Source organism: Amaranthus tricolor, chromosome 15 (assembly GCF_026212465.1).
Source record: "Amaranthus tricolor cultivar Red isolate AtriRed21 chromosome 15, ASM2621246v1, whole genome shotgun sequence".
Taxonomy (NCBI): domain Eukaryota; kingdom Viridiplantae; phylum Streptophyta; class Magnoliopsida; order Caryophyllales; family Amaranthaceae; genus Amaranthus; species Amaranthus tricolor.
The window spans coordinates 2197129-2305658 of NC_080061.1; the positions used below are offsets into that span (position 1 = coordinate 2197129).

At 33.3% G+C, this 108530-nt stretch overlaps 11 protein-coding genes across 15 annotated transcripts; 3 read left to right on the top strand and 8 right to left on the bottom strand.

Annotated features, from left to right (window-relative positions):
* Positions 1 to 2508: 2508 nt before the first annotated feature.
* LOC130801361 (NAC domain-containing protein 12-like) lies at positions 2509 to 5937 on the bottom strand. Its single transcript, XM_057665203.1, has 3 exons — positions 5442 to 5937; positions 4477 to 4760; positions 2509 to 3628 (listed from the first exon to the last, which is right to left on the bottom strand). The coding sequence occupies exons 1-3, from the start codon at positions 5818 to 5820 to the stop codon at positions 3008 to 3010; spliced, it is 1284 nt and encodes a 427-aa protein (XP_057521186.1). The 5' UTR covers positions 5821 to 5937; the 3' UTR covers positions 2509 to 3007.
* Positions 5938 to 13105: 7168 nt separating this feature from the next.
* On the bottom strand, positions 13106 to 15225 carry LOC130801752 (uncharacterized). Its single transcript, XM_057665634.1, has 2 exons — positions 14577 to 15225; positions 13106 to 13155 (listed from the first exon to the last, which is right to left on the bottom strand). The coding sequence occupies exons 1-2, from the start codon at positions 15223 to 15225 to the stop codon at positions 13106 to 13108; spliced, it is 699 nt and encodes a 232-aa protein (XP_057521617.1).
* Positions 15226 to 17482: 2257 nt separating this feature from the next.
* LOC130801517 (polyadenylate-binding protein-interacting protein 11-like) lies at positions 17483 to 22960 on the bottom strand. Its single transcript, XM_057665385.1, has 11 exons — positions 22587 to 22960; positions 22043 to 22413; positions 21769 to 21873; positions 21611 to 21655; positions 21446 to 21518; positions 20832 to 20944; positions 20677 to 20736; positions 20542 to 20589; positions 20366 to 20434; positions 18075 to 18136; positions 17483 to 17980 (listed from the first exon to the last, which is right to left on the bottom strand). The coding sequence occupies exons 2-11, from the start codon at positions 22358 to 22360 to the stop codon at positions 17923 to 17925; spliced, it is 951 nt and encodes a 316-aa protein (XP_057521368.1). The 5' UTR covers positions 22361 to 22413; positions 22587 to 22960; the 3' UTR covers positions 17483 to 17922.
* A 2896-nt stretch (positions 22961 to 25856) lies between these two features.
* On the top strand, positions 25857 to 31298 carry LOC130801753 (uncharacterized). The gene is made up of 8 exons (XM_057665635.1): positions 25857 to 26937; positions 27469 to 27701; positions 28440 to 29519; positions 29615 to 29773; positions 30300 to 30576; positions 30655 to 30725; positions 30836 to 30958; positions 31037 to 31298. Exons 1-8 carry the CDS (start codon positions 26094 to 26096, stop codon positions 31187 to 31189), a joined length of 2940 nt encoding a protein of 979 aa, XP_057521618.1. The 5' UTR covers positions 25857 to 26093; the 3' UTR covers positions 31190 to 31298.
* A 1306-nt stretch (positions 31299 to 32604) lies between these two features.
* On the top strand, positions 32605 to 44639 carry LOC130801790 (ubiquitin carboxyl-terminal hydrolase 10-like). Its single transcript, XM_057665675.1, has 14 exons — positions 32605 to 33200; positions 33341 to 33520; positions 34910 to 35140; positions 35445 to 35589; positions 36648 to 36707; positions 36804 to 36899; positions 37933 to 38325; positions 38432 to 38572; positions 39569 to 39739; positions 41668 to 41925; positions 41998 to 42143; positions 42296 to 42787; positions 42893 to 43169; positions 43897 to 44639. The coding sequence occupies exons 2-14, from the start codon at positions 33372 to 33374 to the stop codon at positions 44041 to 44043; spliced, it is 2706 nt and encodes a 901-aa protein (XP_057521658.1). The 5' UTR covers positions 32605 to 33200; positions 33341 to 33371; the 3' UTR covers positions 44044 to 44639.
* A 686-nt stretch (positions 44640 to 45325) lies between these two features.
* LOC130801792 (glucan endo-1,3-beta-glucosidase 11-like) lies at positions 45326 to 48513 on the bottom strand. The gene is made up of 3 exons (XM_057665676.1): positions 48132 to 48513; positions 46437 to 47581; positions 45326 to 45578 (listed from the first exon to the last, which is right to left on the bottom strand). The coding sequence occupies exons 1-3, from the start codon at positions 48220 to 48222 to the stop codon at positions 45504 to 45506; spliced, it is 1311 nt and encodes a 436-aa protein (XP_057521659.1). The 5' UTR covers positions 48223 to 48513; the 3' UTR covers positions 45326 to 45503.
* Positions 48514 to 52207: 3694 nt separating this feature from the next.
* Positions 52208 to 58250, bottom strand: LOC130801536 (granule-bound starch synthase 1, chloroplastic/amyloplastic-like). Its single transcript, XM_057665407.1, has 14 exons — positions 57954 to 58250; positions 56379 to 56728; positions 56184 to 56264; positions 55337 to 55435; positions 55138 to 55227; positions 54986 to 55049; positions 54628 to 54728; positions 54435 to 54544; positions 54068 to 54311; positions 53716 to 53892; positions 53434 to 53625; positions 53247 to 53333; positions 52778 to 52906; positions 52208 to 52675 (listed from the first exon to the last, which is right to left on the bottom strand). The coding sequence occupies exons 2-14, from the start codon at positions 56712 to 56714 to the stop codon at positions 52556 to 52558; spliced, it is 1830 nt and encodes a 609-aa protein (XP_057521390.1). The 5' UTR covers positions 56715 to 56728; positions 57954 to 58250; the 3' UTR covers positions 52208 to 52555.
* A 3102-nt stretch (positions 58251 to 61352) lies between these two features.
* LOC130801754 (uncharacterized) lies at positions 61353 to 62534 on the bottom strand (the record flags this gene model as incomplete). Its single annotated transcript, XM_057665636.1, has 2 exons — positions 61353 to 62081; positions 62184 to 62534. Coding segments are annotated over 2 exons (456 nt in total), but the record flags the coding sequence as incomplete, so codon positions are not given.
* A 1835-nt stretch (positions 62535 to 64369) lies between these two features.
* On the bottom strand, positions 64370 to 73801 carry LOC130801537 (uncharacterized). The gene is made up of 6 exons (XM_057665408.1): positions 73051 to 73801; positions 71530 to 71692; positions 71223 to 71399; positions 71032 to 71115; positions 65245 to 65326; positions 64370 to 65134 (listed from the first exon to the last, which is right to left on the bottom strand). The coding sequence occupies exons 1-6, from the start codon at positions 73392 to 73394 to the stop codon at positions 64692 to 64694; spliced, it is 1293 nt and encodes a 430-aa protein (XP_057521391.1). The 5' UTR covers positions 73395 to 73801; the 3' UTR covers positions 64370 to 64691.
* A 492-nt stretch (positions 73802 to 74293) lies between these two features.
* On the bottom strand, positions 74294 to 85484 carry LOC130801273 (beta-1,6-galactosyltransferase GALT31A-like). 5 transcript variants are annotated; one of them, XM_057665081.1, is made up of 11 exons: positions 85098 to 85135; positions 80989 to 81091; positions 80857 to 80910; positions 80512 to 80723; positions 80342 to 80405; positions 80173 to 80245; positions 78069 to 78189; positions 77904 to 77991; positions 77695 to 77820; positions 77508 to 77617; positions 74294 to 75434 (listed from the first exon to the last, which is right to left on the bottom strand). In XM_057665081.1, the coding sequence occupies exons 3-11, from the start codon at positions 80895 to 80897 to the stop codon at positions 75286 to 75288; spliced, it is 984 nt and encodes a 327-aa protein (XP_057521064.1). In that variant the 5' UTR covers positions 80898 to 80910; positions 80989 to 81091; positions 85098 to 85135; the 3' UTR covers positions 74294 to 75285. The 5 variants fall into 5 exon arrangements, with proteins under 5 accessions (XP_057521064.1, XP_057521066.1, XP_057521063.1 ...); XM_057665079.1 differs by having other exon boundaries at positions 74299 to 75434; positions 80849 to 80910; positions 85098 to 85484; XM_057665083.1 differs by having other exon boundaries at positions 80857 to 81091; positions 85098 to 85143.
* A 2504-nt stretch (positions 85485 to 87988) lies between these two features.
* On the top strand, positions 87989 to 90869 carry LOC130801645 (50S ribosomal protein L11, chloroplastic). The gene is made up of 4 exons (XM_057665526.1): positions 87989 to 88351; positions 88760 to 88932; positions 89040 to 89103; positions 90416 to 90869. Exons 1-4 carry the CDS (start codon positions 88111 to 88113, stop codon positions 90622 to 90624), a joined length of 687 nt encoding a protein of 228 aa, XP_057521509.1. The 5' UTR covers positions 87989 to 88110; the 3' UTR covers positions 90625 to 90869.
* The last annotated feature ends 17661 nt before the right edge of the window (positions 90870 to 108530 follow it).

Here is a 108530-nt window from a genome sequence, read left to right on the forward strand (position 1 = left end):
TTGTAATTAATAATTAAAATAATCAATGTGTATAAGTTAACTTTTAAAGAGATTGAAAATTTTAGGAATCAACATATGCGACTTAATTATAGAAGACGGATCATCGTGGCAAACCTAGACCCGCAAGTAGCTCCGCTTGCACCTATTAACTTAACCATTTTCATTATTTATCGTTATTATATTTAGTGTATTCCGCTTAAAGGAAATTATGATCAGAGTCTGAAAAGAAAAAAAAAAAAACAGTAACTCATATTAACAAAGAAGAATGTGACCAACAAAATCTCTCGACAACCCACATCATCCTGGTTAAACTCTATCAAGCTCTCACAAATGTGCTCCACATGATTTTAGCATTTACGTATAGACGTACCAAATTTAGGTGTAACATGAAGTTTGGTGTTTGTTGATAATTTGTCATACTTTCTCATCTTTCTCATTCATGCATGCTAGCTATATTATTATTGAGGTAATATTATACTACCCCCGTTTCAATTTAGTTGCAACATTGAAAGTATATACACTATTCACTTAACTATCTTAATTTGTGATTAATTTTTAATCTATAAATAAAACATAGTCAAGTGGGATCTTGTTTGATTCGTCTCAGTGTAAAGATTATTAATATCGACTTTTTATAATTTTTTATTATACATAATTAAAGATATTAAAGAAGAAATTATTGTATTGGACAGCGTGAAAAATCCTAATGTTGCAACTAAAACAGAAGGGACGAAGTATTATTCAAGTTCAACCTATGATAAGCTAATGACTTACTTCAATTGTGTTGATAGATGACAACTTCAACTTCATATATATATGGGACTTATATACTATCATAGTTCATCCTTACCATTATACTTGCTATATTTAACTTTTTACATAATTTTACCAATATGTTATTTTTGTTATTTATATATTGAATTATACTTAACATAAAATTATAAAAAGTTAATAACATGAAAATGTATACCACAAGACGATTCAAATAAGATTGTATTTATTATATTGCTTTTGCTACACATTAATTCAAATTTATAAAATAAGTTTGAGTAATAAATAGTGTCAATAATCGTAATGTAGCAATTATTTCAAAACGGATAAAGTAATTCTTTCCTTATAGAATTATATACTTTAACATGTGCACATGTACGTACTAGTGTACTAGCAGATATACGTTTGATGTATGCATGGTTATTAATGGCAATGACTTGCAATATTTGGGTCACTGGGTGTAATGTAAATCATGGTAATGAGTCGCTTCTAGTATTGTATCCTTCAAGCTATGTATTCTAATTTGAAGTTTATTCTTTTTGAACAATTTTTGCTTATTAAAGAAGTAATATTCCCTCCGAACAATTTAGTTGTCCCATTTTCTTATTTGGCAAAGTCTTTTTAGTTGTCCCATTTCTATTTTTGTCAATCTTTTTTTACTTAAATATCATTAGTTCATACAAATAATTATGAATATACCCCCATATACCTTACTTATCCAATTACCCTTCACTATTTATCTTTTACTACTTATCCTTTTTAATGGACCCCACACTATTCTTAATAACCGTGTCCAAGCAAATAGGACATGTAAATTGGTTCGGAGGGAGTAATATTTAGTACTATTTATTAATTGATTTACAAACATTCACATTAACCAAATAATGATCATTGTAAAATTATTTTTGTTATTTTCAACATCTTCATCCACTCAAATTAAACTATCTTAAGAAAAAAAAAAGTGAGTACCTAAATAAGTAAATGAAGCTATTGATGATGAGTATCATCAAATCAAATTACTTTATTGAAAATTTAGAGTTCCCATCATCACATCAAGAAGATTAGGTTGCATCAATAACAAATTAACTATGGTAATAATTATACTCCACGTTCATCAATTTATCTGCTACATAACAATTTTGCACAAGAATTATAAAATTAGTATTTTGTGTCAAAAAGACTATTATAACCTCTAAAAGATAGGTGTAAACGTTAATTATGTATGTATGAGTAAGGAAAAATAACTATAGGCAAAATAAACATTTACATAGCTATTTGTCAAAAATAAAATATAGCAAGTAATTGAAAACAATTAAATAAGAAAAATGCAATAAGTAGTATAATGGAACCGAGAAAGTATATAACACTAACATGGATGTTGCACATTATAAAAACTAAAATAATCACCTGATTACTATTTTTTAATTACCTCGTAGGATGAGAGAAGCAGAGGGAGCTAGTAGGAAAATCTAACTCAAAATCTTTTCTAAAAGTAACGTATCTTCTTCAACTGAGATAATTATTCAATAATTTTTTAAAATAAATTGATGTAAATTACTTTTAAAAAAAAAGGGTTCAGTACCATTTTTAGAGGAATTAGCGGCTAAAAAGTTTGAAGGCAATATCTTAATTGATATGAATAGCATTTACAAAGTTTATATATAGAAGCATATACATATGACTAATTTTCAACAGAATTAATGATGAAGATGGTAACGACAGAGATTTAGTAGCAAGTCAACTTTCAAAGATGTTACATATTTAATTAATTTCCACATCTGAATTAAATAAAAGCATGTGATTAGAGACCATTATTGTCATCATCCTCATCATCTACATACTTGAAATTAAGAAAAATAATCTAATATAGTACTCATACAATTAAGACCCATCAACATTTGAATCCATCACCCGAGCTTTTATACCATGTTGAGGAACCATTTCAACAGAAAGCTTAAATTGATGACTAAAATAACCTCGAGATATTTTGTGTATTCTATCAAATATTCTGATCTTATAGCACTAAAATAACTAGCTTGAATGTACAAATTCATACTTAATAGCTAATATAGCTACACTCTTTGTTTCATAAAATTTGCTACAATTTTTTAAACACATTTTACAAAAAATTTTATAACTCATTATTTTTCCATTTTATTGACTCATTTTTTTCATTTTCTCATTTTGTACTTGTAGCAATTCTTTTGGAACAAAAAGGATATTAATTATAAAATAATTACAAGTCTGCCCTGAAGCACAAGTCTTGATCATTACCGTTGAGTTGAGAAGCAATAAGTCGATCAAGCGTCATCCAATCACTTAACCTTTGTTTCCCATCATAATCATCATCATCATCTTCATAGCACATCATATTAATAATAGGATCATGATCAAATTGATCTGTTGGGCTACTACTAGTAAGCATAGGAAGATTATTATTATTATTATTATTGTACTGATGATCATTAGTAGCTTGTAATAGAGTACTATTAATGTGATTATCATGGATGATTAAGCTTTTTTGGGGTATGTTTGGTATGTTTTGAGCAACAGTGTAAGTATAAATGTAGTTGGTGTTTCCGGTACAACTAGTTGTTGGATGATCATGATTGTTCATCTGATGATCTTGATGATAAGTCGTCATCTTCGTTGGCTTCCCCATGCAAGAAAAGATTTGATCCAATACCTTTTTACTGCTTAAATCCAACAACTGGTTTTGTGTTTCTGTTGTTGTTGGTGTTGGTATGTTTGTAGGACTTTCATCAATGGTTTTCTGGTAGTTTTTCTTCCTGAAAACACGGCAAATCACCCAACTATCTTCTGATGTAGTAGAAGTACTATTATCTTGTCTTGACACCTAAATATATATCATCATTTATTACATAAGTTGTTTTTTTTCTAATATATACTTAATTATAGTACTATAGAAAAAACTGAAGTTCAACTATATGTACATTAAACGATTAAAAGAATATCTTACTTGACTATATTTTTTCTTACATATTAGTTGCACTATATAAAATGGGGTTTGGCAAAATAGTTTATTGGCAATTTTAGCTTATTTTAATACAATTTGAAGGTTGGATAGTCAAACCAGCAATTCTAATGTTTGATAAATTAACTGGTTGAAACAATTTATTGTTATGAATAAGCTGTTTTTGAACAGGCTGCTTATAGCAACGGATTCAAAATTAGTTGGTCAAACTAGTTAATAAAACTAGCTGCTCAAATCATCCACTATCAACCATTTGATAAACATCACAAAATAAGTTTAAATGAAAAATAACGCCAATAACCATAATATAACATAAAACATAAAAAGTCAAGTGGTTCAGTGTGGTCTGTCCTGAAGGATCATGTATTCCTGACAACAGGAACCATCATGGATAGTTCCTGTTTACCTTACAAGGAACAGTACTAATTATACATGATAATAATCAGGCAAAATTATCTTATGGTAGAAGCTTATAGAGTTAAATATACATAAAAAGAAAATTAATATACAGCCTCTCAGATTTAATGCACATTAAAAATAGATTGCATAGTGGATCAGTCAAGAGAGTGTGAATTAGTCCAATAAAGAGTGAAAAATGGTGCACAATAAAATTAATATACAGTAATATTAAATTTTGAGTGATTTTATAGTGATTGACTTTGAAATGATGCAATCTTAACCGTTAATAGGAATAAATCAAAGTAACTTACTGAGGAAAGATCATGTAATGTGATAGCACTACAGTCTTCAAGTCGATACTCATGCATGATCCAATCAGATTTTTCACCGTGAGGAGCTCGACCTTTGTAGAAAACTAGAGTCTTCCTCATTCCAATGCGTTTGCAGCTGCTATAGATCATCTTGTCTCGGCCCGTGGCCTTCCAAAACCCAGCTGCAGTGGCTCGGTTTGTTCGAGTTCCTGTTGGGTATTTCTTGTCTTTGTGACTGAAGAAATACCAGTCATTTTGTGGTCCTGACCCTATCCTGCATTTCTCTGTAAACCACCAATCCATATAGCACTTGTATGATTAAGTGCCTTTTGTGTAAGCTTCCATGGAAGCGGCATTTGACTATATGGTGGGATGATTTATTTCACATCGACAAATTAAAAATGGTGTACATACTTTATAAGTTATTAGAGCCACTCTTTTCATTGGCATATAGTTTTGAGATGGTATATTGAGGGTATTTGGCAAATTAGCTTATTGAGCAATTTTACCTTATTTTAATATAAATAGAGGGTTGGATGGTCAAACCAGCTAATACTAGTGTTTGATAAATTAGCTGATTGAAACAACTTATTGATACGAATAAATTGTTTTTGAACAAGTTGCTTATAGTAGCGGGTTTAAAATCAACTGGTCAAACTAGTTAATACAATCAGCTGGTCAAATCAGCTATTATAATCAGCTATTTGCCAAACACCTTCATCTACTTAGCTTTTTAAGCATGTACCTCATGTTTTCCCATTATGCTGACATTCACGATAAATTCAGCCTAATTCAACAATATACACAACCTTAATTTTTAAACAACAAACAAATTATTTTCCATCGACAAACATAGATCAAAAGTGTATATATGATAAAAAAAAATAAAAAATTCACATTGAGATTATTAAAAAAGTTCCGTCTTTAATTTATACGACTCTATTATTAATTAAAATAAAAATTACCTTGGATATCCCAAGGTTCAAGCTTGTTGAGGTCAATATCACGAATAACATCAAGATCAATCTCTTCAAAAGAGATTTTCTTCTTCAAATAATACTGCAAAAGTTCTTCTTCTGTAGGATGAAATCTGAAACCTGGTGGAACTTTCGACTGACCATTCACTGACAGATTCATTTTGACTTTGATTATAAATTTCAACTTTTTATCAAAATACTTAAAGAAGGAAGATATATAAATTAAGTAGTAATAATAGACATAGGTAGCCAAAAGCCTAAAATGAGTGTGGGAGATAATTAAGTGTGAGTTAAAAGTATGATTAAAGAAGACAATATATATAAAGGCAGTAAGGGTAGAACAGAAAACACAGTTTAAGCTCTGCATGGAAAAGGGTTTGGTATCATGGCCATTCAAAGTACTTTTTGTGGGTCCATTTAATTTAAGTTCCAGAAGGGCTTAGGTAGCTAGCTACCTAAGCAATAAATTTATGTGTGTATACTTTATAGTTGTAATTAGTTTTGAAGTACTCGACTACTACAAGTATATTTTTTAGTTAGTTTAGATAGATAGAGATTTATGGGATTTTGCACATTACAAGCTAAGTACTTGTCAAGCAGTTACTCTATACATATTACATACCCATATATTTTTGAGAGATTATATCGAATAGGATTGGCTCAAAAAGGAAAATATAGAGTAAAAAGAGACATCAAGTTTTAAAAGATTAGGCTTGAGAGATGTTTCTCAAAGAGACGGCTATTGTTTTGTGATGAACGATACAGGTCGGTCAGGCCCAACTAAGGAACTAGGCAAGCCAAGCGTGACCAACAGAAATCCAATTGGGAGTGGTGGCCTGAGCTAAGACAATCGTGACTAATAAGGTCGTTGAGCCTTATCGGTTAAGCCAGCCGAATGTGCCTTTGATGCTAATTCATAGCTAGTCAACATGCATGACTAGGGTTAGCTTAGCTATGTCTCCTTGGTTTAATTTAAGTTTTGTATTATACGGAAAATCTATTTTTAGACTCAATTTTACACTCACAAATTAATTTTATCTTTATTTATATATATAAGGATTATAAAATACATGATTCAAACTAAATCTAAATTAATATAAATAGTTAATTTTCTATTAATTAGTTTGTAAAAATTAGAATTGGTAGTCCATGCAAATTTGGTGTATCGTTCCTAACACAATAGTGTAGGTAAATGGAAATGGTAAAGGCAAAAGAAATTGATGAGTTGGTCCTACAAAAGGGACAGTTAGGGTAGAAGGCAACCCTCCATCTCGACATCATATTATGACCTTTCACCTTTATAATCTTGGAGGAAAGAACCATCTTAATTCTCAAGTAGAATAAAGATTCCACACCAGGCCATATTTATAAAAGACGATACTCCAATCATCAATCAAGATTCAAGAACATGCCCAATTGGAAGTTATAGTTGTCACATATGATTTACTACAATTCTATTAGTAACTAAACACGAAATATGATGTTGGTTATACATGTAACATGTTTTAACTTGTACACAACATTAGAGACTTCAACAAGATGAAAATTAAATTATATATTTTAATTATAAAATCATAATTGAAGAATTTGAGAATCACATGGTTTTAATAGTCATTCTTCAATTCTCAACTCTAATTACTTATAAAAGTATGAGTGAAATTAAGCTAACTTTAAATTTTCAAATTAAACACAATTTAATATTTTCACGATGTTGTCTTGTGACAAATTTAAAATTTAATAAAGTATTACATGTTCTAGAAAATCAACCATAGCCATCAACATAAATACTTTCTTAAGTTGATTTTTTAACATGGTATCATCAAAAGTCAACGTCATGATGAAAGGTTCATGAATTATGATACCATATTGTCAACGAAAATAACTAAATCCACTAAAGTTTAAGTTGAGGTATCCCAAAAAATATTATATACTCCTTCACATTCTATAACTTTTTCATAAATAATTAACTTTTGATATTACTTGAACTTATGAGGTGACGATGTAGTACATATGAATATCACCCTTGTTAAAAATAAATTATTTATTCATAGAAGTTTTTTTAAATTTTATTTTCAAGTATATACTCCCTCCTATTCATAGATAAAAGGATATTTGGGTTTCGCACCAAAACAAAAGAGGGGCGGGGAACCACTTAAAAATGGGTGGAAAACTCTCTTTTTCCATAAAGAACATTAATATTTATGTGTTGTTGTAGTAAGAATAAAAAGGTAAAAAAGAATGACAAAAATAAAGATGAGACATAATTAATAAATTGACCAAATAAAAATATGTCCTTAAATCAATGATAAAAGGGAGTATATTCTAAAATTTTACATATCTAGATGAATTTAATAAAATTTCACATGCATGTTTTAATTTGCAAAAGTCCATGAAAAATCATTTATAAAATTCTCTCGTGTTAAAAGTGTTGATAGGTCCATTGACCTAATAATAAATATTCTAGCTAGCCTTTACTATTCATTAATGTTTGGTACACTAAAAATCGTTTTTTCACCCTTTCGTGTTTCCTTAATCCTAACAATACAAATGCTTTATTAACGTGTCCTCTTACAAGTTACAACGGAGATTAAGATAGGAAAAATATTTTACATTTTGCAAGAAAAATTTATTAGGCAGAAGTATTCGTCAAACAGAAATTAAATAAAATATAGTTTTGATATTTTTGATTTATTATAGTGGAAGCGATTAATAAAAGAAATACTAGGAGTAGAAGAAAACTGTCAAGGAACCAACTCAACCAAAAGCTTAAGCTGATGGTTGAGGCCCCAGGATATGTTATATACTCTAACACGCCCTCTCACACGAGACCCCATTGGGGTAGAAGTGTAGATGCGCATAGGCGCTGAATATTCCACTTTAAATGAGGGGTGGTTGAGATTCGAACCCGTGACCTCTCACGTTGGCTCTGATACCATTTCAAGGAACCAACTCAACCAAAAGCTTAAGCTGATGATTGAGCCCCTAGGATATGTTATATACTCTAACAAAAACAAATGTATTATTATTATTATTATTATTATTATTATTATTATGAAATTACAACAATCATGCAGGGATACTCTAGGCACGAGTTATTTAATCAAATAAGCTAGAGCTACTAATTTGATTTAAAGCCCTATAAATAATAAATTGTGTAACACATACAATACAAAAAGCGGGAACCAATTCGTCATTACATATAATTCACATGCAGAGATAATTATTTGATCAATCAGAGATTCTTCAAAAAGGTTGATGCAAGTTTAGTTATTATATCATTTTTAAGGGACATAATTAACATTAGTACTAATTACTAATTAGTAGGTTTTAATTACTTAATTATTACACAATTAATATCTCTATATATGAATGCATGATAGTTCCAATTAACATCATTTTCAAACAAGATAAAACTAATTAGTTGTTCATTGACACTGTACAATTCTACTACATAGGTTGGTCCTGAAAAAACCATTAAAGAACAAATGTATACTTAGCTTTCTGAAATGACTCCTTAGTGATTTATTTTCATTCTGATTCATCATTAATTAAATGTTTCAATAGCTTTGACATGCTTAGTTACATTATTGTACTTTTAGTTTCATTATTTTTTACTAACAAATATAGTAGGAGCGAGTACGAGTATTAATGAAAACAACACTTAATTTAGCAAACTAATTAATATTAGATGTGAGATTAGAGAAGATAAATCAAGCTCAAATATGTTTTTTCTACCTTAATTAGTTAGATAAATAGTTGCATGACAAGCATTTTGTGGCTAATTATGATGTATATAGTTATCCAATTTATTATAGCGACAAAGACATGTAATATTTGAGAAAAAATATTAAAAAATTGATCTTTATTTATTAGTAGTCATATTCTGAAATAATTATTATCTTCTCAATAAATTTGATTCATTTATATTCGTTATTAAACATATATTAAATGCCTTTGCAAATAAATAAACAAAAAAAAAAAAAAAAAAAAACCACAATAATACTCCATCAAACAGCATTTTAAGTTTCACGTAGTATTTTTTCTTGATCTTTTAATTTGTAGCAAGTTTACATAAATGTCATTTTTTTCACTCGACTGCTTTAGAGTTTATTCATTTTAATTAGATAAAAAGAAATAGAAATCAAAATGAGAAATTACACCACAAGATTGGAGGCAAGAAAATCTAAAAGATTGATCTTGGGATATAAACCTCATCTGTAGCAATTGCAAATCAATATAAATGAATATAAAATAAAGAACCATAATTAAATTATAAGTTGAACTTATGATGAAATAAACAATAATATGTTTTAACATATTATTGGCCCATGTATATTTTCTTCTAATTTTTTTCTTTGAAAAGTAAGGATTTTCAAATAATATTTTAAAATTAATATATTTAGAGTAAGATGCATTTAAAAATTTTAAATTTTAAATAATATATCAAAATTGGGATTTTTAGACTCAAAACACTCTAAATTCAAATTTTTGATTTTAATTTTCCAAATAAAATTAAAGGTTTCAGAGTTAGTTAAGAAAGCTGAAATTTTTATAATAATTGTTAATTCATTTTATTATAACATCATAAAATATATATTTAAGACGTCAAAACAAGTATCGTATGAGACTGTCTCACCTAATAAAAATAATTTTACCTTAAATTTTATGTTATAACATACTTTACAAATATTCAAGTCGACTTAAAATTGTATCCGTGTTTGGAAATAACAAAAGTTGAAATGATTAATTAGCGTGGCGCAATAAATTAGTATAGGCCTAGAGGGTTATTCCGTCAAGCGCAACCACTAAATGAATGATGATCATAATAATAGTGTTTATGCCCCCAAAATTCTATTCATAATCATGATTTGGGCCAAACTGTTAATTGATAGAGCAACTACTCCCTCTAGTACTTACCTGCACTTTGTCCTTTCATTAGCTAGTCACCCCAACTTACATCAAAATAGTTAAGTCAAATCAAGTTAGATTAGTAAAAATTAATTTTAATTATTAATTAATAAGAGTAGTAATTAATTTGAATATCACAAGTTTAAATATAAATTATTTTTGATTTCTATTTCAATTTTATAAGTATAGTTAATACATTTATAATTAATAGGAGCAATTATTTAGAAATACTTCTTCCACTATATTATGTTCTTATTCACTTGGAATATGGATATGAAGTATGAACCAATGATATTAATAATAAGGGTTAATATTTTGTTACTTGTCTATTTGGTAATCGGTACTAAATGGTAAGAATGAGAATGATTTGTAGTGTAAATTTTCATGATATGTATTATGTGTTACCATGGTAATGAAAGTTTGATCATACAAAAATCACAATTTTCCATCGTCACCTAATATCATATTTTTAAATGGTAATGCATTTGAATGAATTTTGAAACGAAAATGAGATTATTGAAGGAAAATAAATATGACCAATACATTTGTCAAAAAATATTCCTACCATGATTAGACTAATTTTTCATTACTCTTTTCACTATTTACTAATGATGACCAAACAGGTCGTACAAATAAGCATTGATTGAAATAAATAATTATTAATCATTATATTTGGTTGAAGTCATAGAAATGAGTAAAAATATTTTGGAAAAAGAGAGGAGTTACAATTATAAATTTATAATTAGGGGAATGGTATTATTAATATGAAAGAATCAAGTGAATTTAATAAATTGCGATAAATTAAAATGATTTCAAATCTGTCAATTCAAATAAAAATGCAGCTCCAAATTCAAATCCAAAGATGTGAACAATATTAAAAGAAGTAGTACTACAGTATTAATGAGAAAGAGATTATGAGTTAATTCATGTAGGAATAAACAAAATACAAGTGTTTGAGGTTGTCAGTACTAATTATACTACTCCTAATTAATTAGCTTGTAATTAATAACACATTTGTGTTTGGTTCAATTAGGTTTAGTATTATGGTTCAATGTTTTATGTAATTAGTTATCTATTATTATGTGTTTTAAAGCTATGACGTACCATGAGGTGTTGATTATGTAGTAGTCATTACTCATTAAGCTCAACTCATTAAATGAATTATAAATGGTGTACATCAAACATCTTTTCCTAATTATAAATTAATACTTCCTTTTATTTATAGAGAATAAAACAATTGGGTTTTGCACCAAAACTAAGGAGGAGTGGAAGACCACTTAAAAGTGGATGGAAAAATCTCTTTTTCTATAAAGGGTATTGATACTTATGTGTTGTTGTAGTAAGGGTAAAAAGGTAAAAAAGAATGATAAAAATAGAAATGAGACATTTTCAGTGAATTGGTCCAATAAAAAAATGTCTCATTCTCTATGAATAGAAGGGAGTATTGTTTGTATTGTTTATTATTTGTTCTCCTCATTTTATATTATTTAGGTAAAAAAAAACTCCGTAATCTTGAATAATGTTAAATAAGTAGGGTAGAGAAACAATCCTATTAATATAGGGCTATAGCTCTTGATGCACCAAAAAATCTCTTGCAGATCAGATAGTTCTTATTTCGTTAACTAAATGTAGTTTTAGACCCTTGGAATAGGATTTTGGTACTATTAGACCTATTAAGAAAGTTGATTTGGTGTATATTTGGGATACAATCATTTTTAATTAGGTTATATTCGTGTCAGGTTACTATATAATAAATAAGTTAAATATTTTAATTTTATTTGTGACCATTCAAGTTTTTACAAAAATTATTGTATATAGTTTTTATTCTATTTTTAAATTCTTGTAAAATAATAGATTAATATTTAATAGTAGTTTTAAGGCTCTAACGAGAAAAACATAGCCTTAAAATCGAAAATTATTATAATATAGTGAATTTTAACTAACAAAAAAAACACTAAAATCTAAATACTAAGTGAAATGGCCAAGTTTTAGTTATGGTCAGATTTGACCTACTTCTTTAATCATTTTATTTTTAGGTCAAGAGTAAAAACTCTAATTCATGTTCCGCTAAATTATGTTGAATAAAAACTCAAAAAATTTAAATATTATCATATTATTATTAAAAGCAAAGAAAAAAAGTAATACTTCTAACCTTTTACATTAGTTTACTATTTTGCATTTATATTTAGCCTCAAAAGTAAACAATTGTATAAATTTGGGTTTCAACCTACACAAAATGAATAAAAATATCACAAATTCTCATATGAAATGGTCTCACAGTGAGATCATTTTAATTGGGTTGACCTAATTTACATTTACTTTTAAAGTGGTGACTTTTATAGTCTTAAAGTTATCATTTATAAATTTAAAGTGATCACTTACAATTTTAAAGTGATCACTTAGAGAAATGGACTTACTTGTATGGACTCGTCTCATGGTGAGACGGTCTCATACAAGACCGACCGTAAAAATATAAGTTTAAATGATACTATACTTGACCCAATAAAAACCCTAACTCATAATATTTTTTAATTTCAATGCTTTAGCCCAAAACATGATACATGATACATCAAATCCAATACTCATTGATCATGGCCATGAAGATGACATGACCATAGCTTCATTCAAGTTGCAAGGAATTGTGCATATCAAGTCTCCATTAGGCCATAGTTAAAATTTTCAAACAATTGGTTGAATAATTGCCTACCTACACATTTAAAGACATTATTTCCTTTTTTAATTGGTTAAACTGGGAATAAATTCTTATATGGTAATGAAAGTGACTTAACAGAAACTGTAAAAGAAAACAAAAAGAAAAAGATAAAAAAAAGTGGTAGGAATAAGCAAGACATCATCAAAGGCAAAGCAAGCATAAAGAGGAACAAAGAAGAAGGCAGCCAATCATATCCCCCATGCAATTGCCATGCCTATTTAATTAAAGTTTGGCCCCAAATTTCAGGGGGAAAGCTAAATTCTAACAGCCTAACCATAGAAACCTAAGCTTCTCCTACACCCTTCTTTAGTTCTCCCACCCCTACAAGGTAAGGGTACGTGTGAATACATTAATTTGGGACAATTCACATATTTGTTACTCTTTTAATACTTGCTTAGTCTAAAATTTGGTGGCTAAACGTCACTTGTGTTATAATAGGTCTAAATTTATCATAGCAATTCAAACACGTGGTACTTGAAAGGTCAGATCTTATAAAGGACAAGAAGGGTCTGTGCCCCAAAGCCATCAAAAAATTAGAAAAATAACGCTTTAATATTTTAATAGTTAGAGTCTTGTAATAGTATATTTACTAATTACGGGTCTATAATTAATATTTTTCCTCGGGCCTTTCAAATCTCAGGAGCGGCCCTTCTTACTTGCTTCTTGAAGTATTCCAACTTCACTTATTTACCTATGGTGAGAGTTGTAATGGGTAATATCAATATTTATCACACGTTAATCAATAAGGATTTTCTGTAAATAAAAGATGTTTAGCCCACATACAACAAGGAGAGAGTGCATGGAAGTGTGGATAATTGCTAATTCATTTATTGTTAGGGTGAAATTTAATTAAACTTGTATATTGTCAGATTCACCTTAATAAAAGCGTCAAAAAATGTGCATCAAGATTCCAACTTGGACCATATGAAAATAGCAAGTCACTGACTAAACTGGTTACTTGTAAAGAAATTAGCTAACATAAGATTTGCATAGATTCAGCAAACAAAATTCACACTATCATATATTTAACCACCTAATCAACACAATTAAACTTATGCACACAAGAAGATTGAAAAGGTCACTCATGGCACTTGGTGGGTGTTATTCAATACAACAACATTCCGTTATCCCTAATGCCTTTAAGTGGCTCTCACCTTTGCAGGATTTACGACCAATGCACGTAATCTTACCCTTGGTGGGTGTTAATCAATTCAAAGAAACATAATTGGAACAATAAATTAAGGATCAAAACCTTCAATTTTGAATTAAGACTACAAATAAAATTGACACAAACATAAAAATTATGAAATTCTATAACATAAATAGCTAAATAAAGGAATTTTGAGCATTAATGAGAACTTTTACACTTTCAAATGCTGCATAGTTCTTGTTATCAGCATGTATTTTCTTGTGTTGTTAATATTCTAACTCGTTTCATCTTCGCATGTAAAATTGTGGACATAAAATATTTCATAACGTTCTATCACCTCAATCTCACTAACTGGCTTCCATTAAGAAGGGATTTGGAGAAGCCGAATGTACAAGAACACCTTTAGACGAAGCCCTACTACTAGCAACACTCCATTGATCCGAGTACCCTGTAGAACCAGTTCCACTGCACCCACATTTAGCAACAGTTCGAACACTTTCGATCAACTCTTCAGTTCGCGTTTCTTGTGACAATATCTCAACTAACTGCACAGGACTAATCACAAGCTTCACTTTCCAAACACCTTCCCTTGTTCCTCTTCTATTATACCTCGAAAACACATCGGTATTCGATCTCTTAAGAACATTACTCTGATTACTCCTACTATCAAACGACATTCTATAAGCGGCATTCCCTCCTATTGCTGTACAATTCGGTATACTCTTCGATCTTACATGCCCGACTTTAACATCAAACGTTTGATTACTCGTATGAAGAGGAAGAAGCATGTACGAAACACCCGGATGAAGCTCTTCATGGTTTGACAAAGGCTTCCAAAAAAGATCATCACTTTTGAAGATTGCATGACAAGGGAACTCTTCAAGTATAAACCCAACAGTTATAGGACCCTGAAACTCCATTATCCCACCATTTGAAGTCATAACTTGGATTATCTCGCTTGCCTCTCCGCGTCTCAAGCCCCCGAACAAGCAATTCCCCATGTTAGATGATCACTAAAAGGGTATATTTCTTGACATTTAGAACATGTTTTCTTTCAATCTAGCCCTTAATCTCAGCAATGTAGTATGCTGATATGATGAGATTTCTGGTGTAAAATGCAAAGGAAGGTAAAGGGTTGGTTGTGGTTGGCAGATTATTCCTATATATCAGTAGGATTTGTGTTATTGGGTCCACCAATTCTGCTCTTTTTTCATTGCTTTTGACTTTATAATCATAAGGGAAGAAACAAAAAGAATTTCGGTTATTACTAATAACTGATAATCTTATACTAAAGAAATCTCAATGTTAGGCTAAGAACTGAATATACATATATAAGGAAGTTTAGAATTGGTGTGTATAATCTGATAGTGTTTCTAACAGACTAACAGTTATAGGTTAAGGTAAAGGCAAAGAAAATGGTCAAAAGTTATACCAAAGGCTACACTCACTGAAGTGGTCCACTAAACCTCATCATATCCTTCACTTTGCCTTTAGCAAAGGTTATGTTCAATATTTTATACACATCACAACATTTTATCACCCAATGCTTTTGAGCATGGTGCAGAAGGAGTTACTCTTGTGATAGACCTTTTTTTGATGAGACGACCTCAAAACAAGGAGGTCATATGTTCATATTTATTAGTTGGGCTATTCAGCCCATATATAAAAAGCGTCTCACGGTGAGATTGTCTCACACAAGAATTTGTGGTGTAGAAATGAAGTTGTATGACATTACATCGGCTACACCGTAAAAGCTTTCATAAAAAAGAATCAACATTTGTTGCGTTGTAAATGTGTAAAAAGACATGTTTTGAAATGTTTGAGGGATATCTAACGTTTTCAGCTGATATTTGGCTTTATGATAACAGATAAATGCATCACTCTTGTTATGTGGTTACGCGATCGCGACCGTTATCGAATTTCTACATCAAATATACGTAATAATGCCCTTGTAAAAATAAATAAATAGATTTTTCAAAAATATCATCAACAAAATCAAAATAATGTAACAAGTCATTTAAGCATAAGAAATATAAATATTTGGCTGAATGGAGTATATAAAAATATGTATAAATGTTGGCGCTACAATTGTTGATTCTTCCACCAAAAACAAAGAAATTTTCTCAATCCCAATGCATGAGTTTCCTTTAAAAAGTGAGGCAATAGAAGCGTTATTAATACAAAAATTAATTGCATTTAGAAAGCTTAATGGAAGTGACTAAGTGGCTGTTAAGTGCCATAATATAAGCACTTGTCATTAAAGCGAATCACTATACTGAAAAAGAGATGAAAGATGCCCTTAAATCCCTCTAACTTTACACATTAATTCTTCTTATATCCACATTGCTGATGCAAATGGCCATATTTTAACAATTATGACTTACCCGTTCCACATTGTTAAATGACACAAAGATTAAATTTAAAAAAAAATTAAAATGAAAAATTACAGAAATTTATTATAACAGACTATTACTTTAATTAAAATAAATACATATCACTGGGTGTACGTATCCATAAAAAAATGATATCCAAATAGAGGCACGTTGGGATTTTAATTCGTTTTATAAGATTTGTTAATTATATTTTTATTTTTAATAATATCTCTTTTAAGTCTTATCACATTTAATTTAATTTTTCATCACATTTACATAATCCACTTACTTTTCTATACAACATTATTAATTTCCGATTATGCCATAGATTTATAAATTTTCTTTATCGACAAAACATAGAAATTTGAATATTGTATTTCATCAAAATGGGGAAATAAGTAAACAAGTAGCCAAGGTAAGTGGACCTTCTCATTGAAGTCGCACTTTCTACGGTTAACTAAAAAATTTTCACTTAGGAATGCTAACTTTGTAGCATATGTAGTGTGGCAGTCCGTGACTCAAACAAATTCCTTCAATATGATTTAACCACCATGAGAAATTGAGGGTATAACCGAACTCAACTCGAAATAACCCGTATAACAAAATTAAATTAGATCGTTAAAATCGAGAATTATTAAATTTTGGTGAGGTGCTACTAGTACAACCCAAAATTGATGGTTTACTAATGTTTACGCCTTGTGGTTTTCCTTGAAACTTCCAAATATACATCCTTTGTCAATCATAAAGTGTGAGAGAACCACAAACGAGTCATTGTACTATAATCAATTATGATTCAGAGCCAAAAATATAAGCATATGACTATTGAGTGAACAAGATACGAATATCATAAAGTCATGAACGAAAAAAAATATGCATAAAAAAGACATACTTAAAATTGCCAAGAAAGCGCAGCAGATGATCTCTATAAAAAAACATCAAAGTTCTTCACAATCTACGAATCCACGACAGCATAAATACCGAAACATAAACGTAAAACCCATCAGAATTACTCAAGGGGAGAGGGAGAACATCCTCAATAGCTGTTACCATAAAAGGGTAATCATAACTTGGTACTAAGCAGTAATGTCAAGTCAAAACCAGTTGCATCCTCATTGTGTTGTGCATAATATACAATCTTGCAGATCCTCAAAGTTTCATCCAACTCTATGTGTCAAAAGTTTATCCAGAATGTAATGATAGTTCCAGAAGAGAATGATTCAGGCTTAGAAAGGCAGAAATACCAGAAGTAGAGGACTAATTAGCCATCATGTATGTCCAAAATATACAAAAAGCATTCTTTTTTTTACTCGAACGAACATGGATGAATCAGTGCATATGTTTCTTAGCAAAACGGGGGCGAACTGGCGTCTTCGATGGGCTCACCCTATATATACACAATCCACCAAAGTAATACTTTTAAGAAACTGAGTGGAACAAACGAAGTGAAAAAAACAGCAGTTTGGTAAAATCCGTCTAACCTTATTGCGGTGGATCTCAACAACATACCACTGCAATTAAGAGCTGCAATAGCACTTTCAGCCTGAAGAAGTCAAAAGGTAAGGCATTAGAAAACAAACTTGAATACCCTTTTTATTATATAAAAGGGAAGGTAATATATAAAAACAACAATCCATTACACCATAAACGGTTTCTTTGGTTCTCGGTATCAAGTTGTAGGAATGGTAATGAAAATGTAGTGTAATTTTGGAGGAAAAATCACTAGACAAGTTTAATAGTCGTGTTTGCTATAACTTTAATTATCTCATTCCTTCCTCGAAATTTATTTCAATCCATTGTCATTTAGAGAGGTGATGGAAACTTGTGAATAAAAAAACTCAACTATGATCAAAGTTTTATCACCATGGTAATGACATGGTATATCTCATGAAAATTTACACTACATATCATTCTCATTATCACCATCTAATACTAAGGGCGTAAATGAATTTTCTAAAAAAGAATCAGTTTGACTATAAAACAAATCACACAAATAACAACCTAATTGAAGCTGGCTTTTTACCAAATACTTCTATATATTTCTTATAAAGTACACCTTGAGGGATGTATATATCATTTTCCTAAAATATTTTTCAGAAATCTCCAATAAGACGCTATTGTCATCGTAGTATTCCTTATTCAATTTCTCCTCATGCTCTAGGAAAATAATTATCGTAGAAGCAGCATTCAAAATCTTAACAAAGCTAGTTACAAAAACAGCTTGACTTGTGCGTTTGTCTATTCACTTTCTTATTCTACTTGTATGGAATTCAAATATGGCATTGGTCTTTCAAAATAAACATATTGGCCACATCAAGAAATTTCCCAACACACCATAGTCTATACACAAAAGTCGAAGCAATATTAAGGTAAGTGAGTCCATGAAATAAAGTAAACAAAAAAGATTGATGACAAAGTGAGCATGCTTTGTGACAAAGAGCAGCCTTACGATTCAGCTGCGCTCGAAATCTAAGGCGGGGATACAAACTTGCTGTAACCTCTGCCAGCATGATCTGACTATCTCATTGCTTGAATACAAGGTATTAGAAAGGTAAACTATGCAAGAAATAAGAAAATGCAACAAAATTTTCAAGCAATAAGGATGGAAACTTTATCCAAAATCACATTTATGTCTACTAAAAGTACAACAATTACATAGATACCAAAAATTAGGTAATGACAAGAACAAATAAGTATTGCAAGACAAACAACCAAACAGACATAAAGGAAACCTATTGTCTTATAGAAAAGGTTTAGCATCCAAAACACATGAAAGAAACCATATTCGAAACCAAGTGAATGAAACAGCCAGTTTAGTAAGTAGATAGGTACACTGAAAGGCGATATATAGTAAGCACTACAAGAAATAGGATGTTTCAGGGGCATGACATATCTGAATTTCCTTGCAAATACAAAGATGGGACATAGAAAGGTGAACCTCAGTATCAACTCAGAAATATAAAGTCATAGTACTAGTGCAGGACTAAGGGCATCTTTTATTAAGATCCTAATGTGGTTCTACATGCAATTCTACGTCGACTTGGACTTCTGGACGCAGTCACGCAGTAATTTGTTACTAAACAGTGCCAATCGTGTCAGCATTACACTTTTCGCTAAAAAATATTGCACACCAAACGAAGCCCCTTATACAACAATAGCAATGTCTAACCCTTGATGCAACAATATGGCGGATAGGAAGTCCTAGCATAATAAAAATTTGAAACAGCAGACAGGGGAACATTCATTTATATCATTGGTTGATTCAATCATATCAACATACCACCAAAATATTACCATAAGCTTTGTATGAAAACATAACAATTACCAACGAAACACCATTACAATAGAGAATAAGGTAAAACAAGGTATCAACCACGGTCTAATGGGACTGATGATATCATTATGCTGGCCCAATTACATGTCATTCACCTATAAGAAAGGCATAAATGAATGACTGAAGAAGCTTTTTAATTTCAGCCAGAACCATATATTTCAAAATTGATAAACTAAAACTATTTCTTAGACGTCTTCAATGTTGGACATAAAACAAAATAAATGTGCTGATTTCGTCTTTCAGAACAACAATCCTCAAAGTATATGGTGAAGTTATCAAAGGCAAATATGAAATCCTATGCTTTAATACATAGATATATCCTTGAGCACAATTATCAACTAGGTAGATGTAGAAATACTTGAGTCACTGCACAGAAACATGAAGGGGCCAGAATTTGTAAATTAAGGAACCCAAATGAAAGAAGGGAAGAGTAATTACCATTACAAACTCCACAAAGGCAATACGAGTTGAATGGTGATGATCTCCAAGCATCCTTAGTTGTTGAACCTGAGACAAGCAATAAATACGTCGTAATTGTAGCTCTAGAGACTCTAAACAAAAGAAAGTAGTAAGTATAGTAGTTTAGACAAGCAAGAGTATTTTAAGCCACTAACCTCTCCACACACCGACTCAAAAAACATTTTGATTTCAGCATGAGAAACCTACATAAGGAAACATCATATTCATCAAGTGCATCACAACTTTCGTAACAACCAACATGGAATCAAAAATAAGATAAGAAATTACACCTTCTTATCAATGTTAGCACAGTAAACAGTTCTAGCACACATTTCTCGTTCATCATCATTCTGAAGCGAGAATTGCCCAAGCAAGTAATAACGTTAGAACAAATTAAAGGAACTATGAACCAAAGAACAGTACAACTGCTCAGGATGACACTCACCTGAGGCAGAAAAGTAGGGTTTACAGGAGCAATGGCAGTCTTAGAAGGAAGCACTTTGATAGGATAGAACCCAAGCATTGTTCCTGACAGACTTAAAGCAGCCTGTGCCCCTTCTGCAGCATGACAACAGACAAAGATTTGTAAGAAACAAGACATTGATTAATACTTCCTCTAGATTTAATACCCCCAAAGTTTGATTGCTTTAAGCAAAAGTTGTATTGACCGAGCACTACGAGTATTAAAATCCAAAAGAAGTACTTCATTTATTAGTCTTTACCAACCACCATAGTTGGCAAGTACTAACGCTCCATTTGCTTAATGGTATTAAATGGTAGTCATAAGAATGAGTTCTAGCGTTAATTTTGATACGTTGCGTTATGTCATCCCCACGGTTATAAAGGTCTCATCCTCAAATAGGCATTTTCTTCGTAATTTTCCATAACCACCTAATACTACCCTCAAGTGGTAATGGATGAGAATGAATTTCGTAAGCTATGAGCATGACAAAGCACCATAACTTTTGTCAAGTAATTTTTCCGGTGAAATTACATTATATTTATATTACTGTTCACACACTTTGATATCAACCACTAGACGGGCTGTAATAACATTACCTTCATCAGTAAACTCAACAAATGCAAATCGGAGCACGGAATTTGGATCACCGCATACCCGGCAGTCAACCACCTAAGAAGTAACATTACAAAAAACAATATTTAAAGGAACTTCTTGAAAACACAACTTCTCTGTAATAACACAACAAGGAAAATACCAAATACCTGTCCATAATTTATGAAAAGAGATGCCAGCTGCTCCTCAGTCACCTTCAAACCCCACAAAAAAAAAAAAAAAAAAAAAAAAAAAAAAAAAAAAAAAACATAATCAACAACCAAAACAAGAAAAAATATATATAAAAATTGGGTAAAATCCAATATACCTGTTGATCAATATCAGAAACATAAACAGTTCTCCTAATAACCTCTTCCCTTTGAGCCATACTAGTTCTACCATTCTTTTTCTTTCCTTGACCATAATTACTCTTCTACATTCACAAACACAATCAAAATCATATTCTAATCTAACTCATCAAAACATTCAAACATAAAATTACTATACAACATTCAAAATCACAATCAAAATCACACTCTAACATACCAAAATGTTCAAAGACTAAAACATTTTTTTACAAAAAAGGGAAATTGAAACTGTACCTTTCTCATAAACTGATTCTGATTCTGATGATTACCAAAATTTCTTAATGGAGATGAAAAATCATCCATGGGATAAGGAAAAAAGTTGGGTACATAAGGACCACGAAATTGATGAGGAACAAATTCTTGAGCACTTGGATTAAGTTTAGACAACATTTCTTCTAATTCCCTCATTTCTCTGTTATGATTCTCATCATTGTTGTTGGATTCCTTCACTTTATGTTCATCTTCTTCAACCCTTTTCGATTCGGAGCTCCAATTTAATGACCCAGTTTCAGAACCCATATCAACTGTCACGGTATTTTCAACAACTGCCATTTTTTCTTCAAAATTCCTTCTTTCAATAACTCTCTCTCCTTTGAAAATTTCACCTACCCAAGTAAATCAAAATACCCATTAATACTTCACCACATTCACAATCATAAAAGATTATAATATATATATATATATATATATATATATATATATAGTATGATTTAATACTATATCAGTACAAATAGATTAAGAAAATATAATCATAAATACCAAAAGAAGAAATAAATACCTGTTTCTAGTAAAAAATTTGAACTTAAAATGAAAAATCTTCAAATTTGATTTTGGATTGATTTATACCCAAACCCACCTCAAGATTCTTCTTCGAGGTTTAGATTGAAATAAAAAGATCAAAACCCTATAAAATTTAGGGTATTTTCAAAGTGAGAAAATGTTGGACCTTAAATAAAACTATGATACGATGTATAAGAATTGAGGAAAAAGGGTTTTGTCGTTTTGGATCATAAGGTTAGGTATATCGAGTACGAGTAGGCAGTAGCAGAAGATCAAGTTTTAGTCTGCTACAACCCCTTCTAAAAATGGCGTATCATTTCATTTTCAGAATCTGTTTTTGCTTTTGGGGTTTTTTTTTTTTTGTTAATTATAAAAACTTTAAATAATTTGCTTTAAAAAATTATTGTGGTCCTGTGGACGTAAACTTGACATGTAAAGTTTTTAATCGGACTACGAATCGAATTTGGCCGTATGAAAACTCGATCAATTTAACGCATAAATTATTTCGGCCTAATATAATAAAAAAAATATAAATTATTTTAAGAATTGAGATTTGAATGATATAATTATAAATTTATGATTTATTGGGTAAAACCTTACCGACATGAAACCAACCCGTTTGAACAATTTACTTACGTACATTGTTACTACTAGGATGATCATGAGTTGTGTTTGAATCCAAGTTAGACTAGCAGGCTTTTGAGTAATTTGGACTCTTACTCGTAATTTTCTTAGGTTGTGTAGAATTTAAAGTCTCAATGTTTTGTTTAATAACATTAGAGCCACTAGTTAGAACTATGAACATAACATAAAATTAATAAACTCAAAAAAAACACATTTTCACTATATGTTTTGATTGTCGAATCTAAATCTACAAATATTTGGCTCGAATCCTTTCTTATAGTTTGAACCCAAAATAAGAGTTTTAAATTATTATATTTAAACCTTTAAATTATGGTGAAATATTCGAATTCACTAAACCTTCATCCATATTCATCCTTATATATTTTTTTTGATAAAATGAAAGAACTTATTCAAATATTGATGTGAGTTTTAAAAACAACATCTCATCTCAAATTAGGTTAATTTGGATTAATAAGTATATAAATGTGTTAACAATCTGATTTAATTTTAAAATGAGTTATTGTAGAACGAATTGGGCCAAACTCAATTTCAATAAACCGAAATAATTGTGGATAACGCTAGTACCCATGATGGATCATGCATGTTGCATTTTTTGTATGTTGATAATTGAAATAAAGAGTAGGTTGAGGTTGAGGTTGAGTGAATCACTAACTCGTGACAAGTGTACTTAATCAGGTAGTACACTGATGAGTGCTGGCCTGCTGCACACCTTCTGCTAATCTGTGGCTGGTTGCATGCTCACAGCTGCTATTGCTAGGTGTGGGAATTGGGAGTATCAAGTATGCATTCCTAAGCAGAAAGGACATGTCTGTGGAGTCATTTGCTCCCTCTTACCCGTATTATGCTAACACCACCTACTATCTCCAAAAAGGCCATAACCGAGACCTATTTTTTTTTACCTTTACTTTAGATGAGGGGTGTTGCAATTGGTTGTTAGTTTTTTTAGTTGTCTTGTTTGATCAACTTAAAATATTGGTTATTTTTGTTGGTTTTTAAGGTTGATGAAAAGTCTGTTGTTTATGGAGATGTTTGGTAAATTTAGATATTGACTATTAGTTATTTATTCGAGAAAAGTGAGTCAACAAGCCAAAAGCCAATAAAAACAAACTAAACAGAATAGTTTTTATTTTGGTTTAGAAGTCAGTTTTCAACTGGCTTAAAAGCCTTTATCAAATACTTTTTTTGTTGTTTGATCAACTAATAATGCAAAAAGCCAAAAGCCAAAAGCCAATCAAAAAGTCAATATAAAAGCCAACTACCAAACACCACCATTAACCTAAATAATGTTGAGATTTGATTCAAAAAATAATGTAATGTAGTAGTTTTATGTTTATTAGTTATAATACTTATTTTGTGTAATATTTCCTAATATAGTGGTATGATGAGCAAACATGATCCGAACTTGTGAAATAAAAGTAAAGAAGGAAAGAGAAATTGAAGTGCTCGATGAATAGATAGTGGGTAAAAAGTACATTAAACAGGTAAAAATTGCTGAAAAGTGCATGAATAAAGGTGAAAATTAAAAAATACATCAAAGAGTGAAAAAAAAAATAGTGCTCATTCGACCACATAATGCTCATCTGAGCACCTTGATGCATGGCTAAATATGACTTTTTTGTTTTGTTCGTTACTTAGGGGCTATATAAGAGTCTTACATCTTATTGAAATGCATGATGTAGAGGTTAATACAAGGGAAAAGGGGTTTGAAAAACCTAGAAGGTTGTTGTATTAGATGAGTGAGTACCATTAAAGGTGCATACTTTAAGCTTGATTGTGTGTGATCATTGATGATATTATGAGTGATATTTCATCAAAATGTAGATTGATTAATAAAATATAATTTAAGGGGAGGCGTCTTAAACACCATTTATGTGTTGTACGAGAGTTTCGTTCATCAAAAACTTCAACCTTTTAAGTGCTTCTTATTTCTATTCTTTTTTTTTACTTTCGTCTATAGCTTCTATTATCGTTTTGAAGGTCTAAACACATTCTCTTTCAGCAACAAATTGAAACAATCAAATGAGTATATTACGGTATTAGTTACTTGATACTATTGGAACACTATAATGACAAAGATGTTTGTTTGCTAAATAGAAAATGCAAAGTGTAAATTTAAATAAGAGTAAATTGGTAAAAGTCTTAATCCACGCTATTTTAATGTGCACCAATTTAAAAATAGCAATTATTTTTCAATAATTATTCTTAGATTATTATACTTATTAAATAGATAAACATATTCCATTTTTTAATAATTTAAGGTTGATACACTAAATTTGATTAGACTAACTATACAAGATTTTTAACCTTTTCTACTTTATAAATAACAATTACTATCATTTTTAATATCTTTTCCATATTTCCAAAAAATATTTCCCCTTCTATCCAAAATCAAAAAAATTGGTTAAAATCAATACTTTTTTTTTGAGATGCGTTAAAATCAATACTTTATTGACTATATCTTTTTTTTTTTTTTTTTTTTGACTATTTCTAGTTTACAAATTGACTCGATCAGCCTACTTGTTAGCGTTGCCGTTAGCATCCTTTCGTCATAACTACTCTTATTTTAGCGTTAAAAGTAACTAAAATCCTGGAATTAAGTTTTCCATTAAGAAATAAACAGAGATTAACCAGAATAATTAAATAATCAACCTTCATTGGTTCTCGTCCATCACCGGCGTAAATTTCAGACGACAACCACAACGACATTAACGCAATTCTCCATCGTTGTTCAGACCTAATCAAACCCTAATTTTCAATTTATCATCATCTAGGGTTTTATTTTCTGATAAAATCATAATCTTCAAAATAATTCAATCTCCAACAAAAAAAAAAAAAAAACCCGAAATTAACCTAAGAACACATGTTTCAGAATAAAATGAAGCATAGCTCAAATTTTCATCAAACTTACGATCCGCCAGACGACTGGAAAAACGGGTCATGGACAGTAGATTGCATTTGCGGGGTAAACTTCGATGACGGACAAGAAATGGTGGATTGTGATGAGTGTGGTGTTTGGGTTCACACTCATTGTTCTCGTTTCGTTAAGAAAGCGAAATCTTTTGCTTGCCATAAATGCAAGAAGAATCCTACCAATAACAACAATAACAATAATGAAGAAACAGAGGTTGCTCAATCACTTCTTGAGTTACCCACAATACCGATGAAATTGCGTTGCATCAATATGATTCCTGATAAAAACATTAATAACAATAATAATGGTTGCAATATTATCAATCAAATGCCAACTTCTCCTTCTCATGATGGTTCATGGGTGAATAGACAGATGGAGAAAATGGCACATGTGCACGGTGTACCAGGTGGTGATGATGATCCTGGTTTGTTTAAAGGATTTCCGATCCCTTTTGCTTCACAGTTGTGGAAGTGTTCTGCGTATGTACCAAAGAAGTTTAGTTTTACTTATGAGGAGTTTCCTTGTTGGGATAGTGACGTTGAAGATAAGCAAAAGGAGGATAATACAAAAGCTGGTGTTTCGTATTCGTCGTCGAAAAAGAATGTGGGTAAATGTGATGGTGGTTTTGATAACATAGGTTTAAAGGAAAGGAAATGGAGTAATGGTGATGATGAGAAGTCGAATTTGCTTGGGTTTAAGAAAAGGAGGAAAATTTTTAGTGAAAAGAAGATAATTGAAGGTGTTAATGGGGAAGATGATAGTGATCAGGGTAAAGGGAGTAGTTTAAAAGCTGGTATGTGGAGGGAATCATTGATATTGGCTATTTTTGATATGATATTTGTTGTTATTTTGTGTTTTTTGTTGTTTAATTTATTGCTTATTGATATGTTTTGACAAATTCTTGTGTGAGACGTTCTTTATATATGGATTGAATATCCTACCTAATACACTATTAGCCTACGGGCTGTGTGACGTTCTTCATATATGGATTGAAAAGCCCTACTAATACTATCAGCATATGGACTGTTTTGAGGTCGTCTTACGTCTTATTGAGAGACGGTCTCTCACAAGAGTAGCTCAGTTGTTTTTGTTATTGTTCATCTCAATTCTTGCTCCATAATTTGTTGCATAGTCATGCTTCATGAATTTATAATTTTCCTAGTTGGCCTAAATTTTGATTGTTTCCATGTGCAATTTCCAAGGGAAATAATTAAATTGGCAACACTGGTTCACCTAGTTGTTTTGTTGATATGATTAGATATAATATGTATTTTTCTTTGTTGATGTTATTGCTTATTGATATAGCTGTTTTCTTTCATGTTAGTTGTTGAACATTCAACTAGTGTTATGCAAACTGAAGTGTGTGGGAACAAAGCTAATGACGACGACAATTTGGTAATTAGGTCTCCTGAAACATCTGGACTAGTTTGTTCAAATAAAAAGCGTTCTGAAGCTGAGAAACCTGGCCATGTTGCTGTTGATAGTTCTCAGAAGTCTGGGAAAACGGAAGCAGTTTTGCCGCCGGATGGTTTTGAAAAGGTTTCTGTAGAGATAGAGGTATGTGTTATCACTTATCAATATGTATATGTGTAGTTTTTATCTAATCTAATTCTATGAGTGCAGCTGATACATTTTGCACACTTGAGACCGACATTTATGAAACAAAATCAAAATTACTGTCATAAATGTATGTCGGAACATTGTAACTATAGGAGTGCTGAACTGTGTAGCAAGTTGCTTATCACATAAATTGCTTGGGGAATTAGATTTTCGAGACTTAATCTTCCGGTGCTGACGTTTACTTCCAAAGATGCTATGAGTGTTTCCTTTAAAACTTTGAAATGTGCGTTCTATATGTGAAAACTGGCGACTGTAAGCGTGATCCTGTGTACTCCCCCTTACATCGTTGGTTTGTTTTACTATTGATGATGATCTGTGTACTAACTCAAACAATTCATATTTCACAAAGTCAAGGCAGTATTCACAAACCATGATGATGATTAATAAGTGGGAGTGGCTGGGTAGGATTCGGTAAATTTATTGTCTGACCTTCGGAGATTGCTATTGAATGTGATCATTAATTGTGTTTGTGAACTCTTATTGTCCGTGTTCGTGTGAACTTGAGACCAACTTTGAAAAGTGTTAATTAAGTAACTAAAAACTGAAGCTTTACCTTCGTTCTCACACATTCTTACCCATATGATTTTGCAGTGTGTACCGTTGTTTCTGTCTATGGTGCCTTATACCCTTTTACTTTCTGATGCATTATTGGTAAATTGCTTGTAATATTGCCAGGGAGCCAGTTTAGATGTCATGGGTCAAAATCAAGAAGTGCTGGAAGACCAAACTAATGATTTTTCAAAGTTAAATGCTCTTGCTGTAGAGGCGAATAATGCTGTTGTTGAGCTTAGTAATACTGAGGTTCCAAAGGATGTAGAGACTACTGAGCCACCCATTCCTAGAAATTGTGCCAGTGAAACACTATCAGGTGTAAATATCGATAATTCTAAGGAGGTTACGAGAAGCCTTCCTTCTAAAATTGATGTGGTGATGGAGTCTGATGGCTTGAACCGCTTTACTGAGCAAGAATGTGAAGGTTCCAGACTCGATGAAGCTGTTGTAACTAGTTCCACTGAGGATCAAGATAAAGTAAAAACTTTGGAAGAAGTGGGTGGTAGTCAGCTAGAGAAAGATGAAAAAACGACTGAAAATCAACAATTCGAGTGTGAGGGTGCTAAAAATTCCATTGCAGTGCATAGAATATCAGCAGGTTCTGAAGAAGTCACAAGATGTTCAAGGAAGACTTCAAAATTGAGTGGGGAAGACTTGCCTTCACCGGCTAGTCATCACAAAACGAGGTCTGTTGGAAAGTCATCCTCACCGGCTAGATCATCTCTAGCTGACAATAATAGAGCTGGAAGTTCTCAGTGCCCTAGTTCAATCGACAAACGAGTGTCATCTAGTGCAAGTACAAAAAAGGAAAGTGGTCGTGTTGATAAACCGAAACATGAAAAATCTGAAAAATCAAAAGGAAAATTGAAAAAACATTTGAAAGCCTCCAGCAAAACCATGTCGAAGGCATCACAGTCTCGTAAAACAGTGACTAGTCCTGCACACAAACATGATTCACCTCTTGGACAGGATTCTACGCGGCATTCATCTTCCAAGAAGTCTGCAGTTGAGAGTGTCGAGCCTGCAGGTTCTGAGCAGACTCATCATGTGTCAACTGGACAAAATAAAGATGCTGGTGCTGCGGGAAAAAATCGAAGGGATAAAGCTCATCAGTCGAAGCAGTCATCATCCACGTCAACTCAGCCGTCTTTGCAGAACCCACAGCCTTTGTCAAGTGCTCCTGCTGGGTTAAGTGATGAAGAGGTTTGAACAGAATAGTTGTCTTTTTTGGTTTATATCTTTCAGTTTCTTTCCTTTAGTAGACAGGCAGTACAATTACTTCGTGGTTTGTATTGCAGTTTGCTTTGCTGTTACACCAGGAACTAAATAGTTCTACGAGAATTCTTCGAGTGCCCCGTCTACATCATGCTAGTAGCTTACCGCAACTATCTTCCACTTCTGAGACGACCCTTTTTATCAAACGTAGCAATAGTTCTGGCGAAAAAGAACAACTGACTGTGAGCACACTTCCTTCTTCCCATGTATTTTCCATTGTCTTTTTTGTTATATGAATCGTAAGAGGAGTGTAAAGATCAAATCTTTATTAGTCTACAATATCTGGGTTCGGTTAATTTCATAAGTTAGATTTAAAATCTGCAGTACTTGATGGGTTAGTATTGTTCTGGGTGTTGAGATTCATAAAAATGAGCTCCTATTTGGATCAATGTCACATGATTCGCAGATCTCCTCGCGAATCGAAAAAGGTGAATTATGGTCGGTTTTGGGCTATTGTTGGGCAAATTTGAGCTAATCGCGAATTCAAAAAACGAATTAGCTAGCGAATTATGTTACACTAATCTGGATGTTTATGTGAGTTCTTAAAATAGAGAGCTTCATAGGTGAGGGCGTCTTCCTTCCAAATCTCAATTTTCCTGAGAGATTCATTTGTTTCGTCGACTGTTTTCATTTTCTAGCCCTTGTGTTGTACGCCCTTTATTCTGGCACCGAGTGTAATTGACGAGTTGTGTGGATCATGTTGTTTAGTTTTCAAGAAGAAAGAACAAGGATGGGTCTCTCGATTCTCGTGAACTAGAAAGTGAAGCAAGGAAGGCTGACAAGGCAGTAGATAGCCAGACTGACTCAACGCATTCTGTGAGGAAGAATACTGAAGACATCTCTACTACATCAGCATATACCGGTCCATCCTCTACCGATCCTAACAAGCAAAAATCTTCCTCTACTCATGATTCACTAGCCAATAACCCGGAAGATGTTACAGGCACCAATAAGAGTCTCGCTCCAACCCATCGCACCCTACCTGGTTCGTGATATTATTGCTTGCTTGTGGTGTAAAATAACTAAGAATCTATATAATTAGATATTCCTTTTTTACTCGTAGGATTAATTGCCGAAATTATGGGTGAGGGTAGGCGAATGACATATGAAGAGCTGTGTAATCTTGTCCTCCCAGTAAGTTTCTTCATTCAATCAGTCCAATTTTTTTATTTGGAATTCTGTATTTCGCGTTCAATGTGTCAAGGCGATGTATCTGATATCCGTCTTGTGCTAAACCCGTGTAGCACTGGAAAAATCTGCGAAAACACAATGGCAAGAAATATGCATACTCCAGTCATTCTCAGGGTGTTCTCGATTGTTTGAGGAAACACTCAAAATGGGCACGCTTGGTTGATCGCGCTTCTAAGGTATATGATTGTTTGCCTAGAAATGATTTATCTTCTCTATTCGTTTTACGAGTGATGAGAAAACTCTTTCTGTTTCAGAACAATGCAAGTCGAAAGAAACGCAAAATTGATGTAGAGTCTCTTAATGAGTCGGAGGATGGCGAGGACGACAAACCCCGTAAGAATGCTAATGATTCAAGTGGAATGTGCGCAGCTAGAAGTGAAGTTTCCGGTAGTTCAACTGAGAAATGATCTGGTTGCTGCACCATAGTCTGAATCAGGTGTAGTGATGTAATCAAGACCTAGTGACCAACTAATCTAACTATTTTGTTCGTTCTTTTATGTTTGTCCACATTCTAACAACCAGGGTAGTTATAAAATGTTTATTTAGTTTAATATACTCCTATTATCTAATTTTAGAAATGTTTTAGACAATTTTATCCTAATAAAGTTGTGTAAATAAGCATTTATTTTCATGTAATTCTATTTTAGGTGTATTCATAATAATTCCATATACAATGAAAATCATTGAGTTTTATTAATTCAATTTCTTTTTTTTTTTACCTATTTTCATTATCACATTATTAGTTTTACTTCATGTAATCTAATTATCTAATATTCAGTTTCTATTATTGTTTGTAATTTATTATTTTAGTTGTTCTAAGATATTTGTAATTATTTAAGTAAAAGATAATTGTACTATCCAATACTAGCCTTTGGACTTTCCAAATATTAAAATTACACCATTTAATTATCACTTAATCATTATTTAATGATAATATTTATCATAATTTTCTCTTGAATATTTTACCTTAATTAACAATCTAATAACAATTCACCTTTCCATATAGGAGTATGAAATAGAATATCCATTCACCTTTTATCCTTCATTTTTTTGTGATTCTTCTAAATTTGCATGATATCATTGTATGTTTAACATTCCAAGGAGGGAAACAATATGTATATGCATTTTTCTATTCTATTGTTTATCTTCATCTTCTTTACATGGATGTAACAATCTACAAACATTAAATTATATTTAGAATTCAAATGAATCATATTAATGTAGTGTTTGAGAATAAGTATTCATTTTAAATTATGGATTTTAATTATAAAATTATAAGTGAAAAATTTGAGAATGATAAAGTTTGAGTAGTCATTCTCAATTTTAACTACTTTAAAAACAATGGTGGAACTTGATCCAAATTCAAATTTAGAAAATTTTAATTTGCCAAAAAAAAAAATAAATTGAACCAATTTCAAATTTCCAAATGAAATCATTATTTTAAAATATACCACATAAAGTTATTTCATATTTTGTAATTTTGGTAAAAAAATAACCTTATTTTAGAAATAACAAGCATAGTACATTCTAAAATAAATTTATTATTGCTACATTTCATTCATTCAAAAACATTTATTTTGTAGGAATATAATTAGATATTTTGAGTTATCTCTTATTGAGTTATCATCTAACTTCAATACCAAAATCATATTACTATTACTCAAATGGAAAGAAGAGAAAAATGACAAAGGTCCCCTCATAACAATTGACATAATATCACATCATCATTTATTCATTAATATTTCATTTAGTTTTGAATATCCTTAAAACATTATCTAAATAAGAAGAAACAATAGCCGTTCACCCCTACACTCAAATTTTGTAAGTTCATTACTTTCTTAAGCAACTCCATATCATCTTTTCATCGACTTTCTTATATATTTTTTTCTATCACAATAAATTTGCTACAATTTTTATTTTACTTTTTTTTAATAGGGTTATTAATTTTATTTTTGGAACTTTTATTTCCTTCTAATTTCACTTAATTCAAAAAACTATATCCGTAAAATGTAATAAACTTAATAAAACAGAAACACGTCAAAAACTCGAACTCTGAACCGCCGAATTCAGACCAAACATCCATCCATGGCCCATTTGTTCTTAAAAACATGACGGCGTTACGCCAGGGTCCGAAGGGCTGGTGTCATACAAAGTCAGACAAACGTAAACGAAATTTCATCATCTTCCCATTCTTTCCTTCCTTCTTATTACTTCCCTTGCCTTGTTAACCCTGCTATCTACCAAAATCTTGCTTTTCGCGCATCCTTTTCTCTCGTCCACCATTCTCCTTTCTCATTCCTCTCACTTCAATTCTTATACATCTCAATCAATTAACATTCATTTCAATCATACACATCATCTTGCTTTTGATCTTCGTATTAGGTTTTCCCTGAATTTGATTGAATTCACTGGTAACTGGTAAGCATTACCTAACCCTAACCCTAAATATAAAGCTAGTGTTTTTGATTAAAACGGAATTGGTTTGTTATTTCTTGATTCATTTACTACTTGTTTAAATTCTGAATTGTTATTTTCTGATCTGAACTATTTGTTATTAGGAATTTAATTGAAGACGGTTGTAGATCGAGAATGACGATCCCTAACGCTGGAGATGAGAATTCATTGAAGATTGAAGTAATTCATTCGCCGGAAGAGGAAAGGCGGATTATAAAAGAGTTGAATGATCATGCTGAATCGAATCTTAGAGAAGGGAATTTGTACTATGTTGTTTCTTATCGGTAAAGTCGTCTTTCAGATTTTGATTGATTTTGTTTTGTTTTGAATTCGGAGGGTTTTGTTATAATAGTATATTCGAATTTTCTTTTTTCTGAATGTGTAAATAATTGAATCTTTTGGATGAATGAAGGATTTGTTGGGAGGTTTTGATTGGGGCTTTGGTTTCCTTTAAATTTAATGGTGACAGCAGTATTTGATTTTTTGTTCTTTGTATTTGCGGTGCTAATGTGAGAAGTATAAGTATAGCTTAGAGGATGAAAATTTGACTGCTTGTTAGGGGATGAGAGGAAGATGAAAATTTGAAAGAAGAATGAGTATGAGATCGTGAGATGTTGAGAATCAGGGTGCCACTATGGTTCTGTGGCGATCTTTAAGTTTCTACCTTGTAGAATTTTGCAAATATCGTTCCATTCTTTTTTAAAGTCGTCTTTAGTGTAGAGAAGAAGAGAAATGTAGGCATATATTTTCTTTTGTTTTGAATTTGGATTAGGATTACGTCACTGGAGGGACGTCTTTCTTTTCATTCATTGTCAAATGAATGGGGCTGATATTGGGAAGATTTGGAAGGAACTGGGAAGATAAAACTTAATATTATGGAAAAGATGATCTTCCTCACCTACATTGTTTGATGAAATCAAAAAACAGCCAGATATGACTGGACATAGAGATTAGAGATTTACTCTCTTTATATTTACACTGCATGTGTTATTCTAAAGGACTTTAATCTTCTTCAGAACTTTAATCTCAATAGATAGAAAAGATCAATATATTCCATTTATAAACAGTGGCAGAGTTTACACTGCATCTGTTATTTTAAAGGAAACTTACATAGTATTTTCTTCAGAACTTTAATCTCAATAGATAGAAAAGATCAATATATTCCATTTATAAACAGTGGTGGAATTTACACTGAATGTATTATTTTAAAGAACACTTGCAGACCATTTTCTTCATAACTTTATTTCAATAGATAGAAAGATCAATATATTCCATTTATAAATAGTGGCTAGTCAGTGGTAGCACAAAATACTAGTTGTAGTTGTTAGTAGATACAAGAACAAGTGAATAATTTATATATAAATGGATAGTCTAAAATATGTTACATATAGAATTAAATTGAATTTGGGATTGATAGACAATCCAATTTTGTAATCTAATTAATCGAAATTTCGTAAATATTTGATACCACTATTACTTACCATGAATTTAACTGAAAAGCATGTGGAGGTAAAAGGTCGTTTGCCATTTTGCTAATTCTGTTTGCAGTGCTATGTAATTGCCTCCATTCAATGGATAAATGGTGAATTTTCTACAGAATAGTCCTTTTTTGGCTTTTGATCAGGATGTTTATATTAATCATTATGTACCTTTTTGTTTTCTTTCTTTTGCAGATGGTTCATGAACTGGAGGAGGTATACCGGACAAGATGATGATTGTGAAATGAATGAGAGTGCTCCAGATATATTGAATGCAGTGGACAGACCAGGGCCTATTGACAATTCTGATTTAATTTTAAATGTAAATGATGGTGACATTGATAATATAGAACTTATTAGAACCTTGGAGGAAGGGCAAGATTATGTATTAGTTCCCGAAGAAGTTTGGAAGAAGCTATTGGAATGGTGAGAGACTGAAGTTCTTTCTCACGTTTCTGTTTTTTTCGTCGTCATTTATTTTATTTTCTTGGTGTAAAGTATGTCTCTATGTTTTTATGCTTCCAATTTATCTTTATAGGAGGGGATGCTGTTTCTTTTATTTGACTCTAGACTTTAGGTGTTTTAGCATTCTAGACTAACCCGTCAGTCAACAACAAAAAGACGTTTACCCTGCCTCCTATGTATTCATTAAGAAGCTTTCAGACTACTTTGGTAACTAATTATGTATATATATGTATGAAAACCTTTGATTCATGATAGATTTTCTTAGGTATTCTGGAGGTCCACCAGTTCCTAGGAAGCTGATTTCTCAGGGTGACTGTATTAAAAGGTTCAATGTGGAAGTATATCCTCTGTCTCTTAAGCTAACGGATTCCAGGGACAACACTCAATTAGACATGAGGTTAAGTAAGAAGGTAATAAATGCTAGAATTATTCCTGTGCCACTCTTCATCCCATAAAAATATATATGAAATGATTATAAATACAACTTTAGTGTAATCTTCTATTTTCAGAAACTATGTGAGCTTTCTTTCTAGTATTAAGTTTCATGATTTGTTATAATTGACTTTCTTCTATTGGTGCTTTACTAAATAAATTTTTTGATGGATAATGTATCTCTTTTTTCTTTTAACAGTAGACTATTTTGGAAGGTTTTTATTGATTGCTTTACTTACTAAATTTTTTGAAATTCCTGACTACTTCAGATTTAATGTCTTCTAGGATCTCTTGTATTTTATCTTAATATAGGACTAAAGCTGTTATCAATCTTTTTGTTTTTTAAGTTGTTCTTCTGGTAGACTGTTTTTTATAATTCTCCTTTTTCTGCTTTTATTTTTATTTTAAGTTCCCCGATGTTCCCTCCAAATAAATGTGCTAAAACTTGCTATCATTTTATATCTATAATTATTGAATTTATAGTTGATGGGTTGGGGTACTTTGTTTTTTGAACTTGTTTCAGTATCACTTGCATGATTTTCAATGCATAATTTGGGCCGCTTAAACATGAATTATACTCTTTCCATCCCAGTTAATTTGCTACGATATCAATTTTTGCTTGTCTCATTTAATTTGGTGAATTTCTATTTTAGGAAATGGTCTTTTAATTTAATCCACACAATTTAAACTTCTTATCTTATTCTTCGAGCAACCAAAAGTTCTTTAAAAAGCAAAATGTGTTACAATGTAACAGTTCACTGGGATAAATAATGTATTATTAAAACCTCAAAACTATGTGATGCAAATATATTATAGGTGTACAGTACAATTAACTGAAAATTTCAACTAGTAACATTTGCTTGTGTTTTTTGTGAAAAATAGTTAATGTGGAGTTTGTGAGTCCTGAAAAATTAAAATTGGAATAAGTATTGAGAAACGAAGAACTATAAGTTTGAGAGTTGTTTTTGTTTTCTGAGATGCAACTTTGGTTGCTTATTGTACAAGTTTTGATTCATGAGTTGACTATTGTGGTCAGGCTACCATTCGTGAGCTCTATGAGAAAGTGTGTGCACTCAAAGGGTTGACGCCAGACAAGGTTTTGGTTTATTTTATGTAATTGTTTTGGATATTTAAAACAGTAGTTCTTTATTAATAATCTTTTTTGTTTTTGGGTTGTCTTTAATGCGAACAGATTGATATCTGGGATTACTTTAATGAGCGGCGGCAATGTGTTTTAGATCCTTCGGACAAGACGTTGGAAGATGCTCTTCTGCAAATGGATCAACATGTTAGTGTTTCTTTTTCCTTCTGCTTTGCTTTGCAGATTTTTATTCATGAAATTATATTCCCTGTGTGTCTGTGGCTGCTGGAGCATAATTTATGTTTAGAATCCATTTCCAGGGGTTCTGTGAGTTTTGAAGATGCATGTCCAAATTTTTTTTTCCTGGTTGCTTTACACATTTTTATTACTTGAGCATTTTGGTTGAGGGGAATTTATTCAAACAAATAGAAAAATTATTATTCATTATTTTCCTTACATAACAAGAATGCAATGAAGCTTACTCCTTATGTATTCTTCACTCTTGACAATCAACACTATAGAGTATTAACTCTCCAAAAAAACTACACTGGAGCAACATTTGTTTTTCTTTGGTAACAACATTCTCTTATAACATTCCATTTTGACTTTCTATTACCCGATGCCACTTAGTGGTTCCCATCTGGGCTCTCAACTTGGCGGGATTTGCCGGGGTCAAATATATACAATCTTACTGTTGGAAAAAGCTGAGGTTTTTTTTGACCCTTGATAGCAAGCATAAATGCATGTTCACATTGACATAACTGTTAACGTGCACATGATTTAACAACCATTTTACTGTAGCTATTTTACCATCCTCAAACATGATCCTTTTTTTTTAGCTACGCCTACGAGTAGAAGAGTTCCAAGAGCATTTACATCAATATTTTTATGATAGTCAATGTCTTGAATTTTTGATAGATCACATTCTGAAAGAGAATGGAATTCTCATGGTGTTAACACGCTTTTGTGTAACTTGGAAAAAAATTCTCGTGGTGCTAACACGCTTCTCTGTAACTTGACTAAAGAAAGGATAATTATATGAAAACTTCTGTATATTCTGCTGATTGCTGCTCACTTCATAGTTCTGAAATGCAGTTTTGTAATGCTACATCATGATTGCGGTGGTGCTTGGCTAATCAGAGAGTCATATTTATAGGAAAATTGCAAAATGGTTGGCATACATGTAGTGAAATTGCACTGGATTGTGATGTCTGTAAACTTTTTTGTCTTTATTATGTAGATTCTTTTGGAGATACGGCCTATTGGGAAGGTATCATCAAGCCTTGGGGTCTCTTCACCTGGAAATGAATTAGCTTTGGTGCCAGTGGAACCCTCAAGGTCTTCTGTGACGATTGCTGGCGGTCCAGCCTTGTCAAATGGTTACTCAACGAGAAACAGTTTCAATATGTGTGCAGGATTGAGTTCTAGCTCTACTGTTGAGAATGGTGGTCATGATAGTGTTGGTAGTCTGAGAAAGAAGGAAAAGGGAGGTTTAGCTGGATTACAGAATCTGGGGAATACTTGCTTTATGAATAGTGCTCTTCAGTGTTTGGTCCATACTCCACCTCTTGTTAATTACTTTCGGCTAGACTACTCTAACGAGATAAACAAGCAAAACCCACTTGGAATGCATGTATGTACTTTTTGTTTTCTTCATTTTGCTTGTTTCTGTTTGCTTTTGCCTAGAACTAAAATATTCTTGAGATATGTATCATGTGCAATGTTCTCTTCCTGTATAGGGTGAGCTCGCCATTGCATTTGGCGATTTATTGAGGGAAATGTGGTCTTCTGGACGGGGATCAATCGTGCCACGTCTATTTAAGGGAAAGCTTGCTCGATTTGCTCCTCAGTTTAGCGGGTATAATCAGCACGATTCTCAGGTTTGTTTACACACATACCAAAACTTCATTACATTTTGTAAATTACTAAAGCAGAATGGTGGTGTGTGCTTTTGTTTGGATATTAAGGAAAGGTCTTTTTTTATCTAATTGACTTGATTGAAAAATTTACACTGGTTAATATTAATTGATCTCCACTGATCAAAATTTTTAATTGAATGTGGATTTCTTTTGGGGTGGGGTGGGGTGGGGTTAATTTTAACGATTCTCTATTTTTTCTTGTTTGCACTCATGAATTTGATCAAAGGATTTGGTTATTACTGACTTAAACTGATTTTGTGCTGATTTAATCTAATATTACTTGATATTATTATTGTTCTGATTGAAGAGGACAGGGCCTAAATTGCAACATTTTGACAGACACCATGTTATTTTATGTAGAACATGCAAAACACGTTTATATGGAGATTTTATTAAAGTGATTGAATGTGAAGGAGTCCTAGTACGTTTTACATAAGGTACTAATAGCCTGTAATGTTTGAAGTTTTGAATATTGTCATGGTAGGCAACATACCTCATTGGATTCAGATGAATAATTTACATGATCATAGGTCTAGCTGGCTGTTGTGGTGGACGTTGATTGAAAGGAAATCCTTAGTTTCACTATTTATCTCTTTATCCCTGTGGTTTATCGTTGTTACTGTTATTTGGAAATTACTACACAAATTAGGTGTAAATCAAGCAAAATGAGTAAAGTGGTAAAAATGTCTATTCTATGGGGAAGTGGGAGAAATGTGTGGATGAAAGTTAAGTTGTGTGAATGAGAATTAAAGAAAGAGTGTGAATCATGGCCAAAAATAGATTTGGGGCAAATTTGGTTGGACAGACTAATAAGAAAAATGCGGCAAACTTCGTAAGACAAAAGGCGTAGTTTGTTACGTTATTTTCGTACTTAAATATGGAAGTAGTTCTTCTCCTATTTTGTATGCACTTATAGAATGTGTCATGCGTTACTAAATTGAGCTGTATTTCATTTAGGAACTGCTTGCCTTCTTGTTGGATGGATTGCATGAAGACTTGAACCGCGTTAAGCAGAAACCTTACATTGAGATGAAAGATTCAGATGGCCGACCTGACGAAGAATATGCAGAAGAGTGTTGGAAGAATCATAAGGCTCGTAATGATTCAATTATTGTTGATACATGTCAGGTTGGAAAAGTCCTTGTTAATACACTTTGACTGTTCATCTATGCTCCATGAACTGTTTTATAATCCATATCTTTGTTCTAGGTTTGTGTTAAAAGGACTTTTGGTAGTGCATCTTTCGTTTTTAGATTTCCGAAATTGTTCATACTTGTTAATATCTTGAGAGCAAAGTATTGTGAAAGGGTAACAATGGTGAACCGAAATCTGGTGCTGGTCTTCGCCATTAATGGGCATCTCTTCCGGTGACATGGCATCGCTATTTTCACTTTAGATTCTCTTTGAAGCTTATTTGTTTTAGAGTAATTTTCATGGATCTGGACACTTCTACCCCATGAAGCTTATATTGGATTCTTAATCTAGACCTCACTTGTGACTATTACTTTAGGCTTCTTTTCTTACTTTCTAGAGTATATGGGCCTTCTTGTTGGTGGTATAAGGAAATGATATCATATGAAATTGAATTAAATGTAATTATTTTCTTGTTTCTTTCTCTCCCTTGTCTTACTTTTGGTTTCCCTTCATCACATTGAACTATAAACTACCATATTTGGTTTACTCCACTAGTGAGAGGAATGGCTGCACAAAGTATAACATAGGAACAACCTGGCTCCCACTAGTTGTGCAATTCTGTAAGTTGATGAAATTACTATAGATATTGTTGTTTGCTCAACTGCTACATAAATTTCAATATGGAAGCACCAGTAGCTGCTGATTTCAGCTAGTTGTGCTTGGGTTTGTCACACATTAAGGTAAGCTGTATACCTGTGTAAGTTAATAGATCTCCGAACATGATTGTTGTTGCTTGATGAAAATTTTCCCTCTAGACACGGCAGTACAAACATGAAACATTTTAACACAAGTTTTATGGTATAATAGTACATCCATAGGTGAAGGCTTACTCTAAATAATAGTACAACCATAGTTGAAGGGGAAACTATTTGACTTGGAGATTTATGTCTTTGGAACGTGAAAAATCTTAGTAATGCACAGGGACAGGTGTTAGGATCTGTGACAAGTAATATATATATTGGATGATCAAATTTTGATGACTCAACATGGAAAAAAACCGCGGTCGCGGATGTGTAATTTGTTTGCGGAAAAATCGTGGCCGATGCGGCCTGAAAAGTCTTCTAAGGGAAGTTTTAAACTTGTAATTGCATTTTTATTAGTACTATTATTGTGCAATAATATGCCCATAGCTATTATAATTGCACTATGTGAGGTATTTTAAGTGTATAATTAAGTATTAATGAAATTTTAATGGGGAGACAATAACGTCGTCATTCTATAGTATCATTGTAATGGAATAACGGGCGCTACACATTACCTAATGATCGACGCAGCATTTTGACAGTGAAAATTCATGCACTGTTTAACCGGAGATTCAATGTTGCGGAAACTCTCAAATACGTTACATAACTAGCATTATTTAATGTAGCTCTGGGAGTTTTTATTCCATGGAACTCACTCGTTGTATATGGTTGGATTTACTCTCTGATGTGGTATTAACTTTTGCATTGGTACTTTAAGTTCTAGGGACATCATTATATCAGGATATGAATATTTTGATTTGGTGGCTCTATATTGGTGTTTACTTGATGTACCATTAGTTGACTAGTAATGGGATGATAGATTTTTGAAGCATGTGATTTTCCAAAAATCGTGGTGATGTGGTAGTAGTATGCTTCCCAAGCTGAATATCTCATGCATCATTTCCAATATTTTTAGAGGTAGTATTTTTCTCAGTCTACTTTTTGTGGTAGTTGATGTGTCGGATAATGTTATGTTTCTGGCTTGAGCTCATAAAACCTGTGATTAACCGCAATTTTTTTTGGTGGTTTCAGACTTGATGGCATGCATAGAATATAGCAAATTTCATTGAAGTTTAAAATTAATGTTAGTTTGACATTCTCTGGTGGTAAAATGCGCAGGGTCAGTACAAGTCTACTCTGGTTTGTCCAGTTTGCAACAAGATTTCAATTACATTTGATCCATTTATGTACTTGAGTTTGCCCTTGCCTTCAATCGTCAATAGAACAATGACAGTTACTGTGCTCTATGGTACTGGAAATGGACTTCCGATACCATATACTGTAGCGGTTTCTAAACATGGATGCTGTAGAGATCTGATTCAAGCACTGGGAAATGCATGCTGTCTGGGGAATGACGAGACCCTCTTCCTAGCCGAGGTAGATATGCTATTTTTTTTCCTGCATTTTATTACTCATGGCTATGACTAAATTATCAATTTTAACTTTCAGGTTTACGATCACAAAATTTTCCGATATTTTGAATCTGCTCTGGAGTCACTGTCTTCCATCAAGGATGATGATCATATTGTAGCATACCGAATTCCTAAGAAATATGGGTTAAAGAGACTGGAGATAGTTCATCAAACCCCAGAAAAGTAAGTGCTGGTGCAACAATGAGGTTTTGAATCCTTTTTATCAACCCCTTCCTCCCAGGAATATGAATTGAATTAATTTTCCCTAAGTTACTCTAGTTTTTTTCTGTGATGTACTTATCAAGTACATAGCTCATCGTTAGATTTAATGACAGGAAGCTTCTAGGATCACCACTTGTAACCTATTTACAAGAAGAGCCGCAAACTGTTGCTGATGTTTGTAATGCTGTTATGAGTATACTTTCTCCTTTGAGAAAAGATCATGTCTTTTTAAATACGAACAATGGTGAGAAAGAGAATGGTTCTGTATCAGGAGACAATGGTGAAGCAGACCATATGCTTGTAGACAACACTGCAGGATACAAGTATGGCGACAGTTGCCTTCTCCAGCTCAGTATCACCGAGGATAGGTTTCTGAGTGGCAAACAATTTGACGACGATTATGTTAAAAGCAATTCTTCCTTAAGGGTCACTCTTTGTTGGACTGATATTGAACACAATCTTTATGATATTAGCTATCTAGAGGACCTCCCTGTGGTGTGCAAATCAGGTTTTACTACTAAGAAGACTCGCCAAGAAGCTGTCTCTTTATTCTCATGTCTGGATGCATTTTTGAAGGAGGAGCCCCTTGGGCCTGATGACATGTGGTAAGGCTCCATATACAAGTTCTATATGAAAGATCTGTACTTGGTTTTACTCAACATGTTTGGATCAGTTTGTAGAACTTATTTTGTCGCTACATCTGGATGCAGGTATTGCCCTAATTGCAAGGAACACAGAGAGGCCTCCAAGAAGCTAGACCTTTGGAGACTGCCCGAGATACTTGTCATCCACCTGAAACGGTTCTCATATAGCAGATATTTTAAAAACAAACTAGATACCTTCGTGAGCTTTCCAATCCAGAAATTGGATATGGGGAAATATGCAAAGAATGGGGATGCATCTGATGTCCCCTATGTATACGAATTGTATGCCATTAGCAACCATTATGGCGGCCTTGGCGGTGGGCACTATTCTGCTTATGCAAAGGTTAGAGACCTATCTCAAACCTTTTCCTTCGTTGGGCAAGATTGTGTTTCCTTAAGGTTGATGCATGATGATGATGATTTATGGTGCTAATCAGATTCATCTTCTTTCTTTCCATCTAATCTTGAGTGATAAAATCTCACATATTGTGAGACTTATAAAGTTGACCCGATCTCGCAATAAGTTCAATAAGTTTGTGACTGTGCTTCATATTAGACTTTTCCTTGTCTTATTGCAAGACGATTGTAACATTTGTTGCCTTTTGAATTCTTGCTTTTTTCAAAATGGCCCAAAATAGTCCAAAACCGACCATAATTCACTTTTGTTCTTTCGGGATTCATGATACTGAGTTGCTTGGCGGAGGAAAACTTGAATGGTGGAGGATTAGAGAGTTGGAGGGAACATTAACTTGAGCGATCAACCATTTGTCACCTACAATTTGTTACTATCTATACCCACTCACTTCAATGAACACCTGTATTTTTAAATTGTTATTGATGTTGGGTAGTTACATGGATTCGACTCATGCCATAAGATGTGATGATGATGTTTTCATTGTCTATTTGTTTCTAACACCACAATCCTCCGACTCTAACTTCATAAGTTGGAAATTGGAGTCTAGGCTTTGCCTTGTTGTTTGGGTTGAATTTTGAAATTCACATGCAAACAACTAAATGTATTTTTTTTGTTTCATTTGGAATCTTATGGTCCTTATTTCTCGAATGTGCAGTTGATTGACGAAGACAAATGGTATCACTTCGATGACAGTCATGTTTCTCCAGTAGATGAATCAGAAATTAAGACATCAGCTGCATATGTTTTGTTTTACCGAAGGGTGAAAGTTGAAGCCAAATCTAAAGTTGGAAGATCATCTTAGGATCACAATCTTTCTTAAAAGCATTCTGTGCAGGATTGCAAACTTCATTTGCTCAGGATATTACAAGTACTCATTATAAATGTGTTTTAGTGAAAAAATTGGATATTGGCTTGCTGAGACAGACTAGTTGGCGTTAGATGGGGAGCTGACTAACAAGATTATCGGATAGCTAGATTGGGAGGTAGGTCTTCATTTGGTTCAATCAGTATATGCTTATCTATTCTACAAAATTTTGAAGTGAGCCGCTAGATTATAAATTCTCGGTATCTTTTCTTGTAGGCCTTATGTATAGGTCTGTGGCCGTATTAGTAGTGTCCAATCATATTAGGGAACACCATTAAGACTGTTCCACCTCTGTTTGGTGGGTTATTTGAGATCTTGAAGAATGCCTTGATTTGTGGCTAATATTTTGATCGCCCTTCTAGATGTTTTCTCCTTGTATTGATGTCTGTTTTACTTGTACATCTGGGGTCTAGCGCAGCAAAGTTTTGGAATCGGGATTATAATATCTACTTAATTGTATTATGTTACCTTATCAGATTTGTAATACTTTTCAAGGCAATGCCGACTATATTTCCTAGTCTTATTATCTCATACTTGTATTTCCTTTGTGCACAATTAATGGTTTAACAAATCATTCTTGGTTTTTGATAATCTCATGATGCTAAAAAAAATCTCTCAATTTTTTATAGTAATGATTTTGATTTTGAAAAAAGTAATTATGAAATTTAATTGTTTTCTGTTAGAGTATATAACATATCTTGGGGATATGTTATATACTCTAACATTTTCTTCCTTATTTTTTCAAGAAACTAATTGTATGATTTTACAAAATCACTATTGTTTTCTTCCCTATTTGTCATTTTCCACTACATTATTTATTCTAAAGATATTTTTGAAATCTAATTGTTAATTTATATGGAGAAAAGAAGACTTATTTTGAGCAAATCATGTAATGGTTGATAAATCAATACTTAAACTTTACAAATGACAATCAGTTGTGGTAGTTTTTATAAAATGTTAAATCAAAAAGATTGATATATAATTAAAATTTGTGAAAATTTTACATTTAATAATTTCGGTAATTCATTCAAAACAAAATTTCAAGGAGATACTGGCAGAAGGTTTAGTTTTAGTTTTCAATCAAGTACTACCGCACAAAGACCAAATCCGGGGGAGGGATGCCGGACACCGGACAGACAAGAAAGAAGGAAAATAGAAAAAGCAATGCAAAGAAAAGTAAAAGGAGATTGAATGTTTGCAGTGTCAAAAAGAAAAAGAATGAGTCGTCAAAAAATAATGATATTAACAAGCAGTACAAGCAAAGAAACTAATATCTCTTCCCTAAATCTGAAGACTCTTCTCGAATATCTCTTATAAATCTGGAATTGGCTCACTACTCAGAATTTAATTGTATTCTATCATAATATAAATAACCTCTTAACCATCACTAATCTATTCTAAATTACTGCTACCATCCCCATCATCATCATAACCAATGAAATTACTGTGAGACCTGCTGAGGGATATCTTTCCTGCATAATCAATACAAAAACAGTTCATTATTTGTTAATGTTTAATCAAATTGTAATATAATCAAGGTTAGGGAGGTTCAACAAAATAAATTTGGCTTCAAACCATAGTGCAAAAATACAGCTTCACTTATGATTGTGAATTGGATATAACGGTCAATACTGAAAAGTTCACAGTATATCGCATTGATTACAATAGTGAAACACTAATCTCTAAATGTGTGTATTGATACAAATTGATTGGTGATATGTTAGACAATTAAATACTAATAGGGTTATTAATCAAATGGTCCGGACTATAACCCGGGAAGATCTAGACCTAAATTCCACCCTAGTACAACCATGATATACAAATACAGAGCAAAAAAAGTTGGACACCAATCTACACCAATATACAAACAAAGGAATCTTATGCTTTTTTTCATGTGCCCACATCTAGTGGGTCAAGAGCCAAGGGAAGGTGCCATTTCACTGGGAAGAATCAAACACACCAAAATAATATAGAATTCAACTTTGAAAAAAACCAAAACCTTTAACGGTTCGTCTGGTATTAGAGGGTGGAAATAAAAATGATTTATTGCGTAAAATTTTGATGATATATATCATGTCATTCTCATGGTAATGAAAACCTGATTATATAAAAGTTTTTGTTCATAATTTTTCATTACAACCTAATATCATATTTTCAAATGCTAATGTGTTGGAATGAATTTTGAAAAGAATACGATGTTGTTGAAAGAAAATAAGCATGACTATTAAACTTGTTACACTAATTTTTTTTATCATTTTCACCTTTTAGTACCGATTACTAAACCGGCTGTAAATATTAAAAAAATTAGTGAGATGAATGAAGGAGCATACCGTTGATGAAGAAATGGAGAGATAACCACTAGAAGAAGTGCGACCACCACCACCACTACCACTACTACCAGCAGCAGTTTCGGCTGCAGCCGAAGACGGTCCATCAGCACCATAACTAGAACCATTACCAACTGCTTGAATTGTAGGAAACCCCAATGAATAAGCTGGTGAACCATCAGGCTTAAACAACCCATAATTCCTCTCAGAACTTGGTCCTGGCTTCATATTCTCATTAAAAAGTGCAAATACAAACACATTTAAATCACAATTAGGCTTCATGGGTGTACCCTTTTTTGCACTATTACTAAAAAGCTTAATCAAATTTCCATTATATTTCTTAGCATTATCAGGAGTAGCACCATACTCATCTTCATCCCCTTTAGATGGCCACCCAGTTTCTGACACTTGAACTTCCACTCTTTTACTAAAAGTGGGTCCCATTGCAGCATACACAGCATCAACTTGAGCATACAACATGTTATCATAATGCAAATTAGAATCTGGGTCTACCATAATATTTGCTGTTTTAGCTTGAAGCAGGACATAATCAAGATTCACTTCTTGTGGACTAGCTTTATATGCAAAATAAGGGTATGCATTAATCAAGAATGGGGATCCTGTTTTTGAATGAAAGTTCAAGATTTGAGTTATACACCCACTTAGATCTTGTCGAAACGAACCAGATGAAGGTGGGTAAGATGTATCAAGAATGGCTAAATTGTGAGCTGTAGTTACCCAAATATCACCATCTAAGCCTAATTTCTGGAGTGCTGAATGCATATTCTGCATTGCAGGCACAAGACTACTAGTTAAGATAGTATCATTGTATGTTAATACTTCATTTCCTATAAGAATACATGTTATATTTGTATCAGGTAAGTAGCCTTGAACATTTTTCTTAACCCAATCAAGTGATTGTTTTGGGTCTTTAGCTAGTTGTGGGAGTAAATCATTGCCTACTGTGACAGTGAACTGGATCCCAGTTTTAGCAAAAGCTTTCAGGACTTTGGAGTCTGCATCATAGAGCTTAACTTTGGTTGCTCCTATGGCTTTTACTAGAGGGACTACTTTGTCTGGTGGTGGAAGATTGTTGGCAATTTGCCCATAGTTTATTCCTAATGAGAACACTGATACTGGCAGAATACCTGATTACAAACAGCAAGAAATTAGAAAGTAAGAATGAATGATACTCCATTATGGTAAGCTATACTTCTTCCGTCCCTTTGAAGTTTCTGTATAACGGGTTGTTTGCCGGGTGATTCGAGTGATTTAACCAACTGATTTTAAACATGCCGGCCAAAACAGCTTTTAAAATAACCGGCTAATTTACCAAATAATAACATTAAATGATTTGATCGATCAAACCACTTATTTATAATTTAAATTAAATAAGTTAAATCGGTCATTTTGTCAAACACTGCCATCACCCATGTCTATTTAACAATATGGGTGTTTGGCAAATAGGTGATTGGATTGATTTGACCAACTCATCTTACACATGTCAGTAAAAACCCAATATTAAAATATTAACATCAGATGATTTGACCATCCGCCAATTTCTAAATACTAGTAAGTTCAAATTGTCATTTTGGCAAACACCCTAATGTCTAAAGAACCTCTTACTTCTCAACCACGGACATAAGCTAAGTAATTAGCGAAAAATAAGATGAGCTTTAGTGATTAGAAACAAAATACCTGAAAGTAGAAGGATTAATGAAAATGGTAATAACGGAGAATGTGAGGATCTGCATATACTTGTGTTTATATATCTGGCTGGTGTTCCCATGATGCTGATGAAAATGAACTAATAATAAGTACTAGTCTACTAGATCTCTTGAAAATTTGGAACAATGTTGAGAGTAAAAAAAGGGAGGAGAATTATACTACTTCCTGCTCTAATTGGCTCTTGAAATGGTTGGATTTTGTGAAATGAGTGTGAAATCTTTGCCCAATTGTTTGGCAAAGAGAGAAATGAGAAAGGAATGAGGTAGAAAGTGTATATAGTAGTATACTGATAGAGTGCAAGAACCGTGTTAAATTGATTCTTTCTCTTTTGGTATTTATATATAAAAAAATTTTAATTACTTAGTACACTTTTCTTTTTCCTCTACATTAATATAGATGTCAGTGAGATATTTATGGTTTTTAAGGCTGTACATAATCTTGAAACTAGAAAAAAATTAATATTTTATATAATTATTCTAACTTTCTAAGAAAAATTAAACACTGAATTAATAAAGCATAATTAAATTTTTACTTTTTCAAAGCAAAAATAATATTAAATGACATAAATAAAATATAAGATTCTATGCTCTATATATTGTTTTCATTTTATTTTTATTTTATATCCCATTAACTCTTACACTTTTATCGTTATTTAAAAAAAATAATAATATTTTTATCAATAAATTAAATTCTTAGTATTTATGTTAAATCGAAATAAGACACGTATTACTTCCTCCGTTTTGAAATACTCGCTACATTTCGGTTAAAAGCACTATTTATCGTTTAGACTTATTTTATATATTGCGATTAATGTGCAAGTAAAAATATAATCAATGGGATTTTGTTTGAATCGTCTAATCGCATACTTTCATATAGTTAACTTTTTATAATTTTTAGATGTGTAAATTCAATATATAAATAAATATAATAACACATTAAATTACGTACAAAGTCAAATATAGAAACTAGAACGAGACGGAGGAAGTAGGAAACAAAGTTAGTGATAAATATTAAATACAACAATTGAAGACTGATATTTTGAATATAAAAATGATGTCGGACTGTTGTTGATATTTAACCGGTTCGATGGAAATGATCATATTCTAGCATGTCTTACAAGTAGAGAAGCATACATATACATTTAACCATGATATAATATAATAAATAGATTATCCTTCAATCATAAAGCTAACAGGCAACGGCTAGGTTGAATATATGTAATTTTATTTTATTAAAAAACAAAAATATTTACAATTGATTGAAGGAGTTACTAATTTTAATATTAAATTTTAAATTTTAAAAATTTAACTTCACCAAAGATAAAGTCTCTCACAAAAATTTAATTTTTATTGGTAATTTTTGATAAATATTTTTAATATATTTTTATATACATTATGGCTTGTAAAGTAAACTCATCATTCTCTTACCTTTTACCCTTTTCTACTTTATCAACTTTTGTGGATTCCACAACAATCTGAAAGCATCATATAATGGTAGAAGGCTCCAGCAGATGACCCCACAACACATCATATTTTCTTTCTTCATCTATATTTGATGACAAGTTCTGTCAATTCCTTATTTTACCCTCTTTTATTTACCCATCTACATTTCTAAGCATCTCTTAAAAAATAAAAGTGACTGTTTTTTCGGAAAAAAAATAAAATAATGATATTTAAAGCCTTAAAGAAATTCAATTTAGAAATTTAAAAACAATTGTCAAAAAATCTAATAAATTTTTTTTTTTCCAAAAAGTACCTAATAAAAAAAATTTTGACAAAAAGTATCTAATAAAATTTTTTCTTTTCCAAAAAGTATCTAATAATATTTTTCTTTAGTTTACCGTTAAATATAACGGTTGACCGGTCAAAATAGAAAATTCTTCCTCCTCATCTTTAATTTCTTTTTCAATTTAGATTTTGAGTTAAACAAATATAAGTTAAAACATAGTCATATTAGATCTTGTTTGATTTGTCTCAATACAAGGATTATTAATATCAACTTTTTATAATTTTTAGTTAAAAATAATTTGAGATATTATGAATTAAAATATTGCCTCGACAAGTGTAAAAATTCAAATGGGACAATTAGGCTAAATAGGGAAGAGTAATAAATAAAAGAAAAATTAAATCGCATAGATAAAATTACAATGAATGATATAACCTACAATAAAAAAAAATAGAAATTCAGTTGGACAGAATGAGCGAGTAATTTTTATCATCAAATATCTCTCAATTTTCAAGTCTTCATTGTCGTTTAATCTAACAGTTTAAAATGTATTTCATCGGCTTCATCAAAGACATGTCTGATTCAACGATTTTGTTACTGTTAGTGATGACTGATGAGCTTGTGGGACCCTGCCCATTCTAGGTCGGTGTAAGAGATTTTTTTTTCCCATTCATATTTAAACTTATTTTTAGAATTTATAATGTTTTTTTGTCATTTTTATAACACTTGTGTATTATTTACTATTTTTAAATATTCTTTCCATTTACTTTTTTGCAAATTTTAATGCAAATTTTATAATCAAATAATTTTAATTGTGTGTTTTTAAAAATTCTAAAAAATTGATATTTAGAAAGTATGTATTGAGACGAATCTAACAAGATCTCACCTAAATATATATTTTTTCTTATCGGTCGATGAGAAATCGTAGTCAAAATTTGACTTTGAAATTCATAAACTCTATTTGAGAAAAACATATAAAACGGGAAGAAGTAATAAATACTCAATTATAGCATTATATAAATCTATGTGAAAGCTTTTAAAAATAAATATGACAATTTTATTAGACGAAAAAAAATATATAATTTCTTAATTCTTAGGGACAGGAGGAGTAATAGTATTTTGCACGGTTACAACTTACAACCGGTGTTATTTCAAGGGGGTGGTCGAATGGGGGAGTACTTGTTCAGTTTTGTGGATGTTTAGCAATTTGGTAAAAATTAGTTTTTGGTTGTTTGTTGTTTGGAGAAAAAAATTGATCAAAAGACAAGTCAATGAAAAAACTACTTGTACTCGATTTTAGTTTTCTAAAGTGTTTTAAAAAACTAATAATTCGATATTTACCCGATCTCGTAACAAAATCCAACTTTAATCAGAATTAAAAAATAAATTTATAATTATCTAAAATTAATATGAATAAAAAAACTCAATTTCAAATCGACACTCAAAACAACCCACACAAATACAATCGGATATCTGAAATTACCGTTATTTTAAAACATTATAAGTTTAATTTTTATGTAATTCTTATATAATTAAAAAATAATTTTGAAATGATGAGTTGTTGATAGTAGGGTATTATTTGTTTACGGAAAGTGTGATGCTTAGATCCGACACGACAGTATTCACATGGGATACGCCCGTTTCCGGTTTGTCCTGCTTTGTTTAATGGATACTCCCAAGTTTATTTAAAAAGCTATAATAAAAATAATGAAGAACAAACTCAAAGGACAGCTTAATATGTTTTGTTTGGTAGTCTGGCTTCGTTGTGTATTATTGTGGTAATAGCGTTTAACACTAATAAGAAAATCCTAATCAATAACTATAATTTATAAATGACCATAAAAAATAAAAAAATAATAAAATATATAAAATAAAATACTAAAAATTCCTCCTATGAAAAAATATGGGCATTAGATGTGACGTGACGCATCTGCAAAGTAACCTTTACAAAACTACCTTAGCATGAAAGCCTACACTTTTATTTTAAAGCTTTCTAGCCATTGTTCAACCAATTGCCAATCTGCAATTGCCGCCCACCCAATAGAATATTATTTCTCCACTGGTTGGGATGAAGTCCTTAGATTTTTGTGGGTGGTTCTGGGCATATGCAGGATGTTCAATGAGTTGATTTGGATTAATGTCTGAATACTATTCAGGATGTTCAATGAGTTGTATTTGGTCATGTGGTGTCAAACTCATACATATACTGATACGGTGATACCTAATGCTTATGAAAATTATCTACGCAAATTTGGTGGCCATTAAAAAAGATTGGGTATTGCATCAATCACACCAACTTCATTGCATAATTTTCGGGAATCTCTTCAAAACTTCATATACTGATTTCACAATCTCATACTACAACTGATTGCTTCAGGCACAGAGTGTTATTGCACCCTACACACGAACTTAGCAACACGTACATAAGCACAATGATGCGCAAAAAACCGCACCTGATACCATAGGAACAACGGATTTATACAAACTTATACATTTCTAGCCTTTTGAATGTGCCATAGCGTGCACCCTTAGGTATTCCACATAAGTGGTAGATTGAAGGATGAAATCGGAGTGCTGAATTATTCCCTTAGATGTAAACGTCAGCACGGGTAGTATTATGTACCGTTAGTAGATTCCACAGCGTTTATAATCTTGTAGGGCAGAAAATATCATACAGCAGCGGTAACCTTCTCGGTTTTTGGAGTAATTTCTTCTACTGCATCAACACCTGGTTCACTTCCAGGAACTTCTAAGCTCAACAACAGCTTTTCCCACAGTTTAGCCGGTTCCTGGGTTTTGCAATACATTTGCATTAACGATGTAGGAAGATCTTGTACTTTCATTTGGATCGATCATTACTCAAGATTAACGACAAGAAAGAAATAGCCTACCTTCCAAGATACATCCTGAGACATGCAGTTCTGGATCATCTCTTTCATGGCTGGGGTACCGTAGGTTTTGAGGGCTCTCTTCACAGTTGTGGCTACAGCAGTAACATCTTGTGGGTCTACAGTATCACACTAAAGATAGTACACAAATGAGGTTTAGTAAATATAGTTCAAATCGTACAAAACTTATCAAACATATTATAATTTTAAGTTCAAATCTCAAATATGTGATACTTGAATATTGCCCATGATGATCTTTGATAAGGGTATATAGCATATAGTGATTAGTAAGGCTTCAATCATAAGCTAAAGCTTTTGGTTGAGTTGGTTCCTTGATATGGTATCAGAAGTCACGAATACAAGGGATTTTAATCATAAGTTTTTAGTTGAGTTGGTTCCTTGACAACGTTTAAAATAATGTATCTTAGTTCTCTAAAAGATGCAGTGAAAATCTTAAAATTGAAGAACTTACTTCAACACTAAATGCACCCATCTGGAATCCAGTATAGCCTTCCTTGACTGTGTCCACTAACCCACCAGTAGAGGCAACAATTGGCAACTGACAAACAAGAAATTTGAAGGGGTTGGTTAGAAAACGTAAATTCAGGTGATAATTTTTGTTTCCGAACACAAAAGTTGCAAAGGATCTAAGACAATACAGTTCCATAGCTCATGGCATGCAACTGGACAAGACCGCACGGCTCAAATCTGCTAGGAATTAGCATGTAATCAGCACCAGCAATTATCATATGAGCCAAAGGGCTATTAAACTTTGCCACTCCGATAGCTTTGCCTGGATATTTGATCTCAAGTTCTTCTATTTGCTTCTCCATTGCTTTTTTACCAGTTCCCTAAAAAGAAGATTATAAACACCCATCAGCTTCATGGCCTTATGCAATACATGCTTACATATGGATAACGTATACTGAAAAAATACTAACCAAAACAATTATTTGGACATCCTCTCCGATGAATTCTGGAATTGCTGCAGTAAGAATATCAGAACCTTTCTGTTCCTCGAGTCTACCAATGAATCCGATCAATGGTTTTGTTGGATCAATCTCTAACCCAGTTTCTGCTTGAAGGGCTTCTTTTAGAAGTGGTTTTGCATCCATTACCTGCGAAGAGATTCCCGCATGATTATAAGATTGTTCTCTTCATACAAGCTCTTGACTGGAAAACAGTAAAGGCTATGTTCGACAATCTCAACAATTAAGCCGGTAGCTCTTGGGTACTCTAAATTCAGAAATTATTTTTGCTTGCAGCAAAAGTGATTAAGAAAAATGTGTTTACCGTAGTTTTGTCATAGTTGACACAAATATATTCATCAGTTGATGGGTTCCAGATCTGGGTGTCGGTGCCATTGGTGATGCCTGTAAGAGTAGCCACACGACATACATTGTCCAACTCAACTCCTTTAGCAGGGCCCGAGAGGAGTTCCTGAGCATAATATGGACTGACAGTCACTACCCTGTCGGACTCCAAGATACCGGCCTTCATCCAGTTGATTTTCCTTCCTTTAACTGGCTTAACGTGCCTGGAAAACCATCAGTATTCCAAGATCAGGAATAGTAGAGGAAGCTTTTCCTCCATGAAAATCTATTGGTTTAACAGTTGAAATGACAATTTTCAAGGACATAAAAATTCTATATAACTGTACCCGTCTATGAAGTCAAAGGAACCCTTAAATTCATCAGGAAGGCCGAGTTTTGAGAAATCATCAAAGGCGAATCTCCCTTGGTAAGCTATGTTGTGGATACAGAAGACAACCTGCCATTTCAACAACCGAACGTCGGTATTTCTCACAAGCCTTGTTTAAGTTTGAGCATAGAAGCAATTTAAGGAAGCCCTACCTTGGCATTTTTATAGATACCCTTAGATTGATACATGGATTTGAGGTAGCATGGAAGCAGGCCAGTGTGCCAGTCGTTGGCAACAAACACAATGTCCTCCCCTGCGAGGACATCGAAACAAAATTTTCATTTACACTCTATTTACCTATAATAGTGCATGTTTTGAGAAGAATTTTATGCATCGTAATCAATATCACATGATTCACTAATCTCTTTGTGAATCACGAATAAAAAAAAGCGATTTATAGTTGATTTTGGGCTATTCTAAGGTCATTTTGAGCGAATGGCGAATTCAAAAAACGAATTAAATATCAAATTATGTTATACTGGTCGAAATCAAAGAGGAAAGTTTGACTACCATAAGGGCCAGAGAAGTTCGGATTGTTGTTCAAATTCAAAACTCTAGGAGCCTCCAAAGCAGCCTGCAGAAAACCGACTACACCCAACATTAGAAATCAGGATGGATGCTCATAGACGAATTAGTTACTAATTTGCACTCATGAAATTTACCAGGCAGAGTAAACTGAAACGAATTTGGTTGTCATCAAAATCTGAACCAGCTGTAGGACCATAGAGCTTCGAGCCAGTTTTTCCCCATACCTAAAAATTAACAAGTTAAGCCATCTATCTAGAGATCTTAAGTCTCCGTCTGCCTCATCATGCCAATAAAACCGGAAAGATGAGTTTTTATAACAAAATTGATCCGAACCTTCTCAAGGAACATTGGATGGTCCACGAAAACAATGTCTACTCCCCTTTTGTAAGTATGGAAGAGACGGACCATGAAAAGTGAGTCTCCAACTTTCAACTGCAATGAATATCAACTATTTGTTAAATCTAAACGCAGTAACTACTCATTTTAGCTAATTGCTTTTGGTCATGTAATAAGCCATTCTACAAACTGATGCAAGTATGCAACGCTAGATGACATTTTCTTTGATAAAATTAGTTATACTATAAGCCAAAGACCACAGAATGCAACCCTTACATATCAGAAGCAATGTCACATGATTCGCTAATCGTCTTGCGAATCGCAAATAAAAAAAGCAAATTATGGTCGGTTTTAAGCTATTTTTGAACCATTTTGAGAACGCGATCCAAAAGGCAAACAAATTATATTACACTGATTTGAAGCCAAACTATTAGCAAATACGCAAATTTTACTAGGGACTAAATGAGCTATTTAAATGGCCTCTAACACTATGATTCCCAAGACCTTTAGTCCATTTGACTTTTAACCATTTAGCCTAAAGTTCAACACCACAAAATGTCACTTTTGAATATAAACTAATTGCATCAACAATACCACTGTAACTTTAACTTCATAATAAGCGTCGCTGTTGTAAAAACAACCTGTAGTATGGATTTCACATAGGTGGTGCTAGTGTCACATGATTCGCTGCTCGACTCACGAATCGAAAAAAGCGAACTATGGCCGGTTTTAGGCTATTTTTGAACCATTTTGAGCGACTCGCGAATTCAAAAGGCGAACTAACTAGCGAATTATGTTACACTAGTGCAAACTAGCAACATGAAACAGTGGCGTAAGTAATTACCTCAACAAGTTCATTGGTGTCCCATGCATCTTTGTATTGGTCATAGCGAGGGATGATTGCCATTGCCCTATGTCCTCTTTTCTAGAAAATTGTAATAAAACAAAAATCGACATTACATACGCATTCATGAATTCATCATCAATCATTTCAATCGACCAATGGCCATAAAATAAAAGGAGGGATCATAATACTTACAGCCAAAGCTGGTGGGAGTCCACCAACAACATCACCAAGACCACCAGTTTTGCAAAACTTATCACATTCAGTTGCGACGAACACAATGTTCATTCCACGAATAGTAGCTCTGTGTGGCAGATCATTCGGGGTTTTGCTCACTTTGCTTCTTACATTCTTAGTCAATGCTTTTGAATTGGATTTCATCTGTAGCATGTCAGCTTTGTTTAATGACCTCAACCCATTATGAGTGCTGAGGAGGGTTTTAAGGTCAATCTGAGCCAAAGCTGCTTTACTTTCCGGAACGGCAGAATATGCACTTCTAGAAACAAAGTGAGAAGTGGCAACAGATGCCATTGCTTAGCCTGAAACTAACATATAGTATACCAATAGAAGTCAATTTTAATCCATAGAATTAGAAACTAGCCAAAAAAACATTGACTAGTACTTCAGCTAAATAATCATCTTAATTCCATAACTCAATTAAAACCAGGTGAAGAATAATGTTAGAGTATATAACATATCCTGGGGCCGTAACTATTAGCTTAAGCTTTTGTTGGTTAAGTTGATTCCTTGACATGGTATCAGAAGTCAACGTGACAAGAGGTCACGGGTTCGAATCTCAATCACCCCTCATTTAAAGTGGAATATTTAGGTATAAGGAGGGCTTATGTTGCATCCACACTTCTAGCCCAAAAGGTCTCATGTGAGGGGAAAGTATTAGAGTATATAATATATTTGGGGCCTCAACCATTAGCTTAGGCTTTTGGTTGAGTTGGTTATTGACAGATAACTACAGAAATGCTTTTACCAATTTCTCACTCTATCTAATAAGAAAATAGTCGCAGCTTTCTCAAAAAAAACTGAAATTACACTCTCGATGGCATTTTTCAAAAGTATCAGCAAAAAGAAAATAAGAAATTTTCAATCATAAACAAATTAACAAAAAAAAGATATTACCAAAATTAATACCAAAAGCAACCCCATCAAACCATTTCCATGCTTTAGCTTCCGCACAATAATCAATAAACTTTGCATAATTCTAAAAATTAGCTCGTTTCATATGAGTGTCCTATATAATTAGGATATTTCTTAAATTATCACTTTAAAATTATAAGAAATCACTTAAATATACATTAAATTAGATCAGTCCAATAGTGATAGTCAAATTTGTGTTATAAAATATACTTCTATATAACAATCACCATGAGACAACTTATTCAAATTTCAACCTTAAAACTTCCTACAAAAGGGTGACCCATTAAAGAGTGGAGCAAGAAAAAGGAGAAAAATTGAAGAGAAAATTTACACATTCACAAAACCTAATTTTCATTTTTCAAAACGACATCTCTTACCCTTAAGTAGTCATCATAAGTTAACAAATTCAATCAATTGCTCAAATCATCTAAAATAACCCATAAACCCCAAAATTCTAAACCTTCAACCAAAAAAAGATCTACTTTTATATATTCTTCTACACAACAACCAATCAATTGCAATAAACATCAGTAATTACAGAACAAAATGCATAAACAAAAACAGAATTCAAAAAAATAAATATATATATTTTTTTTGAATAATAAATGGGAAATATACCTGGGTTAAGTGAGAAATCTGAAAGAAGAAAGCAGAGAGCTTTGTCTCAGAATAGTAATCTGAAGATCAGTGGACACTCTTGTTGTTGGACACTGATACTGATTTTAATGCACAACCTCATGTTATTTGTAGGATTCCAAAATCCTTCTCACGTGTTATTACTCGTGGCATTATTTTAATGGTTGATTTTTATTTGCCTCAATAAATATTCAACAGAGTATTATTTTTTATTTGAGTCAGAAAATATATTTTTTTAAGAGGAAATTTGTTGGCCTCAAGATAATGGAAGATTATCATTTAGAGCCGTGAATTTGCAATTAAGATTGTGATCACATGTCCATAATAGAGGTTTTTTTTTTTCAAATCAAACTTGAAAATTTTCTTTGAATTTTTTTTCCTAGACGTTTGAGGAGTAACACAATGACGAATTCTACATATTTATAAGAAAATAATTTAGATAAGTTTATTAATTTTTTATAAAATTAAATTAAATTAAATTTGTAACCAATAGGTATAATTTAGACTTTAGATTTTACGATGAACGTAATATCATAAGTATGGTTTAATTTATTAATTCCTACTTTTGACATTATTTCTTTATTGAAAATAACACTCTATTAAAACTCATCTTGATGAGAAAGTTTATTAATTTCTAATTTTGACATAATTTCTTTATTAAAAAAGGACTATCTTGATGAAAAAGTTTGAATACAACTAAAGGCCAAACAATTTTGTGTGATTTGAAAATATCGTCATTTGTAATTTGTTTCAATTTAACTATCAATTGCATTAAAATGTGTTACGCCTGACAAATATAAGACCTATATGAAATTTAGGAAATTTTTGTTTTGAAGAATTCTAAAATGGGGTATAGTTTAGGACTTTGGCTTAAATAGAGCAATTTTTTAGCAAGAAAAACCTTGGAATTAGACTTGTAAAATCGATCAATCGTTTCGGATCAATCGAGTTTAATCCAACTAAATAAAATTATTATTATTATATTTTTTTCACTAAAAAGTAGCTACAAAATACCATGTAATTTATTTTGTTAAAGTTTTTAAATCAATTTTCTATATTAGATCAAAATTAACATTTTAAGTCATAACTGTGAAATATTAAATATAATATTGAAGAAAATATGGTAGATTATGAGTCAAAAAATATAATATAGACATTACAAATTGTCAAATTTTAGAAAAACAAGCAAGGTGGATTAGGCTTGGGTACCGGGTCGGGTCAATTCTTACGGGTGTACTTAGAATATTCGAAACTTGAGATCAGAATTCACAAAGAATAGGTGCAACCCTTAATATGAAGGGCTCCACCCTCTATGTTTTCACGTACACAAATTCTTGTGAGAAACGGTTTAATTGAGTCCGCCCATTATATATTGTAAGTAAACGTTAAGAATAATGTAAGTAGACATTTACGATATTGAAAATAGACATTAAGGATACGGTAAGTAAATATTAAAGATAATATAAGTGGGCATTAAAATATGCTAAGTAGGCATTAATCTTTAATGGGCTGGACTTGAGATACGTCTCTCAAATAAACGGTCTCTCAAGAAACTAGCTGTTTCACATAAGATGGAAGTCACAAAAATGCGTATGTTGAAGTGGATGTGCGGGAACACATTGATGGATCGAATTAGGAACCAAGAGTTTAGAGACAAACTAGGGGTCGCTCCTAATTCTGCAAAAATGCGCGAAAATAGATTGAGATGGCTTGGATATGTGTAGAGAAAAACTTTCGATGCCCTAGTAAGAAGGATTGAAAGCATCATAGTAGAGGGTAAGAGGAGTCAAGGAAGATTTAGGAGAACTTGGGATAAGCAAATAAAAGTTGACATGCACAAGTTACACCTCTCTGTGGATCAGACCCAAAATAGGGTTAGTTGGAGGCGCCTTATCCATGCGTTAGACTATCAATTTGCTCTTTACTTAATAGTCGGTGTTCTTGTTCTCTAGCTTTTACTCGCTCTATTATTATTATTATTATTATTATTATTATTATTATTATTATTATTATTATTATTATTTCCTTTAATTGTTATTTTTACTTTATTTTATTTATATGCGCATCGTATTTATCTTTTTATGTTTAAGGATCACGCCATGGCGATATGATGCAAATCTGCGAAGTCAGCTTCAGCCTCACTCGGCCCTAGTCATTGCAGAAACTGCTCCTATTCTTTATTGAGTAGAGGGACTCTTTCGCCGCACTCTTCTTTTTAATGGGTATGAGTTGCCGTCGTCCTTCCCTCACCAAACCCTGACTATATTTTTTTATGGGCGGAATACACTGGAGATGATAATAGTGAATATTCCACTACGGCACTACCAATCTACATCATGTTTTGGCTTCACATAAGAAAACAGTATCCTCCCTAAACACACAATTTCACAAAGCTCAGATCACCACTAATATTCATGATTGTAACATGAACTCTCCCCACACTCAAAAAAATCTAGGGCTATTTCACAAGAATCCATACAATAAACAAAACGACAATAAAATGATACAAAACGACAGTTCATGAAAGACACAAGCATTATCACTCAACCACCCAAAGTCCCTCGTTTTAATGCTGCAGAATAAACCAACCTTTTTTCAATAATGTCTGCTATGGCCTTATTATTCAACAGATGACAACCAGAAACAACTGTCCATACACAGAAATAACTAAACAAAACGCATCTCTGAAATTAAAATTGTTAACTTTATTACATTGAATCCAAACATCGAATAACAAAGCTCAAAATCAATGAAAATTCCAAGAGCAATGCTCTTGATCGGCAAAAGTCAATCAATTGAATATAGAAAATCAAAAACGATCATGACCACAATACAAAGACTACATGATCGCAAGAACAATGTAGATTGCTGTTTCCAAAAACTCTGGGTTCTAGATCCTTCACATGTCCTACTCGAGAATCAAGATATGTTCCTTATGTAATCTCATCAGCCTAATATGAATCGAAGTAAACGATCCATTTAATTTGATGATATGATCAAATGGAAGAAGAGATGATCTTGAATGATCATCCAACACTCAGCATTCATTTGATCATACAAATACACCTTAGTGTAGATACAATTCTACACGACAAGAGCATTGTGCTAGCAACAAACTATTACTCCTAAACACGAAGATTTTCGACTTTTGGTCATCAAGTATCAAGCAATAGCATAAACCTTTAGTTGATCATCAACATCAAGTAAGATCATAAACCTCAAATGAAAGAAGCATTCAAAGCAGTATACCAAAACTTCTAGATTCAATAACACAAAAATAACACTTTTGAATGCCCGGAAACACAAAGATTAGAACTTTCAAACCCAAAACACAAATATATGAACTTTAACATGCTTTGAACGAGAAGGAAAATCAATACAATTGTATTACCAACATGAAGAGCAGCAAGAATTGTATTTTCACCCAATAACAATAAAATTCAATCACAATACAAAGTACAATACATTTTTGTGTGATACACTAATATTTGAATAATAATGATAATAATGAAGAAAAAAGATTACATCATCCTAAAAGCCGCCAAAAAATATCGTTCCATTAGACAATTGGGGTGTTTCGCAATTGGCCGTTGGCAATTGGCTTTTTAGTTGGCTTGTTTAATCAGCCGGAAATGTTGGCTGTTTTGTAGACTTTCAAGCAAGCTGAAAAAGCCGATTGTTTACGGAGTTGGTTTGGTAAATTTGAGTATTGATTGTTAGCCGTTTATTAAAGAAACAGTGGGCTAATAATCAAAAACCAACTAAAAAAGCTGGTTGGACCAACAAACCAAACACTTTACGGCTGCTTTAAAAGTCATTTACCGCACATTTTATTTTACTTGACCGACCAACAAACCAAAATCAAAAACCAACCAAAAAGCTAAGCTAAAAGCCATGTACCAAACACCCCCAATATTGTGAAGAATCACTCTAATAGCACAAGGTTAATACTCATCGAACCACAGCCACCAAATTAGACCAAAAAGGAAGGAAATTACTAGGGTATCATCGATGAGCAGTAATTAGGGTTTCAATAAACCTTAACCCATCAAATCTGGGCGTGAATTGCTCCTTCCCAATTGATGATTTTTCCCCAAATGACGATTTTTCCTGCGATTGAACAAAAACCCACAATCAAAATTGGTCTGAAATCAATTCTAAACCCAGAAAATAAAAGCAAACCCATTAAAAAGAAATTAAAAGCAAAATTACCTGAAATTGAGAGGGAAAAGAGAGAAGAGGGAAAGTAGAAACAGCAAGAAATGATGCAACAAGACCACTGAATCCTTTCATTTTATTTCCTTTCTTACAATTTTTCAGCCAAATTGGATGAAAATTCAATTGAACTTGAAAATGGGTGTTGGAAGAAAATGGGCGAAACCCGGCTGAGGATGGAAACTCTGCCGGATCCCGACCAAAATCTACCCGTAAACACTCTTGTGGGTTATGTAAATAACGCGTAACGAAAGCGTCAGTATGTTGTTCTCTCGGCTGCTTAACCTTCACGCTTGGTAGCTTCGTTGCATTTGTTCTTATCGGATCGCTATTTCTCGCCTTTTTATGGGGGTTTCAATATTTATGCATTTTATAACCCATGTGGTTGTTAACTAAATGATAGTAAAAAAAATAATTTATTGTGTAAAATTTTATGAAGTCGTCGTCGACATCCAATTTAGTATATTTCGCTCTTAAAAAGCTAAGGTCACTGGGTCAGGGTCCAGGGAGGGAAGGACGGCGGCAATTCATACCAATAAAGCAGAGCACGGCCAAAGGAGTCCCCTGACTCGAGAAAGATAAAGAGACGCAAAAAACACGAGCAAGACAACTTGAAGGCCTATAGATAGAAGGACCACTACAAAAGAGAACAAAGAACTAAATAGAAAGGAAACGGTAAGGGCAAGGGGTTGAGGGCACTAAGAGGTCAAAGGATGGACATCAGTAGTCTAAGACGTGGATATGACCTTTTCAACTGCTCCTATCCCTAGTCAGGTCCGCAAAGAGGTTTAACTCCTGCAAGTCTACTCTTATTTGCTCATTCCAAGTTCTCTTTGGTCTACCTCGACTCCTCTTACCATCTATTATAATGTTTTCCACCCTCCTCACAGGGGTGTCGAAAGTCTTCCTCTACACATGACCAAACCACCTCAATCTATTCTCTCGCATTTTTCTAGATATAGGAGCTACCCCTAGTTTGTCTCTAAACTCTTGGTTCCTAATTCTATCCATCAAAGTGTGCCCACACATTCACCTCAGTATACGCATTTCTGTAACTTCCACTTTATATTCGAAAATCTTCTTTACAAGCCAACATTCGGTCTCATATAGCAAAGCAGATCTAATTGCCGTCCGACAGAATTTTCCTTTTAACTTGCTTGGGAATTTCCTATCACATAACACTGCGGTGGCTGCTCGCCACTTAAGCCAACCCGCCTGTATACGGTGTTTTATATCCCCGTCAATCTACCCATCCCTTTGAATGATCGATCGCAAATATTTGTACCTGGTTGTACTCTTAACTACTGTATCATCGATGAACACCTTCGTTTCACCTACCAGTGATGTCCCACTAAAGTCACATCGCAAATACTCGATTTTCGTACAGCTGATGCGCAAACCTTTACCTTTTAAAGCTTCCCTCCACTTATCCAATTTGTTACTAACCTCCTCTCTGATTGTTGCTACCTGCACTACATCGTCTGCGAATATCATGCACCACGGCACCGTCTCCCAAATAGATTTAGAAATGAAGTATATTGTGTTATTCTTGTGATAATAAAAATTCATACAAAAGGTTTGGCATAATATTTCATTATCACTTCATATCACATATTAAAATGACGATGAATTCGAATAAATTTTGCGAAAAAAAGAGAAAATCAAAGTAGAATAAGCATTGCCATTAAATTTGTCTAGAGATTTTCTTATTAAAATTACACTAAATTTTCATTACAATTTTCACTATTAAAATACCAACTAACAAACAGTCTAAATAGTAAACAAAGTTACATTCCGAGTTATGCCTACGTAATACCCACCTTATCATCTAGAGAGAATAATTGACTACTATCTCCGTTCCGTTATACATAATGCTCATAATGACATTTTCCTACACAACAAGTCACAATCAGATACAAGTATTTTAGAAAAATCATCTTGTTCAATATCAATTTTTTTTAATACAAACTAATAATCTTGTCCAATTTCAAAAAAATAACTAAAAATCATATTCAATTACTAATAATGATTAGAAAATTTTGATTCACTAACATAGAAATACACTAATATTATAGGATAGAGTTGTCCTTTTCTATTAATTCATAAACCAAACAAGGCTTAATCTATCACTTCCCTTTGCTTTCACTTCCCTTCAAATCCACTCACACAAACACATTGCAAACTTATTAATAGATGAATAATATTGCTATATATGAAGATGTTTGATACACATATATTAATTAATAGATTAACAATAACAATTATAATAACAACCCCACCCTTACAACTGAAAGAAAAGAAGAAAAGAGAGCTCACTCTCGTTCCATTTAAAGACTGACCGAGCAAGTTTCTCAACTCGCATAGTCAAGCCAACGGCCATCCTTCATTTCTCGAAGATGAGTCACAAGGAAGGAATGCTGCAAGCTCAAATACGAGCCAAAAGGGCTGCAGCAACTTCCTCGCACAAGAGAAAATTTGCCATGAGCAGCATCTGAAGACTGAAAGTCACATCTTTCTTCCCACCCTCGCAAATCTTCTAGCCACTCCAAAGATTACTGCCTTGGTCAAGAGTCCTCTATCGATAGTACAGGCCAGTGCAATAGCCCCACTTACTACAAGAGCTCTTGGTATGGTTATTCCTGGCTTTTCCGAAGAGTTTGCATCTGTGTCGTCATGATTCTCGATAGGCAAATTGCCGTTAGCAGCCTCTAAGTAATCTGTACTCACTCGGGTATTGATATGAGCCATCAAAGCATACCGAGAAAGTGATGCACCGGCTGATCTCTCTATTTGGTATGTGCGCAATCCGGGATCTATCTTCTTGACTGCTCCCCACATACCCTGCCTAACACCAAACTTTGCAATCTCCCAAGGAATACCCATGTCCTCATGATGAAAAAGTAAAACCTCACATGAAGTCATGTGACCAGGCCTTTTTGGAGATTCAACTGATTCATATTCAACCGACCAATGTTTCAGTATTACGTCCCAAACCCATAATCACAACTTGCTTACTATAAAAAGATATTCTAAAAATAGCTAGGGCTTGGCAACTTACCTGCACGGATGCACCAACTAGAATAGTACAGGTCAACACGCCTCGGTTTGTCTCGTCTAGGAAGAGAGGTAAATGGCACACCCTGTAACAACCACAAGCAGCGATTACATCAGGTTGCTAAGCTAGAAATCTGTTAGAATAATCTATTTGAGGAAAAGAATAAATCTGTCAAGGCAACCAGAATATTTCTCCAATATTCCATACATATTTAGGGCACAAAATATTCTGTATATTCTCATTATTTTAGGAAGCTTTTCTTGTATAAATATGATACAATGTATATTGGAATAAATGAATAAACACAGAAATTCAAACCCGTAAATTGGTTTATTCCCTTAATTATGGTATCAGAGCCAAGACGTTTCTGAGGTAGAAATCGTCTAAGCGGCTTCATCGTCTACCGGAATACTAAACCTTACCTGAAAAAGAAAGAATGGAGTCAAAAGACACCATAATCATGCCAGACCAACCAGTAACAATGGGACAACTTTTGCAACTGTTCTCACAGTTAAACACCAATAAGTCAAACCCACTGCCATCCGAAACATCCACAAGCACCACCACAATTTCAATCCCCACATTCTCAATATCAGAAAAGTTAACTCACCAAAATTACACCATGTGGTCCAGGTTGATGCAATTGGCCCTAAGTGGTCGGGATCGGCTCAACCATATCATCGCCGACCCACCACCACAAACTGACCAAGAGTACAGCCAATGGACCAGACGAGATTCGGTGGTTATTTCATGGATAATCGAAAGCATTCACCCGGATTTAGTTAACCAATTTATCGATTTCCCAACCGCAAAGACTCTCTGGAAAGGGATCGAAACCGTATATAGCAGTGGCAGTGATGGTCTCCAAATCTTTGACCTCACTGTCAAGGCTAATAAAATCGAACAAAAAACAGATACTTTGGAAAAATACTATAGCAATTTAATAACTCTATGGAAGGAAATCGATAGGAGGCAACCAAATCCGATGAAAGACCCAGAAGACAAAATTATTTACAACCAATTAACCCAAAAAAATCGATTGTATCAATTTCTTGCCGGGGTAAATGAAACGTTCGACAAAGAGAGAAGAGATCTCCTCCTCCAAGATCCGTTACCCACAGCAGAGGAGGCATATGCCTTCATAAGAAGGGAGATAATGAGAAGGGGAATCATGAAAAAGGAGCCCTCATTGGAGTTGGAATCATCGGGCTCAGGGGGTGTTTTCGCTGTCAGAGGGAGATCGGAGAGATCTTACCGGAAGAATGATGAGAGAAGCCATCTTCAATGTACCCACTGTGGTGGGATGAGACACACGAAAAGTGAGTGCTTTAAGCTTGTGGGATACCCGGATTGGTGGCCAGACACGAAAAAAAAGGGAGCAAAAATGGCCGGCCCATTCTCCGATCAGTCAAGATCTGGAAGAGCAGCAGCCGTTTCAAGCGTTAAATCAGACGAAGGTATGGCGGCCATGGTCAGAAAAGCAAAGGAAGATGAAGGAGAAAGGGAGACGCAGAGTCAGAAATGGGAAGGTGACCCTTCAAATGAAGGAAAATGTGGCCCTTCAAATGAGGGTCACACGTTTTTCAATGAAAAAGAGAGGAGAGACGTGGCTCCCTCTCGTCCTTTTGTTTTCTCTTGTGTAAATAAAAACAACCCTGTTAACGAATGGATCCTTGATTGCGGAGCTACGGACACAATGTCGTATGATAAAAATGACTTTTTTAATCATGTCCGACCTAAAAAAAATCTCATTAAAACTGCTAATGGGGAAGAAATTAAAGTCATGGGTGCTGGAGCTATTACCGTGTCAAAAAATTTAACATTGAATAATTGTCTTTTTGTTCCTAACCTTTCACATAAACTATTGTCCGTTAGTCACCTTACAAAGGAACTCAATTGCACTGTGCTTATAAAATCTGGTTCTTGTGTTGTGCAGGATGTTCAGACAGGCAAGATTATTGGGCGTGGTATTGAAAAAGATGGTCTGTACTACTTGGAAGAGACGGTTCAAAAAGGCAACGCAGTTCTTGCTCATGGGTCACGGGGGAAGCAACTGTGGACTTGGCATCGTAGACTTGGACATCCATCTGTAGGGTATCTCAAGAAACTTCTTCCCACTTTAGCTAGATCAAATTTGGACTTTAAGTGCGAGACATGTATTTTGGCAAAGAGTCATAAACACTCATATCCTAGTAGTTTGAATAGATCTAGCTTACCATTTATGATTGTTCATTCTGATGTTTGGGGACCCGCACCTGTTTGTGGAATGCATGGTTTTTTTTATTATATTGTGTTTATTGATGACTGTACTAGAATGAGCTGGATCTACTTTCTTAAACACAAATCTGAGGTGTTTGCAGTGTTTGTTGATTTTTATCACATGATATGCACCCAATTCCAAACCCAAATCCGTACCTTACGAACAGATAATGGCCGTGAATATGTTAATACTGAAATGCACAAATTCCTTGCTAGTAAAGGCATTATCCATCAAACTTCGTGTCCAGATACACCTCAACAAAATGGTGTAGCTGAACGGAAAAACAGAACCCTACTAGAAATTACCCGTGCCATAATGCTTGAATCCCATATCCCTACCACTCATTGGCCCGATGCTATCTCCACTGCTACCTACCTCACTAACCGTCTTCCCACAAAAGCCTTAAACTATAAAACACCTTTAGAATCCCTTCAAACCTACCTTCCCATACCTTCCTCACATTCCTTACCTCCTCGGATCTTTGGGTGCACCGTCTATGTTCATTGTCCAAAACGGATACGAAGTAAACTAGAATCACGGGCAATTAAGTGTGTTTTCTTGGGATATGGAAGAAACCAGAAGGGGTATAGGTGTTATGATCCAAAAACTCAACGAATGTACACTACGATGGATTGTGATTTCTCTGAATCCGAATACTACTACGCCCATCCTCGATGTCAGGGGGAGATGAAAAATGACGATCTCAGATGGTTAGCTAGTCCATGGATGTTGAACCCAGACCCACAAGAGCAATTAGGCAATGCTACCGAACTGTCTTTTCAATTCATACAACCCATACCACATCCAGTTGTGTCTGAACATCAGGTTAGTTCTTTACTTGAGCAAGATAAGATATGTGATACTGAGATTGTTGATGCTGAGACTGTTGATATTGCTGATAAGAATGAGGAAACAGGGGAAGAGCAGACAGGTGAATCCCAGGGGTACATACTCCCACCTCGCTCAACTCGAGGTGTACCCCCTAGAAGGTACGATCCGGATTATGAGGCCAAAAGATCGAAATATCCGATCGAGCCAGTTGTGGAGGATAACATGTCACAGAGTGCTTTAGCATTCAAAGCCGCTATCTATGCAACTGAACTTCCACAAAGTAGTGATAAAGCTATGCAGGATGTTAAATGGAGGAAAGCTATGGAAGAAGAGATTGATGCTCTACAAAAAAATAAAACATGGGAAAAATGCACCCTACCGAAAGGAAAAAAGATAGTGGGATGCAAATGGGTGTACACAGTGAAATATAAGGCAGATGGATCCATCGAAAGGTACAAAGCTAGACTCGTGGCGAAAGGGTATACACAGACATATGGAGTTGATTATTCAGAGACCTTCTCTCCGGTTGCTAAGCTGGATACTATAAGGGTTTTATTCTCCATAGCAGCGAATCTTGATTGGCCTCTTCACCAATTCGATGTAAAAAACGCCTTTCTACATGGAGAATTAAAAGAAGAAGTATATATGCAGGCTCCCCCAGGATTTTCAGGAGACTTTGGGAGAAATGAAGGGTGTAGATTACGGAAAGCTCTATATGGGCTAAAACAATCACCCCGAGCATGGTTTGGCAGATTCACTTCAGCAATGAAACAATTTGGGTATAAACAGAGTAACTCCGATCATACACTGTTTCTGAAAAAGAATGGAAGTAAGATAACTTGCCTTATCATCTATGTGGATGACATGATCATTACAGGGGACGACACAGACGAAATCAAGGTCTTAAAAGACAAGCTGTTCAAAGAATTCGAAATGAAAGATCTAGGAAGGCTCAAGTATTTTCTGGGGATTGAAGTCCTAAGGTCTAACAGGGGCATCTTTATATCCCAAAGGAAGTATGTGCTGGATCTACTAGCTGAAGCAGGTATGTTAGATTGTAAGCCTATTGAAACTCCAATAATGATCAATCATGGTTTACAAATTCTTGAAGATGGGGAACCGACAAACTGTGCGCAATACCAGAAACTAGTAGGGAAACTGATATACCTAGCCCATACAAGGCCTGACATAGCTTACGCAGTTGGAGTTGTGAGTCGAGCCATGCACCGACCTCAGATACGACATATGGAAGCAGTAATTAGGATCTTGAGATATTTGAAAGGAACTTCAGGAAGAGGGGTTCTATACCAGAAGAACGGTCACCTTGATGTAGTTGCTTACACTGATGCAGATTGGGCAGGGGACAGAGATGATAGGAGATCAACATCGGGTTATTTCACTCTAGTAGGTGGAAATCTCGTGACATGGAGGAGTAAGAAACAAAAGGTTGTCGCCTTATCGAGTGCTGAAGCTGAATTCCGGGGAATTGCCAAAGGAGTTACTGAAATCTTATGGTTAAGAAGACTCCTTACTGAGCTTGGCTTTATGCCCATAAAGAGCAGCGTGTTGTATTGTGATAATCAGGCCGCCATCAACATCTCAGAGAACCCGGTACAACATGATCGTACGAAACATGTTGAAATCGACAGACACTTCATAAAGGAAAAGTTGGAAAATGAAACCATTAAACTACCTCATGTTCGCTCAGAGGATCAGTTGGCAGATATCCTCACTAAAGCAGTAGCAACCCAGTCTTTCGAGAATGTTTTACACAAGTTGGGTGTTGGTGATCCTACGACCCAACTTGAGGGGGAGTGTTAGAATAATCTATTTGAGGAAAAGAATAAATCTGTCAAGGCAACCAGAATATTTCTCCAATATTCCATACATATTTAGGGCACAAAATATTCTGTATATTCTCATTATTTTAGGAAGCTTTTCTTGTATAAATATGATACAATGTATATTGGAATAAATGAATAAACACAGAAATTCAAACCCGTAAATTGGTTTATTCCCTTAATTAATCCATTAAATGAATATTAAATGTCCACGACAATGTTATTTCAGTAAAAAAAAAAACCGACGAAACCATGCTATTTCTTGGGAAAAAATTTGCAAAGGAAAATTTAAAATCAGATTACATGATGTTTGCGAACCAAAGGTCAATCCGAAACAACCTCTTTGTAAGCGTTATCACTAACAAGGGTAAAGTAGCGTACCCTTGACCCCCAAACCCCGCCTTAGGTTGAAACCACTTAATGATATTGGGTAATGGAATATTGTAGATTGGTCAATACTACGATATAACTGATGCAACATCTCAATAAAAATGTTGGGATTGAAAGCAATGTCACTAGAAAAGAAAATGGAAGTTTCAGCAACATAAGTTCACCCATTAAAAGTATAAAACAGATACTAACTACAACTACACGAAAGCAATGTCGCTAGCCAAGTAACAATGTAATATTCTACACAAAAGCGCCTTTCTCCTCATGAATGATTGGCTCTAGGTAGTATATAGAAGTATTATTCTCCTAGATCTGTTAAACAAAACTTCTTAATTAATGATAATCTTTGGAGTTCGGACGGTAAAGCATACATATTGATTTCCATAACTTGCAAAAACAATAAAAAAAATCAACAGAAACAGGATTGTGGAAATTAGCATGGTCAAGAGCTTGCAAAAGAAAGGTTACCTTAGTGATGCAATAATAAGAACCTTCAGATTCCCAGATTCGACGAGCAATCACATATTCTCTGTCACTGCAGAAGAATGGGAACTGCACAGAGCACAAATTACGAATATGAAACAATAAAGCAACATAAACGCTTACTCTAGAGAGAAAATGTAAGATATACAGAAGGGAACAAGAATTCCGAATCATACTTTGCGTGTCCAATGCACTATCATAGTTCCTGTTGGTTGGTACTCCTCCAACATAGCATGATGTATGAGCATATCATCCCATTTGGAACGGAAGTCATCGTCCCAGAAAAAGTCTCTCACCATTTCTGGAGTAGAATCTTCAAAGATGGTTCTGCTACGATACTGGGGAGGACCAGTCTGCAACATGAAGCCCACAGATGTTGCTCTTACTTTCAGATACAAAAAGAAAAGGGTTAAAATACCCAATTAGATTTCAAATGGTTGGAATTAACTTCCATAAAACAGAAAAAAGACATAATAGACCAACCGGAGGATCTCTACGCCAAGCTTGGTATGTCATAGTTGGAGTAGAACGATTCATCATATGAATCCATGCAGGCCCCCCGTCTTTTTCTTCAACCAATTGATACAAATGTTTTAAATCGGCTTCATTGACAGCAGAGGGCACATTTCTCTCATGCTCTGACAAACTGAACAATTATAATGCGGAAAATAAATTGGTGGTTCAGGAAGATGAAAATTTATGAGTCAGCCCCTTCAAGAAACGATTGAAGAAATCAACTCATCAAACGAACATTAACAAGGCACTTCGTAACATAACCAAATTGTCTTAATTTCATGCATCACGAAAGTTCTAGTTGCATAGATATCGAACGAGTGCGCTCGTCTTTTCATTGGCCTCTTGGCAAAAGGCGCAGCTGAACGCTATGTAATACTTAGGGCGTGTAATTAAAGCACATATACATCCTTTTTTCATTTTTTTCAGAGGGTAACCAAGACTTGACCTGGGGCACTAAATGGCAAAGCAAAAAGAATGCATTCCTCCAAAGCATTTCCAACAATTAATAAGTTCTCAACTTTAACACCAATTAGCAACCATTAGGTGTTGACCATATGAATCAAACCACTAAATACCCAAAAATCGCCTTATTTCACTTCTTTTTGCAAGTTTAGCAATGAAAAAAATTAACTCCTACATAGATGAACTCATGGGTTCAAAACACAAATGTTTAAAAATCCAAATGAGGGAGGGGAGCAAAGAGGAGAGCAATTCTAAACCAATCCAACCTAAAGTATATCTTCTTGTCTATTTGTTTGCATTTACCTCAATGTTAAGGCTTGTTCTCAAAACTTCTATGTACCACACCTTAGTTTGCTTTAATCTCAATAACTTAATTAGGTTCAACTTTCCAACATGCCTTCCCACCCCAACAATCCTCCATTTACCTCAAATCCACACAAAAAAGGAGCCTTAAATTTTGGTATCAGTTCAAAACTCCTCATAATTCCCCAACACTTTGATGGACCCATAAACAGATTCAATGACCAAAATACTAGTCTGAATCAATCCCCACCTTAGGTCACACACCCCTACAAGTTCATGGGAACATATCAGTGATAAATTATGATGCATTGTAATTTGGTAAAATCCCATACCAATTTAATAGCTTCTTCTCCTTTTATTTGTATTTTTTTTTAAAGAAAAAAACACCCACAAGGCCACAAGTGGGTAGGTACATTAACAAACCCATTAGGCAAATTTGACAACAAACAACCAATCTGATAGTCAACAGAAGTTTCATCAAACAACAAACTAACACAACATGATTCCACATAAGTACCATCAATAAATAATTACAAATAATTTGCAAACTACTACATAATATACCCTATTGGACAACAAACAACCAATCTAAAAGTCAACAAAAGTTTCAAAACAACATCCTAACACAACATGAGTTCACACAAGTAAAATCAATAAACTACAACATAAAAATTGCATTCTACCAACACAACACAATAAAAAAAGGTAACAAATTTAACCAACCTGAAATTAGATTTTAAAACACAAGGCTGCTCAATAAAGTTACCATCTTTCAAATTAACAGATACATTCCCAGGTAAGAAACTAGGAAACAATGATTTGAATGATATTAAACTATGAATTGAATTCAAACCCTTAGCATTTGCAGATGAACAAGAAGATTCATTTGACAACTTAGATTCTCCTTCTTCATTGAAGACAGCCCATTTAGGCCTCCAAGCCCAACCCAAAAAAACACCAACAAAAACAGCAATCCAAAGAGGCACAGTCAATAACATCAACTCAAAAAACACATCCCATAAAGAAGGTTTCTTTAAAACCTCCAAAATCAAAGAAATCAAACCCATTTCCACAAATTCACATAAACCCCCGATTCAAATTGACTTGGGAACAAGTAAGAATCGAGGGTTTCCCACAAGGAAAAAGGATGGAATCAAGATAAACCCAAAAACATTTTTTGATTGGGGAAAGAACTAGTTCATGTTGAATTTGTGGGTAATGGGTGAAACTGAAATAATCTGAGGGTGAAGGAATAAATGAAAAGAAATAACGTCGGATTGGTGAGATTTAGATATGGAGGTGAGTTAATAGAAAGTGATTGCAACGAAGAAGACAAAAGAAAACTGAAAGAAAGAGTAAAGTCAAGGACTAAGAAATGTGGATAAGGAAGGGTGAGATAAGTGCAAGCTCAAGTTGTGGTGCAACTTAGACCGCCAGATTTCCAATTTCCTTATTCAGGACCTTTTTTGTTTATTGTAATTATTCATTTTATACACTTTTTTTTTATTAATAAGACCTATGGCTATGAAGTACTCCCTCCCTCCGTTCCCTATTTATTTCCCTATTTATTTACTCGGTGTTTATGAGAAATTGAGAATTATGAAAATTAAAATTTTTTAAATATTAAATATTTTATTTTATTGAATAATAAAGTTAATAGAGAAAAAATAAAGATTATAGACATATAAAAATATTAAAATAAAATTAATAAAAAAATATAGAAGAAGACCATAAGTAATAAATAATATAAAAATGTCAAAAAGAAATAATTGAAAGATATGTGAGGACCATAAATCATTAGCATAATAAAATGTTAATTTTAAATAAACAAGATTAATTATGTCCAAAATTTATAATTTAAATAGAAATATTCTTTAACGAAACAACAAATTAAACGACTTAAAATGACAAATTGAATAAATGATATTATGAATTGCAATACAGGCAAAATAATATCACAAGTTTTTCCGAGACACTACCTGTGACTCAGCATGGGATAAGGAGGGCGGAACTGCACCCTTTCGTGTTCAGAGCATTGTTCGAATAAGTAGGCAGGCCTACCAAACAAAACTTTCTTGAAGAGGCTCAGCTCGGCCCCTTTCCTATTTCGCCTTACCGCCTATTAAATTAAGAGAATAGGTGTCCCCTTCAAGTGGGGCCCGCCTTTCTTCATCTATACCAACTGCCACGCACGATCCAATAGGAACGATTTTAACGCTCCTCTCTAGGATAAGAAGCAGAATGCGCTATCACCTACAGCCCTTTCCTCTGCCGGAAAATTCCACGAAATGAAAACGGGCGGCATCGTCGTATGCTCGACATTTCTTGCCCTGGTTTCCCGGAGTACTCCTATGGTCGATCTGTCACCCAACTTACTTAAACAACCGCAGGCTTGGCCCTACCCCATTGACCCTTATGGCACACACGGCTTAGTAAGTTATTCTCGCAATTCAGATAAGTATCACCACTTTTCTGAAAGCATGGTTCTTGCCTCCCTCCTTGGAGCTATAAGGATAAAGGTGGCAATAGAATACTCCTTCAATGCTAGATAAGAAACATTCAATCTTACAAAAAGGTCCAATTCCCAACAACTTTGAATTCAAATCTGAATTTCGAAAAATCGAATAGAATATGTTCCTTCAAATAGATTGAAAAGCAAATCCAAATCAAAATGTCTTTCAATAAGCTCGACTATATGTACTGCAACTTCTACATATCATTCATTGATTAAATAATTTCCTTGGATCATGCATGCAATAGCCAATAACAAATAATTAATGATAATAATTTACATTGTTCCACCTTTCCCAACACATATAACCAATTAACCATACAAAAAATCGGCAGAATCAGATGAGCTTGCTGGGCAAACAATAATTAGGGAGAACTATAACATATATCATCTTCTCCCAAAATATCTTTTTGTAAAAAAAAAAAAAAGAAAAAAGATGTGAAGTATCATGAATTAGCACGCCAGATAGCTCCATCACCTTCTCCACAGCGTTGGTGTACCTCCTCCATTCTCTCAACTGATTTACAAATGCCACTGCAGCTCCAGTCAAATGATGCAGCACAAGGGTTTCCTGCTTGCGCCTTCCATTCACAATCTGCGCAAAATTTCAAGCATGACAAATGTTACTTCATACAATCGAATAGCAATGTTCTTATAAGGAAACTGAAACAAAAACATATGTGCTTGAATTCAATCTTGCAAGACTTCACATCGATGCTATCTCAAACCTTAAAGACCTACATTTTAGTGGGTTCTATTAAGTGTTGTCTGATAAAAAAGGAAAATTTGAAACAATTAAGCAATTTTAACAAACAAAATTAAAAATTAAGCTTCGGGTAAATTTAATTCTAAAAATAAGCGTTTTTATATCTAAGCCTAAGATTAGGTATGTTCGCAGTAATTAACTGCGCAAAAAAATTGGTCAAAAAAGTCAAAATTATTTGTTCGCAGTTAATAACTGGAAATAAAAGGGAGATCATGTCATAACGTTAGAAGGGACGAAAAAAACAAAAACATTGTTATTCGCAGTTAGTAATTGTGAACAAACATGGTTTTTCCACTTTTTCCGTCCCTTCTAACGTTATAACATTGTCTCCCTTTTATTCGCAGTTACTAACTGTGAACAAACAATTTTGACTGTTTTTGACTAATTTTTTTGTTCATTGTTAGTAACTGTGAACATACCTAACCTTAAGCTCGGATATGGAGACGCTTATTTTTGGAATTAAGTTTACCCGAATCTCATTTTTTTAGTTAAAATTGCTTATTTGTTTCAATCTTTCATAAAAAAAAAGGCCCAATAATTTTGGGCCATTTTGTGATAATATAACAGATCTAGGCAGTGAACTCAAAATTGCGGGTCTATGCAGAAATCAGGTTCAGAAGTCAAGCAGTTCATTCCTATGTAAGAATAAAAATCACTATTCATACATTTGGGCAATAAAAGCCTCTGCACAGTATCATATCTAAGTAGTATTTTCACGGCTCAAGATACGCCCTGAGTCACAGATCCCAAGCGATTACAAAAACAAAATAATTATCTGTGATGAGTGAACGAAAAGTGTTCCATCTTCTAAAGTTAATTGCAACGGATGGCCTCAATAAAAGCATGGACAGAAGAAATATGATGATTTATGAAGAAGGCACATATATACCAACCAAGCAGAAAGAGATGTATCAGTCCCTTTGAAAGAGACCGTCTACACATTCAAGTGTTTGTCAACATTAAAAAACAAAAAAGACTGGCTGCCGCTTGCCCTTCTGAGTAAGACAGATAAACCAATGAAGCACTTTGAGTATTTAGGTTTGATGTATGTCTCAGTGTTTATAAGCATCAAGGAACATAAAGGTGACAGGGGCAATCGAAGGGAGGGGCAATCCTCAGAATTTATTATTATATACAAAAATAGGTTGCAGACACACGAGAATGTTGCCAGTGTGCCTCAGTATACATATTTGTTTGCCCCAATGCATTTCATGTGCATAACCTGCCTACATGAAACACATGGCCCAAGCCATCCAAAGCGCTGGGGCAGCTATGCCTTGGGCTTCAGTGCCTTGGCGCCAGACACTGATTCAAGATGCTCACCAGAAAGCTTCTTAACCAGCCACTAGTAGTGACACAATTGTTTTAGGTAGTGTTAGAGTATATAACATATATTGGGGCCTCAACCATCAGCTTGAGCTGATGGTTGAGGCCTCAGGATACGTTACATACCATGTTAAGGAACCAACTCAACAAAAAGCTTAAGCTGATGGCCCCAAGATATGTTATATACTCTAACAGGTAGACTAGTTATACTACCATAATGGCCTAGTTTCTAGTTACCGAGTGCCATAACCACCACATCTAAGATAACAAGGCCTTTACTGGTGAGACTACTAGCAATAGTCAACAAGTTATACTATAAGTCGGTAACAAATTGGCTGTCTACCTCTGTGTCACATGATTCGCTAATTTCCTCGCGAATCGCAAATCCAAAAAAGCGAATAATGTTACATTGGTCTACCTAAACCAATATGAAGTGCTCAGTAACACAAGTTAAAGCATGGTTTACAACAAGCCAATACAATCCTCAAGCTCCCAAGGCAAGAAGAACTAAAAGAAATGGCAACAATCTTACAAAAATTCTCAGGTCCTAAATTGGTGCATTGGCAAGCATCTTACCAAGAGGGGTTCCACAGCAGAGGCTTCTATCATCAATATGATTAACATCAAGACCAATCAGCCAAGAACCAAGTGATACATCTTCATTTGCATATCTGTGAAGTACAAGCCTACAGCACAGACAACTTAACGTGTTTTTACATCTATATTTTACAAATATCGAAGGGGAGAGAGATCATGGACTCACTTATTTACTGAAATATAGGTCGCCAAATCTTTTGAAATTGCATATATTTGACCTGTGGCATGTCTGAAATATTTGTTGCCTTCCTCACCAAATTTCCAGAACTCTGGTTCATGGTATTTTGATCCCCTGCATATCATAGCAGTAATCCTTGGTCAAAGTCTTTCTAGAATTCCAGCAACTACAAAGATATAAACCTTGAATTTTCTCACTTTTCTGACAAGACAGGTCCAGATTTCATACAACCTATGTAGACATGGGGCTTTGACCTATGACGTGCCAGCGTGGAAACCACCATACCTGATACATAGCATGTCATATATCTTTATGCAGAAACTCCACTAGATAAAAATTAGTGAGAATACATGGATACTAACCAAGATTTACATGCACATCATCATCAACTTTAATGTAGAAGTCAGCATCCCAATTTGCAACAGCTGTTGAAAAGTATATTTGAGTTTTAAAGGACAATTCATGATATCCTTCCACATGGTCCTACAATATAACCAGTTGAGAGGGCAATTCATGTTAACTCTTTTGATTATGATTGCATTATAGTATAAGATATAAACAAACAAGGAATACTATATAACACTCACAGTTAAAAGGTACGTAAATAGATAAACTGATGTACTTCCTATCAATTGACAGTGTGTGTGGAGAACAAACACTAGAGAACAATGTACTAAGTATATCAATTCTGAAACTGCATGTGTGCATGATTTATTGTATTAAGGTTGCTACTTAATCGGCTATCTAAGATGGCACAAATAATACATTCTCATAGACTGATGATTTCTCGTCTTGGAAAGTTAGTATGTAATAAAAATGCTACACTGCATAGTAAAGAGTCCGTCAACATGACACGCTTGCCATGTCAAGGCATAAATGTTAAAAAGGGTAATGCCATAAGGAATAAATCCAGCAAAATTTAATCAAAGCAAAAACACTACAGGCAACAAAGTGCACATTTTTCAACTTTGAACAGCATCATTCGAGTAATAATTTGTCGAAGAGTGATTTCCTCTAAGACAGTTTTCTATTTATAAGTAGGCTTGACTCTGAAACCAGTATCAGAGATACTTTAATAGAGATGATTATGTTTACCTATCCAGGGATATAAATGAATAAATAGTTTACTTAAAGTATCTCAATTAGCCGGAACCTTTATGAATACTATTGCACAAGTGCCAGAAAAAGTCCCTATCATGGATGTTGAAGGAACCTTGGAAGTAGGAGGCATAAGCATATGAGCAGACTTGTCAGTGAGTATGACATTGAGAGTACAAGATCTGTGAATAGAACTCAAAGTGTACATGTTGAACGAGAAGTACAAATAAAATTGACAAACGGGCAACCATGACATAAGGCAGCCTCAAGTATGAGATTGTAAGTTGTAACCTCAGGTCAATGCACATAACTAATCCGCACAACATATGGAGCATGATGTTAACATTGATAGGTTAATGACCCTGATTCGACGCGTACATGAGATGCTAGTAAACAAAAATTAACATGGTCAAGACAGAATACACACTCCCAAGAATTCATTCAAATCAGACATGTTAGGCCTGCCATAACATGAGAAGAAGAGCTTATACCCAACACAAAAAGTCTGTGCTTGTAAGGAAATTAGCCACATGAAGAGAATATGACACCCAAATCAAGTCAGCTAAAATAGAATAGTATACGCTTATGCTCACACTAATCTTGAACCAGCCTCAAGTGGATCTTTTTAGTGCACTTTAATGAGTGCCTATAATAAAATCTTGATGTCAAATCAGTTTAAGACCCAAGCTGGAAAGTCTTTCATGATAGCAGTTGGATGTCTATAAAGGAAAAAAGGATGGAAGTTTTGAATAATTTGTCATGATAACAGATGTTCTCCATTAAAAGTTACGCTGTAAATAATATGCTGCACTTCGGGCACCCAATCTGATTCCACCATATAATCTTCGCTTACTATTCTTACGAAGATAACCCTTGACATAATTTCTTTGAACTCTCTTCTTCCTTCAATTTTTAATCACCATATTCATAGGCTCATAGCTAGAAATTTGAATTGTGTTAACACTCAATTGAATAACCAAACAGTCCTTAAAGGCACTTATGTTGCTTACAAAAGATAATAAGCTATTAATCTTACCCAAAGTATTCCGGTAAAAAATCAAAGGCCATGGTAAAGTTTGATATTAAAGGGTCAAAAATCAACAAATATAGATTACTTGACTATCAAAGTGGGTCAAATGAAATAAGTAATTACAAATCAGCAGGGACTATAAAAATCCATGTTAGGAAGAGAAGCTAATTCACTTTGAGAGACATCTTGCTGCGAATTCCTTCAAAATTTCTTGAAGGAAAACTAATTTCACAATATGTAAGTTTATAGAGCACACATCATACTATTTGACAAAGCAAAGTTTCACATACGGAGCACCATAACCATGTTTGCAGAATATAACCAAACAAGTCATTTACCAGCCGAAGAAAATCTTTATGTTGAGCTTCTTCAGCATCAACAGCTCGATCAAGAATTCCACCAGGACTAGCACTGAAACAAGGGTAAAGATAAAAACTAAAAGGTTTTGAAAAAGTAAATTGTACAGCATATAACCAAGACAACTGAATCACTGAAAGAAAACATTACCTGTGTCCAATAACAAATCGCAAAATAATTCCTTTCTCTTTCTCCAACTTTTTCAACCCCTCGCCTGTGGTAAATAAGAACAAATTTACAATATTGGATTTATTGTAAAGCTTCTTACAAGTTTACTATAAAAGATTTGTGAGCCGCTAAAGTTACAAGCTGGAATAAACCTTGTGGCATCCAAGTTTCTCTTATTGAATCCCTGCGTTTCCTGCTACTGAATGCAGTTATGATTCCCATAACAAAAAAAACTTTGGGTCGGTCCCTTTGTAGCTCCACTGATTTTTTTGTTGTAGTTGGAGATGACACTTGACCCTGAATGCTGGAAGCTCTAACTGCAGCTAGCTGCATCTCTAAAGCGGACATGCTTTTGTCCAAATTCCTGAATATGTGGCAAAATTACCATGGATGCATCATTACAGGGGCCATTCTATATCTTCTGTAAATTCAATTTTTTTTGTTTTCATTTAGGAAAGTACAGACAACATTATTGCTAAAGAAAGTTACATGATTACGTTGTGCGTGTGAGAAACTTGAGAAAATATGTCACTAGCATGGACCGATGCCTCCTGTATGAGCAAAGGTAAAGTTATAAATAGAAATTTGATGGAGGGAAATGCAGTAAGCAAGTGACCAATTCAACTTGCCCCGCTTTCACAGTCTATAAGTGGTTGATTCTGAATTTCATTCTGCTTTTGTGAAAGCAAAGACCTTCCCTCTACTGTAGCTTGTTCAGGAACTGCCTGGAGCCTATAGACAAGTCATGGGATAATGAAGCAACATTAGAAGATAAGATTGGAGACAACACAGCAGAAAAGTCTGGAAATCATCAAAGGGAACCCTTGTACATGGCCTATGACCAGACCTGTCTGCCGACTCAGGTGCTCCACAGAAACAATACAGTTCCAAAAGAAAAGGTGCAGTAACACAATGTCACAATGTTGGGCCACTCAAGGATAAAACCACTAGCCTAGACAACTAAGCAGCAAAAATAAAACTCTTTCAAATTTTGGCAACATAAAGATCAATAAACTAAACATCTAACCCAATTATTTAACAAGGGCAGTTGATTCATCAAGTTTGTTAGACATTAATGGCACTCCTAAGGCAAAGATCCCTAAAAATGACGACCCTAATAGGATTAAAGAGGTTAAAGTTTAGGGATTTTGGTTTTGCTCATGTTGTTAAACCTCACAGTTTTGTAAAAGGGTCAAAGAGCCATTTTAAGAGAGGTAGTCTAGCTAAACCACATATTGATATATCTGATGCAACAAATCTAGTTTTGATTTCCATTTCATTTTCTTATTGAGGAACAGTAGCGTGAGTACATAACTATATATGTGTAAGACCAGAGCTGGTTTATAGGGGTAGAGCTAAAAGAATAATCTAAAATCTTTTCCCCCTTGTCTCGATAAATGCTATCACTCTGCATTCTAAGAGATGGTACTCACCATGGTGGAAAACTGCGATAATGGTCACGATTGGGTTAACAGTCGTGGTGATGCATTAAGAAGGATGATCCAATTGTCCTACCACCATATATCGGTCAAGACCATAAGATATCTCTTCAAAACGCGGTTTAGTTTACACTTATACAACGCGGGTAGTATTATTTTGATTGACTTAAAAACCTATATAACCCAATCGATACAAATACGATACGATGAAATCTTGTTTCTGCCCTATGATACTCACTATAATCCTTTTAATTAATACAAATCTTATTTTGTCATACCATACTACATATCATAAGTAGTGCGAAATATCTCCTTCATTCCAAAACAAAATAGTCTTTAACACTTGGATTTTATTTTTTGAGATGCACAAAGCATACACGAAAGCCAATTCATGCACATGACGTTCCATTTTTCCCCTTATATATCCACAACACTCAAAAGCAAAAGGGGCACAAACTTCAATTTTGAGTGGAGAAACTTTATAAATTAACAAACTTCAAAATTACGTAATCAACACACAATTTTTTGAGATGCCACCTTTTGTTAACTTCTAGTTCTCTAAAGCTTGACATCCTCTACCTCTAAGAACCTTCACTTTAGAATCTTTGGCTACTTTAATATCACAACAATCACAATCTTCTTGTCTATAAATATAAGGTCAACAATCCCACATTTCTCAAGTGACAACTAGTCTTAAGCCCCACAAACTGCCACCGTAAGTAGATCTACAAGACAACAAGACCTTACAACAACCTATCTCAATCGATTATTACAGCACTCCTTACTACATTTATTACGCATATGATGTATCAAAAAATTAAGCTCACATCGGTACCTTGAGTTTCGAGCATATGCCTCATTCACATTCATCTTTTAAAGGTGAGAAACAACAAAAGTGAGTGGATGTAAGAATGATGAAAAGCCTCCTACAAACATTGCAAAACAATGATATTGGAAAATCATTACTCCCTCTATCCCAAATTAATCGACACAGATTCAATATTGAGATGTTCAAATATTGGCCTAATTCTATTAGTGTCGTGTTTTTTTATACTCTTGTTAACCTGAGTTCTTAGAGTATCTAAATTTAAAAATCCTAGCAACCCATGTATCCACTAGCTAATTTCGCAGTTATTACCATTCAATATTTATTCAACCCTACCCGGCAAAAAGTTCATGCCAAAACCCTATGGGTCAATTAATTTGGGATAAAGGGAGTAATATATTTTCTGACAAAATAGTTGGTTGATTACAGGTGGCTATTCAAAAGAGAATATAATCCTTGCTTCTTAACAAATCAATAGAATGAAAGAAGGGCATATTGGTTGTTCTAAGTAGCACCTTAGTTGTGAATGACGCAAGGCATACATAAGGGTGAAGTCAAAATTAAAAGGATGTTTCAACATGGGAGGACAAGCATTTCCTCGACCACCAACCACAATCTGCAATCTTAGGGAACCTGAATGTTCTTAGAAATGGTGACTCCAAATGGTTTAGAGGATTATGTGCTCAGACAATATAGATGTTTAATATAGATGTTTTGCAATACAAGGAAGACTTGTTTCCTTTATATATATAAATGGGAGACATCACTAAGGTAGTGTGAATGTGAGTTTAAGTAAATGATGTTCCTAATAAATGTCAATAATTGTGATGTAATCACTCAATAGGTATCCTACTTATTCTAAAGTAATCTGAATATGACTAGGGCCCACTAAGACACTTCTAAATTTTCAAACTAAAGACTAAAGGGAATAAGGGGTACACTTAAGGTGAATTTCAAAATCTTGGACGAGATGTGTTCTTGATCCCCTCATGAAGTAGGCACAACGACAGCGAAGCCATGAAAAATCTGCTCGGACCCTAACATTAAGCTGCAAGTAGTTCACTTCAACTTAACAAAAGGCTCATTGTCAAGCTGCTGCCTGAACCTAAATGGGAACAGAAAATTTTACGAAGCAAATGCTTACGATAGTACATCAAGTAACAACATGAATTAAGGAATTTGTGATAGTGACTTGCAGTCAGTCCACTTTCCAGTCAATAAAATAGAGACTTCTGCATCTTACTTGGAACACTCTCCCGTGCCTTGGAAGCCTAAAAGGACGCAACTTCTAGCTGGAGCAACGACTACAGCTGCCTCACCATCCATGTCTCATACATTCTACAAAATCTACTTGGATCATCTCCCACTCATTGACTCATATATTCATATTCACCAACAAGAACAATTAAATGATGCCATTCATCATCAAAGGGAAACATGATTACTCATCAACACTATTCTGCCTTAGTGTATTTATCATCCATTCACAATATAAGAGAAAATTTAAACAGTAGTCCTTTAAAGAGGGTTAGTTATACTAAAATGTAGACAAATAATGTACTAGAAATATGTTCTTTTCTCTTGGAACCCTTTGAAACTAAATAGAAGTCATCTCAAGTAGTGGACCTCGTTCTGGACAAATCCTCTCATCACTAATATTATGAGTAAGGATAAATGGTGATCATTTTAATAGCTAAGAGTTAAAAAAAAGGGAGGTAAAAATGAGAAAAGAAGTATTATTGTTTAAACTTCACAGCAACAGTCTACAAGTATTACAATTAAGATCATATATGTGAACATTACCATTCAAAGATACAGTGGAGACTACAAAATATACAGTGGCTTGCCAAATCAATACTCCTCGTCTCCTACATGTCATCAGTTTAGATTTTCTCCCTGATTTGCAGTGATAAATAGTATAACAGATTTTGGTAGCCATAGCGAAATTTATTAACTCTTTTTTGAGCTTAAAATGAAGAGTTTCTTTTTAAGGCTAACCTAATATAGGTTGTAGTAAAGCAATAATGCAGTGTAAATAAAGCAAATAGTAGTTTTTTTAGAGACAAGCTGGTTGCTTTAAATGCAAAAAATAGGTTTTTAGAGAATATATGCCAAAATCTCGAATCCTTGAAAGTCAATAAACGTAAAGCAAATCTACTTTGGTAATATACTTCTTAGAAGTTAAAACATAATGGAGTACCAAACCCTAATTTAACATCTTTGCAAAATAAATCATCAATAATTTCCTGACTCTTAAGGGAATTCAGATAGAAATCCATCACTAATCAAGCTTCATTATATTTATACGATTACAATGCTACAGCCTACAGTACAATAACACAAAACAATTCCATTATAAGAGATCAAGAACAAAACAGAAATCAAATTACCACACAAAAAATAAAATTCTACTAAAATCATAAACATTTTCTCATAATTTGAAAAGAAAGAGATGTGAGAGAATTAGAGAAACCTATTGACGACAATAACACCGCAGAAAAAGCTTGCGATGCAGAAGATAATGACGCATCGAGAAGAAACTCCATTACTAAACCTATTGTGCTTACTGACTGCCATATTTTATCGGAATCGCTCAATGCAGTAATGCAGTAGAATTATACGACTTTCAGCTATTGATCTAGTTTTACCATGAACAAAGAAAAAACTGATGGAAATTTGAGAGGTTTTTGTTTGAATTTGTGGATCTAGTGAGGATAATGAAATGCTGTTGAGAGTATGCTCTCCAGGATTTGGCAAATTCTCAGAGTATAATACTCGCGACTGGAAAATGGAAGCACAGTTTCCTTAGCTTTTTTGTCGTGCGCTAAAAGCTTCAAAAGCTGGTTGGTTCCACAGATGTTTGTCCAAACAAATTTTCAAGTAAATTTCTTTTGAATCTTTCATATTTAAAATTTCGGATATTTCATGATATACCACTGAGTTTCTTCGAAATTCACCATATACCACACAAAATTTTCTAATTCACCATATACCATTGAGTTTACGTCCGTTAGCACAAAATACCATAAATGACACTTGCCGTTAGTGTGCCGTTTGTGGTAAATTAATAATTCACCATATACCATTTACTTTTTTTTATTTTCATCAAATACCATTTAAATCTTTTAGTCTTTAATTAGTTATTTTTAGTACAAATTAGATTTTTAATAAGTAATTAAAGTTCAAACAACAATCTTTCCCTTCAGGCCTTCCCAGACAACTACCTCCCCCCTCACCCTCCCTTCCCAAGCAGCCACCACCCTTAACCGGCCCGTCCCTCCTCCTATCCACAGCAGCCCATGCACAGTAGCCACCAGCAGCCCTTCCTTTTTCCTAAACCCTTCCATAGCAGCTCACAAACACAAACCCAGAACTCTGTTCATACCCTCCGATCTCCATCAATGGCGTCACTTCCATTAATGCCCAAAACCTACAGGTTGATGCATTAACTTTTCGGTTTGGCCAACGACTTTTGGGTTTTTCATGCACATTTTCTTCGATTCTTGTGCTGCTGTTTCACTTCTTTTGCTCTCACTTCCTTAACTAGACCATCTTTAATCTCTTTTCCTACTTCAATTTCCTTTACTATTAACTTTTCATCAAATACAAAATCAAAACATTCCAATTTAATACAATTTCCCAAACCCAAATCCCCAAAACTTCACTTAATCCACACAACTAAAGCCTAAAAATCAACAATTCAATCCCTTTCATCTTCATCATGGCTTCATGAATAACCAGTTGTTTATCACAATCAGAACTTTTATCCTTACTTTTCATGCAATTTCCACCTTCCATTTGTCTGGGTTTGATTGATTTCAAGTGATGAATAGCTGAATCATGGCTTGGTTTGTATGACACTTCTTTTGTTTATCATAATTCCATGTGGTATATTTTTTAGAAAAATGGTATTTGATGAAAATAAAAAAAAGTAAATGGTATATGGTGAATTATTAATTTACCACAAACGGCACACTAATGGCAAGTGTCATTTATGGTATTCTGTGCTAACGGACGTAAACTCAATGGTATATGGTGAATTAGAAAATTTTGTGTGGTATATGGTGAATTTCGAAGAAACTCAGTGGTATATCATGAAATATCCGTTAAAATTTTGCAAATACTAAATTTAGTTTATTTCTATTGAAATATGGTTTAATAATAATAGTAATAAGGTTTATTATAAAAAATAGCAAGGTTGACTATTAGCTATATGAATAGTTATTGGTGGTGAACTATTAATTATGAACGTTGAATTAATGATTGATTAGCTATGTAAATTGATATTTAATATACTTTGATATTTATAGATCTAGTTGTGTTAATGTTAAAATAAAGGCAATTGAATTGGTTATAATTAGGATTGAATGAAATATCCTAAATTATGTTTTAGGATTGATAGGTAAAATTTTCTGTATATGAGAAATTATTGTAACTAATATAGTTCGACTAAGAAAAAATAAATCATGTAGCTATTTATTAGTCCCTTTGAATTTACTATATAAAGCAGATTAAAATGCATAGTTTTTAGATGTATTCTAGCAAAATCTAAGCAGTTGAAGAAGTATGATTTTTGCAAACAATATATGTAGAGGAAAGCCAACAGTGATGCATTAGTGAGAAGAGTGTAAAGCATCATAATCGATGGTAAACGAGGTTGAGGAACACATGAGAAAATATAAGATGAACAAATTAGGAAGGACTTGGATGAGTTGCACCCCTTCGAGGATTTGACTTTAGATTGGAGTAGTTGAAGACGTTGGATTCGTGTACGTGAGTCACGTTAGTTTTTTGCGGCTTTTTTTAGTGTTTTCTTAGTCATTTTTGTCTACTTGTAACCAGGTTAGTTTTTGTTTTCCCAGATGGTGTTCTGTTCGTATTTTTATGTTTTGTGTTTTTTATTTTCTTTAGCAAACTTTTTCTTTACAGGGATCTCATATGTCAGACGATACTCGAGTTGAGAGGTTCTCTTTGATGAACCTCCTCGTGATGTTGGTCTGTTTTCTGTCACATCCTCCGCAAAATCCTACCTTTGGGAGACTAATTGGATGACAATGATGGTATCTCATTAACTAAAAACTTGAAAAAAAAGATAAGAAATTTGTTATATAATTTATTTTTCTCAAAATAATTTCTATCGTTGATTAAGTCAAACTAGTTCATGCTATTGGAATAACCTTTTCATCATTTTCCAAAGTTTTTATTCATGTTTTCAAAATAAACCTATACTATTGTGCATTGATTGAGTTATTGTTGAGATTATTTTAGATAAATTTATTAAATAATAAAGAATAATATTTGATTTCAAAGAAATTCAGTAAAAAGTACCAATACGACGCCGTCTAAGCAGTTTGCATTTAGCAAATCCAAATGGCTGAACAAAATAGAGGATAGGCCTCCATTATCGTTTATCAGTCATCTCATCATCCCACACTCTATCCTTCACTATTTTCATTTCTCTGCTAAAACAACAACCTTAATCAACAATGGCGCATCCTTTATCTACCTATCATACATCAGCAATTTCAACTTCCTCCATTACATCACCCAAAACCCGGAAGTTCTCTTCCTCTCTTTTCATTCCTTCATCTCTAAGCTTATCCTCTAATCCCAAATCCTCTTTCCAATTTCACAACAAAAAGTTCTTTTTCTCTTCACCGTCTAATTCTCCTAATCGCCTTTCAATTGTTGCTATGGCTCCAAAACCCGGCGGCAAAGCAAAGAAGGGTAAGCTTTAAACTTCATCCTCTTTAATGGGTTTCCAATTCCGGCAATGCTTTACCATTTTTTTGTGTTTTTGTAGTAATTTAGGAAATGGGTATTTATAGGTTTTGTTTGGGTTTGGATGTTGAACAGTGATTGGAGTAATAAAAACTTAAAACCCTTTTGTTAGAAGTATAAATTATTGTGTTTTCAATTCCGGCTAATTTCGGCCTTTTTTTTTTGATTGGGAATGTTTTTCATTTTGGATTTTGAACGGTGATTGGAGTGATAAAAATCAATTTGGTAGAAGTATGAATTACTGTTTTGATTTTCAATTCCGGCTATGTTTGACCATTTTATGTGATTCGAAAGTAAATTGGGATGTGTGAACAGTGAATTGACGGGTTTTCTTTGGTTTTGGATGTTGAAAAGTGATTGGAGTGATTAAGCTGGCATTAGAGGCTGGAAAAGCTACACCAGCACCACCAGTTGGACCTGCTTTGGGTTCCAAGGGTGTTAATATTATGGCGTTTTGTAAGGATTACAATGCTAGAACTGCTGATAAACCTGGGTTTGTTATTCCTGTTGAGATCACTGTTTATGATGTAAGTCCTTCATCCCTTATTAGGTTTTTTCGTAGTATGTGAATTTGTTGGAATTGTGATTTTGATTGGAATTGGGATGGTTGATTATATGTTTGGTTGAAGTGCAGGATAAGAGTTTTACTTTTGTTTTGAAGACTCCACCTGCTTCTGTTCTCCTTCTCAAGGCTGCAGGTATATGTTTTGAAACAATACTATGTATTGATATTTGTTCAATGTTGTGTGGTCTTGGAACAAATAGTGATCATCATAGCCGGTGTATCCCGCTCACAAGGACATGAGCAGGGTCTGGAGAGGGAAGAAAGACGGCAACTCATGCCCATAAAGGAAGACAGAGGTTTATTTTGCATGACAAATAGTAAAAGGAGCAGAGAGAGTATATACTCAGAATACCCGATTGTCTTGTTAGGAAAATGAACAGATGTAAGGCCCTTCATCACTAGTTATAAGGGTGGTTATTGTGGTATTCTTGGAACTATTCATATGAAATTCTATTACTTGGGTATCGAAGTGGAGACTAGGGCATAAGGGTGTTTTTGGAACTATTAGTACGAGATTCTATTACTTGGGTATCGAAGTGGAGACTAGGGCATTAGTGTTTTTTTTTTTATATGACCATATTTGATCCGAAGGGCCTAAGGGAGTGTTTTAACTAATATGAACTCAATGAAACATTTTTGTGGTAAATTGAATTTATGCAGTCCTTGTTAGAATGATCTGAACTTATTGGCGATTGTCAATCCTTATGTAAAACTTATATGAACTTTTTCATCCATAAGTTTCTATAGGCCATAAAGAACAGAGCCTAAGCCAAGTCATGAACGTATAGAAGCATCCTACTGAAATGGTGTGAGGGTGAAACAGCATTAGACCGTCAGGCGTTAGTATTGTAAGAGATATGTTGAATCATACTATGTTTTCTCGCTTTATACACGTGTAGCCACTTGCAATTATGTGCTAAGGCTTGGTTTTGAACAGAGTAACCATTCTCACGCATCCTGTTCAATTTGATTGACCTAAGTGTTTCATATTGTCAATGCCTTGTGCATTTTATTTGTTTTTATTTTATGTCAAGCTTGTGTGATAAGTTGCAAGCTTGCAGAGTTAGCTTAAGCTTCACTCAGTCCTATTCGAGACGAGGGACTCTTTGGCCGCACTCTCCTTTATGGGTATGAGTTGCCGCCTTCCTTTCCTCCCTAGACCCTGATCATAGTTTTCTATGGGCGGAATACACTGAGTGTGATGATGATGATATTGTTATTATCGAGTTTCTGTTGGAGTTTGACATGAATATTCTAATTAGTTTGAAGGAAAGGGTGTGGATGGGAATTGTGGTTTTGTTCTAAAATCTGGCCTACAAGTTTGGGAAGTCACTTGTTTCTTTATTGAGATCTCTTATCGATAGATGTGAATCGAGTTTCTACATGTGCAATTGCATCAAAATTTGTTCAAGAACGATGTTTAATCACGACTGTTGTGGATGCAGGTGTGGAAAAGGGATCAAAAGACCCACAAAGGGAGAAAGTAGGGAAGGTAACAATCGACCAATTGCGACAAATCGCCACAGAAAAGTTGCCGGACTTGAATTGCACAACCATAGAATCAGCAATGAGAATTATAGCAGGAACTGCTGCTAACATGGGAATTGACGTCGATCCTCCTGTTCTCGAAAAGAAGCAGAAAGTAGTTTTCTAATTTTGTTCCTTTGCTCCATCTTGTAGTTATATTATGTAGGGTGCGTGAAAAGTGCTATGTGATTACTTATGTTGCGATGCTGGATAATTCGAATTTGTTATTAGAGTGAGCCATTTGTAATAGCTCATTGTTCTCTTGATCCCTTGTTGGGGGCGTTTACTTGCTTACTGTATAATTCCTGCTTTCAATTTTTTTTATTGTGAAGTATTATTTTGTTCACTCTAAATTTCTTGTTCTTTGTTCAAGTAATGCTCTTTCAAAGTCTATAATTTTTGTAATTTATATTAGGAAAAATTACCTAGAATAATCCAATCCTTTTATGATTTTTCAATAATAATCTCAACTATTGATTAACTATGAACAATCTCAATTTTAGGGGTATTTGCCTAGAGTAAGCTTGAGTAACTCGATGACCTATTATAGTAAGTTATTCACCAAAAAAACATAAATTTAATTTAAAATTAGATAAAAATTTAAAAATTTACATAAAAATTTGAATATTTTTTAACATTTTTTTCGACATTTTGTTTGTAATTTATTTTTTTTTTAAAAAATAAAACTTGATATAACAAATCATCTGGTTATCTGGTTTCCTTAAGAAAAAATTCTTTAAAGTTGGGATTATTCATGATTAATTAGTAGATGAGATTACTGTAAGAAAATCATAAAAATGTTGAATTATTTTAGGTAATTTTTCTTTTATAACATTAGTACTACTACCGAGGGATGGAGCCATGGTGGAAGCTGCTGCCAGCTGGTTCGAGGAAGCGGATGGTTCATGGATCCCCTCTTTTTTCAATTTTATAATTAAATTAGGTTTAAGTCAAAAAAATACATGTGGACGTGACCCTCTAAAAATTTATTTAAATTTCTTAAAATTATCATTCCTAAAATGAAAAAATTTTAAAATGAACAAACAAACAGAAAATGAATGGAGTATAGTATGCTAAGTCCATCATTGGAGTATTTGAAAAAAATAAGATAATTTAACAACTTTATTCAAAAAAAAGCTTCGTTCAAACTTTATTCTCAAAATAAGCGTCCTTGCCTCCGAAGGAAGGCTTGGTGTATACTTGCACTTACTAACAACGACTATAATGAAATGGTCAAAATTTTAGTCAAAATTTATTTCGCTGTTACTAACAACGACCTATTGTTTGACTAGTCAACTGGTCAAGTCGCTGTTAGTAACAGCGATCGAATACGTTTCTAAATTCAGCAACCTTCTTCCTCCTTCCTCATTTCACCCGATTTTGTATCAGCGAAACAACCCATGAAATCTCCCTTTACCTTCCACCATTAAAATCAACTTCAATCCTTTAATTAATCTCATCAAATTTCAAGTTTCTACTACTAATTAGTTTTGTCATCTTCCTATATTCACTTAAGTTACTATTTTTTTGTGTTTTTTTCTTTTATCGAAAATTAGGGTTCACAAATTCCTCATCAACTTTCACATAAATGCAGGTTCATAAACTTGCAATTTACTACTTCTTGTTGATCTACAGCTTATTAAGGTACGTTTTTATTATAAATTTTTTATTTGTTGTTGATTTTAAAATGTATGTCATTTATAGTGGTCATTTACACTTAAACTCTATGAATATGTCGAATGTACTTGTTATTTGCCATGATCTTCATAATGAGGTTGTTTGTTCATGAATTTAATGTAGAAGATGTTTGAGTTTAATGTAGAGAATGTTTGAATGCAAACCCTAAATTTGAGTTTAATTTAGAGAATGTTTGAATGTAAAACCTAAATTTAATTAATGTTGTTATATATGTATATATTTATAAACTTAATAGTGATGTTGATTTTGTACGTATTGTTGTAGAAATGGCTTCATTTCGTGTGACTGGGAGTATTCAAAGTCTACCTCTATTCCTTCTTTAGAGTTATATGTAGAAGAGGTACCCCTAGGGAATCAAGATGTCAATGTTGTAGAAACAAATGCATTCTTAAATGTAACTTCTTCTGCTCTTCTCATACGCCCTTCCCTACCCAAGAAACCCAAATCCCATTATGTCATCTTCCTCTTCTCCTTCTAATTACAGTAACTAAGTTATTGTTGAATCACAGTAGAGATGGATCCAGCAGCTCCAAGCCCTCGAGACCCTAGTGTGCTGACGATGCAGGCGGATCACAGGAGCAGTCTACTATGAGATGTCCAGGTTAGTCAACTTAGTATTTTGAATGTACATACCTTTATACTTTAACTTGATGCTAATATAATCTTTGCGTTTAGGTGTCCGACGTAGAGACCTTATACCCAGGCATCCCGACTCTGCTCCGTGGGAGATTGACGCACGGATCATCCCATATCTTTAGAGAGCGAGGTTGTACGACTTCCACCTCATCGCTTATGGGAGGGAGAGTCGATCGGGCGCTTGTTAAACAGTTTTAAAAAAAAAACATCTCTGTTAAAAATTTACTATTTTAATAAGTAAAATGAGTTTGTCATTTTATAAGTAAAATTTTACTACGATTTATTTTATTTTATTTTATTTTTATTATAGTAATTAAATATAATTTAATTTTCATTATTTGTGGGGACCAAATAAATTATACGACGAAAAATATGGGTGTATTACCCATCTCATATTTTCGTGAGTGAGTATGAAGTTGAGTCACCGTAATTTCGCCACGTAATTTATGACTCATTACCTTAAGTCCTTAATTATAAACCCTTAATACTCATCCATTTCCCTTCCTCCCTCACACTGGACTCACTCATTCTCCATCTCCGTCACGGTTCAGCAGCCCCGGCATCACAACAGGCCGCGTTTTTCCCCTCCACGAGCAGCCTCTGCAGCAGATCGCGTCCCCTTTCCCCCACGAACTGTCACCGACAGTAGCAGCACGCCTGGCCACTGATTTCTGCGTGTGCCGCCAGTAAACAGCGGCTGGTCTCAGCCGGTTTTGAAGCCCTCCAGCCGGCCTTGGGTCTTGTACCACCGCCACAACTTCCACCTACACTTTCAACCTTCATAATCCCATCTTTAAGAAGGAGAACACGCCTAATACTATCACCATCTCCATCCCTTTTGTGTTTGAAGTGGATTTTGGATCTTGATTGAAGGATTTGCTCATCATGGTAATCCACAAGCTATTTTATTTAAGTATAAATTGAATGTTTTAAAGTAGTTTTACGTTCTTAAGCATAAACAATGATTGTTGAATTTTGGTAGTAGTTTAGTATTCATGGTTAATTTGGGGTTTTTAAATCAAATTTAAGCATCAACTTGAATTTAATTAAATTATATGAGTTTAATTAGTAATTGGGTTCTTGCTAGTGTTGATTGGTATTGGTTATTGGGTTATTGATTTCTAGTATAAAACTTGGTATTATGGATTTCAAAACCGAACCTTCTGTTTTGGCTATTTTGGGGATGGTTCTGATTGTTTTTGGGTTCTTATGTCTTCTTGAGATTTGCAGATCTTTGAGCCGGGGTCGTGTGGGAACTTGAATCGCCCCGAGATGAGTTCGTATGAGAAAGTTATGTCCAAAATACTAGTAGGCTGTCATAAAAATCGACAATGAGGTTCCGTTTTGTTTAGTCTGAATTTGTATTGCTATTTTTGAAATAGTTAGAGTCTTTTTGGGGTTTTGGTGTCTGCATGAGATTTGTAGAGCTTTGAATCGCGATCACGTGGGCACTTGAATCGCTTCAAAATGAGTTTGTATGAGAGAGTTATGTTCAAAATAGTGAAGTACTAGCAGGCTGTCATGAAAATCCATAAAGAACCTTCTGTTTTGGCTATTTTGGGATCATTCTAATTGTTTCTGGATTTTAGTATCTTCATAAAAATAGTAGAGCTCTGAGTAATGGTCGCGTAGCCACTTGAATCGCCTCTATATGAGTTTTTATGAGAAAGTTATGACCAAATCACTAACAAGTGTCCTGTTATGGTACTAAAATGGACGTTATTAAGCGGGATTAGGAAGTATAAAATAAATTGGAGGTTTAAGGTTATTTATTGGGTAATTGAGATTAACTTAGGGTTATTGTTTTCCCTTTATGGATTGGTATTGTTGGGTTATGGATCTTATTTGAATAATATGAGTGTTTGGTTCAAGTATAAATTTGGGAACATATGAATTGATTGGTATTTTAAATGATGATGAATTGATTTATATTTTATAAGGTATGGTATTACTGCTATTGATATTTGAGCAAAATCGTATAATTTTTGGTGTTTGAAACTGTGCATTATGACTTTGTTTGACTTTGCTCCTAGTCCTTGATTAAATTATGTTTTGAATGTGCATATGTTTTTATATATGAGCTTTTAAAATATTACAAAAGCATGTTTTGTATGTTGGTAACTTATAAAATACGAGTCTTGAAATATTGTATTATGAAAATGAGGAATGATTGTTGATTTCAAAGAAAATCCATTGAATTATTGTTTTGTTTTATATTGAAATGTTCGACGTTGAAAAATGTATGTTTTTGGGAATTGGCAACGGATATTTATATCCGGATTATTGTGAAATCCTATAGCTTGATAATAAGTAATGGTTATTAGGATCGGTCTTGAGCCCCCGATCCCGTTTCGTTCTTGCAAGAACCGTATTTTCGGTGATGACGATCACCCGTGTTCTCAAGATTTAGATCAAGCCTACTTCCTGACGGTCCATATATTCCTCCGTTTTAAGTGTTGTTAAATTATTGATTTAACATGAGTTTTGAATAAATACGTTTGGTACATAAAGTTTTGTTTGTTTCGCAAATGATATCATATTTGTAATATATTCAATATGTAGCAGGAGCGGCACTCTCGATACATAATTAACATTAATAATTATACTTAAGATAAATAATGCGGAAGTGTAAAACGCCGAACTGCTAAAAACCATTTAAACTAAAATTGTTCAAAACATAAGTAAAAAAAATATCTTAAAACTGAGAAAATATAAAATAAGGTTTACTTAAATACGATAAAAAAAACATAAGTACAATATAGTCATCAAGTAAAATCATTGAAGCTAAGTCCTCGATAGAATAACTAAAGTTGCGGCCTGGATCGAAACCTGAGCTAATTTTTCCTGCAAAATACTGTCATCCATAATACGGATGACAGCCGATTAAATCGGTCAGCGATAAAGCCGAGTACAATTTCCTCAACAAGCTTATGATGCGATAGTTAAATCATGCTTACAAAATAATCATCAAGCACAATATAGAAGGTTATTACTCATTATTGACCTTTACTAAGCCATTAAGTTACATTCTCAATACTTGCAGAAGTTCATTACTGCTACTAAATACTTGGTAACCTTAATGCTTATTTAATCAAGTTCAATTAAGCCTCATAGCTTTACCATCATAGCACATCACAAGATCACAACAATAATGACAACTGATATATGTAAGGGTCTGGTTAGGTGAGGACCGTAGTCCTAAACCCTAACTGTGGTGGGAGTCGTCACTCCTCTCAATACTGTTATGCTCGAGACTTCACAGGATGGGTTTTTCTCGGACCCCCTGTCTGACACCGCATTTTACGTGCCGGCTAACACGGACGCCGGGATTTTACATGCCGGTCCATGGTTCGACGTTACCTTACTATCAGAGTCATACAATCAATATCATGCAATATCAAACAAGACTCTAAACCGAAATAGTTTACATTCTTATAAGTCAAACTTCCACTAGTCAAATTTTTGACAATTCTACCCTTTTAGTAGAAACAAATTACTAGTATCTAATAAATTAATATTAATTAAATAACAAATTTTTGTAGCTATACTAAGATTCCTGAGGCTAAACTAAGTCATTATTGTGTCATAAATAATCATAACAGTCAAGGGTAATATTTCTAAGTACTTAATAACATATTTTATCAAATAACTAGTAAAATAGTAAAACGGATCTATCATTACTATAAAAATAACATAATCCGACAAATTATTAAGGGTCCAAAATCTATATGGAATGAGTTTTAGAGAAAAACAATGCTAAGCATTTTAACAAATTTGTTTGACTATTTTACCAATAAATCGATTAAAAATTTATCAAAACACCAAGATGATATGGAATCATTTTAAACACATAAGTTTATTTAACTAGTAAAATTCATATATATTTATATTATCATATTAATCAAAAATTTCCATATATATGACTCTTTTTTCGAGTGTCCCAAAAGTATTATTGTTTTGACAAAAATATCACTAAACTGGATATGACTTTAATATTACCATATAAAGTTTAAATGACTAAAATAAGATCATGTTGATCATGCTTTTATATTATCGAGTAACCATAAATAAATATCACATAACGAGAGAATTAAGAAAATGTGTACCATTTTCCTCCGAAGGTGGTGCTAAATCAAGTAAGAGAATAATAATAGGATAATAAGAACTTAAGGAAATAAGCTCCAAAAGAGAAAGTCTTCAAGGTTCCAAGCTTTAAAGAAGTAGATCTTCAATTACCCAAAAGAAAAAGATATCCAAGCTCCAAAAGATAATATTTGACTTTTTAAAAGTTGATGATTATTGGCTTAAGAAGTGATAAGATCAAGCTCCATCTTCATTTGATTCTTCAACAAATAAAAAGGGTATAAAGTTAGTAAGATGTTAATGAAGTGAAGATATAAGAAAGAATGGTAGAAAGATTTGATGATGGGGGTGCAAGTGATCTCATGGCTAAGGAGGGGTATTTATAATGGGTTTTGGGCAACTTTTTAGTTCATAAGATTGTATGAAAAAGAAGGTTAACTTGTGTAAGTGATTTAGAGTGTGTAAGTGAGTGTGTAAGAGTTGGAGTGTGTAAGTGGATGTGTAAGAATTTGGAGTGTAGAAGAAGGATAACTTGTGTAAGGAAATGGTGATAGCTTGTGTAAGTGATGAACATTATGGATTGATGTAGAAAGGATTTTGATTCATCAAATTTTTGTTCTAGTTTATGCTAGTGAAATGTTTTAGATTAATGGGAAAGTATGATTAAGGTTTGATTATGAAAATATGATAATTTACTTAGAAAATTTTAGTTAAAACTATACTTAAAGTTAATAAGAAAAATATAGTTAATTTTTAGGTATAAAATAATTAAATCAAAGTTGTAAAGTTAAAATGATAAGTAGTAAAGTTAGTTTAAGAAAACGAAATTTAAACGTAACGTTTTAATAAAACCGTAAATATAATATTAAAATTTTACTTTTCGTAGTATAAAATAATAAAATAATATTTTAGTGCTTATAAAGAAATTTAAGAATATATAAATATTTTTAAGTTTAATATTTGGAAGAAATTACAAAAATCGGAATAAGGTTTAGGAATTAAAGGTGATTTGAATTAGATAACCAAAGGATTAGGAATTCGAAAAGAAATTTCGGAATAATTAATCGGAAGATTAAGATTAAGAAATTTGAGCCTGTTACACAATATTTGTAGCATTTGGACTTTTGTGCATTTGGACTCTTGTACCACCGCCACAACTTCCACCTACTCTTTCAACCTTCATAATCCCATCTTTAAGAAGGAGAACACGCCTAATACTATCACCATCTCCATCCCTTTTGTGTTTGAAGTGGATTTTGGATCTTGATTGAAGGATTTGCTCATCATGGTAATCCACAAGCTATTTTATTTAAGTATAAATTGAATGTTTTAAAGTAGTTTTACGTTCTTAAGCATAAACAATGATTGTTGAATTTTGGTAGTAGTTTAGTATTCATGGTTAATTTGGGGTTTTTAAATCAAATTTAAGCATCAACTTGAATTTAATTAAATTATATGAGTTTAATTAGTAATTGGGTTCTTGCTAGTGTTGATTGGTATTGGTTATTGGGTTATTGATTTCTAGTATAAAACTTGGTATTATGGATTTCAAAACCGAACCTTCTGTTTTGGCTATTTTGGGGATGGTTCTGATTGTTTTTGGGTTCTTATGTCTTCTTGAGATTTGCAGATCTTTGAGCCGGGGTCGTGTGGGAACTTGAATCGCCCCGAGATGAGTTCGTATGAGAAAGTTATGTCCAAAATACTAGTAGGCTGTCATAAAAATCGACAATGAGGTTCCGTTTTGTTTAGTCTGAATTTGTATTGCTATTTTTGAAATAGTTAGAGTCTTTTTGGGGTTTTGGTGTCTGCATGAGATTTGTAGAGCTTTGAATCGCGATCACGTGGGCACTTGAATCGCTTCAAAATGAGTTTGTATGAGAGAGTTATGTTCAAAATAGTGAAGTACTAGCAGGCTGTCATGAAAATCCATAAAGAACCTTCTGTTTTGGCTATTTTGGGATCATTCTAATTGTTTCTGGATTTTAGTATCTTCATAAAAATAGTAGAGCTCTGAGTAATGGTCGCGTAGCCACTTGAATCGCCTCTATATGAGTTTTTATGAGAAAGTTATGACCAAATCACTAACAAGTGTCCTGTTATGGTACTAAAATGGACGTTATTAAGCGGGATTAGGAAGTATAAAATAAATTGGAGGTTTAAGGTTATTTATTGGGTAATTGAGATTAACTTAGGGTTATTGTTTTCCCTTTATGGATTGGTATTGTTGGGTTATGGATCTTATTTGAATAATATGAGTGTTTGGTTCAAGTATAAATTTGGGAACATATGAATTGATTGGTATTTTAAATGATGATGAATTGATTTATATTTTATAAGGTATGGTATTACTGCTATTGATATTTGAGCAAAATCGTATAATTTTTGGTGTTTGAAACTGTGCATTATGACTTTGTTTGACTTTGCTCCTAGTCCTTGATTAAATTATGTTTTGAATGTGCATATGTTTTTATATATGAGCTTTTAAAATATTACAAAAGCATGTTTTGTATGTTGGTAACTTATAAAATACGAGTCTTGAAATATTGTATTATGAAAATGAGGAATGATTGTTGATTTCAAAGAAAATCCATTGAATTATTGTTTTGTTTTATATTGAAATGTTCGACGTTGAAAAATGTATGTTTTTGGGAATTGGCAACGGATATTTATATCCGGATTATTGTGAAATCCTATAGCTTGATAATAAGTAATGGTTATTAGGATCGGTCTTGAGCCCCCGATCCCGTTTCGTTCTTGCAAGAACCGTATTTTCGGTGATGACGATCACCCGTGTTCTCAAGATTTAGATCAAGCCTACTTCCTGACGGTCCATATATTCCTCCGTTTTAAGTGTTGTTAAATTATTGATTTAACATGAGTTTTGAATAAATACGTTTGGTACATAAAGTTTTGTTTGTTTCGCAAATGATATCATATTTGTAATATATTCAATATGTAGCAGGAGCGGCACTCTCGATACATAATTAACATTAATAATTATACTTAAGATAAATAATGCGGAAGTGTAAAACGCCGAACTGCTAAAAACCATTTAAACTAAAATTGTTCAAAACATAAGTAAAAAAAATATCTTAAAACTGAGAAAATATAAAATAAGGTTTACTTAAATACGATAAAAAAAACATAAGTACAATATAGTCATCAAGTAAAATCATTGAAGCTAAGTCCTCGATAGAATAACTAAAGTTGCGGCCTGGATCGAAACCTGAGCTAATTTTTCCTGCAAAATACTGTCATCCATAATACGGATGACAGCCGATTAAATCGGTCAGCGATAAAGCCGAGTACAATTTCCTCAACAAGCTTATGATGCGATAGTTAAATCATGCTTACAAAATAATCATCAAGCACAATATAGAAGGTTATTACTCATTATTGACCTTTACTAAGCCATTAAGTTACATTCTCAATACTTGCAGAAGTTCATTACTGCTACTAAATACTTGGTAACCTTAATGCTTATTTAATCAAGTTCAATTAAGCCTCATAGCTTTACCATCATAGCACATCACAAGATCACAACAATAATGACAACTGATATATGTAAGGGTCTGGTTAGGTGAGGACCGTAGTCCTAAACCCTAACTGTGGTGGGAGTCGTCACTCCTCTCAATACTGTTATGCTCGAGACTTCACAGGATGGGTTTTTCTCGGACCCCCTGTCTGACACCGCATTTTACGTGCCGGCTAACACGGACGCCGGGATTTTACATGCCGGTCCATGGTTCGACGTTACCTTACTATCAGAGTCATACAATCAATATCATGCAATATCAAACAAGACTCTAAACCGAAATAGTTTACATTCTTATAAGTCAAACTTCCACTAGTCAAATTTTTGACAATTCTACCCTTTTAGTAGAAACAAATTACTAGTATCTAATAAATTAATATTAATTAAATAACAAATTTTTGTAGCTATACTAAGATTCCTGAGGCTAAACTAAGTCATTATTGTGTCATAAATAATCATAACAGTCAAGGGTAATATTTCTAAGTACTTAATAACATATTTTATCAAATAACTAGTAAAATAGTAAAACGGATCTATCATTACTATAAAAATAACATAATCCGACAAATTATTAAGGGTCCAAAATCTATATGGAATGAGTTTTAGAGAAAAACAATGCTAAGCATTTTAACAAATTTGTTTGACTATTTTACCAATAAATCGATTAAAAATTTATCAAAACACCAAGATGATATGGAATCATTTTAAACACATAAGTTTATTTAACTAGTAAAATTCATATATATTTATATTATCATATTAATCAAAAATTTCCATATATATGACTCTTTTTTCGAGTGTCCCAAAAGTATTATTGTTTTGACAAAAATATCACTAAACTGGATATGACTTTAATATTACCATATAAAGTTTAAATGACTAAAATAAGATCATGTTGATCATGCTTTTATATTATCGAGTAACCATAAATAAATATCACATAACGAGAGAATTAAGAAAATGTGTACCATTTTCCTCCGAAGGTGGTGCTAAATCAAGTAAGAGAATAATAATAGGATAATAAGAACTTAAGGAAATAAGCTCCAAAAGAGAAAGTCTTCAAGGTTCCAAGCTTTAAAGAAGTAGATCTTCAATTACCCAAAAGAAAAAGATATCCAAGCTCCAAAAGATAATATTTGACTTTTTAAAAGTTGATGATTATTGGCTTAAGAAGTGATAAGATCAAGCTCCATCTTCATTTGATTCTTCAACAAATAAAAAGGGTATAAAGTTAGTAAGATGTTAATGAAGTGAAGATATAAGAAAGAATGGTAGAAAGATTTGATGATGGGGGTGCAAGTGATCTCATGGCTAAGGAGGGGTATTTATAATGGGTTTTGGGCAACTTTTTAGTTCATAAGATTGTATGAAAAAGAAGGTTAACTTGTGTAAGTGATTTAGAGTGTGTAAGTGAGTGTGTAAGAGTTGGAGTGTGTAAGTGGATGTGTAAGAATTTGGAGTGTAGAAGAAGGATAACTTGTGTAAGGAAATGGTGATAGCTTGTGTAAGTGATGAACATTATGGATTGATGTAGAAAGGATTTTGATTCATCAAATTTTTGTTCTAGTTTATGCTAGTGAAATGTTTTAGATTAATGGGAAAGTATGATTAAGGTTTGATTATGAAAATATGATAATTTACTTAGAAAATTTTAGTTAAAACTATACTTAAAGTTAATAAGAAAAATATAGTTAATTTTTAGGTATAAAATAATTAAATCAAAGTTGTAAAGTTAAAATGATAAGTAGTAAAGTTAGTTTAAGAAAACGAAATTTAAACGTAACGTTTTAATAAAACCGTAAATATAATATTAAAATTTTACTTTTCGTAGTATAAAATAATAAAATAATATTTTAGTGCTTATAAAGAAATTTAAGAATATATAAATATTTTTAAGTTTAATATTTGGAAGAAATTACAAAAATCGGAATAAGGTTTAGGAATTAAAGGTGATTTGAATTAGATAACCAAAGGATTAGGAATTCGAAAAGAAATTTCGGAATAATTAATCGGAAGATTAAGATTAAGAAATTTGAGCCTGTTACACAATATTTGTAGCATTTGGACTTTTGTGCATTTGGACTCTTGTACCACCGCCACAACTTCCACCTACTCTTTCAACCTTCATAATCCCATCTTTAAGAAGGAGAACACGCCTAATACTATCACCATCTCCATCCCTTTTGTGTTTGAAGTGGATTTTGGATCTTGATTGAAGGATTTGCTCATCATGGTAATCCACAAGCTATTTTATTTAAGTATAAATTGAATGTTTTAAAGTAGTTTTACGTTCTTAAGCATAAACAATGATTGTTGAATTTTGGTAGTAGTTTAGTATTCATGGTTAATTTGGGGTTTTTAAATCAAATTTAAGCATCAACTTGAATTTAATTAAATTATATGAGTTTAATTAGTAATTGGGTTCTTGCTAGTGTTGATTGGTATTGGTTATTGGGTTATTGATTTCTAGTATAAAACTTGGTATTATGGATTTCAAAACCGAACCTTCTGTTTTGGCTATTTTGGGGATGGTTCTGATTGTTTTTGGGTTCTTATGTCTTCTTGAGATTTGCAGATCTTTGAGCCGGGGTCGTGTGGGAACTTGAATCGCCCCGAGATGAGTTCGTATGAGAAAGTTATGTCCAAAATACTAGTAGGCTGTCATAAAAATCGACAATGAGGTTCCGTTTTGTTTAGTCTGAATTTGTATTGCTATTTTTGAAATAGTTAGAGTCTTTTTGGGGTTTTGGTGTCTGCATGAGATTTGTAGAGCTTTGAATCGCGATCACGTGGGCACTTGAATCGCTTCAAAATGAGTTTGTATGAGAGAGTTATGTTCAAAATAGTGAAGTACTAGCAGGCTGTCATGAAAATCCATAAAGAACCTTCTGTTTTGGCTATTTTGGGATCATTCTAATTGTTTCTGGATTTTAGTATCTTCATAAAAATAGTAGAGCTCTGAGTAATGGTCGCGTAGCCACTTGAATCGCCTCTATATGAGTTTTTATGAGAAAGTTATGACCAAATCACTAACAAGTGTCCTGTTATGGTACTAAAATGGACGTTATTAAGCGGGATTAGGAAGTATAAAATAAATTGGAGGTTTAAGGTTATTTATTGGGTAATTGAGATTAACTTAGGGTTATTGTTTTCCCTTTATGGATTGGTATTGTTGGGTTATGGATCTTATTTGAATAATATGAGTGTTTGGTTCAAGTATAAATTTGGGAACATATGAATTGATTGGTATTTTAAATGATGATGAATTGATTTATATTTTATAAGGTATGGTATTACTGCTATTGATATTTGAGCAAAATCGTATAATTTTTGGTGTTTGAAACTGTGCATTATGACTTTGTTTGACTTTGCTCCTAGTCCTTGATTAAATTATGTTTTGAATGTGCATATGTTTTTATATATGAGCTTTTAAAATATTACAAAAGCATGTTTTGTATGTTGGTAACTTATAAAATACGAGTCTTGAAATATTGTATTATGAAAATGAGGAATGATTGTTGATTTCAAAGAAAATCCATTGAATTATTGTTTTGTTTTATATTGAAATGTTCGACGTTGAAAAATGTATGTTTTTGGGAATTGGCAACGGATATTTATATCCGGATTATTGTGAAATCCTATAGCTTGATAATAAGTAATGGTTATTAGGATCGGTCTTGAGCCCCCGATCCCGTTTCGTTCTTGCAAGAACCGTATTTTCGGTGATGACGATCACCCGTGTTCTCAAGATTTAGATCAAGCCTACTTCCTGACGGTCCATATATTCCTCCGTTTTAAGTGTTGTTAAATTATTGATTTAACATGAGTTTTGAATAAATACGTTTGGTACATAAAGTTTTGTTTGTTTCGCAAATGATATCATATTTGTAATATATTCAATATGTAGCAGGAGCGGCACTCTCGATACATAATTAACATTAATAATTATACTTAAGATAAATAATGCGGAAGTGTAAAACGCCGAACTGCTAAAAACCATTTAAACTAAAATTGTTCAAAACATAAGTAAAAAAAATATCTTAAAACTGAGAAAATATAAAATAAGGTTTACTTAAATACGATAAAAAAAACATAAGTACAATATAGTCATCAAGTAAAATCATTGAAGCTAAGTCCTCGATAGAATAACTAAAGTTGCGGCCTGGATCGAAACCTGAGCTAATTTTTCCTGCAAAATACTGTCATCCATAATACGGATGACAGCCGATTAAATCGGTCAGCGATAAAGCCGAGTACAATTTCCTCAACAAGCTTATGATGCGATAGTTAAATCATGCTTACAAAATAATCATCAAGCACAATATAGAAGGTTATTACTCATTATTGACCTTTACTAAGCCATTAAGTTACATTCTCAATACTTGCAGAAGTTCATTACTGCTACTAAATACTTGGTAACCTTAATGCTTATTTAATCAAGTTCAATTAAGCCTCATAGCTTTACCATCATAGCACATCACAAGATCACAACAATAATGACAACTGATATATGTAAGGGTCTGGTTAGGTGAGGACCGTAGTCCTAAACCCTAACTGTGGTGGGAGTCGTCACTCCTCTCAATACTGTTATGCTCGAGACTTCACAGGATGGGTTTTTCTCGGACCCCCTGTCTGACACCGCATTTTACGTGCCGGCTAACACGGACGCCGGGATTTTACATGCCGGTCCATGGTTCGACGTTACCTTACTATCAGAGTCATACAATCAATATCATGCAATATCAAACAAGACTCTAAACCGAAATAGTTTACATTCTTATAAGTCAAACTTCCACTAGTCAAATTTTTGACAATTCTACCCTTTTAGTAGAAACAAATTACTAGTATCTAATAAATTAATATTAATTAAATAACAAATTTTTGTAGCTATACTAAGATTCCTGAGGCTAAACTAAGTCATTATTGTGTCATAAATAATCATAACAGTCAAGGGTAATATTTCTAAGTACTTAATAACATATTTTATCAAATAACTAGTAAAATAGTAAAACGGATCTATCATTACTATAAAAATAACATAATCCGACAAATTATTAAGGGTCCAAAATCTATATGGAATGAGTTTTAGAGAAAAACAATGCTAAGCATTTTAACAAATTTGTTTGACTATTTTACCAATAAATCGATTAAAAATTTATCAAAACACCAAGATGATATGGAATCATTTTAAACACATAAGTTTATTTAACTAGTAAAATTCATATATATTTATATTATCATATTAATCAAAAATTTCCATATATATGACTCTTTTTTCGAGTGTCCCAAAAGTATTATTGTTTTGACAAAAATATCACTAAACTGGATATGACTTTAATATTACCATATAAAGTTTAAATGACTAAAATAAGATCATGTTGATCATGCTTTTATATTATCGAGTAACCATAAATAAATATCACATAACGAGAGAATTAAGAAAATGTGTACCATTTTCCTCCGAAGGTGGTGCTAAATCAAGTAAGAGAATAATAATAGGATAATAAGAACTTAAGGAAATAAGCTCCAAAAGAGAAAGTCTTCAAGGTTCCAAGCTTTAAAGAAGTAGATCTTCAATTACCCAAAAGAAAAAGATATCCAAGCTCCAAAAGATAATATTTGACTTTTTAAAAGTTGATGATTATTGGCTTAAGAAGTGATAAGATCAAGCTCCATCTTCATTTGATTCTTCAACAAATAAAAAGGGTATAAAGTTAGTAAGATGTTAATGAAGTGAAGATATAAGAAAGAATGGTAGAAAGATTTGATGATGGGGGTGCAAGTGATCTCATGGCTAAGGAGGGGTATTTATAATGGGTTTTGGGCAACTTTTTAGTTCATAAGATTGTATGAAAAAGAAGGTTAACTTGTGTAAGTGATTTAGAGTGTGTAAGTGAGTGTGTAAGAGTTGGAGTGTGTAAGTGGATGTGTAAGAATTTGGAGTGTAGAAGAAGGATAACTTGTGTAAGGAAATGGTGATAGCTTGTGTAAGTGATGAACATTATGGATTGATGTAGAAAGGATTTTGATTCATCAAATTTTTGTTCTAGTTTATGCTAGTGAAATGTTTTAGATTAATGGGAAAGTATGATTAAGGTTTGATTATGAAAATATGATAATTTACTTAGAAAATTTTAGTTAAAACTATACTTAAAGTTAATAAGAAAAATATAGTTAATTTTTAGGTATAAAATAATTAAATCAAAGTTGTAAAGTTAAAATGATAAGTAGTAAAGTTAGTTTAAGAAAACGAAATTTAAACGTAACGTTTTAATAAAACCGTAAATATAATATTAAAATTTTACTTTTCGTAGTATAAAATAATAAAATAATATTTTAGTGCTTATAAAGAAATTTAAGAATATATAAATATTTTTAAGTTTAATATTTGGAAGAAATTACAAAAATCGGAATAAGGTTTAGGAATTAAAGGTGATTTGAATTAGATAACCAAAGGATTAGGAATTCGAAAAGAAATTTCGGAATAATTAATCGGAAGATTAAGATTAAGAAATTTGAGCCTGTTACACAATATTTGTAGCATTTGGACTTTTGTGCATAATTTGTAATATATATGTGGATGTATATATTTTTATCGTATTATCACACGTTTATTATGAATGAAATGATGTTAAGTACTCAGAGTTTCGGCGATGAATCATTACGCCAAGAATGTAGTATGAATTTAATCAAAAACAAACAGACAATCATATTCAAATAGGGAAAATGCTCTCGAAAATTCAACACAATTTCATTCATGTTCAACGAATCCATATCAACGGCTATTTTCAACTTCATAACGGTTATTTTTCAATTTTACAACGGTTAGTTTAAATCATACAAAAAGATCAACAAAAGTCAAACCAGATCAAGGGATATGTCGCTGTTAGTAACAGCGACTTAATAGTTTGACCAGTCAACCATTAAGTCGCTGTTAGTAACAGCGACATATCTCTTGACTAAATTTTTGACTATTTCTCTTATTTTTCTGTTAGTAAGTGCGAGTATACACCAAGCCTAGATTTAGAGGCAATGAAGCTTATTTTGGGAATAAAGTTTGAACGAAGCTTGTTTTTTGAATAAAGTTGTTAAATAATCTTATTTTTTTCAAATACTCTCCATCATTGTCCCTTACGGCTTACCTACATTCCAGACTAAGAGCTCCAAATTATATAAAAAATGAGGGAACAATACAACCAACAACTTAAATCGATAGTTGAGGCTCCGAGATATGTTATATACTTTAGTACGCCTTTTTACATAAGTGCCCTTTAGACTAGAAGTGTAGATACAACGTATACCCTCTTTATACCTGCCAACTGAATATTTCATTTTGTATTAGGTGGCTGATATTCGAATCGTGACCTCTTATTACGTTGATTTATAATATCACTTTAAAAAAAAATTCAACTAAAAAATCAAGTTAATAGTTGAGACCACAAAACGTACGCTAGCCAATGAAATATAATTTGGAGGAATCAATCCTTTCGGTAAGGGTTGAGAATCCAATACAAATACGGTTAGATTACATATTCTGAGGCCTCAGCAATAAGCTTCTTTGACATGGTATAGAGCCCGCGTAACATGAGGTCACAAGTTTGATTCTCAACCATTTCTCATTTAAATTAGAATATTTAGCCTCATGTATAAGGAAGGCTTGTGTTGCATTCACACTTTTAGCCAAAGGGGTGCGAGAAGATGTATTAGAGTTTATAACAAATTTTTGACCGAAATTATTAACTTAAGCTTTTGATTGAGGATGAAAATAAGGCCCTGGGATTAACCCATGATTGTATAGGAACCAACTACCTGAGTATTTATTTGTGTGTTCGGTTTTGATTTCTCTGTTTATTTAAGGGAAAAGAATGAGATCAAGGGATTCCTTAGTTAAATTGTTAGGTTGTTTTCTTATACCGGAGCATATTGACTTTTTGACTAAAGCTTTCAATTAGTCGATTATATTCAGTGGCTTAGACATTATTTAGGAGATCAAATGTAGGCAACCTTACCGTTATGAAAACAATGAGTTTGTTTTTAATTAACCCTTGATAGCAAACACGAAATAGCAAGAAGTCTGT

Coding starts and splice junctions, on each gene's coding strand:
- LOC130801361 (XM_057665203.1), bottom strand. CDS start 5,820: ATGCAGAGCTTAAACTGTGTTTTCTGTTCTACCCTTACTGCCTTTATA. Junction 4,761..5,441: donor TGAACCTTGGGATATCCAAG/GTAATTTTTATT, acceptor GGTGGTTTACAG/AGAAATGCAGGATAGGGTCA. Junction 3,629..4,476: donor CATTACATGATCTTTCCTCA/GTAAGTTACTTT, acceptor ATATATATTTAG/GTGTCAAGACAAGATAATAG.
- LOC130801752 (XM_057665634.1), bottom strand. CDS start 15,225: ATGGGGAATTGCTTGTTCGGGGGCTTGAGACGCGGAGAGGCAAGCGAG. Junction 13,156..14,576: donor TCCCTTCTTAATGGAAGCCA/GTTAGTGAGATT, acceptor TTTCTTTTACAG/TTTCTGTTAAGTCACTTTCA.
- LOC130801517 (XM_057665385.1), bottom strand. CDS start 22,360: ATGGCAGTTGTTGAAAATACCGTGACAGTTGATATGGGTTCTGAAACT. Junction 21,874..22,042: donor AGAATCAGTTTATGAGAAAG/GTACAGTTTCAA, acceptor TTGTGAATGTAG/AAGAGTAATTATGGTCAAGG. Junction 21,656..21,768: donor TTTCTGATATTGATCAACAG/GTATATTGGATT, acceptor TGGGGTTTGAAG/GTGACTGAGGAGCAGCTGGC.
- LOC130801753 (XM_057665635.1), top strand. CDS start 26,094: ATGTTTCAGAATAAAATGAAGCATAGCTCAAATTTTCATCAAACTTAC. Junction 26,938..27,468: donor AGGGAGTAGTTTAAAAGCTG/GTATGTGGAGGG, acceptor CTTTCATGTTAG/TTGTTGAACATTCAACTAGT. Junction 27,702..28,439: donor AGGTTTCTGTAGAGATAGAG/GTATGTGTTATC, acceptor TAATATTGCCAG/GGAGCCAGTTTAGATGTCAT.
- LOC130801790 (XM_057665675.1), top strand. CDS start 33,372: ATGACGATCCCTAACGCTGGAGATGAGAATTCATTGAAGATTGAAGTA. Junction 33,521..34,909: donor TACTATGTTGTTTCTTATCG/GTAAAGTCGTCT, acceptor TTTCTTTTGCAG/ATGGTTCATGAACTGGAGGA. Junction 41,926..41,997: donor AGACCCTCTTCCTAGCCGAG/GTAGATATGCTA, acceptor TTTAACTTTCAG/GTTTACGATCACAAAATTTT.
- LOC130801792 (XM_057665676.1), bottom strand. CDS start 48,222: ATGGGAACACCAGCCAGATATATAAACACAAGTATATGCAGATCCTCA. Junction 47,582..48,131: donor ATTAATCCTTCTACTTTCAG/GTATTTTGTTTC, acceptor GTTTGTAATCAG/GTATTCTGCCAGTATCAGTG. Junction 45,579..46,436: donor TCTCCATTTCTTCATCAACG/GTATGCTCCTTC, acceptor TTGATTATGCAG/GAAAGATATCCCTCAGCAGG.
- LOC130801536 (XM_057665407.1), bottom strand. CDS start 56,714: ATGGCATCTGTTGCCACTTCTCACTTTGTTTCTAGAAGTGCATATTCT. Junction 54,545..54,627: donor GTATCTATAAAAATGCCAAG/GTAGGGCTTCCT, acceptor TTGAAATGGCAG/GTTGTCTTCTGTATCCACAA. Junction 53,626..53,715: donor ATGTCCAAATAATTGTTTTG/GTTAGTATTTTT, acceptor TCTTCTTTTTAG/GGAACTGGTAAAAAAGCAAT.
- LOC130801537 (XM_057665408.1), bottom strand. CDS start 73,394: ATGGGTTTGATTTCTTTGATTTTGGAGGTTTTAAAGAAACCTTCTTTA. Junction 71,400..71,529: donor CTTGGCGTAGAGATCCTCCG/GTTGGTCTATTA, acceptor TTCATGTTGCAG/ACTGGTCCTCCCCAGTATCG. Junction 71,116..71,222: donor TAGTGCATTGGACACGCAAA/GTATGATTCGGA, acceptor TGCTCTGTGCAG/TTCCCATTCTTCTGCAGTGA.
- LOC130801273 (XM_057665079.1), bottom strand. CDS start 85,201: ATGGCAGTCAGTAAGCACAATAGGTTTAGTAATGGAGTTTCTTCTCGA. Junction 80,724..80,848: donor CACACGCACAACGTAATCAT/GTAACTTTCTTT, acceptor CCACATATTCAG/GAATTTGGACAAAAGCATGT. Junction 80,246..80,341: donor CGATTTGTTATTGGACACAG/GTAATGTTTTCT, acceptor CCCTTGTTTCAG/TGCTAGTCCTGGTGGAATTC.
- LOC130801645 (XM_057665526.1), top strand. CDS start 88,111: ATGGCGCATCCTTTATCTACCTATCATACATCAGCAATTTCAACTTCC. Junction 88,352..88,759: donor CGGCGGCAAAGCAAAGAAGG/GTAAGCTTTAAA, acceptor GATGTTGAAAAG/TGATTGGAGTGATTAAGCTG. Junction 89,104..90,415: donor TCTCCTTCTCAAGGCTGCAG/GTATATGTTTTG, acceptor TTGTGGATGCAG/GTGTGGAAAAGGGATCAAAA.